Consider the following 117,918-nt stretch of genomic DNA (forward strand, 5'->3'; position numbering starts at 1 on the left):
AGTGGTAGAACAGTGAGACTCGGTTGGTCGTATGTAGTGACAGTTGTCCTAGGCTCTAACTTAAGAGAAGTAGAAGAGTAAGGCGCTGTTTACTTGTGTGTTTTGTATCAGTGTTCTTTTGCTAGCTCTGTATTTGACTGTGTAAATATTTCCGTTACAATATATCTTCAAGTTTTGTTACCTCCAACCTGCCTCCTGCTTCATCAACGCCGATAAACACCTTGAAGAGACTTTGGTCGACTTCGAGGAGAAAAGAACAATCAAAAAAAACTTAACTGCGCTGGTGCGCGTTTTCTTGAAAAAACAGCCGCTTGCGCTTGTTTCCGCCCTTTTTGAACGAGATATTCGTGTTCAGGGGACTCAAAACTGTAGAATGCCGCAGAGAACTCATTTTTTTCGAAAAGTGTTTCAGCTTCTCTTTAAGTGGTAGTGTTAAGGGTGTGGCGTCGCACAAATACCGTTGTCAGCATCCTTCGCCGACACCGAGCGTCTTCCGAGTGAAAAATCATTTTCAGAAACGCAGGCCCTCTGCACGGCGCACAGGCGTCACTAAACAAATTGAATTCAATCAAATCAATCAAATCAAATCAACCTTTATTTTCCAGTAATAGAAACAGAGAATGGATGGTCTTTTTGGGCTAAAAGCTCCAAGTAAAACGCGTCAGGAAGATCGGAAAGTACTACTTAAACACAAGCTGCAGACATGATAGCATTCATCTGTAACGGTAATATACGAGAACGCGTAAGTCTGGTACGCGGTAACTCAAACACAGCACCCTTTTCCAGCGTTTCGCCATTCTTAGAGAGGCGCACTACGCTGGATTTCTTGCAACAACACCGTCCAGATGGCGCTGGCCTCCGCGCATGCACGGCAGCCGGGCGCGGAGGCGAAGGTGGGCAGAAATATCGCAGTTCCAACGAAAAGGCGAAGCACCGATTGCAATAGCAAATTAGTATATAGCTGGACGAAATAAGGATAGTGGGGTTATCTGCTGCATGAACTAGTAATCCTTCCCTTACTAACTAAATTAACAATGGTAGAATATGTAAGCGTGACTCAACGAGCACGTAGAAAGACACAGACACACGGAGACAGCACTGTCTTTGTATGTCTGCTTCTTTCTACGTCCTTGTTGAGTCGCGCTTACACATTCTATCGTGGTTTCAGACCAACTAGCCCGCCAACGTGGTTTAACTAAATTAACCAGAACGGTGTCACGTGCGCACAGGTAAACATGAACATGCACAGCTCTATGACAGCGGAAACCGTCTGTGAAAACACTGGGGTTAGGAACCGCGGCAGAAACCGTGAGCCCATTCCCCTCCGTGCATCTGTCGCTTCAACGCGTACGAAATGTCGAAAGCAGAGCGCATACAAAGCTACTGGCACCACGCGCACTCTGCAACCATCGCAGATCGCTTTGAAGATGGGGCCTGTGCGGGTACGTACTTTAGGGACGTCGCAGACCGCTTTCTAGACACACGAGCGCCGGCAACGAGTCCCTGTAGACGAGAACACGATAGTCTGGAATCGGATGAGCTGAGCTCACACTCCGAAACCGAGCGACCGGCCGCCATCTTCCCTGAGCTGACAAGACGCGGTTCGCGCCCTTACAAAAAATTTTAGTAACATTTTATAAACCGTCTTTATACAAATGTTACTAAAACCTATCGACATTCTATAAAACGTCTTTAGACACCGTAACAACTTCCTAGTAACCTCCTGCCGACTATTGGCCACCGATATTGAATTGAAAGTATAGATATAAAATGTCGATAGAATTCTTACCGACTGCTTATTATCTTATGTCGTTAGAAAGTGTCAACTGTGAAGCGACTATTTATTGACCACCTTTATACATCCTAACTACTTGCTAGTAACATCCTGTCGACTATTCGCCACAGATAGTTGACAGGATATTACTAGATAGTCGTTAGGATGTATAAAGGTGGTTAATAAATAGTCGCTTCACAGTTTTTAGAAAGTACATAAAAATTTTATCCAGAGGTAATTACTTTTGCAATTATATATTGCAAAAGTAAGCTTTGATTATCTCTGAATAAAATTTTTATTTGCTTCCTAAAAACTGTGCAATGACTATTTATTAACCACCTTTATATATCCTAACGACTTGCTAGTAACATCCTGTCAACTATCTGTCTTTGGCGAATAGTGATTGCCAAGTGGCTAGGTGTGGCATGCAACAGAAGAAGACGGGTTTCCATTTGTGCTTGAACACATCCATTTAATATCCCCGGGCTAGTAAGGGGGACGAGTTCTCCAGCTGCCCTGGAAGTAGGCTGAAATGTTGCGTTGTGTAGTCTAGAAACGAGAAGAAAAAAGGCAATATATTAGTTTTGCTACAGTGACATGAGACAAGAAATGCCATGAGAAGTGCACAAGAGACAAGCTTTCAATCCTGTGAGCTATAAACATCTCCAGCTGTTTTGTGCAAAACCCTAAAAATGCATGAAATGACTGAATTCGTGCATTAAAGCTGGGAGCGTGATGGATGTGCATAACACCAACAGATGCACGACACATAAACTCTATCGTACCAATTGTCATCTACAAACAAAACCTGTAAATCAACTTCAGTTTAATGAACTTCGATATTCGTATTGAGACTAGTACATGGAAGTTTCATGTGTGAATTATCTTAGGAAAGGCAAGGTGTCAGTCATAACTATGCTGCAGCTTTGCTTGGGCACAGGTACATAGAAGAGTTGATTTTTATGTTGCACTTAAGAAACACGAAATGATACAAGCAACATGTAAGCAGTTGAACAGGCATTACGGACGTTCTACAGCAAGATTACAAAATGCCTTTGTTGTGCAGCCAGACATTGTCAAAGTGAGCTTGTTACTAAACATGTTAGCTTTCCACAAGACAGGATATTATATTATCAGTGCATTCACATGACCAGGGCCTCTATCACAAAAATACACATGCCAACAGTAATGACAATTTTCTAGTTATGGTGGCGAAGCTTGCATTATAATATGCTATTATAATCAGGTTAATAGCTATTTTAGCAGGAAAGAAAGGAGTATACCCTAAGATAGCATTGAAATTAGCATGAAAGGAGTTTTGTTGAAAACTGCACAAAGAATATTAAGATGCTTCTTTGTGACACATACCTACTATGGTGTTGACCTTCTTGGAATCCAACAGATCCTTCTGTGGAAGGCATTTGACAGCCGCCCAAAGAAGGACCTCCCTTCAACGTCTTCTATTGAAAAAGGAGCTTTAAGGAGGCCCTCCGCGAAGTGAAAGCCTGAGTTGTTAGCATCCAGGCACAGCCTCTTCAGCAGGCCCTTTTCAACGTATACACCGTCACCGATGTCTACCTGTGAAAGAATACAACAACCAAAGATTCATTTTATACGCATTTGATCAAGGAATGGTTAGGAAGTAGGGTAAGGTTTGCAAAAACGGAAGTCGCTGCTTCTTGTTGATTCGGTTTAAAGAACAAAGCAGCCTTACGTATACCATACATGCATTGTACTGAGCTGTGTACTTTTACGTAAGACTAGAAAGTATTGGGAACTTCAATGCGAAAGAAAGACATGCATCTGCCTAGAACTAAGCAAATGTGTGCCACCCCTTGACACAGAGTGAGATCTGGTGCTGTTTTAGTGATTAGCAGACATTGAAAGCTTCAAGCCTCATCGAGTATAGGGCCAAGCTGTGCTCGATTAGTGGCGCACAAGTGCTCAAGAACTATCAAACAAGATGCAATTGTCTTCAAATACAATTCTGACTTCCCCTTGCAGGCATGCACTTTTAAATTTACTGACTGCACTTGGGTGTAAAGATTTTGTCTGACAGAGTGAATAAACAATATACGCAAGCAGCATTTTCATAGTTAGCGTAGTCTTTAATAGGTACTGATACCTTCAATTTAGAAAGCGCTGTATATTGGGCCTCATCAAACTAATTTCACAAAAGGTTTGTCAAGGTAGAAGCATAGAACTTTAGTCATTAGAAGACAGGTGAAAGTAGTTAATTATTGCAATTATTACTGAAAATAAATTTCAGACAGTTCATCCCAATGAGAAATGGATGCAAGCAGTTTGTACATGCCACATAAGCATTTAGATATCAAAAATAGGGATTAGAGAAAACCTTCCCTTAGAGGTTCATTATTACAAGCAGCCATGCCCTCGAGTAAGACATAACTTCTTTTTCTGTAGGCAGAAAGAGGCTCGAGTATTTTATTGACACATATATATGTGCCCATGCATATGTGTCATCTCTGTTGTAAACCTTTTTTTCATGTACATGCAAGGTGTGTTTATAACATCTCATTGTGCACAAAATTTGCGTAATAATTTAAAGACCGCGATTTTGTAGCGATGGTATTCATTTGCGCTATTCGTTAGTAGGCTGACCGACGCCCCGGCCCGTGCTACGTACTGCAGCTGCCGGCCGTTAGCGGTGGGCGAGAAGAGTGATATAGAATTGAGGGGTAAGTATTGCTACAAAATCGCAGTCTTCAAATTATTACGCACTGCCGAACGAACACAAACTTTCAATGTGTTTTCATAATTGTGTGCCCATTCAGGCATAGCAATCAAGGCGGGTAGCAGAATGCAAGTACGCTGTAACATCAGAGGAAGCTTTCGCGAAATTGCTTGCTAAATGTGCACAGCAACATGGCTAACATACGATAGGAAAGCGCTTTGCTCTAGCTAGTTACACAACGCTCATTACGCAAATCATAAGCTTCAAGAATGCGCGCAAGCGCCAAACTTGCTTACCTTTCAAGACTTGGCAAACGCTCCTTCGTCTAACAGGTACAGAAGCACCGACGTTTCTCTGGCGCAAGCACTGTAGAACTGCCGATGAACTCCAGCTCCACAAAAGCACAACCTTCAACAGTCTTCCAAACACTACAATTCGAAGCCCCAGTACCAGACTTTTGACGAGAGCGCCGGCAGACCAGCTCGGCAGAACAGCGCCGGCAGCAGCTCGGCAGAACAAAGGCAGTTCGGACGGGAGCTGTACTAGGGCACTCACTGACGACACTGGTGGATCGCTCGAAACACACGGCGAACTAATGGCGTTACACGAGTCCGGAGGGTTTGGGATGGTCACTGCACACAACAAGCAGCACGTTTTGTCTAGGCACTTCTAAAATTTACCTCAAATACCACCTTAATGCAGGGAGCACTTACGACAACCAACGTGGTGTGTCGACCAAACAAATACTACAGTAGCGCCACTCTGCGGTTTTTTAGAAAAATGTATCTTAAATGAAAAAATTGCGTGTTTTTTCCTAATAACATTTGATAGAGTCTTTTAATAAATTTATTTGGTCCAGAAGTGTGTACTTTGTACTTTGTGATACGAAGTTTAAGGAAATGTATATATAATAAAAACTAAGCGGATGTTGCCTTCAAGATTCGCAATTGCTTCAGGTGCATGCAGGTTGCAAAAGCATGGCCTTCGAGATCAGACTGTCACTCAAAGGAAGCCGTAGTAGGAGGCGGAGAGGCATTTAGGCCCCAATAATTGGGTTTACAGTGCCTAGGTAGGCTTCCTTATTTATAAAGTGTATACGGGGACTTCAGCCGAACCATGAGCGAGCTATACAGACGCACGCGGTACGATTCGGTGTCCGATCCGACGTGCGGCGCTGCATGCTACGGCATGAGCGGCGCGTAAGCTCCGCCCACATCCAACTCCCCAGCTTGAGTTGATATCCACGTCGAGAAACGCAATATAAACAACTCTGCACCACACTGCTTCGCTTTACGCGAAGGCTGTCGATAAACTTATGCCCCTGTGAGTGACAGAACACTTCACGACGGCGCGTTGTCCACTGACGGCTCCGCTAAAGCCAGCGATAGGGCCGGTAGGCATAGCTAGGCGGACGCTGCAGCCGACGGCGCTTGCGATCCAGTCCGAGCTCGTCGAAGAGTGCTTATTTTTGCCAAAACAATGAACACTGTACACTTAGGTCGGCCGTAATTAAATACAATTGGTTTACTCGACGCAGTCGTTGCGAAGGGCAAACGTGCAAGCGGCCTCGCTCAGACGGTCGGTGTGTGATGTCTGCTCGCGAAATGCCCTCGCGTCGCGGCTCCCGATCTCACCAGTAGCTTAGCGCTAGTGTACAAGGCGCTGGTTTGCGTAACAGGCACACGTTCGAGATAATTTTACTGAACTGGTAACTATTTCATGTCAGAAACAAACTGCAGCAGGCAAGGAAAAATTGGAGGACGCTTAAGCTTCGCCTTCAAGAGTGGGACGCGACAGCGTTCCCGTCGACCCGCCAAGGGGTATAAGACAATGCGCTACGGCACAGCGATCACTTACGATGCGCCCCGCATCGGACTTAGCGCCCACCTATCACGCGGTGAGCGTCGAGCAACGCAGCGTTCGCCGCGGCAACGAAACGTGCGCCTGAGCGAAAGAAACGAACCAAAGAACTCGGTGTCTCGGAGGGGAAACGATCTACGCCAGCCAAACGTCGTGATCGGCACGGGCAGAGAGATAGATAGTAATCTAAACCGATAGCACGGCGAAGCGTCGTCAGGGGAGACGGAGTCCCGCGACGCGCCTGGCAGCGGTCCCAATGCGCGCGCGGCGCGCCTCCTGTCGGGGCAGCGCCGTACATTGAGAGGAGGGGGTCTTCTGTGTTTGCCGCAAGATGGCTCTGCGTGTGCGGAAAGCGCAGAAGAAATGCAGCGGAAACGCACTTCGCAACTCGTGTAATTGTGACTTCTGTACGTTACATGTTCATAATTACCGATATACACCGCAGTATAACTTTCCACGGCTCGTTTCGAAGGCAACACCGCATTCACTAGAGGCGCGTTTGCACCGCTTGGAAGGATCGAACTCGTGGCTGAGTGGTAGCGTCTCCGTCTCACACTCCGGAGACCTGGGTTCGATTCCCACCGGGCCAATCTTGGAAGTTGCTTTTTATTTATGAAGCGCCTGCCGTGATTTATCGCTCACGGTCAACGCCGCCGACGCCGACACCGACGCCGACGACACCGGCTTTTCTGCGACACGAGCTCCTTAACGCTATCGCGTTAAAAAGAATAACTGCGAGAAACCGGAAAGCCAGCACCGCCTCCGTGGAGGGAACGTCAGAGAACGTCACATGCCAGCCGCGCTGCCAATGGCTGCGGCCAGACGACGGTGCAGTTGTCGGACACGTCGAACGATGAAAATCTGCCCGGTTTGTCGCACGCCGGACGTCCGATCCGGCGCTTCGGCACGGCAAAACACCTCGATTCGGGCTGCAGTTTCGGCGCGTCAGACGCCGGATCGGACACCAAATCGGACCGTGTGTCTCCCGCTTTAGTTGGCGAACACGAGCCGATCAGCGCGCCGTCTAGTGCGGTGGTGCATGGCCTACGGGCTTCTTTGACACCTACTGAGCACAAATTCATGATCACCGCTCATATACACGCTTCCCATGGCACTAGCTCTCGTGTTTTCGAGAATACGTGCCCACATCTTGAATTGGTGAGACCATATTTTCTCTTAGCGTCCGGTATTAGAAGCATTTTTTTCTATGAACATTCTGCTATCATCTGTTACTAGGAAGTTGATTAAAAATTAGGAAAACAGTTACTGTGCAAAAAAAAACATTTTTTTTAATGCAGCCAGTCTTTGCATATTCATTTATAGTTCAGATGCTGTTATATGTTCATTTTTCACTAAATCATTTTTAACAACTTTGTAGTAACCAGTGTTACTAGAAAGTTGATTGCAAATTGTGGAAAGTTACACCTGTCCATGAAACAACACTGTCTTGCACCAGCTATGTTCACTGAATAATTATAACCTTATTGAATAATATTCATGCATGTTTTGTAACTTGGGTTATGTACTTTAAGAACATAATTATTTTTATTACCTTCCTATTGAATCGTGTTTTTAAAAAGTTAAAATAGTGTGTCTTAACTTTCTAGTAACTTTCTTTTTACATACTGAAGTTAGAAAAGAAGTAACCAACTTTCTTTTGACAAACGTTACTAAAACGTAAAAGTCAATAGGATGTTACTAAAGTTGATAGGATGTTGATAAAAGTTCTAAAGAAAGTAAGGAAGCATTTTTGTATGGGCGTGCATGTAGCGTGTGCGTGTTAAGGGGTGTTCAATGTGTAAATACGTCTGTGCCCGCAACATACAAGCACATACCATCCTCGGGGCGTCACTGCGTCATATAGGGATGTGCAAATAGTCAGCGAAAAGAAGCAGATTGAAGAGCAACGTTTGCGACGAATACGATGTACACCCGTGAGCAAAAGTACACGGACCACGGGAGCGCGTGCCAAACTGCATCGACGCGCCGTCTACCGACGCGGTGCCTGCTGTCGAGAGGGCCGCTAGAGCAGCGGTGCGCAGGCGCGTCCCATCATATCTGCTGGCCTGACATGTAGCTTTGCCTGACGTGGTTATGGAGCTCGTAGGCTGAACGTCCACTGGGTGTCGTTTTCTCTGCTCCGTCACATGTGGGCCATTCTTTTACGCAGCGGCTGCGGCTGGGATGGCACGCGCGTCCGCCACGCTTCGCTTTCATGCTTTCTCGTGGAGGGTGGGGGGGTATGGCGCACCGCGCTGCCTTCTCCGACGCCCTTAGACGACTCGCGCAAAATGGCTTTTTGCGGCGTTGTATTAACTGTTCCAATGTTTGCTGCCGCAGGTAGAAGCAACGTTTTGCAATCGGTGTCCGCCGTCGCGTTAAGAATTGGAACTGAGTTGGAAGCGCTACTATGTTCCGCCAGCAGCAGGATGCTAAAAGGAGGAATTAGCGGCACCGTACTGCCTTTATTTCTTCAAAACCTTCAACAAGGATTGAAGGGTTTGCACATGCAGATTACACATGCAGATTACACAAGGTTGGGTTACAGACAGCGGATGGAAGCATCGATAACATTCCAGAAACTTCCGATACACGCAGGCGTATCAGGATTGAAGAAATGCACTCGGTGGTGTCACTACAGACAGCTGCGGCAACGCTGACAAATGCGCGACAATATAAAATCAGGTGCAGCTGTACGTTGCATGCTGCCGTTAAATTTTATTTACAGTTACCACCTTGCGAATCTGGTCGGGTTGACCGACCTGAATCAATGGTCGGGGTGACCACCGACAAACTCCGGTCTTGAGGGCACTTAGGACGAGACAACGGGCTGCTGTTATTTTCAGAGATTATAATTTTCCCATCTCTTCATGATTTCACTACGATGTCATTTTTTGATAGGCGGCGATGACGCCTCGGAGGTGCCGTGGTATCCACTCGCAACGCGATGCCATGAGGATACCCCGACCAGTGATTCAGGTCGGTCATCCCGACCCGATTCGCAAGGGGGCAACTGTAATCAGAAGTTCATGGCAGCGTGCTCCGCAAAGCTGCACCTGATTTTATATTCTCGTGCATGTGTCAGTGTTGCCGCAGCTGTCTGTAGTGACACCCTCGCGTGCATTTCTTGTTCAAGCCTTGTTGAAGGGCTTGAAGAAATAAAGGCAATACGGTGCCACTAATTCCTCCTTTTAGCATCCTGCTGCTGGCGGAGCATAGTAGCGCCTGCAACTCAATTCTACTTCTTAACGCAACGTCGGGCACCGACTGCAAAACCTTGCTTCTAGCTGCGGCAGCAAACGTTGGAACAGTTCGAGATAACACAACGCCGCAGAAAGCCATTTTGCGCGAGTCATCTGAAGGCGCCAGAGAGACGGCAAGGCAGGGCGGGATACCTCCCCCCCCCCCCCCACGAGAAAGAATGAAAGCGAAGCGCGGCGGACGCGCGTGCCATCCCAGCCGCAGCCGCTGCATAAAACAATGTCCCAGATGCGACGGAGCAGAGCAAACGACGCCCAGCGGACGTTTAGTCTATGAACACCATAACCACGTCAGGCAAAGCTACATGTCAGGCCCGCAGACATGATGGGACGCGCATGCGCACCGCTGCTCTAGCGGCCCTCTCGACAGCAGGCACCGCGTCGGTAGACGGCGCGTCGATGCAGTTTGGCACACGCTCCCGTGGTCCGTATACTTTTGCTCATGGGTGTACGTCGGGAGCTGAGGCGCTGCGGCATATTAGGCCGTGCATGCATGTCTCTGTATGCGTGTATCTGTACGTGTCTTTCTGTGTATTTGTCTGTCTACGGACCTCGATTACAAAAAGGCTTGAGGTGGGCTTCGTACAGCGGCTCTCGCCATAGAACTCCGCACCTGATTCACAAGCAAATGCCGCGAAAGTGCTCGCACCGCTACAAAGATCATGGTATTGGTGGCCGCGAAATGTCGCAATACCTTTCAACAAGTATTAAAAACCTCTACGTGTGAAAGCTGGCTTGTGTTGCTTATCGTAAATGCAGGCCAGGAGGAAAGAGTGGCGACGTTTGTTAAAATAGTTTGCACACATTGCACAGTAGATCCGACACGGTTGAACTAATGTTAATTCATTCTTGCGCCATCGCGAGACAAAAAACCGACACATCTGGGCATCCGCGCACCTTCGCTGCGCTTACTCGAACATATGCCGCCTGTTTTCAAGGTGCGCGCCGCGAGATTTTTCCAGGCACTACAACGCAGAGGTAAGTGTATGGCGTACATCAAGGCTTTTACTAGTTCACGACGTATTGTCAGACGTCCAAATGAAAGTAGAATAGCCGCAGAACCAACGTTTCCACGTGCAAAGGTAACGCGGACCTACCCGAACGATCCGCTCCGTCTGCGCTCGTTGCGCTTGCGACAGCCATTGCGATTTGCAGCATAATCTTGCCAAGAAGCTGATGTTCACTAACCAAATTAGTTAGCTAAAATTCGACATCCCGTCCTTCGTGAGAACTTCAAAGAAATGCCAAAGCGCAAACAGCGCAAGCACTGCGCCTACCTGCGGTCGCCTCGCTCGACAGCTCGGATCCGTTAGAGCAGCAGGTGGCGCCACCGCGCTTTGAAAATGGTGCCACTCAATTTTTCTCTTTGTTCTGGTGTATACGGCGCCCACCGAACGCGTCTACTACAACGTCCGCAATTCGCGAGGCCAACGTCGTAGCAGACGCCGCGGTTTCCTCCTCCTGCCTGCACTCTTCTATACGGAGCGGCGGGCGAGGAGGACGTCGAGGCACCGTAGCAGCCGCCAGAGAAGAACGCCCCTCCTCCCTTGCCTCGCCTCCCTGCCTCATGCTCGACACGAGAGGGCACGCGTCTGGGCCGCGTTCCTCGCTCACGCACGCGGGATTGAACAACGTTCGCCTACATTCGCCGGCTCACCGTCACATGTTTTCACTCATACGGAACCTCATGGCGGCGACGTCGAAGGCGACGGCATAAATGTGACTGGAGTGTCCATATGATTGATATCACAATAAGATATGAAAGCTGCTGTGGCCGGGAGCGCAACAAGCAGTCCGGGAACTCTGAATGCAATTGCGGTTGTAAAACACACGGGGAAGAGCCTCGCGATTTGCATGGTGACCACGGGATACACGGAGGCAACCGAAGAAGCCGCGGTAGCCCTAGCACTGGCCGCGGTGCCGAGCGCCTCAATCGGGATCCGCGGCTCGCAGGCGGATATCCGCGGCTTCGCGCGCGGTCGCGTCTCGCGGGAAGCGGACGCATGCCCCAAATTTGTGACGACGGCGACTCGTCATCGCCCTCGCAACCCCAAAATTTTACCGCCTTCTTCTTCTTCTGGACCCCGGCACACACAGATGTCCCGCTCGCGGGCAACGAGGCGGCCCACGCTACGGCTCGAGGTATCACACGCCGAGCTGCCGCAGAATATGTGGCCGCCGCCCCCGTCCCCGAGAGCGGGGCAGCGGATTCGGGGGCGGGGGCGGGGCACGCCTCAGATTTGTCGCCGAAACTGCCTTCCGTGTGTCATCGTACTATGGTTAGTAGGCACGTTTCTGCAATGTCAAACACGTTGTGTCTTTTGATTCAACACATTTTACGACACTTTCACTGTCTACATACATGCCCATGGAAACTTCCGGTGTTGCTCCCTGACGTATCTAGCTAAACGTAGAAAACAAGAAGGGCATTGGCGGCGATATCGGGCAGCTGAAGTGCGCCAATATCAAAGCCGGAATATTGTCAACATTTTTCCTCTGAACATAAAGACAACGTTGCAAGTCAAGGTTGTCTCATTTTATAAGTAAAATGTTACCTATTAGTCATGAGACGTAATGCGCGTGCCTTTTGTCTCAATAGTTAAAAACATAATTTACCTTACCAATGCCAACTTACCAATGCGCTTTCTCAACCAGCGCAGCAGACTGATAAGGCCGGCGACCGGAAGCTTCTTGGGGCCGCACTCTCGCTTCTGTTGTTGAGCATGCGAAACCGCCTTAGATTTCTCTGCTAGAGGGGCGCGTTCACACTGAACAATGCGGTGCGTTGCTTTTGATGCGCCATTTGCTTGGTTGGCTCTTGAAACCCTCGCGTACATCAGTTTCATTATTGCATCCGAGTTGCACACTACTTCTGATGAAGTGTCTCCTCCTCTATCATGTTCAGGTAGGGATGGTAGGTAGGCGAGCTAACGTCGTGTGTTACCAAAGTGGAAGCACTCGGCGACTTTGCCGTGAAGCCGCAAAATCTTGCATTTTTCCGCCTGAAATAGTCCTTGTTGCTATTAGATGCCCATTATTGGACGCTTGAGTAAAAGTACGCGGACAGCTAAAGAATGGCTTTCACGTGCCTGTACTCACGCTTTTATACAGAGTATACCTAGTAGTATTTATTTATGGTAGCTGAGGCAATTCCCATGTTAATTGCGTGGGTTTTCAGAATACCTAGCCGTGAAGAATTCCTAGAAAGCCGGCTCCATTCGCAATGAAGTGCACCGTTCCGACGATTAGACTATCACAAAGAGGTAGACAAACTGCTCTATCCCTAACATGTAAAACGCTAACATAATACTACGCCTTCCCCTATGTTGATTATTTGTACATCTATAATATCTCTACAGACACGGTTACGATCGGTATGTTCTTTCCACGCGCTGACGACGTCACAGTCTGTATACACCGCGTGGAGACCTAGAACACACCTAGGTCAGCTGGTATACCCCCACCAAAAAGAGCAATAGCGCAACGAGTGCCATTTCATACCCTGTTGCTGGGTAGACCGAACTCCGAGAAGAAGAAAGAACTAGAAAAAAATTAAGCCTTCTACCATGGCAAAGGTTTTGTTGATGCGCGAGGGTGAAACGCCATCCCGCTCTTCGTCTGCTATGAATCTCGACGAGCACACGAATTTCTCTGCAGGCGCCAACGGAAAGCAACACCGCCTGCATTTGATTTTTCAAATTGTCTTCCTCTTTCAGATTTAGTTTTCCGCCCACATCGGCTTCTAATTTTTTCTAATTCCCAACATATGTAACACATCTTTCTGAAAACTTATCTTTTTCTCTGCAAGATGGGCGTGCTGGCATTTAATACCGCGCAGCTGTCTTTCTATTTCGGCAAAACATATGTAGGCAGCAAAATGCGGCTTATTCACTGGTTTTATTACCAACCTACCGCACCGCAAGGTATTCAATACACAACACATTAATGTAGAGCTGAGTACTTCAATAGTCATTACAAATGGGCGCATTCGGTACTACGATCATATATACGTAAGACAACTTCCTGCTGTTTTTTGAAACGATAAATCTCTAGCAAAAAATGAAACGATAAATCTCTAGCAAATTATACAGAAAATTTTTGTAGTCTTTTTTGATATCTTGTATAGCGAAGTAAAACCAGATATAAGACCACTTGAACTTCATTAAGATCTGTGACATTGTGAACAAAGCACCAATACTAAATCCCTCGCTAGCATATTGCAGACGTTTCTTAACATTTGTAATACACCTCGCTTGCTCTATCGTCATCATGGCCTAAATGCACGGTTCCAAGTTAATAAAAGCAAACAGCGCTAAGTTTTCTTGTTGTGAAACAGTAAATGCAGGAGTAGCATGCGTCAATCAGCGGTTGATCGTCAGTAGAGTTCGTGCAAGGACAGAGTGATGCACGAAGGTATTATTGAACGCGCAGCTTCGAGACATTGAGACATATTTTCTGAAAGCAACGCAAGTCGGCTGCATTCAGTGAATCAGTGCAACCTGCTCAAGACAATTCTCCTTTGAATGGCGTTAAAGGCCTTCTTCTAATACGCTTGGTGTACATAACGTCATTTCCTTAAAAAGTGCCTATAGGCTCACTTGCGCACGACCTATTTGAAGCCTAGGACACCTGTCATAGTTATGTTACGAGTTTCAACATTGGCTGGAGAACATCCGTTAAGGAAATTTTTCGGTAGGCACAATAAGGAGGCGAAAGCTCTTCAACTTTCTTAAAATGTTTGCTTTCTTTGCTTATTAAGATTATTGGTGACCTTGCCGAAAGAAGATGTCCCCCCTCCCACTTTTACTCTATTGAGATGGGGAAGCTTTAGCTGAGGTGCTCCTATCTAAATACTTCTAAAAGGAGGATTTGTTTGTCTCGCCAACCGCTGCACTAAATCTGACGAGATTTGTTGCACTTAAAGGAAAGACTTAAATTTTGGTTTCGAATTCTTGATTTAGACCCTCCATTTATTAATTAAAATTGCCGAAAGTCGAAAATTTTCCGAAAATAAAACTAACATTTACAAGTGCGTAACTCAGCAAGGAAAAATTGACATCATAATTCTGTGAAATGAATATTTAAACAACTGAACATCTAAAGTGGACAAAATTGATATGTTACACATGAATCTAAAAAATTCAGTATCCTGGAAATACAGCCTTCGCAGAAGCCTTGAACACAACCTAACATATTCACGTAAGACATAAATTTAAGTATCGAATTAGTCCGCTTTAAGTTATCTAATGGATGCAGTTTACAAAACCGCGATATCTCTTCTTGATGCCGAAGTAATAAGTTATAAACTTCGTGCGTCTATTTTTGCCTAACTTTCAAATAGCTTAAAATTGTTTTCACGGAATTCACAATATAAATCGGAATTCCGCATGCAGAAGTCACTATAATTTAACTTTCCCCTTCAAATGCAACAAATTTCATGAAAATCGGTCCAAGGGTTATTTCAGAAAATCGTTCTTGCGTTTTACATTTATTTGAATAGGCCTCGTCTGAGTTGGGCCCGAGCTAAGGGTTCCTCTTAATGAAACACCGAAGTCAAGAGTGCTGAGCAACGCTAGTACTTGAACACCATTATGGAGGTCAGCTCAAGCAGATTCTAGCGTCCCGAGATCAAGGTTTGGTAGCTGTGCGATAATCTTTGAAGAGGAGGGTGCAAGTGTGGGAGCAATGACAGTCTGCAGAAAGGTTACATTGTAGAAGGTTTATGTACACATTGATATATGCCTAAAGATTTTCAAAAGATATGCTAATCAGGAGACTGCCCTCCGAGCTATCCGAATTACAAAGAAAAATATCAGTGAGATTGTTTTTTTACTTTTCAAGCTTTTGGTGCTTTCTTTTTGCAAGTTTTCTCTCACGCCGTTTTTGAGATGCAAATGGCTGTCATTGATGTGCAGCGTAAGACTAGATTAAATCAAGATATTCTTATAGTACACTGCGGTTTAGCTCGTCTTGCAGACCAGCGGACACACCACAGAATTCCGCTACAACACCAACATGGTGCGGAAAATTTTATCCATCTCGTTAGAGGAAGTCCATGCGATAATGGAGCGTCACCTGGCACTGCAATAGTTGGTAGGACTCTGGGCTCGCATGATAGTTCAACTTTTCTAGTAGTTTCCTCGTGCTATTCTTCAGGCTGCACTTTAACTTCGCTGATTGGCGATACCTTTGTGTGTATCATCTTTCAGTTTGTTGACGACGCCTGGGGTTTCTGTTGAGTATATTTCCCGCTTTTGACGTCGCCGCGGTAGTGGAGAAGCTGTAGAGACACATACATCATCAGAACATCTTGTCAGGCTACTTGTCAAATTTTCGCAGACGCTGCGCGTTGTGTCAAGGAACACTATACACACAGGCACACAGGACAAAAACAGCGCCCCGTCTATGTTTGAATGTCATGCGTGACATACGTGCCTTACAACATCGCTTCACGTTTATGAAAACACAACATGAGAAGCCCGCTCATTATGAAATTTATTCTGCACGTGACAAAAATCGGAACTGTTTTCGTAGAATAGAACTGTTAGTCCATGTGGTGAGTTCTCATTATATTTGGTTGTAGAATTTGAAGTAGCGATCACGGTCGCAAAATTTAATAAGCAAATCGCAAGCATTACTGCTGCTATACATTCATGATACATATTTGTGTAGTTTTCTTGATCGGTGAAAGTTTCGATTCATCTTGTTAAGGATTAGGTAATTGATCGTTCTATTTACTTTGGCTCAATATCTTTTGCGAAATGTCAATAAAAGCAAAAGTAACTTCCAATAGTTTAAAACCGCCGGGCTACTGAACATTGTGATTTGAGCTCCAGAAGAATTTCTGCTGCAAAGCGGCAAACCAAGCTTAGGGAGAAGACGGCAATGCGCGGCCAGAACTGTCTTTGTCGTAACGTATCTGTAGCGCCAAGCGCGGCGCCCGTTTTCACGAACGAGAATTCGCTCATTGTCAGCGAAAACTGTGCGGCTTTTTAGTTTAAGCCATAATCGGGAACATCACGCACCGCACGCGAGAAAGCGATAACGAAAGACTGGCACGCACAAGGTTTCTTCGTGCACGTGGAGCAAATTTCGCTGTGTGACGTCACAGGGCACACGGCGCCGGAGCAAACGACAAGGAAAAGGCAGCGCTGGCACCTCTCATGGCACTTGCGCCCTTACCTGTAAAGTGGTTTTTGTGCGAAAACAATGAACTACAGAAGCACAGATATGCAACCACTCATACCTTTGTTTGCTTACTTTCATCTATCCCCCCCCTCCCCCCCCCCCCAATGCCTGCTCTTCCACTGCAACAGTCGGCACAGCCCAGCATCCAGAACGGGGTTGGCGTAGTCCCTTCCTCCGGAGTGGTCCGTGCAGAGGCCGTAGCCGTTACACATCTGCTCCCGCGTCAGCCTTGCTAGGACTCCCAATTTAGCGTCATCTCGTCATATGTGAGTTCTGAGAAATGGGCAAAATGCCCCATGGTCATAATTGGGTAACAATTAACAGCGAAACCAAACGAAGTTAAAGGTACGAATACGCGGCTGAAAAATTCTGCCCTTCTAAACACAGGTTCAAAAGCGAAGCGAACCTATGTCGACACATAGGAAACTCGAACTCATTCTTGAAGATGCAAGCGATGACTGGTACGTATTGTTTTTTCGGGTGCCGTTTTTATGACCATTAAAAAGCGGCAATGTAATAAGAAAAGAACTAGTTCCCGGAACGCTCTCCTGCGTGAACAGTTTGCGCAGGAAGCATTCAAACACTTTCGGCAGGTATGATAAATTGCAGATGTTCTACTCGTGGAAAAAATGAAGAGCAACCGCCAATACATACCGAAACGAAGTTTCCGTCTGGGCGTCAGCTAGTATCAATCGGCGAAGCAGCTTTAGTTTCTTACAACACGGCAGAAAAATTGCGCCACGCCAAACCAAAACAACGATATTCACTTGAAAAGAAGCGCGGAAGGTCTTTCGTTTCATCCTATAGTTGTTTTGACAAGAACAACGTTTGTTTCTTCATAACGATTGCACAAAAAGTGCGCTTACCACACCTCCGCTGGGAAACAGAAACATGACGCCCTCGTGGTGCTACCCGAGCTCCCACGTCACACAGCAGCGCAGCGAGCCTTGCATCCTGAACGAAGTTTTTCCAACATTGCCGAAAAATTCGTAGGCACGGAAAGTTCTAAACTGCAGAGCATACGAAAAAAACGTGCACGAAAAAAATGGCAGCCGAATACTTGAGAGCAAAAGCGCCTCCCCTTGGCGAAGCAAATGAATTGACCATATAAAGTTATAAGACGCCAAAAAAGGAAATAGCCAAAAGCACATTTCTACACACAATTGCATCGCCTTACTTTATTCTTATGTAGTTCGAAAAGATAAGGCCACATATGCAAACGTTATTGCACATTCTTTGGCTACCAGCTTCATGGTGGCGCTGTATTGCCAATACCAAAACTAGCGCCGGTGGAGAAACCATCTCTGCATGAGGAACGCGTTCGTGACTGAACTATGCGACGCGTCGCCTTTATTGCGTCATTTTGCCTTGTTGGCTCCTGAAACGTTCGCTTACGTCAGTTCCATTAGTGCCGGGGATTTGCACACTTTCTTTCTTTCTTTTATGCGAAGCATATTACGAGAGCTCAACCCAGCTCCTCAGGCGCGGCGGTGTCGCCTTCAATACCACGTGACACCGTGACGTCACGACAGAGGAGAAACGGGGCTCCAACTTGCGCCGTCGCTCGCGGCGTCGCCTTCAAGGCTGACCACATGACACCGTGACGTCACGACAGAGCTCCAACTCGTGCCGTCGCTCGCGGCGTCGCGGCGGTATATAAGCAGCTGCGCTTGCCTCTGCTAGACACTCACGAGGTGAGATGCCTCCTGGAGGCAGAGCTGCTCGTTGGAATGAGAAGCGAAGGTTGCGGCGTGCTACAGAGACTGATTTTCTAGGTGGCTTTGGCTCAACTCTTGCAAAGATGGGCTGGGTGGGAATCGAACCAGGGTCTCCGGAGTGTGAGATGGAGACGCTACCACTGAGCCACGAGTACGATGCTTCAAAGCGGTACAAAAGCGCCTCTAGTGAATGCGGTGTTGCCTTAGAAACGAGCTGTTTCTAAGGCTCAGGCGTACGTCGCTTGCTCAGGCGCACATTTCGTTGCCGCGCCGAACACTGCGTTGCTCGACGCTCACCGCGTCCAAAGCGGGGCGCGTAGTCGCTGCGCCGTAGCCCATTCTCTTACACCCCTTGGCGGTTCGATGGGAACGCTGTCGCGTTCCACTCTTGAAGGCGAAGCACAGTAACGCATGAGTTGTTTCTTCGTCTAGCCGAACCAAATATAGCCAAGCAACAGCAGTTCACCAGGCTAAACAGTGGTTCAACAACTAAAATAAAGGCTAGTATGCTTCGCATCCTGGGCTTAACCTTAGCTAAGCCACAGCCATTTTTTGATCAAGCGTCTCCTTCGCAGACGCGTTCGTGCAGGGTTTCAAGGCAAGCTTACGTCGTGCATTACCGAAGTGGAAGCCCTTTGTGACTTTTTTTAAAAGCGCCACCGGCTTGCATTTTGCCGGGCAGAAACACTGCTCGTTGCTATGAAATGCGACTATACAAAGAATGCATAAAAGACACAGATAGCGGAAGAAGTGCCCGGATATCGCTGTCTCTCGTTTTTCACAAGAGAATGACTAATAGTATTTAGTGGGCAGAAGCAGAGGCAATGCCCAGCCTATTTATGGGGGGTGTTCGGGATAACTAGGCGTGAATAAATGCCATGAGTATGGATCTCTTCGCATTTCTTCGACGTTAAGCGTTGGCTTCAAGCCAGTGTCACACCATTTATTTTTTCATTTGCTAATCGGTTTTGTTTAAATCAAATATGATGCAGTACATGTGCTGTACCTATAATGTATTTTTGTTCATACCACAGTTGTGAGCGTGCCTACGGATGAATAAATTTCCTTGTCAGCTACAATACTGATGTGCTATACAACATTATCACAAGCAGATAGACGTACAGGTTCCTTCATCAAAAGTACTTCCACGAAACGCTACTACTACACCTTTCCCTATGTTTATTATTTGTACTTAGGAAGAAATACGAACGAAGTCATATACACACAGTTGCCACCGGTACGTTCTTTTTCCCCCCGCTGACGACGTCACAGGGTTTACACTTCACGGAGACCTAGAACACCCACAGGATGCCCTACACGAGGCTTCAGGATGGTGTGCCCGCATAGGACAGGTGCTCTCATCCACAAAAGCTGCATTCACATTCATCACCGATACACTAGGTTCCCGACATCTCTTGTACACACACTCACCTGAACCTAAATGACTCACCCTAGTGTCGACTATGGACGTTCTCCGAGTCTCACTGGACACTTCCGGCTCTGCGACAGCGCGTGTTGCACATCATCGCATCATGGTCTGCACAAGGGTTGCCACGTCAGCTACGGCTGCGAATCGCTTAGGACATCCGGAGGAAGTCCAAACCCCCACTCCCATCAGCCGAACTAAAGTGAAGCACGTGTTGCAGAAAGCTGGGCTAGTTGGATTTTGTGTAACTGATGAATTTCCAGCCCTTCGGAAGGAACAGAAAGATTCGGAGTAAAAGAGAACAGAACAGGCAAGTCGTTAGTTCTTCCACTGATTTCTTATGAAGACGTTGCAGAAGGAAGACCTACAATCATGGCACGTGCATCAAGCCACTCGTCCCACGTGTAACCATACAATGCCAACCGACAGGGACAACAAGGAAAGAGCTGGAGAAATTACTTGTTTATTTCACTCAAATGTAGCAATCACAAATAAGTGAAGGTGGATGAAGAAAAGATGTGGTTTATCTTTCTTTCATAGGAATCGGTTGAACACGAAAGTGAAGCGTCTCTTCGTAGAAGCTCTTGCATGTTTGTTTCGTGAGCTTATGGTCAGCTGCAGCGAAAGGCGGAGCATTTGCGGGCCGGTGTCCGTGTTACAGGAGAGCTGCCTTGTCGCTTCGGCGAAGGCATGTGCATTGTGGTAAAGCTCCGCAGTGTCTTGGGCAGCCCGTTGAGCCAGGACGAGCTCAGCTTCAGGAATGCTAGTGCCAGAGTTCGCAGCGTGCGCGGCAAACACGCGCAGGCGTCCTGCTTCGCGCTGGCGTGTGTCTCGCCGGACCGAAGCGAGATTCTCCCGTCGACGTAATTGGCTTTCTGTGCCGCTTAGCGCAGCAGTTTCGTTAGGTAATGCCATCGCAGTGCAGAACCAGCTGGCGGCGTTCAAGCACTGCTGACGCTTGTTCAACTGTGGCGTGCCCCATTAACACAGAGTGGCTTCGGCGCGTATGTATTCCATAATTTTAACGTTTCTAACGATCATAGAGTGGCGCGTCCCGCGCAGTTCCTTGCAACACCACCACCCGGATGGCACTCGCCTCTGCGCATGCGCGGCAGCGGCGCCCGGAGGCGAAGATTCAGAAAAAGAATAAACCTGCAGTTGCCGGGAGCGCGACAAGCAGTCCGGAATCTCTGAATGCTGTCGCGCTCCACCCGTAAGGGTGAAGCGTCCTCCGATTTTTTTTACGCGTTCACTCCGACGTCACATCCGCTGCAGGAAGTTCATCCTGGATGCGGCATAAAACACTTTCGTGTTAAAAACAATTGCCCGCAGGTTTGGTGCAAACCCATGTCTCGCCACTACTCCTGCAATCCTCTTTCGAATTTAACTACCGCGGTGCCGGTTTTCCCGCTGTCTTCCTTGGTATTTATACGTATATGTCTACTAGAGTTAACCCTGGGAGTGTTAGCCAGAACCATGTCTCACATCCTTAGTGCGGATGTCGAACATGCTTTCTGCTGCAAGCGTCACGTAGTACGTGAACTTGGTTAACTGACAGACTGGACCATGGCGTCGTACGGGAACGCTGAAAAACGCATCACAGAAATACCAGACTAAAGGTTTGCAACAGGAGCAAGACTTACTTGCAGCCTCCCCCAGCCATTCACGTAAAAGCTGTTCAAGTAAAAGCTGGAAGATGCATCCTGCCCATCACGACGACTGCACAAGCACCGCCAGATGGCGTTCGCCTCTGTACATCGTGAACCATTTTTAAGAAGAACATAGCTAGGACAATTGGCACAATAATCCCAAGAGCTTGGTGGCGCAACCCACCCCTCCTTTTAAAGGATACGCTCACAGCATCCGTCATTTCATCCATCTGCGGCGTCGCCGGCCGTACGGGGGAAAGCAAGAGAACAAAAAGAACCAGAATGCTCGCCTTCGAGCACCACTGGCGCCGGTGGCGACATTGCATAATCTTCTCTACAAAGTTTGAATGGAGCCTTTCGTGTCACCGTGTCTGGAAATTCAATGAACACATACTCGCGTTTAGACTATTTATGCGCTCGCACAATGCTTCGCTGTCTATATTCTATATAGATATACCAAGTGGGTGGATGTGCTGAATTTTTTATTATCCGCTATTCGCCTTGTGCAATGTACCGTTTTAAGAAACTTGGCGGCATTAGACGTCGCATAGACAAAATTTATTTATAAGATATGACCGCACGCACTTGCTAGCTAATAAAAAAAATATTACGCCGCGCCGTTGTTGCCGAAATTATGTGAGTCACCCATTGTACTGTGGCGGGAAGGCGCGTTTCTGCAAGGTCAAACGCGTGGTGTCTTTCCATTCAACACATTTCAGGACCCTCTCGCTATTTGAAACTTAGGCCTCGGAGAGATTCCGGTTTTGCTCAGAGACGTAGCCGTTTAAACGTGGCGAACAAGAAAGGTATTGGTAGCGATATCGAGTAGCTGGAGTGCGTTAATATCTGTGTCCTCAAATGGCCAATACTTCAGTGTGTCGACACACTCAAATAAACGAGAATTTTGCATGTCAAGGTTGTCTTAAGTTATGCGCAAAATTTTATGCATTAGTCTTTGAGGCGCAATGCGCACGTCTTTTTCCCCAAAACTTAAATACAGACTTACCGTACAGCGAAACAACTTAGAAATGCGCTTTGTATTCCGGCGCATCACAGTGATAAGGCCCGTGGCCGAAAGTTTCTTGAGGCCAAACTGTCGCTTCAGGTATTGCTCCAGCGAAACCGTCTTACACCCCTGTTAAACGGGTACTCGAAAGCCTTTCGAGCAAAACGGCTCCTCACGAAAAAGAGTTTCGCCGGCGACACACGGAAGGGACCGATCTACTTTTCAGAAGCGGCCTTTTCTGGAAACGGCATTCGTCGATCGTTTTACGACCGGCATGGTGTGGCCTCGAAGCTGGTGGGCGCCAGCAATTATCATATTTATTCATTTTATTTTTTTGTTTTTATGTTCACATACTTGACCGATCGCAGTAGTGGATTTGTACATTGCATATAGCAAAGTATTCTTCTGCACAAATCAACTTCAATACCTTAAGAAACATGATAACTTCAAAATAAACGATACAATCAGTATAATAAAGACAGCATGAATATATTATTCTATACAAAAATTCCTCTAAAGGCAGTGACCTAGTTTCACCTGGTAGTAAGTTCCATTTTTCATTTATATTAGGTAAGAAGCTATACTTATAGAAAGCTATACTACAAAAAAGAAAATAAGTAAACATATATTACGGTCTCACCGAGGCTCACTATAAATATAATTATAGGTCTTGGCGAAGATGTAGCAAACACAGTAATGCTAATTTTATTCTCTACTATTGTAAGCAGGTCGAACGGGTCGGGGATGTCACGTGACCACCTTACAGACGCGCGCCGCACCGACGAGACATCGACGTTTCGTAATATGGCGCAGTAAATTTCTTTTGAAAATTTGTAACGCATTAAATTTTGACCTTATGTTTCAAGATACATCAGTTTCTTCTCGTCGATCTTGTTTCGTACTCTACTAACACGCTTTCGGTAGCGTGTCCTGAAGGAAGCGTCGAAAAGATATCGTCGCTGCCGGGTATCGGCGGCACAACACCTCTTCATTAAAATGTACTTCAACTTGGTGAAAGCTACCTTACGTCAAAGAGTTTTTGCGCGTTTGCGTGGCACAGGTATGTATCTCTGCTAGAGAGATGAGTTCGTGATTGAAGTATGCGGCGCGTCAAATTTGATGCACCATTTTGTCTCGTTGGCTCAGCAAATCATCGCGTACATTAGTTCCATTAGTGCGTCAGATTTAGACACTTTCTTTTTATTGCGATAGTAATTATAAGGACACTCACGTCGTATTTCTGCCGTCGGAATCGCCGTGAGGTTCCCTATGAGTGAGAACATCTGAAGGTGAGCCGCCGAACGCGGTTCTATCTCGCGTGCGCGAGCGAGAAATGTGGCCCGGATGCGTGCCTTCTCATGTGGCTCGCGAGGCAGGGGTCCAGGCGAGCGATAGGGTCGCTATCTTCCGGCAGCTGCTAAGGGAACCTCGATGACCTCCTCGCCTGCCGTTCGGTAGAGAGTGGAGACAACCGCGGCGTCTACCACGGTTTTGGCCATGCAAATCGCGGTCGCCGTAGTAGACGCCGTAGCCAGGCGCTGTAGAGAGAGGTTGAAGGCGCTTTTGTGTCTTGAAAATGATCTGCTTTGTTTGCAGAGTGCGCGTAGTGCGGGTAGCTTCGTATGGGCTGTGCCTTCGATGTTTCGTTCACGTTGTAGCGACAGATGAACGGAGGTCCATTGGCTCACGGCTGTTGTCGTGATTCCTAAGGGCAGCATTTTAAGACAGTTTCCGCAGTCATCGAGCGGGATGTGTTCACGTTTACCTGTGCGCGCGTACGTGACACCATGCTGGTTAATTTAGACAAACACGTTGACGTGCTAGTTGGTTTGAACCCCTCATAGACTGTGTAACCACGACTGAAAAAGGGCGTAGAAAGAAGCTGACAGAAAGGCAGTGCTGTCCTTGTATGTCGGTTTCTTTCTACGTCCTCGTTGAGTCACGCTTGCATATTCTATCATTGGTAAATTAGTTAGTAAGCGAATGTTCACAAATTTCTACGACCGACAAAACTACAATCCTTACTTCGTACATCTAGTAATTTGCTATCGCAATCAGTGCTTTGCCTTTCAGGCGCAACTCCTCTACAATGTTCATGCAAAATTGTAGTCAAGCCAGCGCACTACCGAATTGCAAGCACCTTGCGACTTCGTTATACCGCGGAAACAGCTTGCATTTTGCAGCGGAAATTTAGCTCCTTGCTATGATATGCTTTGTATTAAAATAGTGAATTAAAGAACGACGACTGCATAGGAAGTTCCTTCATAGGGCTATGTTCACGCTTTCATAAACCTAATGACTGTTAGCGTTTACTAAGTCGAATCAAAGGCAATCCCCGCGCCATTGTGATGGGTGTTAAGGATACCTACAGTGAACAAATGCTTGCAGGTTGGCTCTGATTTAAAATTTAATGCTGGTAATAAAGAGACGGCGGTTTTCTTTGTTGAATTAAAATCGATATAAGTAAAATAGTAAACAACACATACACGCACCGCGACTGATAATGCGCGTATACCACGGCTGATTGTGCGCGTCACATTTTTGCGCCCCCAAGGCATATTTCTCCCTACAGTAGTTACCGATGCACCGAAAGGCTTCCCTGACGACCTTATATGAACGAACATGGCGTAAATTTCACAAAGTAAGATCTAAAACATCTCGAAATTGTTCCGCAACACGCGACAGCAATACTTTCAAGCAGCGCCGCGCCGACCGCCCAAGCCAGAGAGGAGGAAAGGCTCTCCGCGCGCCCTATCCTCCTCGCCCGATGAAATGGTCTATAGGATAAGTTGCGTGCGACCTGTTTGAATCACAGGACAGGCATTAGAGCTATGTTACAAGTTTCATCAGTGGCTGGAGGTCATCCATCATGAGAATGTTTGTGTGGACTCAATAAGGAGGCGAAGGCTCTTCAACTTTCCTACAACACTTGTTTTCTTTCCTTTTTAATTATATTCGCGACTATGGCGAAAGATCTCTCCCCTCGCACTTTTGCTCTATTAAGAGGAGGAAGCTTTAGCTGAGGTGCTCCAATCCAAGTACATGTAAAAAGATTATTCTTTTTTCTCGGCAACCACTCCAGTAAATTGGACGAGATTTGTTCCATTTAAAAGAAAAACCTAAGTGTTGGTTTTGAATTTTTTATTGAGATCCTCAATTTATTATTAAAATTTGGCCAAAGTTGAAAAATTTTCAGGAAACAGAACTTTAACGTTTACAACTGTGTAACTGAGCAAGGAAAATTCATATCACAGTTTTGTGAAATGGATATGATAGTACATCCAGAGACGACAAAATTACTATGTCACACATGAATCTAAAAACAATTCAGCATCATAAAAATACAGGTTTCGCAGAACCCTTGTACACAACGTAACATGTTCACGTAAGATATAAACTGATATATAAACTGATAGAGAGATATAAAATGAAAATTTATCCGCTTCAAATGATCTAATGGATGCAGTTTACAGAACCACGATATGTTTTTTTGATGCCCAGCTGTTTATTTATAAACTTCGTGCGTCTCTCTTTCTCTAGCTTTTGTATTGTTGAAAGTTCTTGCCACAAAACTCATAACATAAATCGGCATTCAGCTTGCAGCAGTCACGATAATTTTACTTTCTCTTTGAAATGCAACACATTTCAACAAAATTGGTCCAGAGGTTATCTCAGAAAAGCGTTTTTCCGTTTCACATGCATTTAACTAGGCCGCGTCTGAGTTGGGCCCGAGCTAAGGGCTCCTCTTAACGAAACACCGAAGTCAAGAGTGCTGAGCAACCCTAGTACTTGCACCCTATTGCGGAGGTAAGCTCAAGAAGATTCTAGCATCCCAAGACCATGGTATGGTAGCTATGTGATAATCTTCCAAGAGGGTGTTGCAAGTGTGGGAACAGTGACTGACTACAGAAAGGTTACGTTGCACAATGTTTGTGTACACATTGAAATATAACTAAAGATATTGAAATATATGCTAATCAGGAGACCGCCCTACGAGCTATCGGAATTTTACAAATATCAGTGAGAATTTCTTGTTTACATGTCAGGCTTTTGGAGTTTTCTTTTTCAAGGGGTTTTCTCTCAGGCCGTTTTTTGAGACCCAGATGGAAGTGATTTATGTGCAGTGTTAGACACGCAACGCACAACTACTGCAGATGGTCTAAACGACATTTACTAGAGCAAGATATTCATTATAGTACACTGCTGTTTAGCTCGTCTTTCAGAACAGCCGACACACCGCAGAATTGCGCGACAACCCCATAGTGGTCAGGAAAAGTTTATCCATGTCGTTAGAGGAAGCTCTTTCTATAATGGAGCGTCACCTGGCACTCCAATAGTTTGCAGGACCCTGGGCTGACGTGATACATCAACTGCTCTAGTACTTCCCTCGTGGTATTCTTTCCGCAGCTCGTTAACTTCGCTGGACTGGCGATACCTTTGTGTATCACCTTTTAGTCGGTTGACGACGCCTGCGGGTTCTGGTGAGTATGTTTTCCGCTTTTGACCTTGCTGCGGCAGTGTAGAAGCTGTAGAGGCAAATACACCATCAGAACATACAAAAAACAAGGGGCCCAAAATGCTGCCCTGTGGTAATAAGTGGTTTGAAATCGGACGCGTAACTGTTTATAACTACGTGTTGCGTGCGGTGTTGGAGATATGATTCTGTTAACTTCAAAAAAAAAAACACCTCGAAAATCATAATAATTAAATTTTTTCTAGTAGGGTAGCATGACTTATGCAGTCGAACGCGTTTGAGTAGTCGAGAAAAATGCCCAATGTTACATAGCTGACGTTCGAAAGAATCTTATGTAATTTCCTTTTGTGTTAGAAGGGCAGTTTCAGCAGGCTGACCTCTCGTAAATCCAAATTGCATGTTTGATATTTTTTTGCTTAGTTGTAAAGGATGTAATGGGGCTGTGAATGAATTAATTAATCTGTCGCTGTTTATATTAAATTCGCGTAACACAACAAGCTTTAACTTTACTTTTCGGGATACAACAGTTTATTATTGGCCGATTTTGTTTCGTACTCAACTGGCACGCTTTCGTGTCCTGAGGGAAACACTGAATACAGTTCGTCGGTGCGCTATGTCTGCCGCACAACACCTCTTCAGTAAAAACTCTTTCAACATGGTGAAAGCTCCCATAACTAAAAGAGCTTTTGTTTGCGTGTTCGTGTGACAGAGGTATTAGCTATCCCTGCTAGAGGGATGCGTTCGTCACTGAACCATGCGGCGCGTCCCTTTTGATGCGCTATTTTGACTCTTTGGCTCATGAAATGTTCGCGTACAGTAGTTCCATTAGCGCATCCGATTCACACACTTTCTTTTCACTGCAATAGCCATTATATGGACACTCCAGGTGCATTTCCGCCATCGCCGTAAGGTTTTGTAGGAGTGAAAGGGTGTGGGAATGAGCCGGCGAACGCGGTTCACTCTGTTCACTATGTTTTTTCCACGCGCTGATGACGTCACATTGAGTACATTACACGGAGAATAGAACGCCTACAGGATGCCCTATACGAGGCCTTGCCACGGTGCAGCCGCATAGGACAGGCACTTTCGGCCACAAAGGCTACAATAATATTCATCACCGATACACTAGGTCTGGGACTTCTCCTGCAAACAATCATCTCAACCTAAATGACATTCCATAGTGTCCACGATCCACGTACTCCAAGTCAAGCTTCGCACTTCTGGCTCTGCGACAGCAAGTGTTGCACGTCATCGCATCATGGTTTGCACAAGGGTTTCCACGTCAGCTCGGACTGAGCATCGTTTAGCACATCATTGTACGGTCAACACACATGCTCCTATCCGACCCACCATTGGAAAGAAGAACGTATGGCACAAAGCTGGGCTGCTTAGATTTTAAGTAACTGATGAATTTCCAGCGCTTCGGCAGGAACAGAAACATTTAGCGCAAAAGAGAACTGAACAGGGAGGTCGGTGGTTCAACTGAGTTAATATCAAGAAACTGCAGAAGAAAGACCTAGGATCATAGCGCATGCATCAAGCCTCTCGTTCCAGCTGTAAGAATTAACGTCTACCATACGGATAAGAAGGAGAGTCTGTAGGCGATATAACTTGTTTATTTTCAATTAAATGCAGCAAATATAAATAAATAATATTGGATGAAAAAAGACAAGCTTTATCCTTCTCTCATAGAAATCGGTATAACACAAAGCTGAAACATGCCTTCAAGAAGCTTTTGCATGTTTCCTTAGTGCTCTCACAGTTAGCTGCAGCGAAAGGCGCACGGCGTCCTGTTGGCGAGCGGCGTTCTGCTGCCGAGTTGCTTCGGCAAAGGCTCGACCATAGTGGTTGCGAGTGTCGTTGGCAACGTGTAAGCGCTAAGGCCTTCTGTTTCACGCTGGCGTGTCACTCGACGGACCAGAGTGGGAATCGCGCGTCGACATCGTTGCCTTTCTGCGCCACCTAGCGCAGCAATTTTATGAATTGATGACATTACAAGCGAAGCAGTTGGCTGCGTGTAAGCACTGTTGATGCATGTTCAAGCTAAATTCCGTAGGCGAAAAGACGTCACAGGCTAATCAGTCACGAAAGAAAACCACGTGAGGGAACTACTTTCTCACCTCAGCATAACGCCTGCACCAGGCCACTTTAAGTTGGAGCGCCTCCGCTGCGCTGACACTACCGAAGCGCTCACTGTCGGCGCTCGTCAGTGTCATGATGCAGCGCTTCGCGTCACCTTTGCTAAGTGGCGGCGCCATCCCTGGTCAAAACGCTGGCGGCGAACGCTATGCACGAAGGCGGGCTCTCTGTTCCAAACGTGGCCTTCAGCGTGGGCCACGATGGATGGATGGATGTTATGAGGGTCCCCTTTGGAACGGGCGGTGGGTTGCACCACCAAGCTATTGCTATTATACAAGGTAATGTCCTACCAGGTTAAACATTAAAAAAAGAAAAAAAAAACCGCTATAATCAACCACGCCCAAATTTTCTGATCCCCTATTGCGAACTGTGTTTTTGTACAGTCGCGGACAGAATAAAATGGACCACGGGATCTCCGAAAACGTTCAATTCCCGAGCAGCCTGTAGCAGTAACCAGTAAAACTGCCCACAACAACGTTGCTAGCATATTCTAGTCAAGGTCCAAAATGCAAATACCAGATTGCGTTGTGAGGTTGCGGAGATATTCCGCTTTTTCTTAGATTTCATGGTCCATAATATACTGTCGCCGGGTGTACATCTCAGTCTTTTGTCGTTTCCCTACTTTTCTTCCACCAATCCTCCAATCGCCTCTTACGAACGCAATCACCTCTTACGCGATTCGGCGGAGGCGAGCGCCATCTGGTAGTGTTTCAAGGAAGCGGCGTCGCTGCTTCGTGGATTCTGAGATATTTATGCGCCAGCATGCACATATGACGGACACCGCCTCCGGTCTGTGCTTTATAGAAACGCTGAAAAAGAAGTTTGTTTGAGCTTTCGCGTAAGAGAAGTATGTTTTCTCCTATATTATAATTACAATCCTAGAGATATCATTTGGGCAGGTTGTGTGTGAAGCGTAATATACCATTTTTCCACGTATTTTAGCTTCAGAAATTAAATAATTTCTTATTGCCTTGAGTCACATGAGCGGCCTGGTGATGTGTGGTTCTAAAAGCTTCGCACGCCTTCGCGTGGCACATGAACCTTACTGAACTAATTGAATTTCTCTAAAATATCTGGATTCGTAAGCAATTCTATCACGCGGTATCTGAAGTGCAAACAGTAGTATAGTCAACGACAAGAGTAGACACCCGAGTCATTTCGCTGCCGAGCTATGGAGCTTCGTCGATTTCACTTCACTCTAAAGACAGGTGCACCCTTGGGGTGTATATTTGCCACTGAACAATAATTGTCATCTGCCTTGCTTGCATTTCCTATGTTGAAAACGCTGCGCTCGCTACTTTCCTGTCGGGAATGATCTGTCATGCTGATAACGCGCATACCGTTCCTAACTTGGAACTACCGGGCTCGTAGCGTTATATAAAGGAAATGCGGGCAAGACAGATCACGATTATTGCTGTGTGGCAACTATACACCCCAAAGGGTGCAACTATTTTGGGAATGTAGATCTCAGAGCACACTAAGAAAAAGAGAATATCAGTGCCCTTCTACATTGTGAAGAAGGATAACCTGCGAAGCTCTGTATGTGGGCCCCTTCATGGCGAACTGCACCTCCGCCACGGGTCGGCCCGGCATCACACCATCTCCGCGATCGACCCACGCATGGGGAGTTTTTTGCTTAGCACAAAGACTGGAAAGTTTCCTGGGACGGTGAGCTATACAGCTGCGCTGCAAGTAATGGCTGGGGCTAGCAGCATGCTAGCATCTCGACAGGCGGCATGACCACACACGTCCGAAGCCTAGTCAGGTCTAGTAGCCGGACTCGCGGTTCTGCAAAATGCGCCCGAGGATCGTTGTTAGATTCTTCTGCCAGCGTCTGGCACAACTGCTTCACTCATTTCTTGGTAAAACCACTGAAAGTTTTCTACACGTTGTTAAAATCATTTCCATTCGTATTTTGTTATGTCACTATTACCCGCATGAATAAGTGACGGGGGCCTTGAAGCCATAAACAGCTGCTGCCCATTCGCACCGCTGTATTTCATTTCGCATTCTTTTTTTTTTATCATGCGCAGCAATGAGTGGTGATGCTAGCGATAACAGCGACGCGGCAGCGTCAGAGCCGTGAGACACGTTCGAAACAATGACAAAGTTAGAAAAGAAAACAATTGGTTAAGAAATGCGGCCTATGAACACATGCCTTTGGTTGCAGAGAGCTTTGATGCGCCATTTTGCATTGTTGGCTCCTGAAATATTCGCGTACATCAGTTCCATTAGTGCATCGGATTTGCAAATTTCTTTTATTTTTTTGATGAAGTGTGTCGACCTCGACCATGTTCGTGCAGCGATGGTAGGCGAGCTAACGTGGTGCATTACCGATGTGGAAGCACTTATCTTATTATGAAGGGACAACAGCTTGCACTTGGCTGGCAGAAATACAGATTGTTGCTATGAAATACCCAGTATACAAACAATGAATAAAAGAACAACAATAGCTGATGAAGTGCCTTGATATCACTGTCTCTCGCTTTTCTGCAAGAGAATGACTAACAGTATTTATTGAGTTGAACCTGAGGCAATGCCCGCGATGTTTGTGGGGAGATGTTCAGGATACCTAAACATGAAGAAATGCCATGAGGATGGCTCAGTTCTCAACGTGTTACTGGTATGCGTTGGCTTGCTGTACTATGAATGCAGTATACGAGTCTATCGTAAGGAAGCAGAGAGGCTCCTTTACCAAAAGTTGTAAGAAACGCTTCTAGTACACCTTCCCGTATGTTTACTGTTTGTGCGTGTGTATCATTTGCGAACGAAGTCATATACAAACGGTTACCATCGGTATGTTTTTTTTTTCCACCCGCCGATGACGTCACAGTCTGTACACTGCATGGACACTTAGAACCTCCACAGGATGCCCTATACGAGGCCTCACGACAGCATGCTCGCATAGAACAGACATTCGGCCACAAAGACTGCATATTAGTCACCGATACACTGGCACACTGACTTCTCCTGGAAACATTCATTCATCTCAACCTAAATGATGCACCCTAGTTTCTACGTTCCACGTACTCCGAGCCGAACTGTGCCCTTCTGGCTCTGCGACCGCACGTGTTGCACATCGTCGCATCATGGTTTGCACAAGGTTTGCCACGTCAGCACGGGCTGCGCATCACTTAACACATCAACAGGGGATCCACACGCTGGCTCCTATCCGCCGCACTAATCCAAAGTGAAGAACGTATGGCAGAAAGCTGGGCTAGCTTGATTTTATGTAACTGGATGAATTTTAAGCGTTTCGGAAGGAAAAGAAATATTCGGAGTGAAAGAGAACAGAACAGGGAGGTTGATGGTTCCTCAACTGATTTCATGTCAAAAGGCTGCAGAACAAAGACCTAGAATTATGGATCATATGCGTCAAGCCTCTCGTCCCAGATGCAACCATACAAAACCAACAGACACGGACAACAAGGAAAGCCTAGGGGAAATTGCTTATTTTTATTCAGATGCATCAAATATAGAGAAATGAAATTTGACGAAAAAAGAAGCTTTATCCTTCTTTCATGGGAATCAGTAGAACAGGAAAGTGAAATCGGTCTTCGCAGAAGCTACTGCATGTTTCCTTCGGGCTCTCAGAGCAGGCTGGAGCGAAACTCGCGACATTTGCGGGCCGGCGACCGCGTTGCAGGTTTACTTTGCGCGAGGAGTCCTGTTGGCGAATTTATTCGGCAATGGTACGAGCATTGGGGTGCGAGTGTCTTTAGCAGCCGATTGAGTTGCGACGCGCTAAGCTTCAGGAATGTGAGTGCCAGAGTCTGCAGCTTGAGCCGCGGACGCGGGAAATGGTTCTGCTTCATGCTGGCGTGTCATTCGCCGGACCACAGCGAGATCTACCCGTCTACGTTGTTGACTTTCTGCACCACTTAGCGCAGAAGTGTTCTTAGTTTTGACATTACAATCGAAGCGCAGCTGCAAAACAACGCTTGATGCACACGAGCATAACTCGGCACACAAGTTTGCTTAAAATTCCCCCCATGTTTGCGAAGTATTATACTTGTTGAGCTATTAGTTATGCCAGGGCAAAGACTAACTTTCCAGCTGCCACTAAAGCACAGTGATAACGCTTCGAAGTGCTCGAATTTGTGATTGACTGCAATGACCGTAATTACGTCAAACACTTTTAATTATTCCTACTCGCATTCAATGATGCGTGCCTTATTGCCGGCCCATATAAACTTGCCGCAAAGTGAACTGAAATTTATTGACTTTAATAAAGTGCATGGTTACACAGTGGAAGAGAGGAGAAAATTTAGGAAGTCACGCCTCATGGTGTCCTCCCTCCTGGGACAACAGTTTTCACAGAAGTAATTTCAGGACACTAGAAAACAGCAAAAAAATAAATATATAAGGCTTTGGACCGCTTGTCAAAGGAGTCTGTTCAACAGACTGTTTTGGTCCAGTAAATGTAAGTTCGCACTCTGAGATTTGCAATAACCTGTTAAATTTGATGTTGCTTGCTCTTGTACGTATCCCAGGGCAACAGGCTAAATTTTCGACCAGTGACAAACCAAACTCATAGAGGTAGAAAAAACTTGATTTCGTATATCTAACTGTAAGGCTGCAATTAACCCACACACTTTCGATGTAAGCTATTCATTACCCATGGCGGGCCCCTGTTGTTCGCTAAACAATAACAAGGTGGCTTGTTTAGTTAAGCGGAGACACGGGAGAAAGTAACTGCAGACCTCGTAGGAGGCGTGAAAATATGAAAAAAAAACGATGGCTTAGTAGTTATTTCTAACGCCTGTATTAAACCTAGAACGTCAACATTTCGTCACACATAAGATTTCCCCATTTCCCCATTTCCTCCTCTTTGTATCAAATCGAGAGCTCGTTTCCTCTGCGGTTATGTTAGGACAGCGCGAAACATTGTGCATAACGGCAATATCACAATCCGGAACACTTGAAGAAGTAACCCTCAACAAACTTCTCAAGATAAACAACCTGCGTCGTGCAGTATGCCGCGGGAACCTGTAAAATCAGCTACACGTCTCGTACAATGCACACAAATAGAGGAAGATGAGCACTCAGTTATAATGTCCAAAAGACATAAGTAACATCGACGGTTTAAACTTTGTTTAGATGTCACGGATGTAACTACCCAATTTCCTCTTAATGCGAAATTTGTCGATATCTGCAGGAAAACTTATGCGTCTTATGAAACGTTCCAAATTGGGCCAAGAACGATCCTTTAGGCATTTTTCATTTAACGCTTACTTGGCCCACACAATTCAAAGTGCGCCTCCAAATCGCCCTTAAAATTGCCCGCAAATTTTTGAAAGAGCTGACTTTTTCGGTTTAGTTTTGTCAGGAAAGACCGAGAATTGGCATATAACGTTCTCTGAGCGCTTGTAATCCCAATGAAATCTTCGCTGTTAAAAAATACGAGCCTGACTTTTTCGCCGGAGTTTCCACCGACACCTCGATTCGCATCTAGGAGCGAACAGCATTGGCAGAACAGAGCAGAACAAGAGTGAGGGTAGCAGCTAAGCGCAGGGCTATGCTGTCAGCCTAACAGCATAAGAATAGCGATGCCTAAGAGTTCCGTTTTATCGTACGTTCGGGAAGATGGCGGATGGCGCTTTGCTGCAAGTGGATCGATCACTCTTGGGATTTGAGAAGCGAAGCTTTTCGTTGCAAACTCGCCACGTTTTCGTGACCGTGGCTGCTGCGTGGCTGTTTTCTAGCGGAACAGAGAAACCACTCACAGTGGAGGACCCGTGCTGCGCGCTCTACTGGGTTCCTCCCGGCAGCACCAGGTGGCGCTCGCCTCTGAAAATCATGAAAATGTTTTTTATTTAGGAAAAGATAGCTAGAACAATCGGGAAAATAGAAACAAGAGCTTGATGGGGCTACCCAACGCCTATCTCAGAGAGTACGCTCATAGCATCCAACCAATCATCCATTCGCGGCGGCTAAAAATGCAAACAAAAGGAACCAGAAAGCTCAGCTTCGCACACTGCAGGCAGCGGCTGCGGCGTCGCATTAGCCGCTCTAGTAAGCCTGAATGATGCCTTCGGTATCAATTTGTCTGGGCATTGAATAAACACAAACTCCTCTTTCGACTCTTTATGCCCTCACACAAAGCTTCGCTGTCTATATAGATTGAAACTGGTTGTATCTGCTGCATTTTTAACATCTGGCTTTACCTTCTAGCAGGTAACATTTTCGACAGCTGGCTGTGTTAGACGTCGCATAGACAATATAAGAAGTGACCCCGCGCAGTTTCCAGCTGACAAAGAAAGAAATTACGCCACGGATTTGTCGCTGAAATTTTCTGTGCGTCTCTCATCGTACTGCGGTGAGAAGCCGCGTTTCGCTGTTTACAAACATAGGTCCTGGACAACTTCCGCTTTTTCGCACTGAAGTAGTCCGCTAAGCAAGAAGGGGAGTAACGGTGATATCGACCAGCTGGAGTGCATTACATTATAAACCCTTTGTTTTTGAAGACTTTTTCCCCTAACTTAACGGCAATTTTACAGGTCAATGTTGCCGCAAGATAAACGAAAATATTTATGAATTAGTCCCGAATGGTAATGCGCATGTCTTTTATCTCAAAAGTTAAAAACAAGCTTTCCGTACTGCGAAAGATCATGGAAATAAACTTTATGTTCCTGCGCACTAGACTGATAAGGAACGTGACCGGAAGTTCCTTAGGGCCGCCCTCCCACTTCTGTTGTCGACAAAGCGAAAGCGTCTTAGGTTTTTTAGAGCGCAGCTCTTTGGCGTCCGTTCCTGGGTTTCGCGTCGTCGTCGGCGTTGTCGTCGGCCTCGTAACCAGCTCGCCGACGAATCTGCTCCGCCGCCGCGCATGCGCGCTGTCGGCTCTCCGGGCGAGGGAGGATGATGGAAGGGAGGAGGAGAGACTGTGGAGGAGGGCTGGCTACACAAATGGCTTTTTGGCGTCCGTTCCTGGGTTTCGCGTCGGCGTTGTCGTCGGCCTCGTAACCAGCTCCGCCCCCCTTTCATCCCCCCAGCGCTAGCAGCGACCGACTGATACCGCTTTCGTGAGTCCGCTACCGCACTCACGAAAGACGTCGTGCACTTCCTGCAACTCGCATTAACCGTCCATCGATCCACACCGATGTTAGTAGTGGGGGACTTTAATGTTGACATAAAGACAAACAGCAATTTCCTAACACTTATGCGGGAGAACATCCCGTTCCTCTCGCTCGTAACGCGTCCCACGGCTGTGACAACCTCGCGAGGCACTTGTATAGATCTCGTCTTTGAGAATCAAGCATTGGTGTACCAAGTCGAACATATATCAGTCTATTTCTCCGCACAAAGCTTACTTCATGACTGTCAAGAACTGTTAGTAGAGTCTTTGTTAAAGGAATACGTGTGAAAAATTAAAAAAAAATTCTGTGATAGCGCATACATGTGTTGTTCGATTTCTTTGCCTCAATCTATCGAAAAGGTGAAACAGCTTATTTGCTGCGCTCAAATTTCGCATTAGGAAGTAACGTAATCGTCGGTAATTTTTTTTCTAGAGGTATGCGTTCACACTGAACTGTGCTGCACGTCGCTTTCGGTGCACCATTTCACCTTGTTGCCTTATGAAACCTTCGTGTATATCGGTTTCATTAGTGCATCCGAGTTGCACACTTTCTTCTACTGAGGAAGTGTCTCCTCCTCTACTATGTTCAGGCAGAGATGGCAGCTAGGAGAGCTAACGTCGTGCGTTACCAAAGTAGAAGAACTCTGGGACTTTTCTAAAAGACGGCAACAGCTTGCGTTTTTCCGACCGAAATACTTTTGTTGCTAGGAGATGTTACTTATACAAAAAATGAGTAAAAGAGCTGGTATAACTGATGAAGTATCTTGAAAAAGCTGTAATTTCGCTTTCCTACAGAGCAAGTTTAATGGTCTTTTTCACGTGGAATCTGAAGCAATCCTTGTGGTACAAGTGGGGGTGTTCAAGATACCTAGGCGTGAACGATCCCTGCGCCGTTGGCTCCGTTCGTATAGCCTGTTGATTCACTGTTATATTTATGTTCGACACGAGACTATCAGAAAGAGATGAACATGCCCCATTACCTCAAGTAGTTTCAAGAACGCTACTACTACGCCCTTTGGTATGCTCATAATTTTTTCATGAGAAAAAGTCGTATAGACACAGTTACGAATGGTATTTTTTCCACACGCTGATGACGATACAGTGTCTACACTACATCGGGAATTAGAACTAGGTGAGCTAGTATACCCTCAGGTAAATGGAAATTACGTCACGAGCAATAATTTCTACCCCGGTGCTGGGTATGTTAAACTTCGACAGGAAAAAAACAAATGAAGCGTGCTTCCATGGCAACGGCTTTCTTGACGCGCTAGGATCAAACGCCATCTCGCTTGTCGTCTGCTATGTGCTCAACGAGCGCACGACTTTCTCTGCAGGCGCCAACGGAAACCAACACCGCGTGCAATTATTTCGATTTCGTTTTAAACATCCTTCTGCTTCTAATTTTCTTTCCTTTCTCACAGGACATGCGCAACGCAATTGTGTGAAAACCTATATTTTTCTGTTAAAGATGCGCGGGCTGGTATGCCATGCCACAATGCTAAATTTGGGGAAAACATAAGTAGGCAGAAAAATGTTGTTTATTAACTGTTTTATTAGCAGCCTATCGCGCAACAAGGCATTAAGTGGACAATGCAATAATGTGGAGCTGAGTATCTCAATTGTTGCACAAATGGGCGCATTCTGTACTATGATCACGCATGCGTAAGACAGCCTTCTGGAGTTTCAAATAGACAGAAAATTGCTGCACAGGCCATGTTTTCTTGCTGCCTAACACACAACTCTACCAAAGCAATTTTTGGCGTGGCGGTTACTTATGAATAATGAAAAGATTATCAGGAGCTGAAGATCCACATTTTTCGTAAACCAGTAACAAAACCTCCTTTCTTTTTTTCCACACGAAGGGGACACTTGCTAGTCCAAACAACATGATATACCTAGTCAATTTTCTGCGTCGCTCTCTTTGCAATCATGCGCCGATAAATATCTAGCAGATTATGTTGAAGGTTCTTGAAGTCTTTCTTCATATGTGGTTTTGTTTCGAAATACAACCTGTAAGAAAACTAGACCTTCATTTTGATCTGTAACATTGATAACAAGCTATTGATACGATATATCTCTCGAGAATATTGCAGATGTTTCTTAACATTTCTAAAGCACGTCTTCTGTTTTATCGTCATCTAGGCATAAATGGCACAGTTCAAAGAGAATAACAACGAATAGCGCCAACTGTTTTCTTTCTTGTGAAACAGCAAATGCAAGAGAAGCATTTGCCAATCAGCTGTCGATCGTCAATAGAGGTTGGGCAAGAACAGACTGACGCACAAAGGCTGTATTGAAAGCGTAGCTTCAATACATAGAGAAAGATCTTCTAAAACCAACCCAGCTACGCTGCATTCTATGCATCAGGCGCTCCCGCTAAGAGCAAATCGCTCTTAAATGGTCTGAAAGACCTTCTTTTAATGCGATGAATGTACATTACGCACATGAGCACAGTTACGTGTGACCTGTTTGAAGCATAGTAGCATAGGAGAGATGTTAGAGCTATGTTTCGAGTTTCATCATTGGCTGGAGGTAATCTGTCATGAGAATTTCGATCTGGACACAATAAGGACTCTAAATCGTTTTAACTATGTAGGGCACTCGTTTTTGGCACAGCATACTTTGTTTGATATTTAAAAATACTGGTGACTTTGCCGAAGGGGACCACACACCCCCCCCCTCCTCTCATATTAGGTATGTTTGTGAAGCCACCCTTGTCAACAGGGCTGGGCAATACTAGCACTTGCACATCTTTACCGAGATAAGCTCTAGAAGAATTTAGCATCCCATGATCCATGTATGACAGCTAGGGAATAATATATTGAGAAGAGGGTGCAAGTGTGGGAACAATGACTGTCTGAATAAAAAATACGTTGCATGACGTTTATGCAGATATTGAAATAAACCGAGATAATTTCTAAACTGAGGCTAATCAGCAAACCACCCTAAGAACTGCCGGAATTACAAAAAGACGGTATCAGCGAGAATTTTTTCTTAATTTTCAAGCTATTGGAGCTTTCTTTTTGCAATGGGTTTTCTCTCACGATGTATTTTGAGATCGAGAATAATGTCATTTATGTGCAGCATACAAAACCCATAGCAGAACTGCTACAGGAGGTCTATGGAACACTCAATACAGCAAAATATTTCTTATAGCACACTGCTGTTTAGATTAGGTTTCAGAATAGTGGACACAACGCAAAACTGCGCGACCACACTAGTATGCTGCGGACAACAATTATCCATCTACTTCCTTTCTTCTTCCAATAATGGAGCGTCACCTGACACTGCAAGAGTTACCAGAACTCTTGGCTCTCATGCCCCCATGATAACTGAACTTCTATGGTGCTTCCCTCTTGTAATCTTTCGGCAGCTGTTTAACTTCACTGACTTGCGATACCTTTGTGTATCATCGCTCAGTCGGTTGATGACGCCTGCCATATCTGGTGAGTACGTTTGCCGCTTTTGTCCTCGCTGCGGCGGTGTGGAACCTGGGAAGACACAACATCATAACAAAATCGAAATTAGTTTTTGTTTAAATTACGACCTAAATAAGGAATCCGCTCGTACCGTCACGTGGTATTACCCTACATTTTTTTTTATATCCAACAAGTCTCGTTGTGTACGGTGCTGTGGCAGCCGGAAATAGCTTTTATCTAACATCTCTTATCCGAACCTTACCACTCTGGCTAGACGTCGCCACAGCGAAAGCATAAAGTTAGTGCACGGCTTAATTAGCTCTCACCGCTGTACTCGCTTATATACATCCATTAGGTTTTCCGGTCGTTCAATCAATCAATCAATCAATCAATCAATATTTATTTTTGACAAAAGAAATACAAGATGGGTATAAGTACAACATTCGGAGGTCCCGAAGTAACAACTGTCGGGGGGACCTCCTAACAAAACATGAAAAGGGGATAGTAGGATTGAGGCAAACAGTGAGTCATGTGATATATTATACAGTTTCTACATTGGAAATAAACGATAAGATAGAAAAAAATCTGTTAACAATATCACAGGTTTATTCACAGAGTTAAGAAGAAAAAATAATTGAAGAAATCTAAAAATAACATGCAACAATTAAAACGAGGATAAATGGCACGTAAAGCTAACAACGAGGAGAAGTATCATTTAAGGCAAAATTTAGTAACTCGGTAATTGAAAAGTACATTGCGTAATGGTAAAGTGAACAATATACTAATTAATTCTAGGTTTGTTAAATTATGCTACGCGTCAGATAAAGTGTTCATGAAATGCTCCTTCGTTCTACGTTTGAATGATAATAATGTAGATGTCTTCATGTCAGATGGTATAGAATTCCAAACAGAAACGCCTGAAAACGCGACGGTAAATTTCCCATAGTTAGTTCTTGCTTTTGGAAGAAGAAGATTGAGTTGAGCTGAAAATCTTGTGTTGTTATAATTGATGAGGCTAGAGCGACTAAAACCTGGAATATTAAACTGGGTATTTATAAGACGAAACATAAGTAGCGACAGCTTATGGTTGAATAACATGCGTAAAGGTAAAACATTAAGGGAACGGAATATTGGAGCAGAGGGAGATGTATGCGATTGGAATGCAATTAATCGTAATGCCTGCTTTTGCAAAACTTCTAACTGATGAAGATGTGTGGTATATGTATTACCCCAAGATGACAGGCAGTATGAGAGATGACTGTGTATATACGCGTAATATAAAGACATGAGAATGGTTTGCTGGAAAAAAGAGCGAGTTTTTATTATGATGTGAATACCAAATGAGATTTTTTGAATAAGTGATTGAATATGACACTGGAACTTTAGGTTTTCATCTAGTACTTCATCATATTTCATCTATTCATCTATTACCAAAAGCTCTTACAACCTGAAATCCTTTACCGTGGCAACCCAGAAGTGACATGCCCAAACATACTTTTTTCCCCTCCACAATTCAACGTTGGAACGCCTTACCAGAAAACGTTCGTTCTTTCCACGTGACCAATTTTTCGTCCGCAATTGACATGTGTCGCTATTGGCACTCGTTCTATAGCGTCGGTCCCGCAGGATGTAAAAATCAATTAAATCCAAAAAATGAATTTCTCCCCATTCACGCATTACCATAGAAACCCCGAGCTTAATCTTCCTCTTGAATGTGTTTGTCAATGAGCATATTTTGACGCGGATTATCGTATGCGTCAACAGTGGTCGAGGGACAGCAGTGCGGATGTTGATCATCGTTTTAAGTGATTGTATTATCACATAACTGTCAGTTGCGACCACGTTTTTAGTTTATTTGCTCGATATGAACCATGACATTTATGTATTTACGTATTTATTTCTTTACATACCCTTAAGATCCAAGGTGCTCCAGAAAAAGAGCACGTGCGTTATGAGAACAACACACTGCGGTTTCCAAGAAGGTAAGTAATGTGCAAGTGCTGCTTAATTTTAAAAAATACTGGTCATTCTTGGTGGTAGATGCGAGTAGACGGTTCCATTCCCGTACTGGGGAACAAAAGAATCTAAGGAGAACATTATACGTCATAATGTTACCTCTACTTTGCCCAAGGGATTTGTTGTGTCTCACCTGTCGGATGACTCGGAAAGAGAATGACGCTTAAATTATGAGTTACCATAGATTTCACAAAATCCAGCGTTAGGGGCAGTTTTCTGCGTGAACAACGATTTTGAAGAAATGATGGATTTATGCTCAACAACTTTGAATATTGTAAATGTAGGGATCTCATACAAACCTGACATTCTCAGGCTTCTAATAAAAGCAGCGTGTTATTTAAAAAAAGAAGGTATTTCAATAGTGATGTTGCCATTAACACTCCTCTTGAGAAAGAACTATTCAGACTATTGCTTTCAGTCTGGGGTAGCTTCTGCACTCTTGGATCAGCCTGGCGAATATAAGCTTTCTGGAATACAATATCAATACCAAAAGAAGGTATACACTACCACGCTGTATACTGAATAATCAATGCAGACGCATATACTTATGGGAGGAATAAATATTTCGGCATTAAAGAGTACTAAGCTTGTACTTGCTAGTGTAAAAAATAACAAGCAACTACTGGAGACAAACGACCAGTTGTAAACATTAGGACAAATAATTGTACGAAGAAAAACTTCGTGGGTGGTCTATAAGAAACCCTAGAGTCTGGTTTTGAAACAGCCTTGACAATAAAAAATAGCTGGTTTGTGACTAGCACTTGAAACACGCCGAATAACTGGCGGCCGAAATTGGGAAAGAAGTTGTGGAAAAAGAAAGAAAAGAATGCTGCGGAAGTATCTATGTGCTGTAGACACATGTAAAAGGGCTATTGCAAGAAAACCATAGCAAGTTGTGGCAAAAAAATTTACGAGTACCAAGATGTTGACTAAAGTGCCAAAACCACTCAGTGGCCGACTACAAGAAAAAAACAAGCGATCATGGCGGATTCCGCAACGATATCGGTAATAAAAGTTCCATTGCCCATTTTTCTCCTCCAGTTTTTGTAAAAACGTTTTCGTTGTCTCACTTCAAATAATTTGAGCTAAATTATTTAGAAGACAAAGAATGGTAACCGCACTTTCTCATTCGATCCTGGCGAAATATTTCGCTAGTCCCGAATATTCAAAATAGTACATAGTTCTTTTCGAATACCAATTCAAATAATACGTATTGTTAGATCTGTACTTGAAACTTTGAATATTCTGGTACCCCTAATGATCAGTGATAAAAGGATGCATCACATAACATAGTTAGTGGCTGTAAACTGTGGTGATGATAACATTTCGACAAAAGCTCCTAGATGTGCATTCCATGGGTCGACAAGCGCATTTCAATACCGTCGATTTCTTCATAACACGTTCATATAAAAAGAAGAAGTATATAAACATGTGGAAAGGAATGTTCGTTAAAATATCAGCACAGGTTGTAGGTACGATATAGCAGAGTTGCGTTCTTTAGATCTGGTAAAAGTACCCTCGGCTTTATGCTGTTATTCATTATCACTGTCTATTTTCCATACACTCTCGCACTAAGTTCTTAGGGCAAATAGGCGGATCACTTTTTCTTTATGAACAATATAGAATTTTATTTATCAGCAGCGCCTTTAAACAAAGCCCTGGGACCACCGAAATTGTTCGTTTTAAAGGTCACTTCCTAGTACATGTCGCGCAGTCGAAATTCTGAAGTGACGAATCGAGGCACCAGCAAGCGAATGGAACTTCATGCATATCTCGCTTCAGTGCGAACGAAACGTCGAAGGCACAGCGCATACGTAGCTACAGCCACTACGCGCACTCTGACATTATCGCAGATCACTTTGAAGATGAGGCGCGTAGGGGCGACAACTTTGGCCACGTTGAGTCTACTATGGCGCCCACGATTCGCGATCTCGCGATCTCGCCCGCCACTACACGCCCCAATGCTGTAGCGGTGTGCACGAAGAACCCCTGTCCCTCTAGGCTGACCCATTGCCTCTCGCGCGACAGGAGAAGGCACGCATCCAACCGCATTCGTCGCTCGCGCACGCGAAAGGGAACCGCGTTCGCCTGCTCACACTCGCAGGCATTGACTCGCAACATACAGCAGGCGGCACCTGGCGGCGCTTTTATCGCCCTCGGAGCTTATACGGAACCTCACGGCGACGGCGACGGCATAAATGCGGCGGGAGGTTCTATATAATTTCTATCGCAATTAAACTCGTGTTTTGACTCTTTATGCCCTGACCCACTCCTTCCCAGTCTACATATAGATTCGAACTTCTTGGATCTGTTGCATTTGTTCTAAATATCCGCTATTCCCCTGGTGCAAGGTAACGCATTAAGACACTTGACCGGTTAGGTGTCGTATAGAAAAAAAATTTTAATAGGCAACCGCTTGCACCTTCCAGAGGTCAAAGAAAGTAATTACGCCAACCGTTCGTCGCCGGAACCGCCTCTTCGTCTCTCATCGTCCTGGGGCTAGAAGGCGCGTTTCTTCAAGGTCAAACAGGTGGTGTCGTCCGATTCAACACGTTTTAAGACACTTTCGCGCTCTACAAACCTAGACCCTGGAAAATTCTGGTTTCGTTCACAGAGGTAGCCAGCTAAACTTAGCAAACAAGAAGGGCATTGGCGGCGCTATCGCGTAGCAGGACCGCGCGAAATCTAAGCCCTTAGATGATTGTCAACACTTTTCTTCTCAGAGTAACGACAGTTTTGCAAGTCAAGGTTCTCGTATGTTAGACGTAAAATGTTATGTATTAGTTTTGAGGCGTAACACGCGTGTCTTTAGTCGTAAAACATTGAAAGATACTTTGTGCACAGTGAAAGACTTTAGAAATGCGCATTCCGTTCCAGTGCAGTAGACTCATAAGGCCCGTGAGCGGAATGTTCTTGGGGCCACACTCTCACTCCTGTTGTTGAGCAAGGAAACCTTCTTACATTTTTCTCTGCTAGAGGGACGTGTTCACACTGAACAACGCGGTGGGTCGCTTCTGATGCGCCATTAGGCCTTGTTGGTTCTTGAAACCTTCGCGTACATCAGTTTCATTGGTGCATCCGATTTTCACACTTTGTTCTCCCGATGAAGTGTCTCCTCCTCAACCATGTTCACGCAGGGATGGTAGGTAGGCTAGCTAACGTTGTGCGTCTCCAAAGAGGATGAGATCTGGGGCTTTGCTATAAAACGGCAACAGCTTGAATTTTTCCAGCCGAAATAATCGTTGTTGCTGTCAAATGCCAGGTATGCAGAGAATGAATAAAAGGACGGGGATAGCTGAAGAAGTGCACTGATATACATGCACTCCCGCTTTTTCGTAGAGCATGACTTATAGTATTTATTGAGTGTAAGCTGAGGTAATCCTTATGCTAATTGTTGGGTGTTCAGAATCCCTAGCCGTGAAGAAGTTTTGCATGGTTGGCTCCATTGGCACATCAATGGTAGATAGTCTCGTGTAGATAGAGGTGGACGGACTCCTCTACCAAAAGTACTTCCAAGAAACGCTACCACTCCCAGTTGAAAAACACAACAGGAAATTTTAACAGTCTGCCGTATTTTGGGACGTTGTTTCTGTAGTTCTGTTGCCTGTAGTTCTGTTGCCTGTAGTTTTGTTGTCTGTAGTGTGACGTCCAGTAGTAGAAAGTTCTGTAGTTCTTGATCAATATTTAATTAAAAATGGATAGAGACGTCCGTAAGGTTATGTAAAATTGATTGTACAAAAAAGAAAAACATAAAAGTAAAAAAAATAAAAAAAACGTCTTCGCCTAGGATTCGAACATGCGACCTCACGATTCCGAGCCCGGCATCTTACCACTGCCCCACCCCTGACTTTTTTTTTCTTTATTTCCAGCTTGGCTACAAGCTTTAAAAGTGTTTGTGATCATTGATCACACTCGTTTTATGTGTGTCAAAGTATCAAGCATTGACACCACAGCTTCATCGCAGTCATTCATCTTGTGCACGTCACGCACCTTCACAACCATTTCCACAAAATATTCATACACAGTTCGGCCTTTAACATCGCAATGTCTATATGCCAACAGACAACGCCATACTGCGTGCAGTCCAAGTAAAAAGATAACATCCATCTGTTCGAAATCGCGTTCAGGGGGTAAAAAACGAATGCCATGTGGATTGAGGGGTAGGTCTATCTTTAACGTTCTCTGTAATATATCCCAAAAAAATATGGCATTATTACAATCAATGAAAACATGTTCAATCGTTTCAGCTTTGTTGCACAGAAAGCATCTGCTTCCCCATGGCACATAAATCCCTTTTTCCCCTAGCCACGTTTTAACAGGCAAGGTTCCCGTGTGAAGCTTGAAGAAGAATGTTTTACCGTTCGCCGGTATACACATATTTTTAACCCTTTTAAGTACGTCTTGCCCGGGCCCTTGTTGAAAAATTAACCGATATAATGGAACAGGGAACACACTTTCAATGAGATCCTTCATAAGACGCTTTCTTTTTACATTGGAGAGGTACTCAAGGGAAAATCTCGCCCTAAGGAAGCGATAGGACGTTACAACTTCACGCAAGAACCTTGAAATTGTGTAGTGAGGGTCAATGGCCCCTGACACGCTTTTCGGGTGTACGTTTTGGCCATGTGAACAGTACGACGTGCTGATGCACTGATGTTTACATTTGCATTTTGAGAGCCAAGATCTGCTATCACTCCACCGCATCAAGTGCCGCATCTCTAGAAGAGCAAGAGTGTTCGTACCATCGACAGGTACATCGTGCAGTGCTAGAACATCGATTTTGATATACGATATCCATATTAAGTAAGAAATTCAGAAATGGACAACGTTGACTTTTAGGGTTATCACTGCTAGTTTCGACAGTTGTCTCTCGTTCTTTACACTTTTGAGCGCGCATATAATTCGTGTGTTCAATGCAAAATAGCTACATAAACATTCGTGGATGAGAGTTCTTTCTGACAGCATACTGGCTTCTCACGGCAGCACTGTACCAGATTAATGAGACCCGAGCGAGAGAGCTTTTCACGCAACTTTGTGGAACAACCCAAATCTTCTTTTCCGCTTCGCATAAGCTCCTGAAATATTCCTGGGAAATTAACTAATGTGTCAGTGTAACAGCACATGTAAGTCCACATTCCTGTGTGCCACATCTTACCAAAAAAAAAACGGATACGCAGCCATTCACGCAGATGGTATGATTTTGATCAGCGGCCGATTTTGAGGAGGCCGGTAGGGCGTTGCTGGCGCCGCGTCGTCACGGCACGATTATAACTATTCGCCACGTCGACTTTAATACCGGTGTCGGTGCCATCAGCATTGCCGGCTTCAGAGAAGCGCGATTGAATACCGCGCAAGAGAAAAGTACAGTGTACACCACCGATGCGAAAACATACAATTTTAAAAGACCGCGACGGAAAGCGCTTCTGTTGCGACTTCGGAACTCTTGGCCGTCGCGACCGAATGTTTCTGCTGCGACGTCAGAATTGGTGTCGTAAAGTCGGAGTCGCTGTCAGAATATAAAGCTGTTGTTCCGACTTCAGAACTCTTGTTGTCGCGACAGAATCCTTCTGTTGCGAAATCAGAATTTCTGTCGTAACGTCAGAAATGTCTCCCTATTAAGAAATGTCAACAACTTCTGTCGTACAACAGAATTTCTGTAGTTGCGACAGGAATTCATCTTGTCTTTTTCAACCGGGCACTACAGAAGCTTGTCGCATCACACAATTTCAGTGCACTTCTGTTATGACAACTGGGGGCCTGTTGCAGTGATAGGTTTCTGTCGCTCAACAACATTTTTCTGTAGTACAACAGAAGTTGGTCGCAGTACTTCAGGAACACTTCAGTTGTGACAATTGGGGGCCTGTTGCCACAATAGGTTTCTGTAGTATTTCAACAGCTCTCTGTAGCACTACAGAAGTTTTTCGGGTTACTTCAGGAACATTTCTGTTGGGACAACAGGGTGCCTGTAGTGATGATAAATTTTTCTGTAGTACTACAAAAATCTGTTGTAGAGCTTCAGCTTTCTGTTGTAACAACAGACATACGACAGACTGTACTTGTGTAGTAGCAACAACAAATGTCTGTTGTACATCAGAAAAGTCTGTCGCTCCATCAGGAATCTGTAGTTACTACAGAAAAATCCTGTTGTACAACAGAAATTTCTGTAGTACTGAACACAACCTCTGTTGTCATTTTCAACTGGGCTGCGCCTTCCCGTATGCTAATTATGTCTACATGTGCAATATGTGTGAACGTAGTGATCGAGACAGCCACGATTGGTATGTTTTTTTCCACACGCTGACGACGCAAGAGGATGCACACTATATTCAGACCTCGAACACGGCCAGGCAGTAAACGGCAGTTGCGTCACGGACGCCAATTTCTAACCTGCTGCTGGATAGGCCAAACTTCAGGAGGAAAAAATACAAACAAAAAGTGAAGCCTGCTTCCATGGCAATGGTTTTGTTGATGCAAGAGACGGAAACGCCATCCCGCTTTCTCTGCAGGCGCCAACTGAAACCAACACCACCTACATTTATTTTTTCATATTGTTTTTCCTCTTTCAAATATACTTTCCTACGCCCTTCGGCTTCTAATTTTCTTTTATTACTCGCTACATATGTGCGACGCATTTGTGTGAAAACTTATGTTTTTCTCTTCGAGATGCGCGCGCCTGCATGCTATGCCACGCGGCAATGCTGTTTCGACAAAACATAACTTGGCAGAAAAGTGTGGTTTATTCACTGTCTGTATCAGCAACCCAACGCACAGCAAGTCCTTCAATTCAGAATGCAATGCGTCACTACAAACGGGGGCATTCAGTACTGTGATGGTACATACGTAAGACAACTTCCTACAGTTTCTCAGACAGAACATTACGCAGAGGCAATGCTTGGTTCCTGTGCAGAACACAACCTAAGCAATTTTGCTGCAACAGTCACTTGTGAACATTACCAAGAGCGGGAAAGCTACATATTTCGCATACCAGTAACAAAAGCTTCCATTTTCATTCCATAGAGCAGGTATACAGGCTATTCCAAACAACATGCTACACCTAATCAATTTTCTGCAAAGGTCTCCTTATGCTAATGTGCCGAAAAGTATCTAGCAAATTATTTTAAAAATGTAGTCCTTTAATATGGGGTTTTGTTTCGCCATACAACACGTAACACCACTAGAGCTTTATTGAGATCTCTAACATTGCGCACAAGGTATCAATACTAGTTCGCCCTTGAGTATATTGCAGATTTTTTTTAACATCTGTAATGCAGTTCGCTTGCCACATCGTCATCTAGTCACAAAAGGCACGGCTCCAAGATAACAAGAAGCAGCGCTAGGCTTTTTGTTGAGAAACCTTAAATCCAGAAGAAGCATGTGTCTATCGCCGGTTGGTCAGCAGTGGATGGGCAAGGGCAGAATAATGCGCAAAGCTATTATTCAGTACGTAGATTCGGGACATGGAGACATATTCTAAAAGCAACGCCCATCGTCTGCATTCAATGCATAAGGGTAACCTGCTGAACAAGGCCGGTAATTTGAGCTGCGACCGACGCATTTTCAATAGATTCTATAGATTCCAATGTGAGTGAGTGAATAAACTTTATTGTAGGTCCGGCGAGGACGCGAACTCGTCGCGCACCCGGCTAGTCCCACGTCGGGACCGGCAGGTCTAGCCCACCGGCCCGGTCGCGGGCACGCCGGACAGCCAGGATTTGCTTTTCTAGAGCGGGGCTACGCAGAAGCGAGTCCCACTCCTCCTTGATGAACTTGGGGTATGTCGACCCGCACTCCCAGAGCATGTGGGGTAGAGTGGAGGTCTGGCCGCAGGACGGGCAGGCGTCGTCGCGATACACGTCGGGGTAAGCCTCGTGGAGAGCGGACAGACACGGATATGTGCTGGTTTGTAGGAGCCTAAGCGAAACGGCTTGCGCCCTATTCAACTTGGGGTGAGGGGGTGGAAAGACCCTTCTGGACATGTAGAAATATTTAATAATCTCGTTGTGAGTAGCAGGAGCGTCCCTGTGACCGTAGATAGGAGGGGAGTCAGTGCCCCTTATAGAGGAAGCGCGGTCGGTGAAGTCACGCGCAGCCTCGTGGGCAGACTCATTGAGGTTCGGGGGAGCACCCTCGACCGATCCTACGTGTGCGGGAAACCAGTGAATTGAATGGTTTGCGAGAGCATGTGGACTCGAGCCGCTAAGAAGACGAAGAGCTTCCTTGGCGATGCAACCCTTTTGAAAAGCCCTAACTGCCGTTTTGGAGTCACTATATATTTCGGACCCACGACCGTCTAGCAGGGCGAGGGCGATGGCGACTTGCTCGGCGATTCCGGGGTCTGAAGTGCGAATCGAGGCGCTATTGGAAATGTTTCCGCTCGAGTCGACCACAACGACGGCAAAGGTCTTCCCGTCACTGTACTCCGCAGCGTCGACGAAGCTTGCGCTAATGTCGTGTCGCTTGATCTGTTTGAGGATGGCGGCTGCTCTGGCCTTGCGTCGGCCCTCGTTGTGGACGGGATGGACGTTTCGGGGCACAGGGGCCACTACGAACTTGTCTCGAATGCACCTAGGGATCGGGGTACTGACCATCGAGAATTCCGCAGGGTGGTAACCCAGCTCTTCGAGGATTCGTTTACCTGCCGCTGTGGTGGCCAGGCGACGGAGTTGCGTGCGTTCTTGGGCTTCGGCAATCTCCTCGGCGGTGTTATGTACCCCCAGCTTCAAGAGATCCTCGGTATGGGTCCTGATGGGTAGACCGAGAGCCCTCTTGACTATTTTGCGGATAAGAACGTTGAGCTTGTCTCGCTCCGCTCTGAGCCAGTTGTGCATGGAAATCGTGTACGTGAGGTGGCAGAGTACGAAGGCATTGATCAGCCTGAGAAGATTGCTTTCCTTCATGCCTCGATGCCGGTTTGCGATTCTGCGAACTAGGCGGAAAGCGTTCTCCGTCTTTGCGATAATCCTGCGCAGAGCTGTTCCGTTTCCGCCGTTGTATTCGACAAACATGCCCAGGACCCGAATAACGTCGACCCTGGGTATCACCCCCCCGTCACAAGTGCGAAGTCTGATGCTGCTTTCAGAGACTGGTTTCCAATCTTTGGGTCTGCCTCCCTTCTCTTTTCTGTAAAGTAGCAGCTCCGACTTGGCGGGGGAGCATCGAAGTCCGGTGGGGCGGAGATACTCCTCGATCACGTCAATCGCCTCCTGCATGGCTTCTTCGACTCTGCCCTCGCAGCCGCGGGAGCACCATAAGGTGATGTCATCGGCGTAAATGGTGTGCTTGACGTCCTCGACGCGGGCCAACCTCTCCGAAAGACCAATCATACAGATGTTAAACAATGTTGGGGAGATGACGGCGCCCTGAGGAGTGCCCCGCCCTCCAAGGGGCACATCTTCGGAGCGGAAGTCTCCAATGCGAAGCTTGGCCTTCCTGTCAGTTAGAAAAGAGCTGACGTAGTTGTGGAATCTGGAACCGAGACCCAGGTCTGAAATGGTCTTGACGATGAAGGTGTGGAGCACGTTGTCGAAAGCCTTCTCGAGATCCAGACCGAGCAGAGCCTTGACGTCTCTGGAACGGCCATCCACAATCTGATGCTTGATTAGTTTCATGGCATCCTGCGTTGAGAGTCCGGCACGGAAGCCGATCATGTTGTAGGTGTAAACCTCGTTGTCTTCGAGGTACCCGTTAAGCCTGTTGAGGACGACGCGCTCCATGACCTTGCCGACGCAGGAGGTCAGAGAAATCGGCCTCAAGTTGTCGATGTTCGGGGCCTTGCCGGGCTTGGGAATGAGCACCGTGCAGGCCGTCTTCCATTCTGCAGGTACAATGCCGCTCTTCCAGGACTCGTTTATCTTGTCTGTCAGAAAGACAATGGACGTGTCGTCGAGGTTCCTCAACATTCTGTTGGTCACTCCGTCCGGACCCGGCGCAGACTTGCGGTTGAGCGCGAAGATGGCCTGTCTGACCTCGGCAATGGAGAAGTCTTCATCCAGCTCGGGTCGTGGAGGGCCTCGGTAGTCCGGGAGTTGGGTCGACGGATCTCCGTCGCGATGGACAGGCAGGTACTTCTGTACGAGTTTTGCGACGAGTTCATCGACCGTGTTAGACCTGGTGGCTTCGTGAAGGGCCCGGGCCAAAGTATGCCTTTGATTTGACTTCGAGCCGCTTTCATCCAGAAGGTGCTTCAGCATACCCCAGGATTTGCCGTTGCGCATCTGTCCGTCGATGGATTCGCAGAGCTCGTCCCACTGCTGCTGGCATAGCGCCTTGCAGTGGTCTTCGATGACCTTGTTGAGCTCCGAAATCTTCTTTCGGAGTCTGCGATTGAGCCTTTGACCCTTCCATCGGCGGAGCATGGCGGTTTTGGCCTCGATCAGGTGGGCTAGTCTACTGTCCATCCGCTCGACGTTGAGATCTGTTTCCACTTTCTTGGTGGCCGCGGAAGCGTCGGTCCGGATGCCTTCACACCATTCTTCGAGAGTGGCGGGTGCCCTGGCTCTCCCGGGTTCATCACGAATCCTGCGAAAATGGTCCCAATCTATGAACGTGAATTCCCTAACCCTACTCCGAGACACCTTGAAGTTGGTCTCGAGAATGTAGTGGTCGCTGCCAAACTCCATGGCGGTGTTCTCCCAACCCACGTCCTCGACGTTCCTCACGAAGGCGAGGTCGGGTGTCGAGTCCCGGGTGATCGAGTTGCCAATGTTAGATTCCAATGTTACAATCTTTCTGTAAGATCTGTGACATTCTGCGTAAGTGCCTCTTGGTTTTCCTTCAACTCGGCGAAAGATTCTGTTACTTTCATATGACGAATATCAAATTCAGTTGACAAGGCACTAATGGTATCAAGAAGTTCCTAGTGCAATTCAATAGGGTCAGGCTCAGGTGGACCAGGGTATTGTTCTTAGCATGAGGAATTTAACAAAGATATGGTCGTTGAAAGCGTGAAGTGCAAGATACGTTTGTTGCTTGAATCTTTAGAACAAGGAGACGGGCTGCACCGACCTGCATATGAAAGCAGAAGAGGGTCTTGAGCTACAACATCGTCGGTGCTCTCCGGGCGCCCACTGAAGACAGAAAGCCGATGCAAGTCATTCAAATCCCGGCGGCAAGATGATGTCGGTGGTAGTGATGACGCCATGCTTGACGGTGGAGCGAAGGTGGCGCCAGGGCAAAGCTCGTTGGACCGGTCGTAATCACTCGCTTTCTCCTAACTTATCAGGAACTGTGATGATAACGGCCACGGCGTCAAATCAGGAGCGGCTGGTCGAACCGTAAGCATAGGCGCAGATAGCCGTGGGAAGAATAAGGTGATAAAATGCATATGAAAGCAGAAGGGGATGTTGAGTACAACATCGTCGCTGTTCTCATGTGAGCACTGTAAAAAAGAATAGGTAGGACATTCGGCAAAACAGGAACAAGAGATCTGTGGCGGAACCAACGGCGTGTTTCAAAGGGGATGCTCATGGGATCCATTCATCGATCCAACCGCGGCGGCGCCAGCTGTGTGGGGCGAAAGCAAAACAACAACAACAACAACAACAAAAGAACCAAGAATCTCGCCTTCTTGCGGCGGCATTGCATTAGCTTCTCTACAAAGTCTGAATGAAGCCTACCGTGTGACTTTTTGCGGACTATAAAGAAATAAAAAATTTGCAGTTCCGCCCGAAAGGTGAAGCACCGACTGCGATAGAAAATTGGTAGATAGCTGTACGGAGTTACGATAGCAGTTTTATGAACCGCATAAACTCGTAAACATTCGCTTACTAAGTAAATTAACAATGATTCTGTAAGCGTGAATCAAAGAAGACCAGAAGAAAGTAACACAGAGACAGCACTGTCTTTGTGTGTCTGCTACTTTCTACGTCCATGTTCAGTCGCACTTGCACATTCTATCATGTATTCAGACCAACTAGCTCGCTAAGTTGTTTTAACTAAATTAATGACCACGTTGTCACGCGCCTACGCGTAAACATGAACACATCTCGCTCGTTGAGAACGGAGACCCGCTTTCATACATCTGGAGTAAGGAATCGCGGCAGCAGAGAGCGAATTGAACTTCATGCATGTTTCGCTACACTCTAAAAACTTTTACACCCTTATGGGTGTAATGCGGGTTTATTCATCTTTTCACCCTTGTAAACACCCTTGAAACACCCTTTTTTAACGGAAAAGGGCGTTCAACAAGAAAACACCCTTCGAACACCCCAGTCTTTCTAATTTACACCCTAATTATAAGGGCGTAAGTGAACAAGATTACAGTATACGATAAATGAACATTGCCAGTTAAGGCGTTGATATTGGCTATACATGAAACGCGCGCTACCTGCGCTTGAATCAGGTAGCTGGAATGATTAGATCGGGGCACCTAGGCAGCAGCGCACTGGCTTCGAACAGTGGTCAAAAATGAAGTTTCCCACGAATGTTGATATCGAACGGATGACACTAACGCGCAGATTTTGCATAGCCAGATATCTGCAAAAGGCTTCATATGATCAATGGGAAAATATTTACAATGCTATCACTGAATACTTAAAGGTGTGCAACCAGTTAGAGTGGGAATGGTTAGGAGTGAAGGCTAACGGTAAATAGCTCACCAACTTACGGTTCGTATATGACATTGGCATACTCAGCAACGCTGCAGCCTATTTGCAGTAAACGTTTGAGGAACTTGTCGAAGAAAGTGTAAGTCTGATTGAGAGTTAGTATGCAGAAGAGAAAAGTAATGTTCCGCAGCCTGGCGAGAGAACGAATGTCATGGCCGGCAGTCAGCCTCTAGAACCTGCGCAGAAATACGTTTATTGAGGGTAATTACTCGCAGGGGCCTCTGATCAAGGAATTTAACAAAAATAAAACATTAGCTGGAGAGCTTACGGCAGGCTTTACTAAATCATGACCAGGGAGCTTACTGCTAACCATTGCTTTCTACCGTTACTAACGTATGGGGCCGAAACTTGGAAGTTACCAAAGAAACTTGGGAAGACGTTGAGGACCGCGCAACGAGCGATGGAATGAAAATTATTAGGCATGATGATAATAGACAAGAAGACAGCGATTTGTATTAGAGAGCAAACGGGGATAGCTGATATTCTGGTTGACATTAAGAGGAAGAAGTCGTGCTGGGCAGACATTGCAATGCGTAAGGGAGAGAACTGCTGGTCTACTGGAGTTGCAGAATGGGTGCTAAGGGAAGGGAAGCACAGCCGAGGACGGCAGAGAATAATGTGGACGTGATGGAATCGGGAAACTTGAAGACACGTGGAACCAGTTAGCACAAGACAGGGGTATTGGAGATCACTGGAGAAGCTTTCGTCCTGCGATGGACGTCAAGATAAGCTGATGATGATGATGTGACGACATCCATTTCATTTTTTTCGACATTTCATATTATGTCATGCATGCTTGTCATGCACGTTCTGATAGCTCGATTTGCGTCTATTGCGGTGGGGGGGAGGCTAGTAGCGGCGTAGCCAAGTGGGGCACGCCGGGCACTTGTAACGCTCACAAACAGTAAAATTTTCGCTGCTATGGCAATGGCCCCGCTCCTTTGCCCTCCACGGCCAATTGGGACCCCCCCCCTCACACGAAAAAATTTTCTGGTTACGCCACTGTGGGCAGGGGGGTGTAAGATTGCTCTAGACCCCCCCCCCCCCTCCCTAACTTGTCAACGGAAACGGGGCACGGGAGGGCAGCTGCCGCCGGGCAGCAAACCTTAGGCAGCCCAATTACCGGCTGTATTTCCCTTTGGACGTGAATACTGCTCTAATGCCATTACACTGCAGGATTTGTGGCGGTTCGAGGGCATGCAACAATAAAAAAAAACACATACAGCCATCAGCAAGTCTTAGCTTGAGCAGATATTTGGGAGCTGGGCAAGACTCTCACAAAAAAAAAGCTTGGCACCCCTCTTACAGGCATTCTCAACTCTTGGTCCTACCGCTGACTGTACATTTCCGGTAAAAAAAAATCACACAGGAACTCCTCTCGGATTTGTCTAAGTGTGCGTAAGCATTGTGACTCTTCCTCATCTACACGCAGCCCATGTCGTTATCAATGTTATGAGACTTGATCCGACAAGTATGAGCGACAGCGCTGCGGCGACACGGGCTGCTCTGGTCGGCAGCGCAAGCAAAGTACTGCAGGTGGCGGGGCCAGGCGCGTTGGTGACGTTCCGTTCGTTTTGAGCCGTTATCGCTCTTTAGCCCTCCTCATCCGCGACGAACCATTATCAACCGTTCTCCGGCGGCGGCTGCTTGTGGCACGGTCGCGCGAACCGTATCTTGAAAGCGAACTGCATTGTGGACAGAGTGTGCCCACTGCTGAAAACTTCACGCGCTGTGTTCTCACCGAGTATTTTCGCTCGATGTTTGGTCGTGTTCATGGCGTTATGAAAGCTAGAAAACTAACTGGCTTGATCATGCTTAGTTCCAACTCCAAGGGGCGTAATGTTGGCGCTGTATATGTTTGTTTTCGGTGTCATATGAGTACCACTTTCATGCTTTTGTTGCATGAGAGTGGTTGCTGCTACATGCCTTCTGGGCAGAACACAATAAAAGCAATTTCCTCACTCATACGTATGCAATGTGACGTAACAAAATTTTCAGCGTTTTATTCGGAGCGTAAATATCCAGTATAGTTTGGCAAGAAACTCAAATTCTGTCTTAGCTTAGTAGGCGTGAAACAAGTGAAACTCTCATTCCTTTTCGAATTATTCGCCCGAACCGCACCGCCCGCAGATGCGTCATCGGGTAACTGACAGTAGCTTCGCTACGTGAGTTGTTTTATGCGCCAATATTGCCCGTTTAATTATCCTGTTAATTTATGCCGACGCTCGTTCGTCTTGATTTTAAGCGGTTACTATGCCCGAGTACCGAACGATGCCAAACTTGTGAGGTGTAGCAAACGCGGGAAATTCAAAGTGGCGTGGCTGCAAGTTCTTGTTTTTACGTTTCTTGCATTCAACGCCAACAGACACAGTATCACTGATTTATTTTCCATTTCTGCTGTACTTGATCAATCTAATGTGACAACTGCGTTTGCTCTTTAATGTTCTCCATTTACTGTGTATTCAGCTTGGCTGCCGCCCTCTCTTCAGAGGATGCCGCTGTGATAGCTCTTTCGTATAGCACGTGCCTCTAGGCCCTTGTTTCAAGGGCTCTGGCGAGGCAGCAGTGCTCCAAGTAATTTTACCATCCTATATATTTTCTATTTTGCATCATTCTTCCACGATGGATTTTAATGTTCATAGTATTCGTCATTTGTCATCACCATAATTTTATAGCACGTAGATTTTACGCACTTTACAGCAACAATTTTTAGGCCAGTTCACAGCCAAGTCACATCTTCCATAATACATCGTCAACATTACCACTTGTCATGGCGCTCTTTGGTCAAACCTGGCCCTTGCGCCATAAAACACCACGCATCATCATCATCAGCTTGGCTGCCAGAAAATGCTTGAATGTCTTTCAGTATCAAAGTGACGAAATATTTCACTGACGGCCGTGTGTGAAACACGCAAGATGACAAAACTGATAGCAAAATGATGAGATATTTCTTTTATAGCGCTTGGACTCGACTTTTGGTGAGGATGTCGATCGACCTCGGGCCTGGTGACAGCACACCCGACATCGCCAAAGTGCAGCCTATCAGTTGAGTGCCCCCGAATGGACCATCAACATCGGAAAATGAAGCAGAGCCAGGTAGGGGCAATTTTTACTTTGGAACAGAATACTGACAGCTGCCTCTTTTTTTAAGAATTAAATAACATATTTACAAACCAATCCTTTCTGCTTGTGCAGCCTATATAGAATTGTTTTTTGCTTGTTATACAGACCTTCAGAAAGCAGTTCTTCTGAACCCTTTTTACATGCACAAATAAATAAAGAGGAGTGCGCTTTCTGAAGAAATTGATGCACTGAAATGTGCGTTCGACACACAGTGAGATGTAAAATAACCAACTTTAAAGCGGTAAAAAAAAGTTTGAAACATGTTCTAACATCATAACCCGCCTTGGCATACAGATCTAAATATAACAGCAACAGAAGTGCATGCAGAGAAGTGTTTGTAAATGTTTGCAAGATATGTACATTGTCTAAGAAATTATTTTTATTTACTTGGAGCTTCTTGGTGCCATGGCAGTGCAGTAAAAGCTCAAAATGATGCCCCTGCTCCTAATAAAGCACCTTTAAATTTTAAAATTAAATTATGGGCTTTTACATTACAAAACCTAAAGTTTTGGGAACCTGGCTTCTTTAATATACACCTGAATCTAAGTGCATAAGGGTTATTGCATTTTGCCCTCATTGGAGGGCAGCTGCCATGGCCTAGATTGAAGCTGGGACCAGCATGACTGAGCAGCATGGCATCATAGTAAGTGGGCTATAACACCAGGTCAAAATGAGAAATACCGCTTAGAACTACCAACTTCTTGGCTCACATGCACTTTGCACTTAGTTAGAGGAGTATGGATGGAGTACTGACAGCGACCGTTTATGTACCAATTTCTTTTTAGGCTGACTCCATTATTAGGGTGCGAAGCTTCAATTAGTCAAAACTAGCCTAAATTACAGAACCAGCTCAAAACACGCACCATGTATAGCTGGATTTGGATGGAGTCAATTCATGTCGCCGAAAATGGAAGTGGTAGTCACACTATTTCATGCATTTTGCCTAAAACATAGTCAATAATAATTAACCAATTTCTAAAATATTCTTTTCAAAAAGTTTTTTTCAAGCACGAAAGGAGGAGCCAAATGGTGTTCAGGTGCACGAGTGGTTAGTTGCACGGCACTTCTTGCATGTGTTCACTGGCTTCTTTCAAGCTTGAAAAAAAAATTTGTTGCACCTACTGAGCAGTAGAAAGCTGGATTGGGAATTTTTCAGAATGCTCTACAATTTTCGCACTGACACTTTTGCTTTGAATAAATTATTTGAGCAGTTAAATAATTGTTGATAACTAATTACCTAATTAGAAAAAATGCAATAATTGGTTTCACTTCCTCAAAACCATGGCAAACGACATTACCTTGGTGCTGTCCAGCTACGTGGCACTTGTACATATTTAAAGCTTGCACATGTCATACAGACAACCTGGTAATTACAAGGCATATATAGAAGTGGCTAAGTTGTGTGAGCCAGCCATGTCTAGCGAATCATCAGAAACAGCCATGTTTCTTTGACTTAAGGGCATGATAAGATTTACATGCTCGACACCTTGTATCAGTGTGTTCTAGGCCTGTTCGTAGTTCTGCTGATACATAAACAATATTTCTCCACGTGTAAGCTCATATGTATCTTTCAAGTATATTGCCTCGTGTGTCCAAAATAAACCATCTTCGCGCTTCCTTCATTATATCTTCATATGTTGCTGTGCTAAATTTTTAACATGCAACTGCACAAATTTTCATCTAGTTTTCATATTTCCTCGTTGTTTGGTGGCTTTATTTCTGAACAAGTTGTTTTCGTTAAAACCTCTTGCACACAGCAGTACTCAGCATTTCAGCTTAGAGTAGGTTTTTTTTTTCAGACTGACATTAATACACCTTGCCTGGGCAATGTAAGGCATTCTACATAACACGGCCCTGCAATAATGTTTTATAATGCATTCCAGCATCGTGCAAAACTGTTTACTTACCAGATTAGAATATTTATAAGTGTTGGAAGTAACAGAACTGGAAAAAGCCAGCAGATAATGAGGCCAAGGAAAGCATACAGGAACATGTTTTAAGTTTTTTTATATGAAGTATAGAAATGATAAATTCTAGGTAAGTGAAAGTGAATTAAAAGATATCCACCTGTGGGTGGGGAACGGACCCATAACCTTCACATTACGCATGTGATATACTAACCACTGTGGTACTACGGCCGTGTTCGAGCGTCGACAATCTGAGGGGCTATTGTGGACGGTTGAATGCTGCCTCGGTGGCACAGTGGTTAGTGCATCGCATGCCTAATGCAAAGGCTGTAGGTTCGTTCTCCCCCATGCCTGGTTGTTTTTTTTACCATTTTCATTTCCCTTTATCATTTCTACATTTAAATAGAAAATTACAAATAAGTTTCCACGTGCCTTCCCTGGCATCTTCCAGCTGTAATTCAGAAAAATTTTGACCCTCAGTATCCTTTCTTCTCGTTTGGAAGAACAGGAGCTTCATTTTAAAAATAATGAATTCACCTTGTTCAGTATCTCAATGTGGTCTCAAATCTTATCACAGCATGTGTATTACTAAGTGAAGTTTTTGGTAAGGTGATGATATAGCATGGGACCTAATTATTAGCGTTTGTGTACAGATATTTGACTAGTCTAATAAATAGGAGGATTTTATGAAGCACTTCTAACATGGTCTGAGCATGTGTTTAAAAAAACTAATCTAGCATGATTTCAGGCATAACTGTTGCCCCTGAAAAATATTTGGATCATCTGCATTGGCATTGTTTTTAGAGAGCTCCAATACTGCTTTGATAGAAGTAGCCTCGTGGAACATGAAGCATCGCTTCTTGCTGAGTCAAGGAAATATTATCTGCATATCTGAGGTGCATGTGTCATATGCTCGAATGCTGTGTAAAGGCTGCTAATAAGAAAATTACTTAACTTGCCTTCCAGAGACTTCTTCGGTAGTCTATGCTACTCGATCATAAACAATTTACCATAGTGAACATTCATCGCAGTTGGCTTTGCAATGTTTATGAAAAATACCACAATTGCCTACTAGACATGTGACTGCACTAAAACTTGGAATTAATGAGCAGTAAGATTTGTAGGACAGCAAAACTTAGTTTATTACTCCTGTTTCTGCCATAGTTTCTTACAGTAATTACTAGAGGGAACTCTGGTGCTGGAGTCGTACCACCATGGGAATGATGGGAAGCACATGAATTTGTCTGATATTCGTGCTTGTGAATTCAGACGTTCTTGTGGCTTCGTATGTTATACGCTATATAAATCTTATTGTCGTAAATTTCAGCGCAGTCTGTACTCTTCGAAGTGCAGAAGACGGCGCCAACACGCACAATTGCTATTAATTGCAACGATTGAGCTTGTCCACGTGGCCAAATCGAAAGGCGCCAAGCGTCTCTAGGCACTGGTATGCCCGCGATAAATTTATCATGGCGTTGCACTCGCTTGTCGTTACATGCCTCCGTGGCTTAATGGTTTCAATATCAGACTTCTGTTCTAGAGTTCCTGTGTTTGAATCCTGTCGTCGGACGATTTTAATGTTTATTTATTACACAGTTTATTGTTGAAAATGACTAGTTTACAAAGTCACAAAGCCGTTTGAAGCCAAACAGACGAAGTTTAGGCAAATCCATGTACTTCCCATAATTTCCATGCTGGTACAGCCGTTCTTGTTTGATCTCCTGTGGACACTAACGTCAGAGTTCCCTCTAGTAATTATTGTATGAAACTCTTATTTCTCCACCTCACTCGTGTAGAAGCGGCACCACACCTGCTGCGTAAACATGCACTACCTTTTGGCCAAGTGCAGAGAATGCTGTGAACTCGCCCTGTATAAATCCTGCACTAAATAAAACAAATCACAACATGCAGTTGCTGCCACGTTGAACTGGTGGAATGAGTAGTGAAATGCAGCACCTCCTGAACTAGTTCAGAAAGTGCAGGTTAATAAAGTGGAGATTATATAGTAACAGAAGTTGGTTGATTCTGCATTACATCCACGAAATATACTTCATGATACTTTTCCATTTATTTCCTCAGTTATTAAGAATCCCTTTTGCATTGTTGGACAAAACTACAGAATGCCAACATATTTTCTAGCATTGACTGGTAGCAAACACCTCAAAACTTGTTCTAGTTTCTGGATTGCCTCTTTAGCCGTTAACCCCCAAGTTAATTCCGGAAGAATGTACCAAATTTTTTACGTACTCAATTTTTCGGTGTCATTCTCATTCTAAAAATATATTACTTCATTGGTCTCTGGTTAGAAATAACACAAAAATAAGAGCTGCCCTTGAGGGCAGCTTTCCCTCAATGCCGACTGTAACTCATCTTTGACAATAAGAGCAGCATATCATCGGGCAGAAAGAGTGCGACTCGTCATTGGCGATATTGGTACTACCTCCAGTCACTAGTACAGCTTGGGATCAATGGTTAAAGGTTGCGACTTTGTTGCTGCCTAATTTTAATTCTGCAGCTGTTACACTTGGGTGTAGCGTGTGTATGTACGTGTGCATGCATTAAAATGACTTCATGCTAGAGCAAAGCAACTGCAGTGCAGAGAGGCATTAGTCATCTTTATATATTTGCTTTGTAAAGATGCACTAAGTTTATCTTTTGCAGTATAGACTTGGCGCTCATGGGCCAAAGATGCCCTTGTGCTACTAAAACCTATCAATTATTTCGCTTTCAGTCTGTGAGTTTTAATTTGTTTTTCTTGAACTGTGCAACTCCCACTCACAGGAGTGCATGTCATCTGAGGTGTTCCTTTTTCAATCAAGAATGTTTAGGTTGTGTTTGTGAAACTCGATTTCTTGCCTCAAACGAGCTTGTGCAAACTGACCAAGCTGATAATTCTACCTGCTTATATATTAAATATGTTGCAGTTATGAACCCTCATAATGAATGACAAATAGTATAAAAATTTTATCTAATAAAACAATATAACGAAATTTTTCATGTTTTTCGTGTTCATGTTCACTTCTCTACTCTAGTGTCCTGTCTGCATGCCTCACTTCGTTTTTTTTTGCATATTAAATATCGTATAAACGTAACCATGCTTTTTTACCACAATGCAGGGGGAAAAGGTTCCGGTAACACCATGCATTCACTATGGTGGCCCAGATGTGTATGCAAGCAACCTCCTTCATCTGGACCAAGAACTACTCTGCAGTGTCTCGCAGACTTCCATGCGAAGCCCTCAACATTCTCGTCTCAGTGGAATGGCTGCTCATCTATCTGCGTGTCCATCACCAAGACGGCCAGTTGTAAAGCTCCTGTACCCGTTTAAGAAAGCTTAATGATTTTTTTATTTAGTTTTCATGGTTGGCCGTAGAATCTTAACATTTTTGATGTTTCTAACATTTTTACCTTGCACAAAGTGGTGCAATAACTTTAAACCAGTGTAATGTATTTAAGTGATGCTCACTCTAATGCCTATCTGGTTTTGTTTGTGTTTAAGAAATTTGAATGTCTAATAAGGTAACGGCATTTGAATTTGTCATCATGGCTCGTTTCATTAAGCTGCTAGGAAATAAGACGCAAAGATTATCACACGCCAGCTGTAGCATTTTTGTTTTCATGAGTAAAGTATACAAGTTTCAAAAGATGGAAAGTGAGGAAAAAGCCTCAAGAACATAATCAACCTAGGATTGTCACGTCCTTACAACTCTGCAATGACTAATGCCTCATACATCTTGGGAGCACATTGGTCGCAATGCCTACAGGTATACTTGATAAGAGAATAGCTTGCACTCAGATTTGCCACGCAGTTGATGGCTGATGGCTTTTGTTTGTCGTCGTCATGTTACTACTATGTATTGAATATTCATTTAGATGTGCTGCGGTTTTTTGCAGTCACCTATATATATGTTCTTCGTTTCAATAAACATTTAGTTGAGAGTTAGCGCTCATCCTCTCTGCTTCTAGTCTGTGTCCGTGTCACTTCGCGCTACAATCCAAGATCATGTTACTGTACCAACTCGCCCAACTTTCTATCCTTGTGTTAAAGACAGACTCATACTTGTTCTTACTTATGTGACCGGTTATTTTTGTGCTTTATATTAAGATGCAGTGCTTTTCGAATGAAAACATGTAATAGTTCGTAATCAGGTTAATTAAAAAACTGTTCTGCTTAAAATTTAATTGAGCAAGCCTGTGCCATTATTCGGTGCTTATGTCTTTGTATTGGTATGGTTTTACTCCTTATTTTCCTTCTTACACTTAAAATGTGCAAACATTATTAGGTAACCATTTCTCTTTAATGAAATAAATACTTCTGCCATTTCGTCACAAATTATACAATGATTTTGTTCAATTACATAACCTTAGACTAGCTGATTGTTATTCTGGTAGCTTAACTTACAATGCCTGTGGAATATTCTATGCAAGCACATGGTGAAAAATAAACTAAATTATTGGGTATAAGCAAGTCACTGGCAGTAAATGGAGCATACATATATTTCAGGAAATAGTGCATGCTTATATATTGAGCAGCATGCACAGCTACACATGCTGTTTTGTTCGTAAATGCTGAAACATTATTCGGCGTGGAAGCACTTTGTTCTTTGGCTTTCAGTGCTACCTTTAAGTCATATGTGTGAAAGTACTAGTAGAAGCATCCCGTGGAGATAAATGACAACTTCGATGAATAGAGGTATAACATGTGTGCTTAAAATGGCAAAAAACTTCTTGACAGGCAAACGTATGCATCTCTAGTACTGCACTTGTTACCGTCGCCAATCCATGCATTGCTTGCGCTCTATTGCATTCAATATGAGCTACAACAACGAGCTGTGTTCTCTTTCCCTCCTGGTCGAGCTGGTGTTGGGAAAATTTTTGAGCAAGTGGAGGTTTTTAATTATTTCTGAAATGCCTGTAACCATGCTTTTGGCTGTGTGCTGTTTCCACGGGGTTATAAGTACTGGTGCACCAAGGTGCGGGAGATCCAGTGTCCTTAGTGCAGCGCGCATTGTTATTGCGCTCTGCATCCTGCCGGCAGTATACTATCACTGCAGAGGAAGATTACGAAAAGCATGGCCTGTGTGCCTTGCTGCAATGGCGAAACCTTAAATTGTTTGCCTGAAAGGGTCGCACGTTATGCTACCACATGACGGACCAGAAGCGCAATATGAGGACGCCTCACAGATTCTGGCTCGTACTGAACAAGGTAGTACCATAGCTAAGGCTAGGCAGCGTTCACAGCAGCTAGTCTGCCCATTAACTACATGGCTGTAGTGAACGCTAAAATACTTGCAGGGATAACACCCTTTTGGAAGGGTGTTGTCCAATGCTACACCCATATTGAAAGGGGTGTGTCTGTGTTACACCCCATATATAAAGGGTGTTTGTTTGTTTTACACCCATAGGCGAGGTGACGTCATATTAACACCCCTTCTTTTGTGGGGTGTTAATTTGCATCCCGTTGCTTGGGGTGTAGCAATACACCCAAAAAGGGTGTCACCCATGGGACAAGTCATTTACACCCTTAAGGGTGTTAAAATTTTTAGAGTGTACGGCGCGAAACAAACGTCGGAGGCACAGCGCATACGCAGCTACAGGCATTACGCGCAATCCGAAATAATCGCAGATCGCTTTGAAGATGAGGCCCGGGGAGGGGGGGGGCGAACGTTGGCCACGTGACGTCTACTACGGCGCCCACGACTCGCGTCCTCGCCCGCCACTACGCGCCCCTATAGCTGCAGCGGTGGGCGCGAAGAACCCCCGTCCCCCTCGTCTGACCCCTCGCCTCGTGGACGACAGGAGAAGGCACGCATCCGGCCGCATTCCTCGCTCGCGCACGCGAAATTGAACCCCGTTCGCCGGCTCACCCTCCCAGGCATTGACTCACAGCATACAGCATATGGCACGCGGCGGCGGTTTCATTGCCCTCGGACTTTATACGGAACCTCACGGCGACGACGACGGCAGAAATCCGCCGCGAGGATCTATATAATTGCTATCGCAATAAAACTTTTGACCCTTTATGCACTAACAGACTCCTTCCCTGTCTATGTATAGATTCCAACTTGTTGGATCTGTAGCATTACTTGTAAATATCCGCTACTCCCCTGGTTCAAGGTAACACATTAAGACACTTGGGCGTTTAGGTGTCGTATAAAAAAATTTGATAATAGGTGACCGCGAGCGACCTTCCAGCGGGCAGCAGCAGCAGCAAACGACTTTATTGGGGCCCTGAGGAGCTAAGCGGGGGCCTGCAGGTCCCTACCCAGCCGTTGGCTAGTCCCAAGTCGGAACAGCGAGGCCTTGCCTCTCCGCTCGTTCACGGGCCCTCTGGACAGCCAGGAGCTGGACGTCCTGTCTCGGGTCTGTGATGGCCTTCGTCCAGTCTTCTTCTGTATTAATAAAGAAATTGCGCCACGCGATCGTCGCCGAACTGCTTGTGCATCTCTCATCGTCCTACATGTGGCTAGAAGGCGCATTTCTGCAAGGTCGAACACGTGTTGTCTTGCCATTCAACACGTTTTGTGACACTATCGCGGTCTATAAACATAGACCCTGGAAAATTCCGGTTTTGCTCAATGATGTGGCCCGCTAAACGTAGCAAACACAGGGAACGCAGGGATGGTAGCAAACGCAGGGATGGTAGGTAGGCTAGCTAACGTTCTGCGTCACGAAAGTGGAAGAACCCTGGGACTTCACTATAAAACGGCAACAGCTTCAATTTTTCCAGCCCAAATACTCGTTGTTGCTATGAGATGCCAGTAATAGAATGATTGAATAAAAGAACACTGATAGCTGAAGAAGTGCACTGATATACCTGCCCTCCTACTTTTCTGTAAAAAATGACTCATGGTATCTACTGAGTGGAAGCTGAGGGAATGCACATGCTAATTGTAGGGTTTTCAGTATCCCTAGCCGTGAACAATATTCCTGTAGTTGGCTCCATTCGCACTCCCGGGTCGGGTGCTCTCAGTTTGCTGTGCGTGTTCTATACGGCAATATCACAAAGAGGTGGGCGGGCTCCTCTAAAAAAAAGTACTTCCGCGAAACGTTACTACAACCCCTTCCCACATGTTAATTATTTCTACATGTGCAATATCCGTGAACGTAGACTAACAGATATGGCTTGGATTGGTATGTTTCTTTTTCCAGACGCGGACGATGTGACAGTGTGCACACTATATGTGGACCTGGAACAGGGCAAGGTCAGTTAGCATACCCTCAGCTAAACGGCAGTTGCGTCACGAACGCCAATTTCTAACGTAGTGCTGGGTAGGCCAAATTTCGGGAGGAAAAAACAGCAAAGAAAAAATGAAGCCTGTTTCCTTGGCAACGGTCTCGTTGATGGGCGAGGGGAAACGCCATCCCGCTTCCTCAGCAGGCGCCAACGGAAACCAACACTGCCTGCATTTATTTTATGCGAAGCATATTACTAGAGCTCAACCCAGCTCCTCAGGCGCGGCGGTGTCCCCTTCAATACCACGTGACACCGTGACGTCACGACAGAGGAGAAACGGGGCTCCAACTCGCGCCGTCGCTCGCGGCGTCGCGGCGGTATCTAAGCAGCTGCGCTTGCCTCTGCTAGACACTCACGAGGTGAGATGCCTCCTGGAGACAGAGCTGTGCGTTGGAATAAGAAGCTAAGGTTGCGGCGTGCTTCAGAGACTGATTTTCTAGGTGGCATTGCTACGGCGCAGCGACTACGCGCCCCGCATCGGACGCGGCGAGCGTCGAGCAACGCAGCGTTCGGCGCGACAACGAAATGTGCGCCTGAGCAAGCGCCGCACGCCTGAGCCGACGCCGACGACACCGGCTTTTCTGCGACACGAGCTCCTTAACGCTGTCACGTTAAAATAAAGGCTAGTATGCTTCGCATCCTGGGCTTAACCTTAGCTAAGCCACAGCCATTTTTTTCCGCAATGTTTTTCCTCTTTCAGATTAAGCCTCCTACCTCCGTCGGCTTCTAATTTTCTTTTATTACTCACAACATATGTGTAACGCATTTGCGTGAAATGCGTTAATAATTAATTAAGTGTGGTTTATTCACTGTCTGTATCACCAATCCAACGCACAGCAAGTCCTTTAGTACAGAATGCAATGCGTTACTACAAGTGGGTGCTTTCAATTCTCTGATGCCACAGACGTAATACTACTTCCTACAGTTTTTCAAAGACAGAACATTGCTACAGAAGCCATGCTTGTTTGCTGTGCAGAGCACTACTCTACCTAAGGAATTTGCCGCAACAGTTACTTCTGAACAAAAAAAATAAACATTATCAAGAGCAGGAGATCTACATATTCCGCATAACAGTAACAAAAACTTCCTGTTTAATTCCATACAACGCGTATACTGGCTACTCCAAACAACATGCTACACCTAGTCTATTTTCTGCAAAGAGCTCCTTGTGCTAATGTGCCGATAAATATGTAGGAAAATTTTTTAAAAATGTATTCTTTTTAATATGGGGATTTGTTTCGCCATACAACACGTAAGACTACTAGAGCTTCATTCAGATCTCGAACATTGCGAACTAGGTACCAATACTAAGTCCCTCGCATGGAGATTGCAGATTTTTCTTAACATTTGTAATGCGGTTCGTTTGCCCTGTCCGCATCTAGGCAGAAATGGCACGGTTCCAAGATAACAACAACAAACAGCGTTAAGTTTTGTTGAGAAAAAGTAAATCCAGGAGAAGCATGTGTCAATCGCCGGTTGGTCAGCCGAGGGTGGGCAAGGGCAGAGTGATGCGCAAATGAATAACTGAGTGCGTAGCTTCGGGCCTGCAGACATGTTCTAAATGCAACGAAAGTTTGCTGCCTTCAATGCTTACGGGTAACCTGCTCAAGACTCTTCTCTTTTGGTTGCTTTTAGGGACCTCATTCTAATGCGCTGAATGTATCCCACGTACTTTCTTTAAAAGAGCCTATAGGCTAAGTTACGTGCAATCTGTTTGAAGCGTAGGAAAGGTATCAGAGCTATGTTACAAATTTAATCATTGGATGTAGGTCATTCGTTATGAGCATCTAGGTGTGGACGCAATAAGGAGGCGAAAGCGTTCTAACATTCCTAGAAAACTCCCGTCTGGCACAGCATGCTTTCTTTCCTTATTAAGATTATTCATGACTTTGCGGAGTGAACTTTTCCTTCTCCCAATTTTGCTCTATTAATGAAAGACTGAAATCAACAGTGCTGAGCAACATTTGTACTTGCACACCTTTACTCAAATAAGCTCAAGAAGATTCTAGTATCCCAAGACTGAAGTATGGTAACTATGCAATGATTTATAGGAGGGTGCAACTGTGGGAGCAATGACTGCCTGCAGAAAAAACACATATCATTATGTTTCTGCAAATATTGAAATATGCCTAGACATTTTCAAAAGATCGGCTAATCAGGAGACCGCCCTAGGAGCTATCCGAATTGCAAAAAATAAAATATCAGCCAGAAATTTTCTTTTAATTTTCGAACCTTTAGAACTTTCTTTGGTCGAGCGGTTTTTCTCTCACGCTGTCTCGCGATGTCTCATAGACAGCAGTCTACGGGACAGTGATTAGTGAGTTCTGTTTAAATTTCGCTGAGGACTTTCATGTACAAATATGCGCTGAAATTTCAATAAGCAATGTTGCAAATTTTATTGCTGCTCTACATACATGAAATATGTTAAGCATTGCTGGTTTCTCAATAGCTGGCTCGGAATAGTAGGAATCAACTTTTAGAGTTAGTTTTCTTTATCGACGAAAGCTTGGTTAATCTTGTGAAGGTTTAGGTAACTGAGCGTTCTGTTTATTTTGGTTTGATCTATCTGCGAAATTATCATAAAGGTGAAGCTAACATCCAACAGTTTAAAGCTGCTAGGCAACCGAGCATTGGAATTATTGCTCCTGAAGAATTTGTGCTGTAAATCGGCAAACCAAGCTTAGGGAGAAGACGGCAGCGTGCGGGCAGAACTGTCTTCGCCGTATCGTATGCTGTAGCACCAAGTGCGGCGCGACATTTTACGAACTTGAATTTCCTAATTATCAGCGAAAAGTGTTCGGCCTTTTACTTTAGTCTAAAATCGGGAACGCTGTGCACCACAGGCGAGCAAGCGATAAAGGCCGATCCACACGACGGACCAAGTCGGCAGGCCGATCGGTCACGTGATGCGTCTTCACGGCCCGTCGCGGTCCGGTCCGGCGCAGTGCGCATCCGCACGCTAGACCGCCATTGCATGACGGCAGAGCAGACCAACCAGCTACACTAACGTTTTTTCGCCTTATCACTGTAATCTTTTCGCCTCGAGTCCCACAGAGCTGGGAATTACTGAACAAGGGATACAAAATGAAAAACCACCTCGTCACTCCAGGAGGACACGGTGTTTAAAAAATATATCTGCTGCACGCACGCGCAGGCAGAACGGCGGACATGAAACGACTGGCTTTTGCTGAGCCGAAAACTAGATTGGATTTGCCTGAAGACATTCTTTTGGCGGACAACATTCTTTGGCTGCGCCAAAATCGCTGCTATTTGCACGCGGTCCGCCGCCAAAAATGAAGCGTGAAAAGCCAGCCCCATTTGATGGACCGCGAGGGCCGCGGTCTTGCGCAGGCAAACGGTGGTCCGCACTAACTGGTGATGTCCTATCCCGTGATGCGTGGACCGTGGTCCAAAAGAGCACTTTTGGCCCGTCGTGTAGATCGGCCTTAACGAGAAACACACGCACACGGTTTCTTGGCGCAAGTGGAGCAAATTTCCCTGCGTGATGTCACAGCACACCCGGTGCCGCAGCAGATGATATGGAAAAGGCAGCGCTGGCCCTCCTACATGGCACTTGCGCCGCCACCTGTCAAGTGGTTTCTGTGCGAAAATTATTAAATACAGAAGCAGAGATTGGCGGCAACTTATAACTTGCTTTCTTTACCTTCATCGATCAGGGACCGCTCTTCATATCCAAGAGTGGGCAACCGTTTACACATACCGAAGTGAAATTTTCACCTGCGCGTCTGCTAGCATAAACCGGCCATTCAATTTCTTACAACACCACACCAAAATGTGGCGCTACAGACTTTTCATTACGCCATATAGTTGTTTTGGAAGGAAAAGACTCGAAATCGGTGTGCGCCAGCAATTATCGAATATAAAAGAAAATAAGCAAACAGGTATTTTTCTTTCGCTTATGCTAACCTTAAAAATTATTTCTATGTCTCGCAGACGGTGTAGCGAGACCAGTAATCCTAATATTTTTTTGCGCTGTCGTAAGCAGGTCGAACGGCTCGGGGATGTCACGTGACGACACCTGCAGACACGTGCCGCACACAGGAGACATTGGCGTTTCTTAATCTGGCCTTGTTAATTTTATTTTAAATACGCGTAACGCAATAAGCTTTAACTTTATATTTCAAGATATATCAGTTCATTATTGGCCGATTTTGTTTCGTACTCTACCGGCACGCTCTCGGTAGCGTGTCCTGAAGGAAGCAATGAAAAGAGTTCGTCGGCGCCGTGTGTCTGCTGCACAACACCTCTTCAGTAAAAACTCTTTCAACTTGGTGAGAGCTCCCTTAGGTAAAAGAGTGTTTGTTTGCGCGTTCGTGTGTCAGACGTATTAGCTATCCTTGCCAGAGGGACGCGTTCGTCACTGAACTCTATGCGGCGCGTCGCTTTTGATGCGCCATTTTGCCTCTTTGGCTCATGAAATTTTCGCGTATAGAAGTTCCATCAGTGCATCGGATTCACACACCTTCTTTTTATTGCGATAGCAATTATATGGACACTGCTGGACAATTTCTGCCGGCGACGCCACCGTGAGGTTTTGTATGAGTGAAAGACTGTGGGGGTTGAGACGGCGAACGCGGTTCATTCTGGCGTGCGCGCGTGAGGGCAGCGGCCCGGAGGCTCGCCCTCTCCGGTGGCGTCCGAGGCAGGGGGTGAGGAGACGGAGGAGGGGCGTTCTTCCACGGCGGCTGATAAGCGTGCCTCGATGTCCTCATCGCACACCGCTCCGGAAAGAGTGGAGACAACCGCGGCGTCTTCTGCGGTGTTGGCAACGCGAATCGCGGACACCGTAGGGACGCGTTCGCGGCGCTCGTGAGTTGTGAAAGCGATCTGCGACGTGGTGAAGATGGGCGCCCGCGCGGGCCTCACTTTCAAAGCGCTCTGCGATGTTTGCAGAGGGCGTGTAGCGGTGGTAGTTTCGTATGCGCTGTGCTTTCGACGTTTTGTACATGTTGAAGTGACAGATGCAGGGAGATCAATTGGCTCGCGGCTGCTGCCGCGATTACTGACTCCAGCGTTTTCACAGACATATTCCGCTGTCATAGACCGAGATGTGTTGCTGTTTACCTATGCGTGCGTGGCACCATGCCGCTTAATTAAGTTAAACACGTTGACGGGCTAGCTGGTTTGATTCAATGATAGAATGTGCAGGCTCGACTGAACAAGGACGTATAAAAAGGACACAGCGCTTTCTGTGCGTCTTTCTACCTCATCGTTGAGTGTCGCTTGCGCATTCTATCATTGCTAATTTAATTAGTAAGCGAATGTTTGCAAGTTTATACTGCCAATAAAGCTACTATCCTTACTTCGTAGAGCTATCTCCTAATTTGCTATCGCTATCTGTGCTTTTCATTCAAGAAGTAACTGCAAATTCTTTTTTTTTAATCAATTGTCTCCTCCTCCACGTTCACGCAGCGATGGCAGTTGTCTGACCTAAGGTCGTGCATTACCGAAGTGAAAGCACTTTGCGACTTGGTTATTACGCGGCAACAACTTGCATGTACTGTCGGAATTACTGCTCCTCGCTATAAAATGCCCAATATACGAAGAATGAATTAAAGAACGCACACAGCCGAGGAAGTTCCTTGAAATCGTTATACTCTTGCTTTTATGTAGAGCATGATCAATAGCATTTACTGAGTCGAAACTGCCACAATGCCAAGACCATTATGGGGGATGTTCAGGATCCCTAGGCGTGAACAAATGCTGAGGAATCGGCTCCATTCGCAATGCCGAATAGGGTAGCTGGGTCCTGCTGTATTATTGATGTGGTATAGACCTTTTTCATCCGCGATGTGGCAGGAGTGCGTTCATTACTCCAGAGAACTTCCGGTCAGCCATTTTCAAGAGTCCAGTTAGGCAAGAAATGAGTAGTAGTTTGCGGCATAGTATGCTGTAGGCACATATTCTTGATGTTTTCAGATATAAAGAACGTGCTCCATGCGTCGAACTCTTGTACGGGCTTTTTTTGTTGCACTTTACTATGTATTTCATTGTCAAACAATCCAACTCCCGAACAAGACTAGGGCCAGCTGGAGGGTCTTGTAAGTTTATAGGCTATTGTAACTTGCGTTGTTCCTGAGGGTTTAACCGGAAGTCTTCTGGGAACTCTGTTTGTAAGCATGAAAAAGGTCTATACAAGACTATCACGACCAGATCGAGAGGCTCCTCTATCAAATGTAGTTCCAAGGAACAGTACCATTACGCTTGCCTGTATGTTTATTACTTATACGAGGGCAACATCTGGGAACAAAGTCATATACAGACTGTTACCATTCGTTATGTCCTTTCCGCACGCTGACCACGTCGCGGTGTGTACACTACATGGCTACCTAAATGTCGACAGGATGCCCTACACGAGCCTGCAGGATGGTGTGGCCGCATGGGACTGGCACTTTCGTATACAAAGGCTACATTCCCGTTCCGAACCATTACAGTAGGTCACCGACTCCTTCTACAAACATCTATTCATCTGAACCTAACTGACTCACTTTAGAATTGACGATGCACGTACTCCGAATCGAACTGGACATTTGTGGCTGTGCGACAGCATGTATTTAATGTCATCGCATCATGGTTTTCACAAGGATTGCTATGTGAGCACGGGCTTACCACATCAATATATATCCACCGCACCAGTGGAAAGTGAAGAACGAATGCGAGAAAGCTGGGCTAGCTGAATTTTAACGCGACAGCGTTAAGGAGCTCGGTTCGCCGAAAAGCCGGTGTTGGTGTCGGCTTCAGTGGCGTTTGGCCGTGAGCGATAAATCCCAGAAGGCACTTCATAAATAAAAAAGCATCTGGCAAGATGGGCTAGTGGGAATCGAACCAGGGTCTCCGGGGTTTGAGATGGAGACGCTACCACTCAGCCATGAGTTCGTTCCTTGAAAACGGGACAAAATCGCCTCTAGTGAATGCGGTGTTGCCTTAGAAACGAGCCGTAGAAAGTTATATTGCGGTGTATATCGGTAATTATGACCATGTAACTTACAGAAGTCGCAGTTTCACGAGTAGCGAAGTACGTTTCCGCTAAATTTCTTCTGCGCTCTGCGCACACGCAGAGCCACCTTGCGGCAAACACAGAAGACCCCCTCCTCGCAATGTACGCCGGCGCTGCCCCGACACGCGGCGCGCCACTCGCCCCATGACCGGGTCCGCCTTCATGGCGCGTCGGGGCCTGGCTATCTCTGCCGATCGCGACGTTTGGCTGGCGCAGCGCGTTTGAGTAGGCGGTGCGAATGAGATGCGATAACGCTATCGGGTTCCGCTCTTGAAGGCGAAGCTTAAGCGTCCTCCAATTTTTGTAACTGATGAATTTCGAGCGCTTCCGACGGAACAAGAAAATCAGATAAAAAGAGATAACTGATTTCATGTGGAGAAGGCGCAGAACAAAAGTCCTAGAACAATGGCACAAATAAGTGTCGAAGCGCTCAGTTCAGATGTAACGATACAACGCCAATACACACGGACAGCAAGGAATGCGCAGGGGAGATAACTTGTATATTCAAGTGAAATGTTGCAATGATAAATAAGTGAAATGGGATGAAAAAAAGATATGTTTTAGCCTTCTTTCATAGGAATCGGTAGAACATTAAAGTGAAACGTGTCTTCACAGAATCTCTTGCGTGTTTGCTTTGTGCACTCATAGTCCGCTGCAGGGAAAGGTGGAGGATTTGGTGGCTGGCGACCGTGTTGCCGGATTGCTTGGCGTACAGCTGTCCTGTTGGCGAGCGGCGTCGTGCTATGGAATCGCTTCGGTGATCGTACGAGCATCCTGGTATGGTTCCTTAGTGTGTTTGGCAGCCAGCTGAGTATCGACGTACTCAGCTTGAGGAATACGAGTGCCACATTTCCGAGCATGCGCCGCAAACACGCGATGACGTACAGCTTCAGGCTGGCTACGAGATTCGCCCGCGAACGTCGTTGCCTTTCTGCGCTACTTGACGCTGCAGTTCTCTTAGTTGATGCCATCGCGATCGAAGCAGTTGGCTGCGTGTAAGCAGTGCTGATGCATGTTGACGCTAAACTCCGTAGGCCACGAGTCATCACAGGCTACAAAGGCGGAGGAAAAACAATGTGTAGAAAGTGCGTCGTCACCTGAGCAGAAGGCCTACACCGCCTACACCAGGCTACACCGCGTTGGAGCCTTCGCTGCGCTGAGACTACAGAAGCGCTCACCGTCGGCACACCTTAGCCTCATGATGCAGTTCTTCGCGTACACGCTGCACGGTGGTAGTGGCTTCCCTGCCATTATAGAGCACATAAACCTGGTGGTGTTAAAGATCCCGTGTCGCACAAAATTCGGTGTCTGCGTCCAGCGCCGGCACCGACCGCCTCGAGAGTGAAAAATAATTTCGAAACACGCAGGCCCTCCACGTGGCGCACAGGCGTCACTAAAGTGTTTTGAAATTCTCCAAGAAAAACGCGTCAGAAAACTCGTATAGTAGAACCTAAACACAAGCTACAGACGTGGCAACGTCGGACTGTAAGTTGAATATACGAGAAAGCATGATTCTGCTACGCGGTAATACAAATCCCTTTTCCAGCGTTTCACGATTCATAGAGGGGTGCGCCCTTCTCGGTTCCTTGCAACAACAGCATCCAGATGGCGCTCGCCTCAGCGCATGCGCGGCAGCAGCGTGCGGAGGCAAACATCGAGAAATAAAAAAGAAAGCTGCAGTTGCTTGAAGCGCTTCAAGCAGTGTAATGCTTTCGCATTACACTGTAAAATTTAAAGCTTAAGCATCTTTCAAATATTTTTACGGGTTTCAACTGGCCGCACGTTGGATGTGAACCCGTCTGTTCCCATTGCGCGTACAATGCCCTTCCTAATTTCACTACCGTGGCGCCGCTTTTACCGTCCAATTTTTGGCGTTTACATGTGTTTACTATAGTTATCCTTAGGAGTGTTAGTCACAGCCACCGCTGACGTCCTTAGTTCGGAGGTGGAGCATCCTTTCTGCCGCAGGTGCCACGTAGTACGCGAACATGGTTGGGTGAAATATTGGACCTTGGCGTGCTACGGGACCGCTGCTCAACGCGTCAGAGAAATAATAGCCTAAATGCCTCCAACAGAAGCGTGAATTACTCGCTCCTAGCTGTCTCCATCCATTCAATTCATCCGATTCGCATAGCTGGTCTATTCACATAGTTGGTCTACAAGATCTGCAAGGAGCATCCTGCCCCTCACGAAGACTGCACAATGAGTTCAGCTGCACCCGCATTTCTGGAACTACATCCGCTTTCAATTTTCAGCTCTGCCTTATGCTGGCCGTCTATGGAACGCTCCCCTGGATAACATTACTTGTCAGTTCAACCATGACAGATTTCGCAGTCGGCTTGCGGAATACTTTGCCGTCTGAGCCCTCTGGTCCTCCTGTGTGTTCACTTGGCCTTGCGCGTTTAGTCTTTCCTTGTAGCTGCCTACCTCCTGATCAAGCATCTTCATTCATTTGTGGTACATAAATTTCGTGCCTGTCTAATGTTCCATATTTATTTTTCCCCGACAAATCATGTGCGAACTAGCAGGATTCTTTTTATGTATTGTGCATCTGCAGCCTATCGTCGATGGCAGACTTTAATATCGTCTGCTGTGTTATGTTCCATGTCACTGTGAAATTTGGTGGGTCATTAACCGATAATTAAAAATACTAAATTGGGCGATTTGAAGACTGTCACGGAGAACACACACATGCATCTGGCGGCCCGCCGCGAGACTTAGCAGCGATAGCGGCGACACCCCTCGGTGGAAGTTACTGCAATTTAGGTTTCGTTTTGAAGGCATAAGAACAAATATTATATTTTTAGCCTAAATTAAAGCATTTAAAATAGCTTGGACGAACGACAGATATAGAAGTTTTTATTATTTGGATAATAGCTTTCTAAATGTATAGGCGATACCACGTAATTTCACATGTGCAGAATTACACGAAAATCTTAAGTTTCCAACTACAAAAAGTATTTCTTTCTTTGCATGGTGTCGTGAAAATGCAAAGGAAGCGAATCCAGTTCTCGCTTTTCCTTTTTTTTTTAGTGCGGGTGAGCGAGCCAGGCCAAAGACCACTCAAACGAAAGAACAAATACTACGACTCCTCAATGTGGACAGCACCGTGAGTTGTCGATTTTATAATCTAATGTCGGTCTTTGTCTTACTGCAGTTGCTCAGAATAGCAGTTTGACGGGTCATGAGGAAGATATATTCAAAATCGAGGCATATTGTGCTTGCGGTAGACAAGTCATTTTCAACCAAATTACTTTCGCCCTCAAACTACCGCTAGTAGAGCAATTTAGTATTGTTCCCATTCAATAGCTGCCCCTGTACCATCGCCGAATCCCTTTGCTCGGCGAGGGTGCAGGTCTGTTACAGGCTATTGAATGACAACAACAATTTATTCCTTCTTGGCAAAGTGTGGGAACTGTGATCACTGACAGAGTGATGCGAGGAAAACATTCGAGCTCGTTCTTCATCCCTGGATATGGACAACTCCAAAAATGCAAACCATTCGACACCTCCCACCGAAAACTCTGGTCCATAGACTACGTACCTCCTGCGTGCGCGTCCTGCCAAGGCACCATATGGTCGCTCTGAAATTCCCCCTAGCAAGAGGAATCGTATAACTACCACTAATGATATTAATAACAATCAGTATCACTATTATTATTATTATTATTATTATTATTATTATTATTATTATTATTATTAATATTATTATTATTATTATTATTATTATTATTATTATTATTATTATTGCTCTTATTATTATTTTTATAAACAAGAGAGGCGGATCCCCCGCACTGTGGGAAGGTTGAAGGTTGAAGGTTTATTTCCGCAACGGGTGTTGCGAGGACAGCCAGGGAAAAAGCTGTATAGACAGCTTGAGAGGTCCTGGCTTCCTCTTACAGTGCAGCATTGACGGCGGCGGAGTACAACATCAAACAAAACATGAGGAGAAAAACAAATAAAACAAAAAAACACGTACGTTCGGTACAGAGAATGAGACATGCACGTTCAGTACGCAGTACATTGTACTTGTACAGTACAAAACTACACGAACATTTGGTGCAATTCTTTCAGAGAAATATTGGATAAATCAATATTCTCGTAGCAGTACAAATGGTTCAGAAGGGTCGGTAAGGTATGCTGCAACATTTGTTTGCCATAGTTTGTGCGGCATTTCTTAACATTCCAAGGTTCTGTTGTGCGGGTATCATACACAGTTCTGCTCTGCTCTAACCCAGCAAGTCTAAGGAAGGAGTCATCATTTTTCTTCATGGCGAGTTTATATTTATAGCACAGTCTGTAGTTATACATGGACTTCATCTGTATAATGTTGTGTTGATGGAAAAGGCCTGCAGTGTGGAAGAAATACGGCACTTTACATGCAATGCGTATAATACGTTTTTGTAAGACAGTGAGTTTGTTAATGTTTCCAGCTGTTGTTGTTGCCCACACCATACATCCGTAGTTGGCTATGGAAGAGAACAAAGAGTGGTAAAGTAACAAGTTAACTGATGTAGGAAAATTAAAGCAATTGCGGCGCATGATACCAACTGTTCTGGAAAGTTTCTGAACTACGTAATTAATATGATCATTCCACGACATATCTGCTGCAAAGTAAACGCCCAGAGTTTTCACAGACTGCACAAATTCTATTCTGGTATTGTTTAATTCAATTAGAGGAGGTTCAAAGTGTTTGTGACGTGGGTGAAACATGACTGCTGCAGTTTTGCTAACGTTAATTCTTAAGTGATTATCAGCCGCCCAAGTATTTATTTCTTTTAAGGTTTTATTAGCTCGATTTGCGAGATCAGCAGTTGAAGTACCCGAAAAAAACAAGCTGGTGTCATCTGCGTAAATTATATACTTAGCAGTGCTGTCGATGTGGACAATATCATTGACATAAAGAACAAAAAGAAACGGACCCAAAATGCTCCCTTGCGGAACGCCGGAAGCTACTGCTTTCAACTGGGAGCATTCACCGGCAATACTAACAAACTGAGACCTATGTCGCAAGTATGAGGCAATCAGCGTATGGGCTATGCCTCTAATACCGTAATGATCCAATTTTTTAAGCAGCACAGAGTGATTAACAAGGTCGAACGCCTTTGAAAAATCTAGAAATAATCCTAGTACCATGTTTTTTGATTCAAAATTTTCTAGTATGAATTCTTTTTGAGCAAGGAGAGCTAACTCAGTAGATCTGTTTTTACGAAAGCCATATTGAGCTGAAGTGATAATGTTGTGTCTTTCACTAAAACAAGATAGCCGTCTAAGAATAACTTTTTCGAGGCCTTTAGAAAACACAGGTAAGATGGATATCGGGCGATAGTTTCCCACTACATTTTTGTTCCCTTTTTTATATATTACTATAACTTTTGCCCTTTGCATAAGACGCGGGAAAACGCCGGAAACTAAAGATAAGTTGAAGATATGGGCAAGGCAAGGTGCAAGAATGTCGATAGTAAATTTTATAGGCTGTATCTGGAAACCTGCCGCATCTGTAGCTTTACTATTATTGAGTGATAAAAATTCTGTAATTACTTCATTTACTGTAACCGGCATTAGAAATATTGTTTCGCTATTTCGGGCACTCATATTAGACAGATTTACATCGCTGTTTGATGTGTCCGCAAAAGAAAGAAAGTAGTCATTAAAGGCATCTGCTAGGTCAGCACCTTTTAATTCAATCCCTTCGTAAATAATTTTTGTGGTCGGTTCGGAAGAATTACCAAAGATAGATTTTAAAACCTTCCAAACGTTTTCGGACTGTCCAGCAGTTGAATTAAATTGGTTATAAATATATTGCTTTTTAGCGATGCGAAGTTGCTTTGTAACGAAGTTCCTAAATTTTTTGAACGTTTTGAGCGCTTCAGGACACCTACTTTTTAAAAACAGTCTGTAAAGTTTATCTCGTTTTCTTATCAATTGCAACATATCTTTGTCGACCCATGGTTTTCTACTTTTCTTTGATTGGGAGAATTTCTTCAGTCGAAAGGAAGCATTATAAATGTCAGTAAATATCTCTAAAAATTTTTCGTATGCTTCATCAGGGTCGGTTTTCTCAAAAACATGTTCCCAGTTAAGAATAGATAAGCGTTCCTTGAACTCGCATAACGTCTGATCATTTATAACTCGATAAAATGACGTTTGGTCCGGTTGTCGTTGGGAATTCGGAGTGAGATTGACAGATATGAAAATTGGCATGTGATCACTCAGAGCATAAGCGATGGTGCCAGATTTCAAGCTATCTGTTTTGAAGTTTGTTATGAAGAGATCTAAAAGTGTTTCTGATTCCGTCGTAATCCGTGTAGGTGACATGATGACATTTTCACAGGAGTGAACGTTAAGTAAAGTATTGAACTCGATTGTTGTGTTATTATTGGCCAGCATGTCAATGTTAAAATCGCCACCTAAAATTAACTGATATTGGTTCATGTTAACAAATTCTAGGAATGAATCAAGAAATAAAAAAGCTCAGCAGAACTGCTACCCGGTGGACGGTAGCAGACACAAAATATCCTTGTGCCAGACTTGACTGCCAAGACTTCATAATGGGGCGTGATACAAGAAAATTCAGGCAGCATTTCCGATTCCATAAGATTCGAAACTAACATTGCAACACCACCTCCCCTTCTTATGGATCGGTTCATATAGAAACACTTATACGTCGGTACAACATAAACGTCACCTTCACAAGTAAACCACGTTTCCGAAAACATAACATTGAAACGAGTTTCCACTTCGCCGAAAAAACAGTCAAGTTCTTCTTGCTTATTTCGGCCAGATCTGAGATTAACGTGAATACAAGAGCAGCAATGAGGATTATCAAGCTTAATGGAACTATGGAGGTCAGAAAGAGGAACTAATTCAGTAAAAAAAGACATTGAAGAAAGAGTGCCGCGTACTACCGCACATTACTGGCCTCACAACTGGTCTAAATCTGCTGCACAACGAATGACAATCGCAGAATCGTATTGTTTCCTTCTAATGAACACTTTTCCATTCCGGTGCCAAGCATACTGGTACTCATTTTCACCTGCCCAAGTTTTTGCATAGCGCAACAGCTCACGGCTTTGACGCGTCATGTTTTCAGTGACTGAAACATCCGATTGAGCATCTCTTAAGGCTGTCCGCTTTTGAAACCACATGTCACGAGTTAAGAGCTTTGAAAACCGTACAATAATCCCGGGCACCTTGCCTGGCTTTGAAGGAAGTCTGTGCACAACATCGACGTCGTTCGAAGTGAGCTCTGGTAAATTCACAGATTTCGCTACATCATTCATCTTTTCCATCAGATTCTCATCATTGGTCACAGGTATGCCATGCACCTCAAGATTCAGCTTCCTATTTCGCCACTCGAGATCGTTCACAGTCATTTTCAACGACTCCACATCATCAGCGTCGACTCTGGTCTCAAGGGCACTGACACGTTTCTTTAAGGAACAAATTTCTTTATCATGTTTCACTTGTTGCTCAAGTATATCATCGTATTTTTTTGACATAAGTTCGATGGATTTCTTCACTTCATTGACTTGGTCAGGCAGGCCAGCAAGAGCATCAAGTTTTTGAACTATGCCGGCTAAACAGCTAGCTAGGTCAGGCTGCGTACTGGGTGCGTCAGAACTTCCTGCGTTTGTTTTACGGCAGTCTGGACATCGCCACGCTTTGCGACCTTTCTCGCCTTTTCCCTTATATGTTGACGGAGAGACACCAGAGCAATTGCCGAGATGGTAGGTGTACTCACATTCGGTGCACTTGATGGCGGGTCCGTCACTTGGGAGACATTCTTTGCAGGCAGGGCATGTCTCCGGCATATTAGCCTTGGTATAGGTTATGCAACATACAGGTTTAAAATGGGAAATCTTTCTCCTAACACTACAACTGAGAGCACGGTAAAAAACAAGGCAGCAGCGAGCAACACGGCAGCAGCAGCGGTGGTGAAAGAAAATGGCAAGTAGGAAGGTAGGTTTTTCACCAACCTGTAAGGCGAAAACAAAGCAGATAAGGGGGCGTCCGATCACCACCGTCGCTGCTACTCGTGTGACCCGTTTACAGCTCGGCCGGCAGAAGAGCGGTGGCGCAAAAGTCTGTGACGTCACACTTGGAACTGTCCTGAGGCCGGGGCAGGAGGGTTCGTCGTTGGAATCTGTAAGGCGAAAACAAAGCAGATAAGGGGGCGTCCGATCACCACCGTCGCTGCTACTCGTGTATTATTATTATAATAATAATAATATTATTATTATTATTATTATTATTACTATTGCTCTTATTATTATTTTTATAAACAAGAGAGGCGGATCCCCCGCACTGTGGGAACCGACATGAGCGCAGCCTGCTGGTCTATTTGCGTTCACTGAAGATATTTAGCGATGATGATCACGGCCTACCACCATCGTGATGTGATGTGAAATGTTATACCACAGAAAGACCTGTTTGCTCGAGGCGCTGTTGTGCAACATTTTTCGTAGCTTCTGGAAAGTTCACTGTCCAATTCCTTTACCCGAGCGCATGGCGTCGGGGCTGAAGCGTTGATTTGCTCGACAGCCGCTTGCGTGTTGCCGTCTTCACGCTGCGGTGCTTTAGTGCGGCTTTGCGTCTCTGCACGCCCTGTGTAAGTTGTCCGCGTGCACAAAACTGCACGGTGCTTACTTTTTAGAAATAGCAGAAACGTGCCTTTCCATACCTTGAAGTAAAACTATTACTGTTTGCCCGTAACTGTTGCTTTGTCTAGAAGTAGTGTTTCTTTTATTGAGGAGACCCCAAGCGAAGCATGCTTTGTGTTTTTAGGGTGCGAGACTGGGCTCGTTGGTATTCCATGCTGAGGTGACTAGCGCTGGAGCGGACACGGGGCACAAAAGAGCGACCAGGGCGACAGCGCCCTTACCTTCTCCGGCGATCATCCCATGTATGCGAGCTGCCACGTGCGAAAAGTGGCTATTATTCACCCCTTTCGTCCGGCTGTTGGCTTTAAGCATTCTCTTGTCTCCCCTTATAGTACCATACTACATCTCCTTTGCGCTGTTGCATGTGAGTACAAAAGTAAGCGCTGCACCTTTTGCACTAGGCACTTTTGAGGAGGAGGAGGGGGGGGGGGGGCTAACGCACAGTTACTCTTCCAGAGTGCGTTGTGTCGATGGCCAGGGTGTTTCAGTGGGTGTTGTGAGGGCCAAAGAGTTCCAGAGAAAATTGTAGCGATGCCCACGAACGTCTCGCTAAAAGGACTCGCACACGCCTTCCCCGCGTCCCTCTCATGTACAATATGCACGCTCTCAAACTACCCACCGACGCGGCTGGCAAGGCAGTGACAGCAGCAGCAGCAAAATTGGAAAGGGCGAGGGAGGAGGCATAGCAAGCTTCACTTTAAAATCTGGCAGAACGCCCCTGTGAACACTGTAACCTGTCATCCAGAGCTCTGGTGTTTTGACAGAATTCAATTTCATTCTACAAAGTATTTCTTTCCCGTATTCAGCATGTGCACCTGTCCTACCCGTCTCGCTAGGGGAGACGGGCGAGTCTCGCGCAGGTCTGCATATGCCAAGACATCGCCAACGTACTTGGAAGGTGGGCAATAGCACGCACACTTGAAAAATGCCTCGCCAGTGTTCCGTGAACAAATATGCCTCTGCAAATGCACCGCCAGTTTCTGGAATCTCGTTCTCTCTACAATGATTGGCTTAATCTTCTATTCATGCAGGCAATACTACTGTCTCCAATTCGGGAGCGGAAATATTTGAGTAAATAGCGCTGTTAGTCGGTGTTGTAAAAACTCCATGTGTCGCAAATTGTACGTTGGTTGTCTATATTTTCTCACATTCTTGTCCCTTTCTTTTTTAGCACTCCGTTCTGGCAGCTGTTTGTAAGCCAGTAGAACTTTCCTATACAACTACAAACTTAATAGTTTCCTTTTGCACAGCCAGCTTTGTAAATTGACGCAGACGCGAAGCCATGGGCGTTTCGCACGGTTCTTTCAGTAGATGCTGCTTGAGCAAAGCATTGTGGTGGGTGAGAAGGCTCAAGTTTGCCAACAAAGCTTCCTTCTTTGTAAACGTGAGAGAAGCAGAATGAATTGGGGTTATTGATTCGGCGAAAGAATGTCAGGTGGGGTCAAAGCTTCCCGAATCGGCGTATCTTTTGTCCGCGTAAGGTTCGTGACGCCCTTTTCTGCCTGTTTTGTCGTGCTTGAAAGAAACCTAGACGACCGCATTGCTTTGGAGCAATTGTGGCGCGTCCAGCTGCATGCTGTCACGTGTCCTATTCATTTTGTTGCATTCCTCGCATCCCAAAAGCAAGAGCTGGACTAGTTCTGCCTTGCTGAAAACGTTTTGAACATCTTTCTTTTGGTTAAATATTCAATACTAGAAAAAGTAGGTGCGCGCTTTTGGATTCTACGAAATTTGTGCGTGACGACATTTGAGAACTGTGTTCCACCTAGAACACTGTTACGTAATAGATAGTAGTGCTTCAGCAACAGGTTTTTCGCAGGACATAATTAAAATGGCTCATGAAAATGGACAGTGAATTGGAGGAGGACTCTTTTCAGGAGTTTTGTCGGCCTTAAAAGCCCGACATGTCTCGGGGGGGAAGGGGTTGGGGTAGGGGAGGGCCCGCTTCTGGATCCGCCACTTGTTTGTAGTGCCGTGGGACGCGCTATCTCTTCGTGCAACTGTATGTTTGTGAATGTAATAAAAACAAACAAAAACACCCTTGCACCCACCCCCAATATTCTTAGTCAGTGCACCCTTTTGGCGGGTAAAAGGGTGTTATGACATCTAGAACTGCCCTATGCTTCGCAAAAAGTCATGATGACGAGATGTTTCTTGAATGAAAACACCCTTCAAGGGTGTTATGATTCGCAATTTTCACCATAAAGGATGTAAATTATTTACTGTCTATAGAGAGACGTTGAACGCGTTTTTGTGTCTTGAAAGCGATCTGCGTTGTTTGCAGGGTGCACGTAGTGCCGGTAGCTTCACATGGGCTGTGCCTTCGGCGTTTCGTTGACGTTGAAGCGACATATGAACGGAGGTCAATTGGCTCACGGCTGTTGTCGTGATTCCCAAGTCCGGCGTTTTCAGACACTTTCCGCTGTCATCGAGCGGAATGGACTCATGTCTACCTGTGCGCACATACGTGACACCGTGCTGGATAATTTGGACAAACGCGTTGACGTGCTAGCTGGTTTGAACCCCTGATGGAATGTTTAACCGCGACTGAATAAAGACGTAGGAACAAGCAGACAGGAAGACAGTGCTGTCTTTGTATGTCGGTTTCTATCTACGTCCTCGTTGAGTCACGCTCACATATTCTATCATTCGCAATTTAGTTAGTAAACGAATGTTTACAAATTTCTACGACCTAGAAAACTGCTATCCTTACATCGTACAGCTATCTAGTAATTTGATATCGAAATGGGTGCTTCGCCTTTCAGATGTAACAGCAATTAGTTTGATAAAATATCTCCTGCTCCACAATGTTCATGCAGAATGGTAGTTATGCCAGCGCGCTTCCGAAGTGCAAGTGCCTTGCGACTTTGTTATACAGCGGAAACAGCTAGCACTTTGCGGCGGAAATATTACTCCTTGCTATAATAAAACCAGTATACAAAAGTGAATTAAAGGGCTCACACAGCAAAGGAAGTGCATTGACAACGCTATACTGCTGTTTTTATACACCTAATGACTGTTAGAATTTACTAAGTCGAAGCTGAGGCGATCCCCGGGCCATTGTAATGTGTGATCAGCCTAACTAGCAGCGAACAAATGCTCTTAGGTTGGCTCCATTGACAGTACGGCCATTCGAGATTATGCACGACTATCACTAAAGCATGGTGAGGCTCCTCTATGAAAAGTTCGTTCCATTGACATGTCCACCCTCCCTTCGTCTGGCTTCATATAGTATACGAGAATATAAGACATGGAGAGCCTGTTCTATGAAAAGTTGGTCCAAGAAACGCTACTATTAAGCCTTCCCGTATGTGTATTATTTGTACGTGCGCAACATATGCGGGCTAAGTCATATACACAAAAATATCAGCGCTCTTTTTTGCCACACGCTGAAGACGTCACAGGGTGTACACGACACACAAATCACAGGGGGTCTTCTGGATATCTAGTAATGAACAATTGCCATGAGGATGGCTGAATTCACAATGTGTTACTTGCCTACGTTAGCACCCTGTACTATTAATGTATTATACGAGGCTATCACAAGGAAATAGACAGCCTCCTCTAGCAAAACTAGTTCCATGAAACGCTACTACTGCGCCATCCCGCATGTTCATTGTTTGTCCGTGTGCAATATCGGCGAAGGAACTCATGTACACACGGTTAGCATCGGCATGTTTTTTCTACCCGCTGACGACTTCAAAGTGTGTACACTACATGGAGACCTAGGACGGCCATAGGATGCCTTATACGGGGCCTCAGGATGGTGTGCCGGTATAGCAGAGGCACTTCGGATGCACAGGCTACATTCACGCTCATCACTGACACGGTAGTTCAACGACTTCTGCAAAAACGCATTCATCGGAACCTAAAGGACTCACTCTAGTACCGATGATCCACGCACTTCGAGTCCAACTGGGCACTTCTTGCTCTGCGACAGCATGTGCTGCACGTCATCGCATCATGGTTTGCACAAGCGTTGCTAGTCAGCACGGGCTTACCACATCGCCTACCACATCAACAAAGCGCCCTTGCACTAAGTCAAAAGTGAAGAAGGAATTGAAGAAAGCTGGGCTAGCTGAATTTTATGCAACTTATGAATTTCAAGCGCTTCGGATGGAAAAAAAATTGCGCGTAAAAGGGAACAGAGGTGGTAGGAGCCGGGTTTTTCAATTGATTTCATGTCAAGTGACCACAGAAGAAAGACCTCGAATCATAGCCCATTCGTCAAGCCGCTCGTCAAAGGTGTAAAAGCAGAAAGCCACACTGACAACAAGTAAAGGTTAGGGCAAACCACTTGTTTATTTTGAGTCAATGTAGCAATAATATATAAATTAAATTGGATGAAAAAAAGTTATGGTTTATAATTCTTTCACTGGAATCAGTAGAACACGAAAGTGAGTTAGCATGTTTGCTTCGTGAACTTACGATGCGCTGCAGCTAAAGGCGCAGGATTTACGGGATGGCGTCCATGTTGCAGGATTGCTTGGCGCACGGTGTCCTGCTGCCGAGTCGCTTGGGCGAAGGCGCGAGCATTTTGGTACGAGTGTCTGTGGCAGCCAGTTCAGTTGCGAGGCGCTGTGCTTCAGGAATACGAGTGCCAGAGTCCACAGCCTGCACTACAAACACGCGGAGTTCTGCTTCCGCTGGCGTGCCGCTCGTGGGACCGAAGCCCGATTCGCCCGCCGACGTCATCACCCTTCTGCGTCACTTAGAGCACCCGTTAGTTGATGTCATCGGGAGCGAAGCGCTTGGCGGCGTGTAAGCGCAGCTGATGAACGTCGACGCTAAACTTCGTAGGCGACAAGGGGTCACAGGCTAATCACACTCGAAAAGCTAGGCATGTGCGGAAACTACGTCGTCACCAAAGCAGAAGGCCTATATTGCACGCACCCGGTTGGAGGCTCCAATGCTTTGAGACTACCGAAGCGCGCCCTGTCGGTGCTCGTTAGCATTATGATGCAGTGTTTCCCGTCCCCGCTCCTACGTGGCGGTGCCGTACCTGTCAAGATATAGCATATTACGTGGTAGTGTTAAGGGTCCCGCGTCGCAGAAAATCGTCTGTCAGCGTCCATTGCCGGCACCAAACTTCTTTTGAGCGAAAAATAATTTCAAGACACGCAGGCCCTCCGCGTGGCGCACAGGCGTCACTAAACAAATAAATTTCTCCGAGTAACACGTGTCTTAAACACAAGCTACAGACATGATAGCATTCGTCTGTAATTGTAATATGCGAGAAAGCGTAATTCTGGTACGCGGTAACTCAAACACAAACCCCCTTTTCTGCGTTTCACCGATCGTAGAGAGGCACACTACGCTCGGGTGCTTGCAACAACACCATCCAGATGGCGCTCGCCTCCGCGCATGCGCGGCAGCACGGCGCGGCGGCGAAGGTGTATAAAAAATATCGCAGCTCTGCCGCAAAGGCGAAGCACCGATTGGAATAGCAAATTAGTAGATAGCTGTATTATGCAAGAAAGAGGTGAGGCGTGCAGACAGGACACAAGCGTAGTCAAGTTTACTGATAGTCGGCGTTCGTGTTATCCACTTCTCTACTCTTGTGTCCTGTCTGAATGTGTCCTGTCCTGTCTAATAATGAATCCTTACCAACTAGTTAAGCTTTCTGTGTGTCTTAGTAGATAGCTGCACGAAATAAGGATAGTAGACTTATCGGCAGCATGAACTAGAAAACATTCGCTGACTAACTAAATTAACAATAATATAATATGTAAGCGTGACACAACGAGGACGCAGAAAGAGACAAACACACGGAGACAGCGCTGTCTTTGTGCGTCTGCTTCTTTCTACGTCATCGTTCAGGCGCGGTAACACATTGCTTACAACGTGTTTTAAATAAATTAACCAGCACGTTGTCAAGCGCGCAGGTAAACATGAACACGCGTAGCTCGATGACAGCGGAAACTTCTGTAAAAACACTGGAGTTAGGAATCGCGGCAGAAATCGCTAGCCAAGTTACCTCCGTGCATCTGTCGTTTCAACGCGCACGAAATTTCGAAAGCACAGCGCATAAAAAGCTACCGGCACTACGCTCACTGTCGAAACATCGCAGATCGCTTTGAAGAGAAGGCCCACGCGGGCGCGCATTTTAGGCACGTGGCAGACTCCTTTCGAGACACTCGAGCGCCGGCAAGGAGTCCCTATACGGCTTCCCTCCAACACGTTTACTAAAGCGTCCGCGATTCACGTGGCGAACGCTGTAGTAGACGCCGCGGTTGCCTCCTCCTGCGTCCACTGCATACGGAGCGGCGGCCGAGGTAGACGTCCTGGCACCGCAGCACTCGCCGGAGAAGAACGCACCTCCTCCCTCGCCTCCCCTCCCTGCCTCACTCTCGACAGGAGAGGGCACGCATCCGGGCCGCGTTCCTCGCTCACGCATGCGGGATTGAACCACGTTCGCCTACGTTCCCCGGTTCACCCTCACAGGCTTTCACTCATACAGAACCTCACTGCGGCGCCGGCGGCGGCGGCGGCAACCGCGACGTCGAAGGCAACGGCATAAATGTGGCTGTAGTGTCCATATAATTGCTACCACAATAAAAAAGAAAGCGGCAGTTGCTGGGAGTGCAATAAAGCACTCGGGGATCTCTGAATGCAATTGCGTTCCACTCTAAAAGTTGAAGCTTAAGCGGCCTTCAAATTTTTGACGCGTTCGCACTGACGTCACAGCCGTTGCACGAAGTTATTGGTGGACCGTTCAATAAAACACTTTCGTGTTAAATATAACTGGCCGCGGGATGAATGTGAACACATGTCTTGGCACTACGCGCGCAATGCTATATCTAATTTAACTACTGCGGCACCGCTTTACTCGTCCACTTGGGTGTTTATATCTGTCCACTAGAGTTAACCATGGTTGCGTTAGCCAGCACCTCCACTCGCGTCCTTAGTCGCGGATGTAGAACATCCTTTCGGCTGCAGGCGTCACGTAGCACGCGACCGGTTGGGTAGCAGATTGTAGCTTGGCGTGCTACGGGAACGCTTATAAAGGTATCGTAGAAGTAATAGTCTAATGGATGGGCAACGGAAACGTGACTTGGTTGCATCTTCATCCATCCATTCAATTCCTCCAATTCTCACTGCTGGTAAGTTCATATGAAATTTCGACGAATCGTTCGGCCCGTCACGAAGATGCTGACGTTTCAATTTCTGGAAACTCGTGTCAGGCACAAGCTATGGCAAATTGGCATGCTTTCTGTACCGGCTGCTTTCAATATGCTATGACAAGTTCCCTAAAGAAATGGAAAAAGCTGATTAGTAAATTTTGTCCCTCAATAATTGTATTGACTATCGCGCAAATTCTGATGTCTGTCGCCGCAACGACGCTTTCACATCAATAAAATGTCATCTTGTCTTAAGACCTGCGTACTTAATAATTTTAGACAGAGTCGGGTCCCAGAACCCTGGAAATAGCCCGTCCGGCTACTTTTGTGAACATATTTATTGTGATCTTTAGTAAAGGCATAGAGAATGGCACGTCTTCACAAGCACGTCTTTCTGTGCATGCCCGTGAATTTTGTACATGGCTCCTTCGGCCATCCTCTGAACTTCCCTGCAGATCCCTAACGTAACTTATTCAGCAACGCTTTAAAAAATTTTATTTCAGACGGTCAGCCGAAGTTCAAGAACTTTTCGTTACCTACGTTGAAGGGATACTTTTTGCTGATAGCATACGCTTTTACGGCACTTTGTAGTAGATACGACTTCGTGTTTTAAATAGCTGTATATATTTAGGAGGGTATCCTGCTGACATTGCCAACTGAAAATTATTCAAATTTGGCTGACCTTCTGAAATGAGATTTTTGCGAAGTACTCCTCGGTGAATTGGGCTACTACATTGCGGTGAAGTTTGACGGACGGCCGGAGAGTCAGTTGTTCTAAATTCATGCGCACGCACACAATGACGCGAGGGTCAAGAGCTGCAAAACTGCGTGCTCATACAAAACATTACAATACAAAAAGGCTGCGTTTAAGTATACTAAAGTTTACTTCATGCCTTTTATTTCATTGGTGCAAAAATTGTGATAATATGGCCTGTGTTGAACATTGCTTGAGGTTACAATTTTATGTCTGTTAGGTAGGCGCGCAGATATGCCCCTTTAATAAAAGTTAATTCAGTACAAGTTATTGGGTTTTATAATGTATAACTGCACAAAAACATAAATGCACAAATGCAGATATGGCAGTGATGAATTGCCAGTAGTGCTTGAAGCCGCGTTGCGATTAGCAGGTAGGCGTGCCCGACGAGGAGAGTCGACTTCACAAACGGTATCACTAGCTGCGCCGTCGATGTATCGTTTTTTGTTGATGATAAGCACGTAAAAAAAACGCAGACAAAAGGGTTGGCCGCTAGATTTCCACATTCTATTTTTTTCTTCAGAAGCGTTTGATCTGCTGAAGTATTCGCCCACGGCAATGGCAGCTGTTTTCAGCTAAGCTTTGTGAGAGAGAACTAACTTTTTGGTTTTAATAGACGAAAACGTAAAATGTCATGTATTAGTCTTGAAGCGTAATGAGCGTGTATTTTGTCTCAAAACTTAAGAACATGATTTCTGCACAGCGAAAGAACTTGGCAATGCGCTTTCTTTTCCAGTGCGGTACACCGATAAGACCCGCGACCGGAAGTTTCTTGGGGCCGCACTCTCGCTTCTATTGCTGAGTAAGAGAAATCGTCTTAGATTTCTCTGCAAGAGAGAGGCGCGTTCACACTAAACAATGCGGTGTGTTGCTGTTGATGCGCCACTAGTGCCTTGATGGTTCTTGAAATCTTCGCGCACAGCAGTTTCATTAGTGCATCCGATTTGCGCACTTCTTCTGATGAAGTGTCTCCTCCTCTAGCATGTTCACGTAGGGATGGTAGGTAGGCGAGCGAACGTCGTGCGTTATCAAATTGGAAGCACTTGGTGACTTTGCCATAAAGCGGCAAAAGCTTGCATTTTTTTCGCCCGAAATACTCCTTGTTTCTATGAGATGCCCACTATTCGACGCCTGTATAAAGAAACGCTGAGAGCTCAAGAACTGCTTTGACATGATTGTACTGACGCTTTTCTGCAGAGAATGGCTAATAGTATTTACTGAATGGAAACCGAGGAAATTGCAATGCTAATTGTGGGGTTTTGAGAGTGCCTAGCCGTGAACAATTCCTATGAAGTTGGCTCCATTCACGATACTGGCCCCAGTTCTGCTATTTTGCTGAAATATTCATCTGCAATACGAGATCATCACAAAGAGGTGGACAGAGTCCTCTGTCAAAAGTAGTTGCAACGCCTTTCCGTATGTTTATTGTTTGCACATGTGCAATATCTGTGAACGTAATCATGTAGACACGGTTACGATCGGTATGTTCTTTCCACGAGCTGACGGCGTCGCAGTCTGTACAGCGCAAGGAGTCCTAAAACACAGCTAGGTGAGCTGGTATGCCCCCACGGAATGGGCAATTGCGTCACGAGCACCATTTTCTGCCCTGGTTCTGGGTAGACCAAACTCCGAGAGGAAAAAAACAAAGAAAAAAAATGAAGCCTGCTTCCATGGCAATGGCTTTGTTGATGCGCGAGGGTGAAACGCCATACCGCTTGTCGTCTGCTATGCACACGAATTTCTATGCAGGCGCCAACGTAAACCAACACCGATGCATTTAATTTTTCACATGGTCTTCATCTTTCACATTTAGTTTTCTACCCGCTTCGGCTTGAATTTTTTTCTAATTCCCAACATGTGTAACGCATCTGTATGAAAACTTATCTTTTTCTCTGCAAGACGGGCTTGCCGGCATGCCACGCAGCTATATTTCTGTATCGACAAAACATAAGTAGGCAGCAAAATGTGGCTTATTCACTGCTTTCATTAGCAACCTATCGCAAAGCAAGGCATTCGAAATACCAAACAATAATGTGCAGTTGAGTATCTCATTGGTCAGTACAAATGGGCGCATATGGCACGGCGATCATCCATACCTAAGACAACTTCTTACAGCTTTTCAAAGACATAAGATAGGCACAGTGGCCATGCTTGTTTGCAGTCCACAACACACCTGTACGTCAGCAGTTTTACTGCAACAGTTATTTGTGAATAAGAAAAGCGTTATCAAGAGCAGAAGACCTACATGTTTTGCGTACCATAAAGAAACTTCCTTATTTATTCCATACAACGGGCATACTTGCTAGACGAAAGAACTCGCTATACCTAGTCAATTTTCTGCAAAGCGCTCCTTGTGCTAATGAGCCGATAAATATCTAGAAAATCGTATTGACAATATTTGCAGTCTCTTTTTATATCTGGTTTTCTTTCGCTATACAACATATAAGACCACTAAAACTTGATACAGATCTGTAACTTTGCGAGCAAGCTATCAATAGTAAATCCTCGCGAACATACTGCAGATATGTTTCTTAATAATTGTGATACTATTCGTTTGTCAAACAGTAAATGCAGGAGTAGCATGCGTCAATGGGCGGTTCATCGTCAGTAGAGTTTGGGCAAGGACAGAGTGATGCACAAATGTATTATTAAATGCGCAGCTTCGAGACATTCAGACATATTTTCTAAAAGCAACGCGAGTCTGCTGCATTCAATGCATCAGTGCAACCCGCTCAAGACAAGTCTCTTTTGAATTGTTTTAAAGACCTTCTTCTAAAACGCATAGTGTACATCACACCCTTTTTTTAAAAAGATCCTACAGGCTAAGTTGCGTTCGACCTGTTTGAAGCATGGACAGGTATTAGAGCTATGTTACGAGCTTCATCATTGGCAGGACGTCATCCATCATGAGAATTTTTTGTGGACTCTATAAGGAGGCGAAAGCTCTTCAACTTTCGTATATTGCTTGTTTCCTTTGCTTAATAACTATATTCGGGTCTTTGCCGAAAGATCTCTCCCCTCGCACTTTTACTCTATTAAGAGGAGGAAGCTTTAGCTGAGGTGCTCCAATCTAAATACACGTAAAAGGATGATTCATTTTTACCAGCGATCACTCCACTAAATTTCACGAGATTTGTTGTATATAAAAGAAGCACTTAAATGTTGCTTTCGAATTTTTTATTCAGATACTCAGTTTTTATTTCAAGTTGGCAGAACTATAATGTTTACAACTGCGTAACTCAGCAAGGAAGATTGATATCACAATTCAATGAAACGCATCTGATAGTACATCTAAACCGGACAAAATCGACAGATTATTCGTGAATCTAAAAAATCCAGAATCATGGAAAAACAGCTTTTGCAAACCCCTTGTACAACCCGTAACAAATTCAAGATATAAACTGAGATATAGCATTTGTACGCTTTAAATGATCTAATGGATGCAGTTTGCAGAACCAAGATATCTTTTCTTGATGCCGAGCTATTAAATTACAAACTTCGTGCGTCTATTCCTGTCTAACTATCGAATTGTTGAAAATCGTTTTCACGAAATGCACAACCTAAATTGCGCTTGAATCAGTCACTAGAATTTAGTCTTCTGTTTCAAATGCAATAAAGGTCATCAAAATCGGTCCAGGGGTTATCTCAGAAAAGGGTTTTTTCGTTTTACATGTGTTTGAATAGGCCACTTCGGAGGTTAGCCCGAGCTAAAGGTTCCACTTAATGAAACACTTAAGTCAAAAGTGCTGAGCAAGAGTAGAACTTGCACACCATTACGGAGGTAAGCTCAAGCAGATTCTAGCGTCTCAAGACCAAGGTGTGGTAGCTATGTGATAATCTTTGAAGAGGAGGGTGCAAGTGTGGGAGCAATGACAGTCCGCAGAAAGATTACGTTGCGGAATGTTTATGTAGACATTGAAACATACCTAGACATTTTCAAAGGGTATGTAAATCAGGAGACCGCCGTACGAGCTATCGGAATTACACAAAAAAAATATCAGTGAGATTTTTTCTTTTTACTTTTCAAGCTTTCGAGTTTTCTTTTTGCAAGGGGGTTTCTCTGAGGCCGTTTTTTGAGATTTAGATGGCTGCCATTGATTTGCAGCGTATCACACGCAATGCGGAACTACTGCAGCAGGTCGAAGCGACATTTATTAGAGCAAGATATTTCTTATAGTACACTGCTGTTTAGCTCGTCTTCCAGAACAGCGGACACACCGCAGAATTCCGCGACAACACCAACGTGGTGCGGAAAAATTTATCCATCTCGTTAGAGGAAGTCGTTACGATAATGGAGCGTCACCTGGCACTGAAATAGTTGGTAGGACTCTGGGCTCGCATGATACATCACCTTTTCGTGTAGTTGCCTCGTGCTATTCTTCAGGCAGCACTTTAACTTTGCTGATTGGCGATACCTTTGTGTGTATCATCTTTCAGTCTGTTGACGACGCCTGGGGTTTCTGTTGAGTATATTTTCCGCTTTTGACATCGCCGCGGTAGTGTAGAAGCTGTAGAGGCATACACATCATGAGAACATCTTGTCAGGCTAGTTGGCAAATTTTCGCAGACGCTGTACGCTGTGTCAAGGAACACTACACACAGGCACACAGGACAAGAACAGCGCCCTGTCTATGAGTGTGATGCCTGAAAGGAAATGCGGGCAAGAGAGATGACGATTATTGTTTTGTGGCACATATACACCCAAAATGGCACAAATGTTTATGAGTGTAGATGGCAGAGCACAGTAAGCAAGAAAAAAAATGTCAGTGCCCGTTCTACTTTCTGAAGAAGGATGGCCAGCGAAGCTCCGTATGTGGGTCCCTAATGGTGAACTGCACCACCGCCGCGGGTCGGACCGGCATTGCTCTATCTCTGGGATCGGTCCACGTATGCGGAGTGTTTAACGCCTGCTTCACTTCCGCCGAGGGTTGACCCGGCATCGCACTATCTCTCGGATCGGCTCATGCACGAGGAGCTTTTGCTTGCCACAAAAACACAAAAATTTCCTTGGACGGTAGAGTTCTACAGCTACGCTGTGAAATATGGCTGGGGCTAGCAGCAAGCTAGCATCTCGACGGGCGGCATGACCCAACTCGTCCGAAGCCTAGTCAGGTCCCGTAGCCGGGCACGCGGTTCTGTAAAATGCGCCCGGGAATCGTTACACACTTCTGCCAGCGTCTGGCGCAACCGTTTCGTCTTCATTACATGGTAAAGCCGCTGGACGTTTTTTGTACGTTGTTAAAACCTTTTCCATTCGTATTTTGTTATGCCACTGCTAGCCGCGTGAACGAGTGACGGCGGCCTAGCAGCAGATTTGTTGAAGGATGGTGGGCAGATTGTTCTAGAGAAACTGGCCACCCTGCATACGCAATGCCTCATAACGTCGAGCGTACCGGAATCTTGGAAAAATGCTAACATAATCCTAATCCATAAGAAAGGGGACGCCAAGGACTTGAAAAATTATAGACCGATCAGCTTGCTGTCTGTTGCCTACAAAGTATTTACTAAGGTAATCGCAAATAGAATCAGAAACACCTTAGACTTCTGTTAACCAAAGGACCAGGCAGAATTCTGTAAAGGCTACTCAACAATAGACCATAATCACACTATCAATCAGGTTATAGAGAAATGTGCGGAATATAACCAACCCTTATATATAGCTTTCATTGATTACGAGAAAGCATTTGATTCTGTCGAAACCTCAGCAGTCATGGAGGCATTACGGAATCAGGGTGTAGACGAGCCGTATGTAAAAATACTGAAAAATATCTATAGCGGCTCCACAGCCACCGTAGTCCTCCATAAAGAAAGCAACAAAATCCCAATAAAGAAAGGCGTCAGGCAGGGAGATACGATCTCTCCAATGCTATTCACAGCGTGTTTACAGGAGGTATTCAGAGACCTGGGGGGTTATTCTGTAAGAGTCCACCTAGTGGACTGTCCATTTCGGCCGCTGCTAATTGGATGCAGCTGTGCGAGGGAGGATGAGACAAACGGCCCCAGCCAATCGGCAGCGGCCGAAATGGACAGTCCACTAGGTGGACTCCTACAGAATACCTCCCCTGGATTGGGAAGAAATGGGGATAAAAGTTAATGGAGAATACCTTAGTAACTTGCGATTCGCTGATGATATTGCCTTGCTTAGTAACTCAGGGGACCAACTGCAATGCATGCTCACTGACCTCGAGAGGCAAAGCAGAAGAGTGGGTCTGAAAATTAATCTGCAGAAAACTAAAGTAATGTTTAACAGTCTCGGAAGAGAACAGCAATTTACAATAGGCAGCGAGGCACTGGAAGTGGTAAGGGAATACATCTACTTAGGACAGGTAGTTACTGCGGATCCAGATCATGAGACGGAAATAATCAGAAGAATAAGAATGGGCTGGGGTGCGTTTGGCAGGCATTCTCAGATCATGAACAGCAGGTTGCCATTATCCCTCAAGAGAAAAGTGTATGATAGCTGTGTCTTACCAGTACTCACGTACGGGGCAGAAACCTGGAGGCTTACGAAAAGGGTTCTACTCAAATTGAGGACGACGCAACGAGCTATGGAAAGAAGAATGACAGGTGTAACGTTAAGGGATAAGAAAAGAGCAGATTGGGTGAGGGAACAAACGCGAGGTAATGACATCCTAGTTGAAATCAAGAAAAAGAAATGGGCATGGGCAGGACGTGTAATGAGGAGGGAAGATAACCGATGGTCATTAAGGGTTACGGACTGGATTCCAAGGGAAGGGAAGCGTAGCAGGGGGCGGCAGAAAGTTAGGTGAGCGGATGAGATTAAGAAGTTTGCAGGGACGGCATGGCCACAATTAGTACATGACCGGGGTTGTTGGAGGAATATGGGAGAGGCCTTTGCTCTGCAGTGGGCGTAACCAGGCTGATGGTGATGATGATGATGATAGGCTAAGGTACGTGTAATCTGTTTGAAGGATAGGAACGGTATTAAAGCTATGTTACAAGTTACAACATTGGATGCAGCTCATTCGTTATGAACATCTAGGTGTGGACACAATAAAGAGGCGAAAGCGTTTGAAATTTGCTAGAACACTCCTGTCGTGCGCAGCATGTTTTCTTTGGTTATAAAGTTTATTCATGACTTTGCGGATAGTTTTCCCACTCCCAATGTTGTTCTACTAATGAAACAGTGAAGTCAACAGTGCTTAGCAGCACTAGTACTTGCACAATTTTACTGAAGTAAGCTCAACAAGATTCCAGCATCTAAAGACCAAAGCACCATAGCTATGTAATGATTTAGAGGAGGGTGCAAGTATGGGAGCAATGGCGGTCAATTACATTACACATGGCACGATCGTGCCATGGCACACATGGCACGATTTTTATGCAAATATCGAAATATGCCTAGATATTTTCAAAACATAGGCTAGTCAGTAGACCGTCCTAAGAGCTATCCGAATTACAAAGAAAATATTATGTCAGGAATTTTGTTTTCATTTTCAAGCTTTTAGAACTTTCTTTCCTGAAGCGGTTTTTTTGCTCACACTGTCTCGTCACGCCGCATAGACAGCAGGTCTAAGGGACATTGAGTAGAACAATCATTAGAAGCCATCAAACACTGACACCAAGGACAACATGCGAAGGTTGTGGGTTCGGTTCCCACCTGCGGCAAGTTGTTTTTTCATCCACTTTAATTTCCATTATTTTCCCCTATGTTGTCCATGGTGTCAGTGTTTGTTGGCTTCTTATTATGTGACTAATAAAAATCGGGCCCCTCGGTTAACCCCCTTTCTCCTCGTTTATTGATTAGAACAAGAGAATTCTTATCGCACACTATTGTTTAGCTCATCTTTAAGTACAGCGGACACACCGCAACACTGCGTGACAGCGCCAAAGTGGTACGGAAAATTTTATCCATGTTCTTCACTTCCTCTTGAGATAATGGATAATAATAATATATGTGGTTTTACGTGCCAAAACCACTTTCTGATTATGAGGCACGCCGTAGTGGGGGACTCCGGAAATTTTGGCCACCTGGGGTTCTTTAACGTGCACCTAAATCTAAGTGCACGGGTGTTTTCGCATTTCACCCCCATCGAAATGCGGCCGCCGTGGCCGGGATTCAATCCCGCGACCTCGTGCTCAGCAGCCTAACACCATAGCCACTGAGCAACCGCGGCGGGATGAGATAATGGAGCGTCACCTGGCACTGCAAGAGTTGGTAGAACTCTGGGCTGACATGATACATCAACTTCTCTAGTGCTTCCCGTGCGGTATTCCTCGGGCAGCTCTTTAACTTCGCTGGCTTGCGATGCCTTTGTGTATCATTTCTTAGTCGGTGAATGACACCTGCGGACTCTGTTGCGTATATTTTCCAATTTTGACCAAGTTGCGGCGGCGTACAACCTTTAAAGAAAGATACATTATCAGAAAATCTTGAAAAGCTAGTTGGCAAATTTTCGCCGACGTTGCTAGTTGTGTGAAGGAACAATCCGCAATGGCACAAAGCAGAAGCGCACGGCCCCATGTTTGAGTGTCATGTTCTATTGGCAACACATCCACGCCAAACGACTTCGTTTCACGTTTACGGAAACACGACATGGAAAGCCCATTCACTATCGAATTTCTTCTGCACATGACAAAAGGGGGAACTGCTTTCTTAAACTAGTACGTTTAATTTGTGCAGGTGAGTTTCGTTTACACTTCGCTGTAGACATTCATGTAGAAATATGCCCTCAAATTTCAATAAGGAAAGTCGAAAATTTTACGGCTGCTCTACATTCATCAAGTATGCTAAGCATTGCAGGTTTCGCAATAACTGGCTCAGAATACAAGGAATCAGTTTATTGAGCTAGTTTTCTTGATCCACGAAAGCTTCGGATAATCTCGTGAAGGATGAAGCAATGGAGCAATCTTTTTATTCTGGCTTAATTTTTCTGCGGAATGGCCATAAGAACGAAACTAAAATCCAATAGTTTAAAGCTGCTAGGCAACTTCTGCTATAACTGGGAAGAACTTCTGCTATAACGGGAAACTAAGCTTAGGGTGATGACGGATGCGCGGCCAAAACTATCTTCGCCGTAGCGTATCCAGCAGCGCCAAGCGTGGAGGGACTGCTTACGAAGGTGAATTCGTTAATTGTCAGCTAAAACTGTTGGTACTTTTAGTTTAGCCTAAAATCAGGAACATTGCGCACCGCACGCTAGCTAGCCAAAAGAGTAACTGACACGCACGCGGTTTCTTGGCGCACGCGGAGCAAATTTCGCTGCGTAATGTCACAGCACACCCGGCGCCGTAGCAGAGGATCAGGAAACGGCAGCGCTGGACCTCCTACATGGCACTTGCGCCGTCACCTGTCAAGTGGTTTCTGTACGAAAATAATGAAACACAGAAGCATAGATAGGCGACAACTTATAACTTGCTTTCTTTACCTTCATCGATCAGGGACCGTTCTTCCACTTGAAGAGTCGGCAACCGTTTACACACACCGAAGCGAAATTTCCGTCTGCGCGTCTGCTAGCCACAAATTGGCCACGTATCTTTAGTTTCTTACGCCACACCAAAATGCGGTGCTGCACACCAGAAAAAGATATTCTCTTGAAAACAAGCGCGGAATACTTTTCATTTCGCCATATTGTTGTTTTGGTAAGAAAAGGCTCGAAACCGGTGTGCGCCAGCAATTATAAAAGAAATAGGCAAACACGCATTTTTCTGTCACTTAGGCTCACCTTAAAAATTAATTTTATGTCTCGCAGAAGGTTTAGCAATCCCTGTAATGCTAATATTTTTTGTGCAGCCGTAAGCTTGTCGAACGGTTCGGGGATGTCACGTGACGACGCCTACAGACGCGTGCCGCACGGACGAGGCATTGGCGTTTCTTAATCTGGCCTTGTTAATTTTATTTTAAGTATGCGTACCACAAGAAGCTTTAATTTTATATTTCGAGATATATCCGTTCATTATTGGCTGATTTTGTTTCGTACTCTACCGGCACGCTCTCGGTAGCGTGTCCTGAAGGAAGCAATGAAAAGAGTTCGTCGGCGCCGTGTGTCTGCTGCACAACACCTCTTCAGTAAAAACTCTTTCAACTTGGTGAGAGCTCCCTTAGGTAAAAGAGTGTTTGTTTGCGCGTTCGTGTGTCAGACGTATTAGCTATCCCTGCCTGAGGGGCGCGTTCGTCACTGAACTATATATATGCGGCGCGTCGCTTTTGATGCGCCATTTTGCCTCTTTGGCTGATGAAATGTTCGCCTATAGTAGCTCCATCCGTGCATCGGATTTCCACACCTTCTTTTCATTGCGATTGCAATTATATGGACACTGCAGGACCATTTCTGCCGTCGAGGCCACCGTGATGTTTTGTATTAGTGAAAGACTGTGGGGGGTGAGACTGCGAATGCGGTTCATTCTCGCGTGCGCGCGTGAGGGCAGCGGCCCGGAGGCTCTCCCTCTCCGGTGGCGCCCGAGGCAGGGGGTGAGGAGAGGGAGGAGGGGCGTTCTTCCACGGCGGCTGATAAGGGTGCCTCGATGACCTCCTCGCACACCGCTCCGTGAAGAGTGGAGACAACCGTGGCGTCTTCTGCGCTGTTGGCAACGCGAATCGCGGACACCGTAGGGACGCGTTCGCGGCGCTCGTGAGTTGTGAAAGCGATCTGCGACGTGGTCAAGATGGGCGCCCGCGCGGGTCTCACTTTCAAAGCGCTCTGCGATGTTTGCAGAGGGCGTGTAGTGGTGGTAGTTTCGTATGCGCTGTGCTTTCGACGTTTTGTACGTGTTGAAGCGACACATGCAGGGAGATCAATTGGCTCGCGGCTGCTGCCGTGATTCCTAACTCCAGCGTTTTCGCAGACATTTTCCGCTGTCATCGACCGAGATGTGTTCCTGTTTACCTATGCGCGCGTGGCACCATGCCGCTTACTTTAGTTAAACACGTTGACGGGCTAGTTGGTTTGAGTCCATGATAGAATGTGTTGGCTCGACTGAACGAGGACGTACAAAAAAGGATATATCGCTTTCTGTGCGTATTTCTACGTCCTTGTTGAGTGTCGCGTACACATTCTATCATTGCCAATTTAATTAGTAAGCGAATGTTTGGAAGTTTATACTGCCGATAAAGCTACTATCCTTACTTCGTAAAGCTATCTCCTAATTTGCTATCGCCATCTGTGCTTTTCATTCAAGGAGTAACTGCGATTTTTTTTTATGAATTGTCTCCTCCTCCACGTTCATGCAGCGATGGCAGTTATCTGACCTAAGGTCATGCATTACCGAAGTGAAAGCACTTTGCGACTTGGTTATTACGCGGCAACAACTTGCATTTACTGTTGGAATTACTGCTCATCGCTATCAAATGCCTAATATACAAAGAATGAATTAAAGAACGCAGTCAGCTGACAAAGTGCCTTGAAATCGCTATACTCCTGCTTGTAAGTAGAGCATGAGCAATAGAATTTAGTGAGTCGAAACTGAGGCAATTGTGGGGGATGTTCACGATCCATACGCGTGAACGAATGCAGAGTAGTCGGCTCCATTCACAAACACTCCGTTGTCGTACCACCTTGTTAACATCAAGTATGATGTATTGCATGTGATGTACCTCATATTGTACTTGTCGTTCTTACCACAGTTGTAGGTGTGCCTACGGTTGAATAAATTTCCTCTTCAATCTTGCTTTATTATTGATGTTGTATACGAGACTATCACAAACAGATCGAGAGGCTCCTCCATCAAAAGTAGTTCCAAGAAACAATACTACTACGCTTTCCCGTATGTTTATTACTTATACGAGGGCAACATCTGGGAACAAAGTCATATACAGACTGCTACCATTCGGTATGTCCTTTCCGCGCGGTGACCACGTCGCGGTGTGTACACTGCGTCGCTACATAGAACGTCGACAGGACGCCCTACATGATCCCGGAGGATGGTGTGCCCCCATGGGACTGGTAATTTCGGGTACAAAGGCTACATTCCCGTTCAGAACCGTTACAGTGGGTCAACGACTCCTTCTACAAATATCCATTCATCTGAACCAAACTAACTCACTCTAGTACTGACGATCCATGTACTCCGAATCGAACTAGTCATTTAATGTAATCGCATCACGGTTTGCTCAGGGATTGCTACGTGAGCATGGGCTTACCACAACGCTTACCACATCAATATAGCGCCAATGCGTTCAGTCTCATCCGCCGCACCAATCGAAAGTGAAGAACGAATGCGAGAAAGCTGGGCTAGCTGAATTTTATGTAACTAACGAATTTCCATTGTTTCCGACTGAACAAAAAAATCAGAATAAAAGAGATCAGAAGTGGCAGGACGCTAGTTCTTCAACTGATTTCATGTCGACAAGGCGCAGAACAAAAGACCTAGAACAATGGCATAAGTGTCCAGGTGCTCAGCTCAGGTGTAACTATACAAAGCCAACACACACGGACAACAAGGAAAGCGCAGGGGAAATTACTTGTTTATTCAAGTGAAATGTAGCAATAATAAATAGGTGAAATTGGGTGAAAAAAAGATATGTTTTAAACTTCTTTCATAAGAATCGGTAGAACATCAAATGGAAACGTGTCTTCACAGAATGTCTTGCGTGTTTGCTTTGTGCACTCATAGTCCGCTTCAGGGAAAGGTGGAGGATTTGGTGGCTGGCGACCGTGTTGCCGGATTGCTTGGCGTACGGCGTCCCGTTCGCCAGCGGCGTCGTGCTATGGAATCGCTTCGGTGAGCGTACGAGCATCCTTGTATTGTTCCTTAGTGTGTTTGGCAGCCAGCTTAGTAGCGACGTGCTCAGCTTGAGGAATATGAGTGCCATAGATCCGAGATTGTGCCGCAAACACGCGATGACGTACTGCTTCGAGCTGGCTTCGAGATTCGCCCGCGAACGTCGTTGCCTTTCTGCGCTTCTTGACGCAGCAGTTCTCCTAGTTGATGCCATCGCGATCGAAGCAGTTGGCTGCGTGTAAGCAGTGCTGATGAATGCTGACGCTAAACTCTGTAGGCCACGAGGCGTCACAGGCTAAACAAACGCGGAGGAAAAACGATGTGTAGAAAGCGCGCCGTCACCTGAGCAGAAGGCCTACACCGCCTACACCAGGCTACACCACCTTGGAGCCTTCACTGCGCTGAGACTACAGAAGCGCTCACTGTCGGCGCTCCTTGGCCTCAGGATGCAGTGCTTCGCGTCAACGCTGCACAGTGGTGGCGTCTCTCCTGCCAATATATAGCACATAAACCTGGTGGTGTTAAAGATCCCGTGTCGCACAAAATTCGGTGTCGGCGTCCAGCGTCGGCACCGACCGCATCGAGAGTGATCGGATCGGATCGGAAAACATTTATTGGGCTCAGGAAAAGAGATCTTCGCGGCTTCAGACGGGGTCTTCCATCTTCCGATGGATTCTTCTGTCTGCAATCACAGGGTTGGTGCCCTAGTCCAAGGCTCCACTGAGTATGGCCAACCCGCGAGCTCGCTCTACCAGGCGCTTTTGGCCGTTGAAGCTTACGCTGGAAAGCATAATCTCCCACTGTTCCGCACTCGGGTTTTTAATTTTATAGATAGTTGGGGACTCAATATTTTGACAGGCCCATGATATGTGGTACAGATCTGGCTTCTCTCCGCACCATGGGCACTTAGCCTCATATTGTGTCGGGAAAATTTTATTCAGAAGGTTTAGATTCGGGAAAGTACCCGTCTGCAGTTGTCGCCATGCAACAGCATCCTCTCTGCTTAGATCCTTATCCGGGGGTGGGTACTTCAGTCTGACCCCTTTATAATAATTTAGTATATCTGAGTAGCCCATGGGTACTGACTCGGGTTCCTCAAGGTTGGATGTGTCGAACGCCCGGTTGGTATGCCCTCGAGCTATCCTATCCGCCTCTTGGTTCCCTGTTATGCCAGTGTGCCCTGGTACCCAGATTAAAATAATTTCGAAACACGTAGGCCCTCCGCGTGGAGCACAGGCGTCACTAAAGTAATTGAAATCCTCCAAGTAAAACGCGTCAGAAAACTCGTATAGTACAACCTAAAGACAACCTACAGACGTGGCAACGTCGGACTGTAAGTTGAATATACGAGAAAGCGTGATTCTGCTACGCGGTAACTCAAACAGAAACCCCATTTCCAGCGTTTCACGATTCATAGAGGAATGCGCCCTCCTCGGTTCCTTGCAACAACAGCATCCAGGTGGCGCTCGCCTCAGCGCATGCGCGGCAGCGGCGCGCGGAGGCAAACGTGGAGAAATAAAAAAGAAAGCGGCAGTTGCTGGGAGCGCTACAAGCCGTCAGAGATCTCTGAATGCTTTCGCATTCCACTGTTAAAGATGAGGTGTAAGAATCTTTCAGATATTTTTACGGATTTCAACTGGCCGCACGTTGGATGTGAACCCGTCTGTTCGCATTACGCGTAAAATGCCCTTCCTAATTTCACTACCGTGGCGACGCTTTTCCCGTCCAAGTTTTTGGCGTTTGCATGTGTTTACTATAGTTATCCTTTGGAGTGTTAGTCAGCGCCACCGCTCACGTCCTTAGTGCGGAAGTGGAACATCCTTTATGCCGCATGTGCCACGTAGTGCGCGAACTTGGTTGGGTGACATATTGGACCTTGGCGTGCTACCGGACCGCTGTTAAACGCGTCAGAGAAACAATAGTCTAAATGCCGCCAACTGAAGCATGAATTGCTCGCACCCGCCTCTATCCATTCAATTCATCCCATTCCTATAGTTGGTCTATTCACATACTTGGTCTATAAAATCTGCAAAGAGCATCCTGCCCGTCACGACGACTGCACAATGAGTTCAGCTGCACCCGCATTTCTCGAACTACATCCGCTTTCAATTTTCAGCTCTTCCTTATGCTGGCTATCTATGGAACGTTCCGCTGGATAACATTGCTTCTCAGTTTAACCATGACATATTTCGCAGTCGACTTGTGGAATACTTGGCCGTCTGAGCTGTCTGGTCCTCCTGTGTGTTCATTTGGCTTTTCGCGTTTAGTCTTCCCTTGTAGCCTCCTAATCAAGCATCTTCATTCATTTGTAGTACATAAGTTTCGTGCCTGTTTAATGTTCCATATTTATTTTTCCCCGACAAATCATGTGTGAGCTAGCAGGATGCTTTTTATGTATTGTGCATCAGCAACCTATCGTCGATGGCAGAGTTTAATATCCTCTGCTGTGTTATGTTCTTTTTTTCGTCACTGTGACTTTCGGTGGTTCATTAACCGATAATTAAAAAACTAAATTGGGGGATTTCAAGACTGTCACGGAGAACACACACATGCATCTTGCGCCCCGCCGCGAGACTTAGCAGCGATAGCAACAACACCCATCGGTGGAAGTTACTGCTATGTAGGTTTCGTTTTCAAGGCATAAAAAACATATTATTTTAAAATACCGTCTGTATTACTTTCCAAGCTCTTTATTTTAGGCTACCTCTAAGCCATTTTCTGCGTTTACGGGTAGTTACACTGGAAATTTATTCGCATGAACATTGCCTGATATCAAGTCAAATGGAATGGCAATGGCGGGCTGGTAAGTGCGTGTAAGTGAATTCATTTTCTCGATTCATTATTTTTTTTCGCTTGGACACTCATCTGTAAAGAGACGCGGCCCTTCCTGGTTGTATAAGATGGAGAGGTACTTGCGAGTCTCTCTTTTGTTTTACGCACTGAGAAAGAGAGATGGGGGGAAAAAGCCTTAATTGGCATTTTCAAAAATTTCACAATGCTCATATTTCTGATTTGGTGTGCTCACGAAAATTTAAAATAGCTTGGACGAACGACAGATATAGAAGTACTTGCATAATAGCTTTCTAAATGTATGGGCGATACCACGAAATTTTACATGTGCGCAATGACAAGAGAACCTTAAGTTTCCAACTAGAAAAAGTATTTCTTTCTTTGCATGGTGTCGTGAAAGTGCAACGGAAGCGAATCCAGTTCTCGCTTTTCCTTTTTTATTTTAATGCGGGTGAGCGAGCGGGGCCAAAGACCACTCAAACGAAAGGACAAATACAACGACTCCCCAAGGTGGACAGCACCGTGAGTGGTCGTTGTTATAATCTGATGCTGTCACGTGATGTTATAATCTGATGCTGTCACGTGTTCTATTCATTTTGTTCGATTCCTGGCGTCCCAAAAGCAAGAGCTGCACTAGTTCTGCCTGGCTGAAAACGTTTTGAACATTTTTCTTTCGGTTAAATATTCAATACTAGAAAGAGTAGGTGCGCGCTTTTGGATTCTACGGAATTTGTGCGTGACGACATTTGAGAACTGTGTGCCACCTAGAACACTATTACATAATAGATAGTACAGCTTCAGCAACAGGTTTTTCGCAGGACATATTTAATATGGCTCATCAAAACAGACAGTGAATTGGAGGGGGACTCTTTTCAGGAGCTTTGTCGGCCTTAGAAGCCCGACATGTCTCGGGGGGAAGGGGTTTGGGTAGGGGAGGGCCCGCTTCTGGATCCGCCAATTGTTTGTAGTGCCGTGGGACGCGCTATCTTTTAGTGCAACTGTATGTTTGTGAATGTAATAAAAACAAACAAAAACACCCTTGCACCCACCCCCAATATTCTTAGTCAGTGCACCCTTTTGGCGGGTAAAAGGGTGTTATGACACCAAGAACTGCCCTATGCTTCGCAAAAAGTCATGCTGATGATATGTTTCTTGAATGAAAACACCTTTCAAGGGTGTTATGTTTCGCAATTTTCACCATCAAGGGTGTAAATTATTTTACTGTCGATAGAGAGACGTTGAAGGCGCTTTTGTGTCTTGAAAGCGATCTGCGGTGTTTGCAGAGTGAACGCAGTGCCAGCAGCTTCGCATGGGCTGTGTCTTCGACGTTTCGTTGACGTTGAAGCGACATATGAGCGGAGGTCAATTGGCTCACGGCTGTTTTCGTGATTCCCAAGTCCGGCGTTTTCAGACACTTTCCACTGTCATCGAGTGGGATGGGCTCATGTCATGTCATGTGTCACACGTACGTGACACCGTGCTGGTTAATTTGGACATACGCGTTGACGTGCTAGTTGGTTTGAACCCCTGATAGAATGTTTAACCGCGACTGAATAAGGACGTGGAAACAAGCAGACAGAACGACGGTGCTGTCCTTGTATGTCGGTTCCAATCTACGTCCTCGTTGAGTCACGCTTACATATTCCATCATTGGTAATTTAGTTAGTTAGCGAACGTTCACAAATTTCTACGACCTAGAAAACTACTATGCTTACTTCGTACAGGTATCCAGTAATAATCTATCACAAGCGGTGCTTCGCCTTTTACACGTGACTGCAATTATTTTGATGAAGCATCTCCTGCTCCACAATGTTAATGCAGAATGGCACTAATGTCACCGCGCTTCCGGCAGATTGGATTTTGCGGCGGAAATATTGCTCCTTGCTATGATATAATCAGTATACAAAAATGAAATAAAGAGCTCACACAGCAGAGGAAGTACATCGACAACGCTATACTGCTGCTTTTATATACCTAATGACTGTTAGAATTTAATAAGGCGAAGCTGAGGCAATCCCCGGGCCATTTTAATGGGTGTTCAGCATAACTAGCAGGGAACAAATCCTCATAGGTGGCTCCATTGACACCTAGTCGCCTGATATGGTTTCCTCTAGTATGCGCGACTATCACTAACAGATAGAGAGGCTCCTCTACGAAAATTGGTTCCGTTGACAGGTCCACCCTCCCTTCGTCTCTCTTGATATAGTATACGAGATTATAAGACATGGAGAGCCTCTTCTATGAAAACTTTGTTCAAGAAACGCTACTATTACGCCGTCCCGAATGTGTATTATTTGTACGTGCGCAACATATGCGAACTAAGTCATATACACAAAAATATGATCGCTGCTCTTTTGCCACATGCTGACGACGTCACAGAGTGTACACGACACACACACCACAGGGGCTGTTCTGTATACCTAGCAAAAAACAATTGCCATGAGGGCGGCTGAATTCACAATGTGTTACTTGCATACGTTAGCTTCCTGTACTATTGGTGTAGTATACGAGGCTATCACAAGGAAATAGACAGGCTGCTCTACCAAAATTAGTTCCAAGAAACGCTACTACTGCGCCATCCCGTATGTTTATTGTTTGTCCGTGTGCAATATCGGAGAAGGAATTCATCTCCACATGGTTACCATCAGTGTGTTTTTTCTACCCGTTAACGACGTCACAATGTGTACACTACGTGGAGATCTAGGATGGCCATAGGACGCCCTATACGAGGCCTCAGGATGGTGTTCCGGTATAGTAGAGGCACTTCCGATGCACAGGCTACATTCACGCTCATCACTGATACGCTAGTTCACGGACTTGTCTTTCAAACACGCATTCATCGGGACCTAAATGACTCACTCTAGTACCGACAATCCAGGCACTTCGAGTCCAACTGGGCACTTCTGGCTCTGCGACAGCATGTGTTGCACGGCATCGCATCATGGTTTGCACAAGGGCTGCTACGTCAGTATGGGTTTACCACATCGCCTACCAGGTCAACAAAGCGCCCTTGCGCTGAGTCGTACCCGCCGCACCAGTCAAAAGTGAAGAAGCAATTGAAGAAAGCTGGGCTAGCTCAATTTTATGCAACTTATGAATTTCAAGCGCTTCGGATGGAAAAAAAATTTAAGAGTAAAAGAGAACAGAAGTGGTAGGAGCCTGGTTTTTCAAATGATTTCATGTCAAGCGGTCGCGGAAGAAAGACCGCGAATCATAGCGCATTCGTCAGGCCACTCGTCAAAGGTGTAAGCGCAGAAAGCTAACACACAATGACAACAAGTAAAGGTTAGGGCAAACCGCTTGTTTATTTTGAGTCAATGTAGCAATTACATATAAATGAAATTGGATGAAAGAAATTATATGGTTTATAATTATTTCATTGGAATCAGTAGAACATGAAAGTGAGTTTGCATGTCCGCTTCGTGAACTCACGTGCGCTGCAGCAAAAGCGCAGGATTTGAGGGATGGCGTCCATGTTACAGGATTGCTTGGCGCATGGCGTCCTGCTGCCGAGTCGCTTGGGCGAAGGCGCGAGCATTGTGCTACGAGTGTCTGTTGCAGCCAGTTGAGTTGCGACGCGCTGAGCTTCAGGAATACGAGTGCCACAGTCCACAGCCTGCGCTACAAACACGCCGAGTTCTGCTTCATGTTGGCCTGCCTCTCATTGGACAAAAGCTAGATTCGCCCGCCGACGTCGTTGCCCTTCTGCGCCACTTAGCGCAGCCATTAGTTGATGTCATCGGGAGCATAGCGCTGGGCGGCGTGTAAGCGATGCTGATGCATGTCGACGCTAAACTTCGTAGGCGACGAGGCGTCACAGGCAATCAGACGCGAAAAAGTAACCATCTACGGAAACTGCGTCGTCAGCTAAGCAGAAGGCCTCTATCGCATGCACCTGGTTGGAGGCTCCAACGCATTGAGATTACCGAAGCGCTTCCTGTCGGTGCTCGTTAGCGTCATGATGCAGTGTTTCGCGTCACCGCTCCTACGTGGCGCTGCCGTACCTGTCAAGATGTAGCATATTAAGTGGTAGTGTTAAGGGTGCGTTGTCGAACAAAATCCGCTGTCAGCGTCCCTCGCCGACACCGAGCGTCTTCCGAGTGAAAAATCATTCCGACAAACGCAGGCCCTCCTCGTGGCTCACAGGCGTCACTAAACTAATTGAATTTCTTCGAGTAAAACGCGTCACAGAAAGATCGGAAAGTACTACTTAAAACGAGCTACAGACATGGTAGCATTCATCTATAATGGTATTATACGAGAACGCATAATTCTGGTACGCGGTAACTCAAACACAACACCCTTTTCCAGCGTGTCGCCATTCTTAGAGAGGCGCACTACGCTCGCTTCGTTGCAACAACACCGTCCAGATGGCGCTGGCCTCCGCACATGCACGGCAGCCGGGCGCGGAGGCGAAGGTGGACAGAAATATCGCTGTTCCAACGAAAAGGCGAAGCACCGATTGCAATTGCAAATTAGTAGATTGCTGCACGAAATAAGGATAGTAGAATTATCTGCTGCATGAACTAGTAATCCTTCCTTTACTAAATAAATTACCAATGACTGAAGCGTGACTCAACAAGGACGTAGGAAGAGACGGACACACGGAGACAGCGCGGTCTTTGTATGTCTGCTTCTTTCTACGTCCTTGTTCAGTCGCGCTTACACATTCTATCATGGATTCAGACCAGCTAGCCCGCCAACGTGTTTTAACTGAGTTAACCAGAGCGGTGTCACGCGCGCACAGGTAAACATGAACATGCGCAGCTCTATGAAAGCGGAAACTGTCTGTGAAAACGCTGGAGTTAGGAAACGCGGCAGAAACCGCGAGCCAATTTACCTCCGTGCATCTGTCGCTTCAACGCGTACGAAATGTCGAAAGCAGAGCGCATACGAAGCTACCAGCACTACGCGCACTCTGCAACCATCGCAGATCTCTCTGAAGATGGGGGCCTGCGCGGGTACTTACTTTAGGGACGTCGCAGACCGGTTTCTAGACACACGAGCGCCGGCAACGAGTCCTTGTAGACCAGAACACGATAGTCTGGAATCGGATGAGCTGAGCTCATATTCCGAAACCGAGCGACCGGCCGCCATCTTCCCTGAGCTGACAAGACGCGGTTCGCGTGCATGTAGCGTGTGCCTGTTACGGGGTGTTCAATGCGTAAATATGTCTATGCCCGGAACATCCAAGCACAGAACATCCTCGGGGCGTCACTGCGTCATATAGGGATGTGCATATTATGAGGGAAATGAAGCAGATTGAATGAAGAGCAACGTTTGCGACGAACACGATGTACGTCGGGAGCAGTGCCGCTGTGCCATATTCAGTCGTGCATGTCTATCCATCTCTGTGTGTGTGTATCTGTGCGTGTCTTTCTGTGTGTATTTGTCTGTCTGCGGCCCTCGATTACAAAAAGGGTTGAGGTGGGCTTTGTACAGCGGCTCTCGCCATAGAACTCCGCACCTGATTCACAAGTAAATGCCGCGAAAGTGCTCGCACCGCTACAATGATCTGACGCTCATGACAATCGAATTAATGTTTGCTAAGTATAGTCCTTGTTGAACTGGTAGCTACGCCAGGGCAAAGGACTAACTTTCCAGCTGCCACTAAAGCACAGTAATAACGCTTCGAAGTACACAAACTTGTAATTGGCTGCAACGACCGTAATTACGGGAACCATTTGTAATTATTCCTCCGCGTAATCAATGATGCGTGCCTTATTGCCGGCTGATGTAATGTTGCTGTAAATTGGAATGAAATGAATTGGCTTGAATAAAGTGCATGGTTACACAGTGGAAGAGAGGAGAAAATTTAGGAAGTAACGCCTGATGGTGTCCTCCCACCTAGGACAACAGTTTTCTCAGAAGTAATTTCAGGACACTAGAAAACAGCAAAAAAAAACATATACAAGGCTTTGCACCACTTGTGAAAGGAGTCTTGTGAATCCAGTAGATGTTAGTTCGCACTATCAGATTTGCAATAACCTGTTCAATTTGATCTTGCTTGCTCTTGTACGTATCCCAGGGCAGCAGGCTAAATTTTCCACCAGTGACAAAACAAACTCATAGAGCTAGGGAAAACTTGATTCCGGATATGTAACTGTAAGGCTGCAATTAACCCACACACTTTGAATGTAAGCTACTCATTACCCATAGCGGGCCCCTGTTGTTCGCTAAATAATAACAAGGTGGCTTGTTTAGTTAAGCGGAGACACCGGGGAATGTAACTACAGACCTCGTTTGAGGCGTGAAAATATGAAAAAAAAACGAAGGCTTGATAATTCTTTCTAACGCCTGTAATTAATCCTAGAACGTCAACATCTCGTCACAGATTAAGTTTCCCCATTTCCCCCTATTTGTATCAAATCATGAGCTCGTTTCTTCTGGCTTTATTTTAGGACAGCGCGAAACATAGTGGATAACGGCAGTATCGCAATCCGGAACAAAATAAACTTGAAGAAGTAACCTTGAACCAACTTCTCAAGATAAACAACCTGCGTCGTACAGTATGCCGCGGGGACCTGTAGAATCAGCTACACGTCTCGTACAATGCACAGAACTAGAGGAAGATGAGCACTTACTGATAATGTCCAAAGGACATAAGTAACATCAACTCTTTAAACTTTGTTTAGATGTGACGGATGAAACAACCCAACTTTTTTAAAATTTCTGCAGGAAAACTTATGCGTCTTATAAAATGTTCCACAAGGGACCAAGAACAAGGCCTTAGGCATTTTCATTTAACCCTATTTGGTCCCCACAATTCAAAGTTCGCCTCCACGTAGTCCTTACAATTGCCCGCAATTTTTTGAAAGATCCGTCTTTTTCGGTTTAGTTTTGTCAGGAAAGACCGAGAATTGGCTTATAACGTTTTCTGAGCGCTTGTAATCCCAATGAAATCTCTGCTGTTAAAAAATACGAGCCTAATGTTTTCGCCGGAGTTGCCACCGACACCTCGAATTGCATCTAGGAGCGAACAGCATTGGCAGAACAGAGCAGAACAAGAGTGAGGGTAGCAGCTAAGCGCAGGGCTATGCTGTCAGCCTAACAGCATATGAATAGCGATGCCTAACAGTTCGTTTTATCGTACGTTCGGGAAGATGGCGGATGGCACTTTGCTGCAAGTGGATCGATTGCTCTTGGGATTTTAGAAGCGAAGCTTTTCGTTGCAAACTCACCGCGTTTTCGTGACCGTGGCTGCTGCGTGGCTGTTTTCTAGCCGAACAGAGAAACCACTCACAGTGGAGGACCCATGCTGCGCGCTCTACTGGGTTCCTCCCGGCAGCACGAGGTGGCGCTGGCCTCTGAAAACCGTGAAAATGTTGTTTATTTAGAAAAAGATAGCTAGAACAATCGCGAAAATAGTAACAAGAGCTTGATGGAGCTACCCACCGCCTATTTCTAAGAGCACGCTCATAGCAACCAACCAATCATCCATTCGCGGCGGTTAAAAATGCAAACAAAAAGAACCAGAAAGCTCAGCTTCGCACACCGCAGGCAGCGGCTGCGGCATCGCATTAGCCGCTTCAGCAAGCCTGAATGATGCCTTCGGTATCAATTTGTCTGGACATTCAGTAAACACAAACTCCTCTTTCGACTCTTTATGCCCTCAGACAAAGCTTCGCTGTCTATATAGATTGCAACTGGTTGTGTCTGCTGCATTTTTAATATCTGCTATTACCTTCTAGGAGGTAACATTTTCGACAGCTGGCTGTGTTAGACGTCGCATAGACAATATTTATAAGAAGTGACCGCGCGCACTTTCCAGCTGACAAAGAAAGAAATTACGCCACGGCTTTGTCGCTGCAATTCTCTGTGCGTCTCTCATCGTACTGCGGCGAGGAGCCGCGTTTCGCTGTTAGTAGCCCGCTAAGCAAGAAGGGGAGAGGCGGTGATATCGACTAGCTGGAGTGCGTTTAATTTTAAACCCGTTTTCTTGAAGACTTTTTCTCTTAACTTAACGACAACTTTACACGTCAAGGTTGCCCCAAGATAAACGAAAATATTTATGAATTAGTCGTGAAGGGTAATGCGCGCATCTTTAATCTCATAATTAAAAACAGAGTTTCTGCATGGCGGAAGATCTTGGAAATGCGCTTTGTGTTCCTGCGTAGTAGATTGATAAGGAACGTGACCGGAACTTCCTTAGGGCCGCCCTCCCACTTCTGTTGTCGATAAAGCGAAAGCGTCTTAGGTTTTTTCCTAGAGGTATGCGTTCACACTGAACTGTGGTGCACGTCGCTTTCGGTGCACCATGTGGCCTTGTTGCCTCATGAAACCTTCGCTTACATCAGTTTCATTAGTGCATCCGAGTCGCACGCTTTCTTCTACTGAGAAAGTGTCTCCTCCTCTAGTATGTTCATGCAGAGATGGCAGCTAGGAGAGCTAACGTCGTGCCTTACCAAAGTACAAGCACTCTGGGACTTTGCTAAAGATGGCAACAGCTTACATTTTTCCGGCCGAAATTCTTCTTGTTGCTATCAGATGTTACTTGCACAAAAAGTGAATAAAAGAGCTCGTATAACTGAGGAAGTTTCTTGAAAAAGCTGTAATTTCGCTTTACTACAGAGCAAGTTTAATGGTGTTTTTTAAGTGGAATCTGAAGCAATCCCCGTGATAAAAGTGGGGGTGTTCAAGATACCTAGGCGTGAACGATCCCTACGCCGTTGGCTCCGTATCGCACACGCGGTTTACAGTCAGATTTATGTTCGACACGAGACTATCAGAAACAGGTGAACAGGCCCCATTGCCTCAAGTAGTTTCAAGAACGCTACTACTACGCCATTCGGTATGCTCATAATTTTTTCATGAGAAATAGTCCTATAGACAAAGTTGCGATCGGTATTCTTTCCACACGCTGATGACGTTACAGTGTCTACACTACATCATGAATTAGAGCTAGGTAAGCTGGTATGCCCTCAGGTAAACGGAAATTGTGTCACGAGCACTAATTTCTACCCCGGTGCTGGGTATGCGAAACTTCGACAGGAAAAAAAAATGAAGCGTGCTTCCATGGCAACGGCTTTCTTGACGCGCTAGGATCAAACGCCATCTCGCTTGTCGCCTGCTATGTGCTCGACGAGCGCGCGTCCTTCTCTGCAGGCGCCAACGGAAACCAACACCATCTGCATTTATTTCGATTTCGTTTGAAACATCCTTCTGCTTCTAATTTTCTTTCCTTACTCACAGGACATGCGCAACGCAATTGTGTGAAAACTTATATTTTTCTGTTGAAGATGCGCGGGCTGGTATGCCATGCACTGTAAACACAAATTAGCCCATATGGGCGTTTTAGCAGCTGACATCCCCTTTTACCTCCCGAGCCCAAAATGCGTACCTCCACGAAAGGTAGTAAAATGGGCTGAAACCTTCATTTTTCTCGGGTCGCCAGGAATCGGAGTATCGTAATGGTGAAACGGGCGTTTGTAAGGAAGGGACCGCACGCAGTTTATAATGGGAGCTTAAAAATATGCCCATTCAACCCTCTGCGGCGGTCTTCCACCCAGGTGTTGCACGTAAGCGGCAATTGTAAACTCGGTGAAGAACCGGTGTCAGGCTCTACGTCCGACGGCCGTTATCCGTAATTTCATTGCCCGGACCACCTTGAACAGATAATTTCTGTCACGTGCCAGCGTGCGAACCAATGCGTGGACCAATGAGCGGAGAGAATCATCCCCAGCCGACTGCAGTCTGCACTGTCAACATGCGGGTCAGCTTGCTGAGCGACATAGTCCATTTGTTATTATTATCGTCGAATTACAGGCTTGTTAAGGCACTCGGTATAACATTTTCAACCAAGTGTGAAGCCACCTGGAGTATCTGCAAGTGAATTTCTACATGGAAGTGGATATTGTGGCGAAAAGACGTGGCGATGAGTGGTGTGTAGTGCAGTCTTTTGTAGAACGAAGCGCATCTGGCAGATGCCGTGGCCGTGACTCGCATATAAGGATTCGTTCGTGTGCAGGTAACTACGATTGCTACCTTCGTGAGCCTGCGCAACAACATGATGAGAGCAAATGAGTGATAACTTTTGGACTATCGTATCAGTACATGTACTCGCATGGCCGATATGCTTTCCTTTTCTTCCCTTTGACCTACGTGTTGCCGAATAAAGAATGTACTACATTGTATAAATAGAGTGACTTGTTCAACAAATATTTTGAGAAACTTGTTTCGCGCAATAATCCTCAAACATATGCGTTCGTGGTCAAGTGGTATGAAGTTTGCCGTGACAGTTGCAGTGTCTATAGTGCCGTCAATGTCGGAGCGACGATAGCTTTTCACGTTACCCTAAGGCACGTTATTCACCGCATTCTGAATGTGGGCGCGGCGAAAATGCGGCGGTGCGCTAAACTTGAATTTCTAATATGCGAACCTTGTCGCGCATTCGAAAACAAGGCGAACTGGGGTCGCCGTTGCGCCTACACAGCTTGCAAGCTAGATCGCGTATTTCAGAGTACTCGACGTTCGCCTAAATAACAAAGATGTACTACTAACTGTTTTAATTGATGACTGCTATTCATTGTGCACGCATGCAAATCATAAGCGCCATAATATTTGTTGCCAAAATTGCAGAAATACATTCGCATTTTACATATTCTAATAATATACTACGTTTTTTCGGTATAATATGTCAAACATCAATAAACTTCTCCCCACGGAAACTGTATAAAGTGTACCTATATGCAAGTAATCACCAGTCACTATAAGCAGGTCTTTTTGTAGAGTAACATTGCAGTATACGTTATTAGTAGCTGCTTTGCAAGAAACACATCTTGCGTGGGGACTGTCACAAATAATGGTCAGCCATGGGCTCACTCGAACACAGCCTGCATGAAATCCATCATTAAAAACAGCCAACCACAACTATGCTCCAATGCAAGAGCAGTTGCATCCGCCTATAAGTGCAGTCCTGTCTGGCTTTTGTTAATGACAGTCTCAATGCAGGCAGCGATAGAGAGAGGCTGTGGCTCCTTGATGTTAGTGATGGCTCCCATGCCGCCTGTGTTAGAGCAACACAGCACATCTTGCATAGAAGCTGTCACTAACAGCGGTCAGCCACGGGCTCACTTGAACACAGCCTGCGTGAAAGCCATCATTAAGAACAACCAGCCACAAATTAATTATCCTCAAATGCAAGAGCAGTTAGTTGCTGCCGCCTATAAGTGCAGTCTTGGCTGGCTTGTCTTAATGAGAGTCTCAACTCAGGTTGTGATAGAGAGAGGCTGTAGCTCGTTGTTAGTGATGGCTCCCATGCAGCCTGTATTACAGCAACACAGCACATTTTGCATACAGGATCTGTTCTGAAAGTAGTAGGACCGGCTTTTTCGTTGGCGAACGGGCGGACGAGAGGCGGTCTGTGCGCGCAGGATCGGTGAAGGGGGATATTGGGAACGCTGGGAAAAATCGGCAGTCGGCTCTCGGCCGTTGCAGGTCGCTTGTACTGTGAACCCCTGTCGAAACGCCTCGTTACGGATCGAGAATCATGGAGCCTTTACTGGAGCAGCGATACGCGATCAAGTTTGGTGTAAAGCTTGGTAAAATGGGCGAAGGGTCTCACAACATGATTAAGGAGGCCTGTGGTGATGCTGTCATGGCTAGATCAGGCGTTTTTCAGTGGCACAAGCTGTTCTGAGAAGGTAGGGAAAGAATGGAAGACTACGACCGCTCCGGACGCACTTCGACCATCAAGACCAATGAAAATGTGTCGCGAGTGCAAAATTTACTGAACAGTGATCGTAGGATGAGTATCACAATGATTGCTGATGACTTGAGCGTTCCTCAAACCCAAGATTATGAGATCGAGACAGTGAGGAAAGTGTACACGAATTTCATGCCGTGGTTGTGTTGTCAGAGGAGCAAAAGGCAACTGGAGAGCGATCTGCCAGGATCTTTTTCACCATGTGAATAAGGACCCCGACTTTTTGGACAATGTAGTGACTGGTGATGTGACCTCGGTGTTTGATTACGCCCCGGAGAGCAAGCGGCAAAGCTCAGAATGGCACACCCCTTCTTCCCCACGCCCCAAGAAAGCATGCATGAGCAAATCCAAGCAAAAGTCCATGCTCATTTGCCTTTTTTATCAACATGCATGCAGTCATCCACAAAGAGTTAGTACCACCCCGGACCAACAGTTAATGCAGTTTTTTTTTGCGTGGAAGTCCTCAAAAGAGTGCGAAAAAGCATTGTTCGTGCCCGCCCAGCCATCGCCAGCAATTGGCGGCTGCACCAAGACAACGCGCCAAGACACACACAGCTTTCCACGTAGTGATCTTGCCCAGCACAAGGTGGCAACGCTGCCTCAGCGGCCCTAC

At 45.6% G+C, this 117,918-nt stretch overlaps 2 long non-coding RNA genes across 3 annotated transcripts; both read right to left on the minus strand.

Annotated features, from left to right (window-relative positions):
• Positions 1–2,225: 2,225 nt before the first annotated feature.
• LOC139048485 (uncharacterized) lies at positions 2,226–5,234 on the minus strand. The gene is made up of 3 exons (XR_011507735.1): positions 4,766–5,234; positions 3,143–3,352; positions 2,226–2,323 (listed from the first exon to the last, which is right to left on the minus strand). It is a non-coding gene; the product is annotated as an uncharacterized lncRNA (long non-coding RNA).
• A 28,155-nt stretch (positions 5,235–33,389) lies between these two features.
• On the minus strand, positions 33,390–112,908 carry LOC139048486 (uncharacterized). Of its 2 annotated transcripts, none has more exons than XR_011507736.1 (5): positions 112,783–112,908; positions 81,337–81,738; positions 39,668–39,758; positions 34,916–34,979; positions 33,390–33,525 (listed from the first exon to the last, which is right to left on the minus strand). It is a non-coding gene; the product is annotated as an uncharacterized lncRNA (long non-coding RNA). The 2 variants fall into 2 exon arrangements; XR_011507737.1 differs by having other exon boundaries at positions 34,766–34,979.
• Between the last annotated feature and the right edge of the window lie 5,010 nt (positions 112,909–117,918).

Source organism: Dermacentor albipictus, chromosome 8 (assembly GCF_038994185.2).
Source record: "Dermacentor albipictus isolate Rhodes 1998 colony chromosome 8, USDA_Dalb.pri_finalv2, whole genome shotgun sequence".
In the NCBI taxonomy this organism is placed as follows: Eukaryota; Metazoa; Arthropoda; class Arachnida; order Ixodida; family Ixodidae; genus Dermacentor; species Dermacentor albipictus.